Here is a 105,174-nt window from a genome sequence, read left to right as displayed (position 1 = left end):
TTACATAAGATATTGGAAAATATGGATTTTTCTTTGATGTTGAAGTTCAACAAGATTCTTTCTTTCATCCCTATCATTAGTTAATCCCAATATGTTATGAACTATAATATGGGAAAGATGAATGATACCCTATATGAGCTACTCAATATAGCTATAGTAGCTTAAATGAATATCTCAAAAGATAAAGGGTTAAGAGGATAGTTGCAAATTTTAGAAGGGTTCTTCTTTTTCCAAATCCAAACAAAAGGTAAGGATAAAGAAAATAAGAAGAAAGATTTTTCTAAAAACCCAAGGAAGAAAGAATACAAAAGAAAGACAAGTAACTGAAAGGTACTTGTTTTCACTATGACAAGGATGGACATTGGAAGAGGAATTGCAAGAGATGTCTTGCAAGCCTCAAGAGAAAAACCTTCAGAAGGTTACTCTCTTGTTCTAAAATTAGTAATTACAGTTAAAGCTTCTAAACTGAATAGTTGATTCAGGAGCTAGTCAACATATATGCAATTGTGTGCATGAACTAGTGGGAGTAGAAGACTTGGAAAATGAGAAATGGTGCTAACCGTGGGAAATAGCACTAATGTAGTTGCCAATGCAATAGGCACCTAACATCTCAGTCTACTCTCCGAAGAGGACCTGAATTTGAAATAATTGTTATTTCATTTCTGGATGTGTAAAGAACTTAATATCCGTCTCTATATTTTAAGAAATGGATTTGATGTTTTGTTTGACAAAATGCTTTGTTCTATTTCACATATCAATCAAATCGTTGCTTATGCAATTTTGATTGATGGTCTCTTTTCATTTTAGAAATGAATGGTAGCATTAACTGTATATGGATAAAGATGCAACTAGACCTGAGAGGCCTAGAGATGTGGATACCGCAACTAAATTGTGACACCTTAAACTTGGAGGCATTAGCCAAGATCGAATTCACCGGATGGCAAAAGATGGAACCTTTTGGATCATTTGATCATGTTCCTATGCCTACTTGTGAATCTTGTCTACATGGCAAAATGACCAAGTCTCCTTTCACTGGTAAAGGAGAAAGAGTTACAAAACTGTTGGAATTTATCTACTTAGATGTTTGTGGACCTTTGTCTACAAACACAGAGGGCGGTTATTCATACTTCATTACCTTTATCGATGATTATTCACGGTTCGGGTATTTATACTTAATGAAGCATAAATCTGAATTTTGAAAAAGTTTCAGGAATTCAGAAATGAAGTTGAAAACCAAACAGGCAAGAGTATTAAAATCCTTAGATTCGATCGAGGATGTGAATACTTAAGCACAGAGTTTCTTGATTACCTTAAGGAACGTGGCATCTTATCACGATGGACTCCACCAGGAATTCCACAACATAATGGAGTTTCTAAAATGAGTTCTATGAGCTGTACTAATTTACCTATATCCTTTTAGGGATATGCACTTGAAACTGCAATTCATTTGCTAAATAGAGTGCCTTCCAAATCCATTCCACAAACTCCATTTGAAATGTGATTTGGGAAGAAACCAAGTCTTGATTAGATCAAGATTTGGGGTTGTCCAGCATATGTTAAAAGGCAAGATGCGGATAAACTAAATGCAGTCCCAGATCCACAACCTGTTGTAACACAGACTCCACGTAGTTCAAGTAGGGTTAGGAGAATGCCTAAAAGGTATTATGGTTTCCTTCATGACAACAAAGGAAAGTTGAATCTCCTAAGTGATTGTAAGGATATCGAAGACCCTTCGAACTACAATGAGGCAATGTCAGACATTGACTCATAGAAATGGCTTGGAGCCATGAAATCCGAAATGGATTCTATGTATACCAACTAAGTCTGGACTCTAGTGATCCTCCTCCTGGCATTGTACCAATAGAGAATAAATGGATCTTTAAGAGGAAGATAGGCTATGGAATAGTAGAAACCTACAAAGCAAGGCTAGTAGCAAAGTGCTACAAGCAAAGAGAAGGGATGGACTATGAAGAAACCTTCTCTCATGTCACTATGACTAAGTCTATTCGGATTTGACTTGCAATAGCTGCATACCATGATTATGGGATTTGTCAAAATGGATGTGAAGGCGGCTTTTCTGAATGGCCACCTTCAGGAAGAACTATACATAGATCGACCTGAAGGCTTCATTTCTAAAGTTGATAAGCATAAGGTATGCAAGCTACATAGATCCATTTATGGGTTGATGCAAGGTTCTTGGAGTTGGGACATCCTATTTGATGAAGTTGTCAAATCGTTTGACTTCATACAAAACATGGATGACCAATGAGTGTACAAAAAGGTTAGTGGGAGTTTGGTAGTATTCCTAGTAATGTATGTATATGACATACTACTTATCGGAAACGATATAGGAATGATATCTTCAGTGAAGCTGTGACTCATTAAAATCATTCTTAACGAAAGATTTTAAAGAAGCATCTTACATACTTGAGATAAAGATTTATCTTGATAGATCTAAGAGAATGATTGGATTATCTCAATCCTTGTATGTTGATAAGATGCTAAGGAGATTTCATATGGAACAGTCTAAGAAAAGTTTACTTCCAGTATGACATGGACTTCACTTTTCTAAGAGCATGTGTCCAAAAACTCATTATGAGATACAGTAGATGAGTAAAAATCTCTTATGCATATGCAATTGGGATTCTCATATATGTCATAGCATGTACGAGACATGATATCGGTTATACGAGTATAACTAGAAGATATAAATCAAGCCCATGATTGGATCAATTGGGAGCAGTCAAGTATGTTCTTAAATACTTAAGAAGGACTAAGGACATGTTCCTCATCTGAGAGAAACATCAGAGTAGCAAGTGGAAGCATTTACTGATTTGGGTAATATATCTATTATCAATTATTGCAAATCCACCTAAGGGTACGTCTTCATTTTGAATGAACACGTAGTTGTTGGAGAACAACTAAAGTTGATTACATTGTCGCTTTAGAAGCTACAATAAAATCTGTTTGGATAAAAAGGTTCATTACCGAACTAAATGAGGTTCTAACCATAATGTCACAAGTACCATTACTGTGTGATGACAATGGGGCGATAGCTCAAGCCGAGGAACCTAGGTCTCATCAAAGATCCAAACACATAGAAAAATGTTACCATTAGATGGGGCATCTGCAAACAACGTAACAGATCCACGCACTAAGCCTATGTCACAGTCACAACTGGATAGACATACAGAGATAATGGGTATGAGATACATGGCTATGTGGCTCTAGTGCAAGTGGGAGATTGTTAGAAATGTGCCCTAAGAGCCAATACATTTGATGTAATCTCCTTAGAATACATTTCGTATATGATATATAAAGGGCAAACTTATTTGTTATCTTTTACATTGTGTAAAGAAACAAATGTCCCGGGTATGCTAAATAAGAGATAAAGTAATCTAAAGAAAATTAGATTCGGGAGACCTTTAATCTCTAACTGTAGCATCCCAAAATGTTCCTAATCATAGGTTATCAAATGGGCATTGATAAACCGTCAAGATTAGCACATATTATGTATGCTCAATTGGGAGGATGGTTAGTCTCAAACCATTTGTGTAGTTGACACTAATACAAGTATGTGGGTGCTCATTAGTGAATGAGTACACTGAACGCGATCAACCGTAGTTCTCATATGGAGTATTTATCTATATGTCAAATGAGAACTCATAGTTGCAATAATGCAAATTAGTCCTTAGACCTGGGGCATCATGGTTGTCCTGTGATGCGTTATTGATCTTTGATAGCTCTTAAAGGCAAGCCGTAAAAGATTTGTCTTAAGTGTTGTTGGGATCTCTTAATTCATCATAGGGGCATGTGAATGTACAATAAGGAATCTCTACTTTCGATAAAGAAGGAGAATGTTTCAAGATGTGATTCAGTAAATCTTTGGCCAAAGTATTTTGAGCTTGATTTAGAAAGTTGTTCTTAATCATGTTCTTTTGAATCACATGAGGTTATAAATCATATTAGGGGTTTGACATAAACAATCCGTACCCTAATAATATGATTTGAAACATTGTATAAGAGAAGGATCGTATTGCATTGCAATTCCAACTGAATAGGTTCTTCATCTATTCTGGTTAGCTTGGGTAGCCTTGATATATTGCTAGATGTCACTCTTGGCTTGTGGAAGTCCTAGGATTGATTGTGATCGATCCAAATAAAGGAAGAATTAAAAAGGGGTTTTAATTCCAGTTGGTTAGAAAGAGTTCTAATATTTTCCCACTGCCTTGCTAATTAGAACCTAATGGATCGCACACCTTAAATGGTTAACTTTGAGTAATACAAATGAGAATGAGGAAATCAATTTGATTGATTTGATGTGGATGATTTACTACGTGTAAAAACGTATTTGGGCCTCGATAATAGTTAGAGGGAAGTCCAAATGGTTGGGTATCAAGCCCAAGGGCTTAAGACACCTATAAATTATGGTTTAAGTGTCATAAGGCCCAATTTTGGAAGCCCAATGGGATTTGGCCGAAAATGGTTAAGTGAATGTGTATGGGAATTGTTTCCATAAGCTTATTAACACACAAACACAATCCAACATCAACCAAATGGGTTTGGGAGATCAAAGAGAGATAAAAGAGAGTTTTCAAGAGTGAAATACTTTCATCTTTCAAAGTGGTTTAGATTGAAACCAATCTTGAGAATCTTGCACTAGCATCCAAGTATTCTCAAGATACTTCTTCTCATTTCAAGGTTCCATTGGTGTGGAGACTTAGAGGCCATATACTTTTGTGGCTCACATGGAGGAGAAAGATCAAGGAGCAAAGATCAAAGATCAAGGAGGAGATCAACAAAGAGGAAATCATCAAGAGAAGACCAAACACAAATTGGTTCATATAATTGCTTCAAGGGTAATTAGATCTTATCCTTTCTTTTGAATTTTCATTTATGAAAAACATATCAATGTTCATGGCTTAAGATACTTGGAAGAAGTTTTGTTTTTGGATTTAAACAACCACCTTAGACTTCCGCTGCGATTAATTTGATTAAATGCATGTTTAATATTCAAATGAACTTTGGAAAAATGTTTTGAAATTCCTACATATGCATCATTCACCAATTACAAATTACATCCATCATTCCAAGGGCGGAATCATGAATTTTTCAATGGGTGGGCTAGCTAAAGTTATTAGCTTAAAATTTAATGATAATTTTTTTTGGTACTTACAATTTCTATAGTCTTTCTAGAAATAAAAGTAAACATTAAATCATAAAAACCATGCTAGTTCATAGCTCCATAGACTAATTTTCAATAAGTTTTTAACATAAACCAAATAGGGTTTAACACCATAGTGGATTGAACATCTAAGGCTTTTTACCTAAATTGACCTTAGGTTCCTTCATGCATTCATATCATACATGAAAAATTGTTTTATGTAAAAATATTGACTAAGTATGAAAAATGGGTTTACGGAATAATCATTTTCTCAAGATAATTTTTGGCGGCTTTTATTCCTCACACAACAAATAAGAAAACTTGATTTTATGGGATTTAGTATGAAGTATATATTGACTTAATGAGCCATCATTTTTAGCCTAAATCGTATTTTGCACTAAAATCGATTTTTCATAATTTGATTTGGTTGGAATTTGATTTTCTAGTATTTTTATTTGAATCCAAATGGGGGGTACTTCTTTATTTACATTGTAAACTTAAGTAAATGGAGTAATATAAAAATAAATAAAAGTAAAATGACAAAGACATTTACTTAAATGTTGAAAATGGAAATAAGGTTGTATTATAATTATTTAATTACATATAATTTAACATACCCGGTTCAATCCGGTTCATCGACGGTTTTTGAAATTGGAAATCGGGTGCCGAACCGTGAAGGCCGGTTCGGTCCGATTCATGCACCGTTGGCCCAAAAAAGGAGAAAAAAACCACACCAAACCAGACCAACCAATTCGGTTCGGCCGGTTTTCGATCCCATATGCCCAGCTCTAATTTGAACTCTGGCCTTGCCCATTAAAGCATCTCTTCCCTCTAGAATACTCGTCCAGATCCAAGATGGTCTGTGACCCAAAACAGCATCCTTAAACTCACAATCGGGATAGTACCTGGCTTTTAGAATTTGAACCCATAAGGCATTAGGATTAGAGATGATTCTCCAACTCTGTTTGGCAAGTAGAGCCAGATTAAATTCTGCAAGGTCTCTAAAGCCAAGACCCCCATCTCCTTTCGCCAAACACAAAGCCTTCCAAGATTTCCAGTGTATGCCATTGCCGCCTTCTGATTCGCCCCACTAGAATTTCGCAATATCGCTACTGATCTCATTGCACACCACCTTGGGGAATTTAAAACACATCATAGGATAAGCTGGGACAGCAGTGGCAATGGCCTTGATCAAAACTTCCTTTCTTGCCATTGATAATGTGCCTTGTTTTCACCCCATTATCTTCTTCGCCACACGCTCACGAATATAAGCTAAAGCAACTTTCTTGGACCGTCCCCAAGTCATTGGAATGCCCAAATAAGTACCAGAGTTATCAATCCCTTTAATACCCATAATCGAGCTTATATTTTCCTTGACATCCGCAAGAGTGTTAGCACTGAACATAAGACTAGATTTCTCATAATTAATTAACTGGCCAGATGCAAGACAGTAATCATCTAGCAGAGCCTTTAATCTAGAGCAGTTTTCGTTCTCAGCCTAAACAAAAAATAATGAATCATTTGCAAAGAAGAGATGAGACAAAATTGGAGCTCGCCTGGATACTCGAATACCTTGAATGACACCATTTTGCACTAGCTTGGTCAGATTACATGAAAGCGCTTCGCACACCAAAAGGAAGAGGTAGGGCGACAGGGGATGAAATGTTTGGAAATTTTACAGTAGACAGTTTTGCCCTCAATAAGTGGATGAAATGTTTGGAAATTTTACGGTAGAGGAGGGAAATTAGCGAAAAAAATTAGGTCGTATCCTTAATTGATTAACAAAAATTCATGAAAAATTGAAAATTAGGTGATAATTCGGGAGGCAATTCAGCATTTTACTCATTGCTTTAATGCCACAGTGTCCTCTAATTTACAAAGAGGAGATCAAACTCGTATGTAAATAGACAGACGGTTTTAACCCACCTCTGCAAAACTTGTAGCCCTTGTGCGGATGTAATTGTCCACAACGACTTGACTCCATTTTCCTTTTCATAGTGGCTTATCAAATTGGTACTAAATCCTTATGTGTGGCACCTTAAGGCAGAGAAATTAAAGAGCTCATGCAGCAGATGGCCTCCATTATAATTAACGTCAGTATCAGTACTGTATAGTAATAGTACAGATTCTGATAGAAGCTAGAGGATGGAACTCAATGCAGAGAACGAATGCTTGGCATGTGTGTGGAGGCAATTAAGAAGGCCATCTTACTAATGATGTGGCTGATCATGTCTTTGCTTGCATTGCACATGTTATGTTCTGCTGACTAATCAAAACATTGGCTTTTTCTATTTCTTTTACAATGAGTTAGACGACTAAACGATTTTCCTATTTACAGAAATTATCTTAGAAGATAAATAGTTTCAAATTATAACAACATAGATAATTGAGAATGAAATGATTGAAATTCTCATGTCTCACATTGAAAACATATCTACAGTTGTTGAGTTCAGTTTTCCTGTGACCAATCTCCTTGTGCCACCTTGTGACCTTCTTATACTTTTGATATGTGTCCCTTCATTTAACCAAAACTTAACTCTGTTAAGTCTTTAATTTTTATCAAAATAATAATTAAAATAATTATATTAAAGGTTTGTTTTTCAAGAACTGGCTGAGTTTTCATATTAGAGCACATGAAAGATGAAGGGGCAAGGAAAACAGTTTTCCGGTGTAAGGTGGTTAAAAGGTTGACGGGGTTTTGTACGTCGGAGCATGGCGGTTCTGTTGCTGGGCCTCAACAACTCGAGTAGAAGCTCGGCGGGTCGGCAAATTGCAGATTCGACAAAGATTTCTAAGGCGAGTTCGACAACTTTCAGGTGTTGGATGACGGTGTTTCATCTAGGTTCCATAAATCGGAGCCCGTGGGTGTCACCAATTGATGTGCAGTTGTCGAAAATTAACCATGCCAGCGGCCGTCACCTCGGTGGTATCAACAATCTGATTTGATCAATGAAAAAAACACAACAAAGAAAAGCTTGTGAATTTAAGATGGGTTCATTGATGTTGATGACCGGACAAAAATACACATGCAAATCTACCACTTATGGGCTATTGTTGTGGAAATTTTTTGCATGATAATTTGTCGCTGAGAGTGAATATCTGGGCACAGACCAAAGAGAAAGATGATGAAGAATTATTTTTTTGTTTTTAATTTTCAAATGAAGTTAACTGTGTTAATTTTATGTTCATGGTGGCACAGGGAGTTTGGTCACAGGAAAACTGAACTCTTGTTATTCTAGGACAAATCTAGGATAAATAAACATAAGCTTTATGTTTGTCCTCAACTAACGCCGGTCTGCAAGGGAATCCCAAGCTACCACACTTCTTAATCTTTCTTTCATAATTTAATTATTTGGGGTCATGCAATCATCCAACTTTTGTGTCACCCACCTACCTCCCCACCCAAATTATTGCTCACACCCTTTTTCATAAACATATCGTACCCGTCGGATACACAACAAGAATAAATAAAAACAATGGTTGACTTTCAAAACTAACAAAAGTTTATCTCCCTTAATATAAACATGTCATTTTTTAGGTTTATTTACTCTAGTGCTTCCTGAAATTTTGATCAAATCTCATTTTACCTTCCAAAGTTAAAGTGGCCCACTTAACCCCCTTGATCGTGGTTTTGTGTTCTACTTTACCTCTCATCGTTAACGTCATTCAAAAGACCATTAAAAATGCTGACGTGATAGGGTCATTACGTTAAAAGTACACATATTGGTGGCCAATTACTGAGCATAGTCAGTGATAGACTTTTTAGTACCTGTGCAAACAGGGTTAAAACTCCTATTAAAACTTGCAAGAATGACAAGGTTATTGTAGTATAAATAATTCTCGCAAGGTCGTTCTCCGCAGGGATTATTAAATAACTCGTAGCAAACCAAATTCTAATTAATTATTGTAAAAGAGAAAATTGAGATGTTTCATTTTAAGACCTTAACTTAAAACGAATTTAACTAATAAAAAATAAGGCAATATGCAAAATTAAAGCTAAGAGCAAAAGAAACAGTTGTGTTTTTAGAAATCAAATTAAGAAAGCACTAGGGATCCGCCGTCACCTTAACAATTCTATATAGTTCTCCCAATTACTTATGACCTATACATGCATATTTCAAAGGTTAGGTATTCCTAATATATGCCTACTTGGACCCCCAACATAGAGCGTATATCACACATGCAATCCGTCTGTGGTATTCAGATCAAATCTAAACATACATGACTCATTAAGTTATGTGAAACCTTTTGACAAACCATGCAACCCTTAAGACATGGTATTCATCCTAAGTGAACTTGCACATATTAATCACAAGAAGCCTTCGTCAATTTCAGGGACCGACCTCCGACCAAAATTGCATCAAATTACTTTTCTAAACATCCTAATGGTGATCAAGCATCAAGACACTTAGATAGTTTAACCCAGTGATGAATAATTCGAAAACCTGCATGCATATAATCATAAGCAAATTAGACAGAAACTACATATTCTTGCTAAGGCTTGTGGCCTCACCCTAGCAAAAGAAAGTTAGTCACGCATGTTCATAATTAAAACCAAAGAAAATATCATTCGAATGAATAAGAATAAAAACACCTTGAAGTAGAAGTTCTTCAAAAACCCTAGCAAAAGTTGCGTTCAAAAGCCAAAAGAGAGATCCCTCAAATTGTTGTGAAAAATAACTTAAAATACTTCCTAAAACCTAGCTGCCCAATCCCCACAAGGAAACTAGGTTACAATAAAATAATACTAGGATACAAAATCCAAATTGGATTAGAAGAATCTGCCCACAAACTGCCCAGCCACATTTTGGCCTCAAATCTCCTCCAAATCCCGCCCAAGATAGCTTGTTTTAAAGATAAAAACGTTCTGAACACTTCTCCAGAAGGTCACGAACCCATCTGAGTCATCTTGGGCTCCAAAAACGCAATAAAGGCCCAAAACGTCACTATTCCAGCACTGCTCTCTGCTCCTTTGTTTTATTGCCAGAAAATAACCGCTTGGTAGAAACATCTGAAATTTCAATATGATCAAGCTAAGTGACTCACGAACGTCCTCCAACTGGAATTACTCCAAAATTCGTCCATTTGATTATGTTTTGCTCCAGAGGAAGTCGAAATTCCTATATTGAGAATACAATTCAAAGTATCAAAATTCTTCCAAAATATAAACCAAAATGTACCAAGAATGGGGTTAAATATATAATATAAAATATACCCAACAGTCAGCATCCAAAGTGGCAAAGTGGACCCCACACGCTTTTAAAATCGAAATCTAAGCATCTCAAGGGGTCAAGTGGATCCTAATTAACAAACCGTTCTCTTCTTCTTCGATAAAAAGGTTTCTGAACCCAAAAAAAAAAAAAATTTACTTACCACCATTTCAAGGATTGAAGGTTCTATACTGAGAGAAAAATTTATACATTAAAGGGTGTGAAGATGAGCCACGAACCTCCACGAGTAGAAGAGCTGGTCATTGTTGCACCTCATTGCTACTGTGGGAGGCTTGCTCGGATACAAACTTCTTGGACAGGGTCCAACCCACTTTGGACGTTCTTTGTGTGTCCAAAGTCAGAGGTTGGTTTTTGGACTTGCTATTTTATCGAAATTTGGACAATCAATTGTGAGAATGTGATGAAACTTTTGTTTGAATGTAAAGGGGAAAAAATGGTTGTGGGTTTTTTTGCATGGGTTATTGAAATGTCTCCTCGTGAGAGAGCTTTGATGGCTTGGTTGCTGAGGACCAAGGTCTAAAATATCGGTGGTATCGAAAATATCGGAAGTCGAAAAACACAGAAATGTCGATGGAAATATCGGGATATTATCGGTATCGGTAAAAATTGAATAAAAACCACGGAAATTGTAAGAAAAACTTGGAAATTTTTATTGAAACTTTGTAGGATGTTTATTTAGTCAATTATCTATTAGTTTATCACAAAAAATTGGAAGGAAATGCATTGCATGATGGATTTAACTTATTTAAGTTGATTATATAGCGAGCTGGCAAACACTGTAAGTGTAGAAAATATGTAGTAATTAATGAAAGAAAATTAAACACACCATAATCATTTCTATATAATGAATTACTACAATATTTTACACTTTATACATTGCATGGTAAGATACATGAGTGACTTAGTACCACATAGAGTTTCTATGAGGTTCAAAATTTTCACTATCTTCATCATCTCTATGTGTAGAGTAAGTATATTTTGAAGAGTAGTCATCAAATGATAAATCCCCAAAATAGTTTTGCATGTAATTGTTAACATGCCACCCATATGGATCCGAGATTGGTTGACGTTGTCCATAGTCAATCAACCCACTCTGATACCATGAATAAAGTTGAGGTTTCACCCCAAAACCAATTGGCAATCGGGGGAGTAGTCCAACTCCTAATAAACCCAGGCTTGGTCCCTTAACTTTTCAATGTGGGATAAATACTCTCAACACGCCCTTACACGTGTGACAAACTTTCAAGCCTAACACGTGGACAACACATATTGGGTGACGTGGGAGCACGTGTGGTCGTTGGGCCCAACATGTGAAGCCTTACTCTGATACCATTTTAAATTTCAGAGAGAAGGGCCAACGATCCATTATTAGAAACACCGATATTGTCCCAAACTTAACTACCTACAATGCCCAGTAAGTGTGGGGTTTTATGACAAAAGGCCTCGGTGATATTAGTAGTGAAATCATTCATTATATGTGTATTTTATTTATTCAAGTTTCCGATGTCGGACTTTATATTCTTCAACATCACATGTATGTATACAAGTTAACATGTAGTCAGAATTATGAATAACGACAGAAATAGTCACCAACCAATTGATAGTCTACTTTGAAATCGCATGTATGTGAGAAATAAAAACTATATTGGGAACTCGAGTATACATTTCCAAATAGAACACGTTATCTCTCAAGCCTTACATGTTGGTTTTGTGGCCTCTGACGCTCAAATCGTCGATGTCTTTTCTAAAGGGTTGTCCTTTCCTCGTTTTTTTTTTTCTTGATATCCAAACTTCACCTTGTTCCTCTCTCATTTACTTTGCGAGCATAGTTAGGGTGCTGCTCAGAGTTCGATATACCAGCTCTTGTGCTTGAAAATACAGCAAAATGACTTCTCGAGGATGAGAGGGGATAATGAAGATCAATCCTTATCATTACCATGAAAAACTAGACGACAATTACCCTTCATTGCTAGGGCTGGGGAGGGTTACGGTCTTGATTATGTCATTGATTGTAAATTTATATACTTATTAAATGTATCCAGCGACTAGGGTTACTCCACCGTCCTTTGTAATTATATATATGCAATACAATTATGCTCGCTGTGTAAGTTTGAACAACAACTTTTCGACTCTCTGTGTGTATTTGCTAATGTGTGTGAGAAACCCACTTCCCCTTTGTAATTTAGACTATCGCTTGTGTTAAAAAATAGGAAAATGTTAGGTAAACCAACTTTAGAGACCAACTTGTGTACCATCTCTCTAATAGATGTGAGACCCATTGTATTGATGGGCTCTATCTCTATTGGAGAGATGGTACAGAAGTTGGTATATAAAGATGGTCTCCCTAGCATGACCCTAAAAAAAATAGTGACCAACAAAATAGGTAAACATAGTGGTTCAAGAAATCACTAAAATGACAACCATTAATTGAGTGATCAAATTGATAAGTTATATATATGCAATGTCGACCATAGTAAGATTATGATCATAATCCATCTTTGCAAAAAAAATCATTGAATTTAACATAATGTCGAGCTATATATAGCCAATTTATGTCGCCAAACGAATTTTAAAGTAAATTTTAGGAAACATACATCTTTTTCTTTTCTAAATTCGGGTTCATCTCCGACTAAGCACTTATTGCGCGCGTCACCATATGCCTACCACGGTACCACTACAAATTGTTGTTATTATTTTCCATTTTCAAATTTATATTTATCAAAACCAATATTCCAAACCCGTTGGATAAGGAAAAAACAAGAAAATAATAAAATGTTGAACTATATGATTAAATCCTGCATGCATTCACCGACTTATCAGTACCCTCCGATGGAATTGACAATAATTTGAATTAAAGGTGTTGATGATATTTTCTTCCCCTTTGGGTTGTTAGGTAAAACGTGAGAACAAGCACATTCCAAATCATGCAGATGTCTGTAGGCAACACATACCACACAAAAATGCACGTGCCAGCAAGGCCCTTTTGGCCTTAGGTTGTTGAGCATTTACCTTTCTAACAAAGGAATTGGTCAGGCACGTGATACGTAGCTAGCTACCTCTCTTTCACTTATTATATAAAATACAACCGCTTCTCTTAACATTTTCTCAGACTTACCATTGCAACTGTAAACACACAACCACAACCAGCACCTAGCCTCCTTGATCTTTCTTGACGACCGGAGAAAATGGTGACTGTCGAGGAAGTTCGTAAGGCTCAGCGGGCAGAGGGTCCGGCCACAGTCTTGGCCATTGGGACAGCAACTCCTCCCAATTGTGTTGACCAGGCTACTTACCCTGACTACTACTTTCGTATTACCAACAGTGAGCACAAGGCTGAGCTCAAGGAAAAATTCCAGCGCATGTGTAAGTAGCAATATCTTCTCCTTTTTTCTTCTTCTTATCTTTCTTTGAACATGATCCGTAGGCAATTCCTTGTTTAATTCCAGAAAAAAGGATATCATGTATATCAGCAAGGTGTTTGATAATTTGAATACAAACAAAACAAATGTGACAATTATTATTTTCCAGTTAATAGTTGTGATAGTGAGTTGTTTTAATTTCACATCATACTCTGCAGTAGTCATATATACCTTTTTAATGAAATTGAAGTATTTTCTGGCATGATGAACGTATATATATAGTAATTGGAAAAGGACACCACCAATTAAAACTGCCTTTGCAGCAGCACTGGGCCATTTTAAATTAATTATAAATCATAGTCATGCTCAATCCTCAAACACAAGCGTAACTTTTCTGTTTATGCTTTTTTCAGGTGACAAATCTATGATTAAGAAGCGTTACATGTATTTGACCGAAGAAATTCTAAAAGAGAACCCAAGTATGTGTGAGTACATGGCACCTTCCCTTGATGCCAGGCAGGACATGGTGGTCGTTGAAATTCCAAAACTCGGCAAAGAAGCTGCCACCAAGGCCATTAAGGAATGGGGCCAGCCCAAGTCCAAAATTACCCATTTGGTCTTTTGCACCACCAGTGGTGTGGACATGCCTGGAGCCGACTATCAGCTCACTAAGCTCTTGGGCCTCCGCCCCTCCGTCAAGCGCCTCATGATGTACCAGCAAGGGTGTTTCGCCGGCGGCACAGTGCTCCGGTTGGCCAAGGATTTGGCTGAGAACAACAGAGGTGCTCGTGTTCTCGTTGTGTGCTCGGAGATCACCGCCGTCACCTTCCGTGGGCCCAGTGACACTCACCTTGACAGTCTAGTGGGCCAGGCTTTATTTGGTGACGGTGCAGCAGCTATTATTGTGGGTGCAGACCCAATTCCCGAGATCGAGAAGCCCCTATTTGAAGTGGTGTCAGCATCCCAAACCATCCTTCCCGACAGCGATGGAGCCATCGACGGTCATCTCCGTGAAGTTGGGCTTACATTTCATCTGCTCAAGGATGTTCCCGGGCTTATTTCGAAGAACATTGAGAAGAGTCTGAACGAGGCCTTCCAACCTTTGGGCATCTCGGATTGGAACTCCCTATTCTGGATTGCACACCCAGGTGGCCCAGCAATTCTAGACCAAGTGGAGTCCAAATTGGCCCTGAAGCCTGAGAAATTAGAGGCTACAAGACACATACTATCAGAGTACGGAAACATGTCGAGTGCTTGTGTGCTGTTTATTTTGGATGAGGTTAGGAAGAGGGCCGCCGAGAAAGGACTAAAAACCACTGGAGATGGTCTGGATTGGGGTGTGCTATTCGGCTTTGGCCCTGGGCTCACTGTGGAAACCGTCGTGCTTCACAGTGTGGGTTTGAATGCTTGAAGCCTTGAACATCATCACTGTTGATTCATTTCAGATGCTTTCTTTCTTCTAGATGTATTGGTTCTACTTTTTCTTCGGTTTTTTGGACTTATTTTCTTCCAGATGCATCATGGGTAAACTTTGGTGCAATGGCTTTGTTTACTACGTTCATGAATAATTGATATTCCATGATTTTCCCTCGATATATTTTTATAATCTTCGAATGGCTTGCTACTCTTCAATGCTTGAGATCACAGTTTATGTTATTAAAAAACGAGCAGACAAACAAATACTATTTATTAATGTTCGAATCTGTTTTTTTTTTTTTGTTGTCTAAATCTTCCAGTCTGACGTTCTTTTTAGTTAGGCTGAACTCTCACCTAATTGTAGACAGTTTTGCCCTCAATAAGTGGTTGAAATATTTGGAAATTTTACCGGTAGAGGAGGGAAATTAGCGAAAAAAAATTAGATCGTATCCTTCATTGATTAAAAAAAATTCATGGAAAATTGAAAATTAGGTGATAATTCGGGAGGTAATTCGGCATTTTACTCATTGCTTTAATGCCATAGTGTCCTCTAATTTACAAAGAGGAGATCAAACTCGGATGACGGTTTTAACCCACCTCTGCAAAACTTGTAGCCTTTGTGCGGATGTAATTGTCCACAATGACTTGACTCCATTTTCTTTTTCATAGTGGCTTATCAAAATTATATATATACTAAACGGCAATCCAACTAAACACTGTTCTTAAGCACAGTGTAATTACTAGAATGCCCCTCATTTTACTGTTGTTACATGTTTTGTTTTCTCTTCAGCACAGTGAATTTCCGAAAATGCCCTCAACTAAACCTTTTCTCCTCTTCCCTTTTTGCCCCTTCCCATTCGCATCTCTTCCCTTGCGAATGTTTCGTTCGCTCAGAGATTTCCAGTCCATTTCGAACCAGCTGGTTGGGCTGGTTGAGGGCAGCCATGGAAGATCAGAGTTCACTGTTCTGCATGCGTGGGGGGCCGTCGATTTTCGTTTGGGGAGGCGCGCTGCGAATCCAGCCGCCCTTTTGGTCTTTATCTCATCGGTTTTCCTCTCAGATGTTGCGTTCGAGTGTGGCCGTTCCAGCTACGCTTCATCCTTTTTCTCATCGCACGGGTTTAGCTCAAAGGGATTTCTAGGTTTCGTAAAAAAAGGTTGGTTTTAACGTTCTTTTGGTTTTCTAGGTTGGTTTATTCATTTGTCATGTCGAAAATTGAGAAGTAAATCAGAAATTGAGTTTGGTTTGTTGTTACAGGGAGGAAGATCTAAGGAAAAAGAACTGGAGTAATCAATATGAGAACCCCCAGTCTGCTCACCAATCTGGTAATTGATGTCTGTGTGGCTGATTTCCTTTTTGCGTGTGTTTATAGACTCCTCCTTTTTTTTTTTTTTTTTTTTCTTTTTGCGTGTGGTTGTAGATTTTCTGTGTGGCTGATTTTTTTTTTCTGTTTGTACTTATCAGGTTTCAACTTTGATCTATTCATAGTTAAACATTTCTATATTTTTACTGTCACTTTTGATAAATACCTGCATACCTTTTTATACTAACAAAAAATATATTTTATTTTCAGCTTTATAATACAATGAGTTTCGTTCACATTCGTGGTTTGGAACCATTCCAATTTAACAAGAAGATCAAAGTTCGAGTCTGTAGAATATGGCGACCAAAACTTATCGGATCGGATGATCAATACAGTGGTTTACAGTGTGTACTGGTTGACCAAATGGTGAGCAAATCTCTTTATTGTATTATTTCAATTTAATTATGATAACTTCACTTACAAAGAATTAAATCCAACTAGATTCAATTTTACTAATGCATCTTTTGCTCTCATTTTGAAGTCAACTAATATATTTGAGAAATTAGTTCTTCTTTTGCCATGAATATGTGTGTTTCTTTTAGAGTTGTGCAGGAAAGCTACTGGTTGCTAATTTTGTTTAGTCTCTTTTCTCAAGTTATAATAAATATCTTAACCAGTTTTTGGGTGTTAACTGAAGTTCAAGATTGGTAATTGATATTAACTTCTCTTCATATCAGTTTGTGCTCTTTTTTTTTTTGTGTTGGGGAAAAGTTGGAAGCATGAAAGCTACATACAACATGTGATTTGCAAATTATACTTCTTCATTTTCTCAATTAGTCTCATGCAATAAAGGGTAAAGTCAAATTGTTGTTGAATCATTGTTTTGATTGATCATTGCAGAATTCAGTTTGTGGGTATGGAAGTACTCTCATACAGTTCTGCACCATGCTGTAATGCTGTTAATTAAAGGTGGAAATTGATTGTGAAAAGCTCAAGTTCACATCAATTCAGTCTCCCAGGTTTTAGAAAGAAAAAAAAACGGAATTTTTGGTGCTAAATTTGATGGGAGAAGGAAGTTTTGGAGCTGTTACAATTTAGATCAGCCTTTCTTGAAGCAACTAAATCACCAAGGAGGTTTTAGGTCATTAAACACCAGTGAAAACTTCAAACATGTTGATCCAATTTTATCAAGTGGAAGCTCTGATGGCTACATAATTGGAGAGGAAGAGGATGAAAGTATTTCAGAAACAGGGGAACAAGTAACTAAAGTTTTGATTCCTGGTCTACCAGATGAATCCAAAGGCTAATTGGGTGCGCCAGTAAGTAGTAGCTTTTGGGAATGGAAGCCCAAATTCAATGTGCATTATGAGAAAGCTGGATGTGAAACCTTAGCAGCTGAATGGATGGTATGTACTTGGATTCATTGAAACGATTAAGATTGACTGCCTATATCTTAGCAGCTGACTTTGAGCCTTAAAAGTTTTCAGATATTTATGATGACCCATGCTTGGGTCCGTTGCAGTAATTGAGATTTGAGTGCCTAGGTCTAAGCAGCTGAATTTGAGTCATTAATTTTTCAGATGCATATGATTTTGATTGTTCCTTCAGGTTTCTTTATTAGTTATTTTCCCCTAATGACAATTCTTTCACTTCCAGAAACTAATGGCATCATTCGTTCATTTTGCAAGATTGGTGTATACTATGGTACTCCACAAGTGACATCTGGAGGAATTGCATTAAAATTCTTTGCCACATTTCGGCTTGAAATACGTTCTACAGGGAAGATAAAGTCTCTAAGAACAATAGCCATTGTTTCTTATTGCATGACAGCTATTTGATGGATGAGTATATTTATCTCTGTACGTCATCTAATAGAGTTTGATCTATATTGTTTGCTCATAGAATGTACTCCCTTTTGTTGCACTGTTTCTTTTCTTATTCTTATATGCAGGGATGATTTGTTTTCTTTTCTTTTCATTTTCAAACAGATTTACAGTTCTTTTCTCTTACTTAAATTTGTGAAATATATGTAAATGGAGAGCCCAGATTAAGAAATAGCGGTTACGCATTATGTAGCCTTTTTATTGGGTTTAACGATGGAGTACAATGTGTTCATTTGATGTTTTTAGCTGAGATTGTGATGATTTTCATTTTGTGGATTTTCAGTTTTTGCAAGATGGTAGTAGTGTATGAGAGCGTCAAGAGGAGGCTGTGAGTAGAAGGTGGTTCTTTGCAGGCTAGACAAGGTTGAAAATGGTTTTTATTTTTTTTATTTTTCCTGTTTCTGTTAGACCCTTTTTGTTCACTCATTCTCCCTGAATATTATGCCCAAAGTAGTTAAATAAATTATCGCAGCTATTCAAAAGTATATATATGTTTGGTATCATCTCATGTTGTGTACGAATTGAGCAATGAAAATGTGAAAGATCAATTACAGAGAAACAGGTGGTGCAAATGTTACATTTGTATTTTTTTGGTTTCATTCTTTTGTTGTACTAATGCCTCATTGCCTTTTTTTTTTCCTTCTCTGATGTGTCTCTGGAACCAGCAAAAGTTCACTCTCTGGACTTGCTCCACTTGAAGCAGTGCTATTTGATATTGATAGAACTCTGTGTGATTTAGATCCCATTCATTTCAATGCCTTCCACAAAATGCTTCCATAGGTAAAGTGATTGTTTTATTTCCTACTATTCTGTCATAAGGAAAATATGCAGGATTTATCTGGTCATAATTTGACATTTTTCTTGGGTTTTATGCACTACAATGTGTTCAATTAGAAAGCATTAGTTCATTTGGTGTTTTTAGTTGAGGTTGTGGTGATTTTCATTTATTTTCTTTTTGTGCCTTTTCAGTTTTTGCAAGATGTTAACAGTGTACAAGAGAGTCAAGAAGAGGCTGTGAGTAGAAGGAGGTTCTTTGCAGGCTAGACAAGGTTGAAAAAGTTTTTTTTTAATTTTTCCTGTTTTCGTTCGAAACTTTTTGTTTACTTATTGTCCTTGAATATTATGCTCAAAGTAGTTAAATTTTTGTCCAAAATGTTTTATTTGTGTTTCTTGATTTGAATGAAAGTTTGGTATTTCATCCGTTTTTTTGGAATTTTCTTTTAAATTTGTTCATAGCCAACTGCTATTATACCATTTTTAATAATTTGTTACAAACTTGATTTTAACCTATGTATTTGCTTGAACATTAATTTCTCACTGTTAACACAAGTCTTATTGATCAGCTCTTATAGTTAATTCTGCAATCTACCATATAGGCTAATTACGTCATTTTATATTTCTTGAGTTGTAGCTATTGTGCCACAAATTTCAAGTGGAACCAAGTGTTATTCTACTAAGATTTGTAGGTGTTGGGACATAAATGGCAATACAGTTTATTTTCGTACTACATCAGCTTACTTCTTCATTAGATTAACTTAACCTATAAATGGCAATACATGTATTAGTTTTGACCATAGGTGTCTATAGATTATCTCTGCTTATGTACAACAAACTCGCGAAGGGTTTGATTCTGTTATGGGTATTTGATTTGATTCTATTAAAGTTTGGATCTTTTGGTTTCATTCTGTTATAGGTATTTAATAATTTGTGCAATGACTGAAATTATACTTTTGTCCACTAGATTCGTACAATGCTTGGCGTATTTAAATTGTGGTTTATGCAATTGATTTTTTTGCCTTCATTCTATAATAATAGTCAATTGTCTTAGCTAAAATGTTCCCATTTGTCCACACTAACACCTACCATTTTCCAAATTTGTAGCAACAGAATCAACACCCCTTGATTTGATTCTATCAGAGCTTGGGTGTTTTGTCTTAATTCCCTTATACCTATTTAATAAATTGTCACAGTTCTAAATTTGTTATCAATTGATTAAATAAACTGAGCTTATACCTTTGTCCATCAGATTAATAGAATGCTTGATGTATCTAAACTGTTGTTTGTCCTATTGATTTTTTAACTTAATTCTGTGATAATAGTTATTGCATTCACTCAAAATTTTCCATTTATCTACACTAACACCTGCCATTTACCGGATTTGTACCAACAGAGTTAAAACCCTTGCAAAAGATAAGAAAGAAAGAACATAAACCACTTCTGCAGTAGAGCCAACAAGAGATAGATCCCATTTCAACAGACATCAAGGCAGAAAAATCCCCTTCACCCACCAGTAGCATATATGTAAAGACATGTCCAAACTCTTTTGAACAAGGAGCAGTTCAACTGTTGATATTTTGATTGCTGCTTGGTTTAATAAAATATGATCAATATTTTAAGATGACAAGCAACATATAAAACATGTTATTAGTCTTTATTTTGTAATTTAAACTTGCTACATATTTTCAAAACTTTGTACACATTTCAAACGGTTTTAAAACCCGCAGTATCGCGCGGGCACCTTTGCTAGTTGGTACTAAATCCATATGTGTGGCCTCCATTATAATTAACGTCAGTTTCAGTACTGTATAGTAATAGTACATATTCTGATAGAAGCTAGAGGATGGAACTCAATGCAGAGAACGAATGCTTGGCTGATCGTGTCTTTGCTTGCATTGCACATGTTATGTTCTGCTGACTAATCAAAACATTGGCTTTGTCTATTTCTTTTTAGGGTAATGATTTCCCCACTCCCTTTTTATCCACTTACACTCCTTTTTTAGTTATAAAATTGAGTATAGGTGGATAAAATTGGAGTGGGGAAATCACCATTTTATCCACTTACACTCCCTTTTTAGTTATAAAATGGAGTGTAAGTGGATAAAATTAAAGTGGAGAAATCGTCACTCTTTTTTTATAATGAGTTAGACGACTAAACGATTTTCCTATTTACAGAAATTTTCTTAGAAGATATATAAACAGTTTCAAATTATAACAACATAGATAAATGAGAATGAAACTATTGAAATTCTCATGTCTCAAATTGAAAACATATCTACGGTTGTTGTTCTAGAACAAATCTAGGATAAATAAACATAAGCTTTATGTTTGTCCTCAACTAACGCCAGTATGCGAGGGAATCCCAAGCTATCACACTTCTTACTCTTTCTTTCATAATTTAATTATTTGGGGTCATGCAATCATCCAACTTTTGTGTCACCCACCTACCTCCCCACCCAAATTATTGCTCACACCCTTTTTCAAAAACATATCGCACCCGTTCGGATACACAACAAGAATAAATAAAATGGTTGTGGGTTTTTTTTATGGGTGCCCTCAATAAGTGGATGAAATGTTTGGAAATTTTACCGGTAGAGGAGGGAAATTAGCGGAAAAAAAAAAATCATTGAATTTAACATCATGTCGAGCTTTATATAGCTAATTTATAGATGTATTGGTTTTACTTTTTCTTTGGTTTTTTGGACTTATTTTCTTCCAGATGCATCATGGGGTAAACTTTGGTGCAATGGCTTTGTTTACTACGTTCACGAAGGCAAAGGGAATCATGTATTGATCAATAATTAATATATATATATTCCATGATTTTCCCTCGATATATTTTTATAATCTTCGAATGGCTTGCTACTTTTCAATGCTTTTTTTTTTTGTTCAACCATGAATTAGATTCCAAGCCAAAAGGCAACCGCAAGGAAATACATAGAAAGCAGTAATTGAGACAAACTACAGAAGCACCTTCATCTGAATCGCTACAATCCAGCAAAATAAGGAAAACTCCTACTCTAAAAACAAAAATTAAGGAGGACCAGGAAGTCCATCAGACACCAAAACATGTATGGGAGGCAGCGGTGGTTGAGTAACCCAGCTTTCCATCTCCACTACTCGGCAACCAATCGTTGCAGCCTCGTGAGCTGCTCGATTTGAACTCCTCTGAACCCAACGCCAAAAAACTCTTCTGAATTGATCAGCTCTGCGCCAGATAACCTCAATAGAAGGCCTGATAGTCCAGGCACAGTTCCTTATATCCCCTTGATCCCGTCCACAAGGGTCTTTGAGTCAGTTTCCATGTAGACATCACTATAGCCAAGATTGGCCGCAAACTCCAGCCCCATGACTGCTGCTTCAGCCTCCACCTCAAGAGCAGAGTGACCCACCCGTGATGCAGCCAAGCCGCCAAGAAACTCCCCAGCTGAATTTCGAACTACCACTCCAACACTAGCTTTTCTACCATTGCTTTGCCAACTCCCATCGATATTTACTTTAACAAAACCCATTGGCGGCGGCACCCATGAGCAGACCGCGCCATTTAATGGGGAATGGCTTGTCACACTATTTGCATTAACATCATCACTGTTGATTCATTTCATATGCTTTCTTTCTGCTAGATGTATTGGTTCTACTTTTTCTTTGGTTTTTGGATTTATTTTCTTCCAGATGCATCATGGGGTAAACTTTGGTGCAATGGCTTTGTTTACTACGTTCATGAATAATTAATATATATATTCCATGATTTTCCCTCGATATATTTTTATAATCTTCGAATGGCTTGCTACTCTTCAATGATAACAAAAGTGAGATTTGCAGAAAGAGATAAGAAGGAAGAAAGCTAGAGAGAGAACACAGAGATTTCTAAGAGATCTTTACTGTTTGTATTTTCTTAATGAACAATTACCGTACACACAAGAGCTTTATACAATTGTTTAACAACTCCTAACTGACCACGAGATATACATGTGATCTACAGCTAATATGCTGACTAGACATGTACAGTCATCATTCCCCCTCAAACCCAGCTGGGTTCCCCAATCTAAGATTAATACAGTGTTTGAGGAAAATAGGACTATGAAGACCTTTGGTAAATACATCAGCCACTTGTTCTTCAGTTGGTATGTATTGAACAATCAGGTCTCCTCTTTGAACTCTCTCTTTGACAAAATGAAAATCAGTATCTAAATGCTTGATACGTGAATGAAAAACAGGGTTAGAACTGGGTGCAATAGCTGACAAGTTGTCACAATGCAAAACAGGTTGATGAGGCAGACGAACTTTTAAATCTTGCAACACTTGCCTTATCCAAGCTATATTAGCTGAGGTATGTGCCAAGGATCGATACTCAGCTTCTGTTGAACTCTTAGCCACAGAGGTTTGTTTCTTGGATTGCCATGAAATAGGATTAGGACCTAAGAAAACCACAAATCCCATAGTAGATTGTTTGGTATTCACATCTCCTGCCCAATCTGCATCACTAAAAGCATGTAATTGCCAAGGACCACTAGAGAACTTCAATCCATGATCTAGAGTGCCCTGAATGTATCTGAGTATCCTTTTAACAAGTAACCAATGAAGTTCTGTAGGAGCAGTCATGTATTGACAAACAGAATTGACAGCATAGGATAAATCTGGTCTGGTAAATGTTAAATATTGTAAAGCTCCAACAACACTTCGATATAATGAGGGATCAGATAGAAGTGTACCCTCAGACTGCAATACTTGAGTATGTGGCTTACTAGGAGTTGAACATGGTTTGCAGGAACTCATGCCTGCTTTATGTAGAAGTTCTTTAGCATATTTCTTCTGACTTACAAATATATCACTCTCTGCATTATAATCAATCTGTAAACCCAAGAAATAGGTTAGCATTCCCATGTCTTTCATTTCAAAAACTGCACTGAGTTCATCAACCACTTCTTGAATACAAGATGCCTTGGAACCTGTAAGAATTATATCATCCACATATAAAAGAAGAATGACAATATCAGATCCAGTATGTTTGACAAACAGACTTGGGTCAGAATGAGAGGATTTGAAACCAATAGCTGGTAAATAACCAGTGAATTTAGCATTCCAAGCCCTTGGAGCTTGCTTAAGACCATAAAGAGATTTCTTTAATTGACACACAAACTCTGGATGTGCAGAATCTTCAAAACCAGGGGGTTGCCTCATGAAAACTTCTTCTTCAAGATCGCTGTGTAAAAAAGCATTTTTAACATCTAATTGTCTTAAAGACCATTTGTTCATAGCAGCAATACTCAGAATTAATCGAACTGTAGTATGCCTGATGTTCTTTTTAGTTGTGCTGAACTCTCACCTAATTGTAGATAATTTTGCCCTCAATAAGTGGATGAAATGTTTGGAAATTTTACCGGTAAAGGAGGGAAATTAGCAAAAAAAATTTAGGTCGCATCCTTCATTGATTAACAAAAATTCATGGAAAATCAAAAATTAGGTGATAATTCCGGAGGTAATTCGGCATTTTACTCATTGCTTTAATGCTGTAGTGTCCTCTAATTTACAAAGAGTATATCAAACTCGGATGTAAGTAGACGGACGGTTTTAACCCACCTCTGCAAAACTTGTAGCCTTTGTGCGGATGTAATTGTCCACAACGACTTGACTCCATTTTCCTTTTCATAGTGGCTTATCAAATTGGTACTAAATCCTTTTCATAGTGGCTTATCAAATTGGCACCTTAAGGCAGAGAAATTAAAGAGCTCATGCAACAGATGGCCTCCATTATAATTAACGTCAGTTTCAGTACTGTATAGTAATAGTACATATTCTGATAGAAGCTAGAGGATGGAACTCGATGCAGAGAACGAATGCTTGGCTGATCGTGTCTTTGCTTGCATTGCACATGTTATGTTCTGCTGACTAATCAAAACATTGGCTTTGTCTATTTCTTTTTAGGGTAATAATTTCCCCACTCCCTTTTTATCCACTTACACTCCTTTTTTAGTTATAAAATAGTGTAGGTGGATAAAATTGGAGTGGGGAAATCACTATTTTATCCACTTACACTCCCTTTTTAGTTATAAAATGGAGTGTAAGTGGATAAAATTAATAGATATTTATAAAAATACCCAATCCTAGACATGTATTTATAAAAATACCCAAGCACTATTTAAACATAGAAACATACCCAAAATGGGTTTTGGGTATGTGTGTAATGATGGGTTTTGGGTATGTTTATAAATGGGTTTTGAGTGTGTGTAATGATGAGTTTTGGGTATGTTTATAAAGTGTTTTGGGTGTTGGGTATTTTTATAATTTCAGCCCCCATTTTGGGTATTTTAGTGAAACTCCCTAAAATTAAAGTGGAGAAATCATCACTCTTCTTTTATAATGAGTTAGACGACTAAACGATTTTCCTATTTACAGAAATTTTCTTAGAAGATATATAAACAGTTTCAAATTATAACAACATAGATAAATGAGAATGAAACTATTGAAATTCTCATGTCTCAAATTGAAAACATATCTACGGTTGTTGTTCTAGAACAAATCTAGGATAAATAAACATAAGCTTTATGTTTGTCCTCAACTAACGCCAGTATGCGAGGGAATCCCAAGCTATCACACTTCTTACTCTTTCTTTCATAATTTAATTATTTGGGGTCATGCAATCATCCAACTTTTGTGTCACCCACCTACCTCCCCACCCAAATTATTGCTCACACACTTTTTCAAAAACATATCGCACCCGTCGGATACACAACAAGAATAAAAAAAATGGTTGTGATGTAGATACTTATAACCTAACATCCATTCATACAACACAGAGCCTCCATGAGACGACAAAGCAAAGTGAGCAAATTTGTCAGCCACTCCATTCGCTTCCCGATAATGGAAGGAAGAACTGTTGTGCACATGGTTTGCATTTTGAGTTACAAATATTAGTAGTGGATCCAAGATTCTAAACTTGGCTGGGCAAAACTCACAGTAAAAATGCGACAGTACGAGTGAATTTCATTAACAAACATAAAAAGATATACGTAGTCATGGAGGATGTAATGAGCCTTACCCTAAAATGCATCTCTGTAGGTAAATTAATGCTTAGCAAAAAAAAAAAAAAAACACCTTTTTTTTCTTAAAGAAAAAAAGACAACAACTTCTTTATTTTCTTGGGATTCGGATTGTGATCCGACATAAAAAAGGATAACATGTTCCAACAAAAAGTCAAATAAATTCTCATAATAGCATCAATGTCTTTAATCAAACATTTACATACCAACAACATATTAGATTATGGTTCTAAAATACATATATTGTTATATAACTAAGGCAATTTGTAGAGAGAAATGAAGAGTAGAAAAAGACAAAAGAAATTATTCAATCAACTTGTATATCTCATCTTGGTAAGACCTCTTATTTATAGGCTTACAATGATAAGAAGACATTAACAACTCATAAATTGCAAGCCTATAACTCTGGTATTTAGTGTATACGTTACATAGAATTAGAAAAGGTGAATGCTAAGAGGTATAGTGGTCATCCACCAATTCATGCATTTACAACATATATACATATATGGGTCGTTTTAAGAGAAACCCAATAGGAGAAGATAATAAAAGAGGAGAGAAAATTTGAGTTATGCATACATGTAGGTTGTTTTTTGAGCGGGCATAGGTTTGTATGTTTCACATGGACTTGGCTATTACATATGGATATTTTTATCTTTTTGAAAAATTTGGGGTAGGCAGCAGTCTACCTTGCCCTAGGCGTAGGACCGCCCCTAACAAATATCACACTTGTGGCATATTGATATCCCATTAAATAACAAATTCGTTCGAACTTCTTTAAAAGTGATGCATTTAGCCAAAATTTTGTTGGAAGTTTGAATAGAAAAACTAGAGTCACACAAATAGGTGTGTAATTTTTCTTAAAATAAAAAATTAAAAGACAAGGATGTCTATTTATAGAACATCCAAAATCTGCAATAGGGATGGAATTTTGATCACTCAGAATCACTCAACACATTGAGTGAGAAAGCATATATAGTTCGCCAGAATTCGATGGTTGTATCTTGGAGATAGATGCCTAAAGAACTACAAGGCACGTATGTAGGGAGTGAATTTCTGTGTGTGAACATTGGACATTGCATATGCAAACCTTTGTCATACTTGAAGTGAGTTATTTAAACTCATTCATTTACTTTGATTTTGTGAATTGAATGGTTAATTACTTTTGTTATTATAAAGTTCTGTATATGATTTATAATTTCTGTTATCATATATTCACATACTGATTGTTTCCAACAAATATGAGAAAGTTGTTCATTATTTTCCTATATCCTTTTATCAGCGTGACTTTATTACTGATTTTGAATCAGTTATTATCCTCAACGTAACTATTAAAAACGCCAAAATTTGAAACCCCTACTTCAGTCATCATGGGTTACGTTTTGTCTCAAAAAGTTTCAATGCTGTTACATGTTATAGATATAATGTATTTTTCATGTAATGTGGGCGAAGACCAATTCAATATCCTCACTTATGTTTTTGATGGCTTCCATGGTCCATGTAGTCGCATAACCTCAACCAGACATCTTTCATGCCTAGCCGGGTCCCTAAACTCTTAAAACTAAAAAGCTTAAGGTTGGTTGAGGAGGGTGCTTCCATTGAAGCATTGGTAAAGCACATGATCCTTAGCTACCCTATTCTCTCTTTAGGCCTCTTTTCCTACATCAGCCACTTGTTCTTCAGTTGGTATGTATTGAACAATCAGGTCTTCTCTTTGAACTCTCTCTTTGACAAAATGAAAATCAGTATCTAAATGCTTGATACGTGAATGAAAAACAGGGTTAGAACTGGGTGCAATAGCTGACAAGTTGTCACAATGCAAAACAGGTTGATGAGGCAGACGGACTTTTAAATCTTGCAACACTTGCCTTATCCAAGCTATATTAGCTGAGGTATGTGCCAAGGATCGATACTCAGCTTCTGTTGAACTCTTAGCCACAGAGGTTTGTTTCTTGGATTGCCATGAAATAGGATTAGGACCTAAGAAAACCACAAATCCCATAGTAGATTGTTTGGTATTCACATCTCCTGCCCAATCTGCATCACTAAAAGCATGTAATTGCCAAGGACCACTAGAGAACTTCAATCCATGATCTAGAGTGCCCTGAATGTATCTGAGTATCCTTTTAACAAGTAACCAATGAAGTTCTGTAGGAGCAGTCATGTATTGGCAAACAGAATTGACAGCATAGGATAAATCTGGTCTGGTAAATGTTAAATATTGTAAAGCTCCAACAACACTTCGATATAATGAGGGATCAGATAGAAGTGTACCCTCAGACTGCAATACTTGAGTATGTGGCTAACTAGGAGTTGAACATGGTCTGCAGGAACACATGCCTGCTTTATGTAGAAGTTCTTTAGCATATTTCTTATGACTTACAAATATATCACTCTCTGCATTATAATCAATCTGTAAACCCAAGAAATAGGTTAGCATTCCCATGTCTTTCATTTCAAAAACTGCACTGAGTTCATCAACCACTTCTTGAATACAAGATGCCTTGGAACCTGTAAGAATTATATCATCCACATATAAAAGAAGAATGACAATATCAAATCCAATATGTTTGACTTTAACATACTTGGGTCATAATGAGAGGATTTGAAACCAATAGCTGGTAAATAACCAGTGAATTTAGCATTCCAAGCCCTTGGAGCTTGCTTAAGACCATAAAGAGATTTCTTTAATTGACACACAAACTCTGGATATGCAGAATCTTCAAAACCAGGGGGTTGCCTCATGAAAACTTCTTCTTCAAGATCGCCGTGTAAAAAAGCATTTTTAACATCTAATTGTCTTAAAGACCATTTGTTCATAGCAGCAATACTCAGAATTAATCGAACTGTAGTATGCCTGACGTTCTTTTTAGTTGTGCTGAACTCTCACCTAATTGTAGATAATTTTGCCCTCAATAAGTGGATGAAATGTTTGGAAATTTTACCGGTAAAGGAGGGAAATTAGCGAAAAAAATTTAGGTCGCATCCTTCATTGATTAACAAAAATTCATGGAAAATCAAAAATGAGGTGATAATTCTGGAGGTAATTCGGCATTTTACTCATTGCTTTAATGCTGTAGTGTCCTCTAATTTACAAAGAGGAGATCAAACTCGGATGTAAGTAGACGGACGGTTTTAACCCACCTCTGCAAAACTTGTAGCCTTTGTGCGGATGTAATTGTCCACAACGACTTGACTCCATTTTCCTTTTCATAGTGGCTTATCAAATTGGTACTAGATCCTTTTCATAGTGGCTTATCAAATTGGCACCTTAAGGCAGAGAAATTAAAGAGCTCATGCACCAGATGGCCTCCATTATAATTAACGTCAGTTTCAGTACTGTATAGTAATAGTACATATTCTGATAGAAGCTAGAGGATGGAACTCAATGCAGAGAACGAATGCTTGGCTGATCGTGTCTTTGCTTGCATTGCACATGTTATGTTCTGCTGACTAATCAAAACATTGGCTTTGTCTATTTCTTTTAGGGTAATGATTTCCCCACTCTCTTTTTATTCACTTACACTCCTTTTTTAGTTATAAAATTGAGTGTAGTTGGATAAAATTGGAGTGGGGAAATCACCATTTTATCCACTTACACTCCCTTTTTAGTTATAAAATGAAGTGTAAGTGGATAAAATTAAAGTGGCGAAATCATCACTCTTCTTTTATAATGAGTTAGACGACTAAACGATTTTCCTATTTACAGAAATTTTCTTAGAAGATATATAAACAGTTTCAAATTATAACAACATAGATAAATGAGAATGAAACTATTGAAATTCTCATGTCTCACATTGAAAACATATCTACGGTTGTTGTTCTAGGACAAATCTAGGATAAATAAACATAAGCTTTATGTTTTTCCTCAACTAACGCCAGTATGCGAGGGAATCCCAAGCTATCACACTTCTTCTTTCATAATTTAATTATTTGGGGTCATGCAATCATCCAACTTTTGTGTCACCCACCTACCTCCCCACCCAAATTATTGCTGACACACTTTTTCAAAAACATATCGCACCCGTCGGATACACAACAAGAATAAAAAAAATGGTTGTGATGTAGATACTTATAACCTAACATTTCAAGTGCACTTTTTTTTTTTACAGCAAGCAATGGATTTCATTCATTGAAAAGAGAAAGGATTACAAAGCACCATCGTGTATAGAGTGACCTCATTAAAACCTTCACAGAGAAAATCACTTGGGACAAAACCCTGGAGTAGAAAATAGTACCACACACACCTATAGAAAATTAAAACTGAAATACAGTTAACAGAGAATCCTACACTAAAGTATCAATTGAAGCCACCCAGGAGGTGCCCCCATCCATTCATACAACACAGAGCCTCCATGAGACGACAAAGCAAAGTGAGCAAATTTGTCAGCCACTCCATTCGCTTCCCGATAATGGAAGGAAGAACTGTTGTGCACATGGTTTGCATTTTGAGTTACAAATATTAGTAGCGGATCCAAGATTCTAAACCTGGCTGGGCAAAACTCACTGTAAAAACGCGACAGTACGAGTGAATTTCATTAACAAACATAAAAAGATATACGTAGTCATGGAGGATGTAATGAGCCTTACCCTAAAATGCATCTCTGTAGGTAAATTAATGCTTAGCAAAAAAAAAAAAACACATATTTTTTTCTTAAAGAAAAAAAGACAACAACTTCTTTGTTTTCTTGGGATTCGGATTGTGATCCGACATAAAAAAGGATAACATGTTCCAACAAAAAGTCAAATAAATTCTCATAATAGCATCAATGTCTTTAATCAAACATTTACATACCAACAACATATTAGATTATGGTTCTAAAATACATATATTGTTATATAACTAAGGCAATTTGTAGAGAGAAATGAAGAGTAGAAAAAGACAAAAGAAATTATTCAATCAATTTGTATATCTCATCTTGGTAAGACCTCTTATTTATAGGCTTACAATGATAAGAAGACATTAACAACTCATAAAATATTGCAAGCCTATAACTCTGGTATTTAGTGTATACGTTACATATAATTAGAAAAGGTGAATGCTAAGAGGTATGGTGGTCATCCACCAATTCATGCATTTACAACATATATACATATATGCAAGGGCGGAACCAGGAATTTTTCGACCGGTGGGCTAGCTAATTTTTTTTAACTAAAATACAACTATGCATTAAATCATATAAACCATGCTAATAGTATACATTAAATCAAATAAAAGTATAAACCACGCAAAGTATGCATTAAAAAATATGTTCAACAACATAATTAAAAGTGTACTTATTGAAGTTATGCCCTGCAATCCTTGAGAGAATTGAAATCTTTTGTTATTACATCTGAATTGATATTGTCAGCAAGTTCTTTTTCAATGTAGACAACCATAGAATCTGCTAGAAACTCATTGAATGGGAAACTAGAATACCTTATTCATCCATACATAGACTACAGGCTCCTTGAATAAGGTATGGATGAATAAGAAACTAGAATACCTTATTGAAGCGACTTTATTCAGTGGGAAACTAGAATACCTTATTGAATAGGAAATAGACCACACAACACAAAAAATAGACATTAAAAATAATAATAATAAACTAATCATAAACACTGATAAACGTCTGTAAGGTCCAACTTTGGTAAGGTATTGAATAGGAATACCTTTAATCATAATCATATTCAAGATTCTCACTTTCATAAACGTCTGTAAAGTCCAAAAATAATAATAATAAAATAATAAAAAGACAACAGCCAGCCACAATGGTCAAATGCATTGGCCATGTAACCCACGCTGGCCCTCATAAACACAACCATACCTAATTTTTTTTTTTTTTTAAAAAAGGTCCCTGGGCTGGAGCCCATTCTAGCCCATATGCTAGTTCCGCCCATGCATATATGGGTCGTTTTAAGAGAAACCCAATAGGAGAAGATAATAAAAGAGGAGAGAAAATTTGAGTTATGCATACATGTAGGTTGTTTTTTGAGCGGGCATAGGTTTGTATGTTTCACATGGACTTGGCTATTACATATGGATATTTTTATCTTTTTGAAAAATTTGGGGTAGGCAGCAGTCTACCTTGCCCTAGGCGTAGGACCGCCCCTAACAAATATCACACTTGTGGCATATTGATATCCCATTAAATAACAAATTCGTTTGAACTTCTTTAAAAGTGATGCAATTAGCCAAAATTTTGTTGGAAGTTTGAATAGAAAAACTAGAGTCACACAAATAGGTGTGTAATTTTTCTTAAAATAAAAAATTAAAAGACAAGGATGTCTATTTATAGAACATCCAAAATCTGCAATAGGGATGGAATTTTGATCACTCAGAATCACTCAACACATTGAGTGAGAAAGCATATATAGTTCGCCAGAATTCGATGGTTGTATCTTGGAGATAAACGCCTAAAGAACTACAAGGCACGTATGTATGTAGGGTGTGAATTTCTGTGTGTGAACATTGGACATTGCATATGCAAACCTTTGTCATACTTGAAGTGAGTTATTTAAACTCATTCATTTACTTTGATTTTGTGAATTGAATGGTTAATTACTTTTGTTATTATAAAGTTCTGTATATGATTTATAATTTCTGTTATCATATATTCACATACTGATTGTTTCCAACAAATATGAGAAAGTTGTTCATTATTTTCCTATATCCTTTTATCAGCGTGACTTTATTACTGATTTTGAATCAGTTATTATCCTCAACGTAACTATTAAAAACGACAAAATTTGAAACCCCTACTTCATTCATCATGGGTTACGTTTTGTCTCAAAAAGTTTCAATGCTGTTACATGTTATAGATATAATGTATTTTTCATGTAATGTGGGCGAAGACCAATTCAATATCCTCACTTATGTTTTTGATGGCTTCCATGGTCCATGTAGTCGCATAACCTCAACCAGACATCTTTCATGCCTAGCCGGGTCCCTAAACTCTTAAAACTAAAAAGCTTAAGGTTGGTTGAGGAGGGTGCTTCCATTGAAGCATTGGTAAAGCACATGATCCTTAGCTACCCTATTCTCTCTTTAGGCCTCTTTTCCTACTTCTCCTCCTGATTCTATAAATACAACCATTTATCTCAGCATTTTGTCACACACTCCCTCTCTCTCCACTGCTTCTGCTACAACATCCTCTCTCTCCCTCTGATATATCTTTTGTTTGAGTTGATCAGTTGAAAATGGTGACCGTGGAGGAAGTTCGCAAGGCTCAAAGGGCTGAGGGTACTGCCACTGTGTTGGCCATTGGGACAGCAACTCCTCCCAATTGTGTTGATCAGGCCACCTACCCTGACTACTACTTTCGTATCACCAACAGTGAGCACAAAGCTGAGCTTAAAAAAAAATTCCAGCGCATGTGTATGTAGTAATTGTTTTCTCCACTTTTTTCTTTCTCTTCTGATCTACATTCATTATTCTTTTTCTTGTTTTTCTTTCATCAGAATTTTTTTTATAATTTGGATCATGTTTATTCTGTGTGTTGCACCCCAAAAAAACATTAAAACACACAAATTTGGGTAAATTTCAGCAAATTGGACACCATTTTATGTGTGCATGTGCTATACACACACTTCGTTTTTCATTATTTCAAAGGTGTTTGATAATTTTCCCCTTAATTTGTCATTTATGCATGAACATGACGTGGTTTCATATTTGTGGGGTTTGAATTCAATAAATTGGTTTTTTTTGTTCATTTGTTGGGTGAAATGCAAATAGAACATTGAATTTGCATTGGCGGAGAACATTAAATATTTACAAGGTCCACCAAATGGTCATCGAGTTCAGACTTGATTCAGAGTTGCAGATGAATGAATATGTTAAATTGGCTACAAACAGATTAAGTAAATGTCATATGCAATATGCAATATATTTAATTTAAGTAGGTGATGCTGCCTGGTGCTGCAGACTAAGATTCACTATTTACACCTGGTATTACGAAAATCCTACCTAATCATAATTATAATTAGCAAAACTCTGAGTCATTGGTGCTTGGGGTTGGAGAGGTTGAGTTGGATGCACACAAGTCAATTTCAATTTCAAAAACTCCATCGCTGTGCCAAAAAGAGTAAAAAGAAGAGGCTACAAATTTGTGTATTGCTTTGCCAATGGATTTGATTTTCAACATTTAATAATTTTTCAGCACTTGTGATTGTGAGGTAACTTTTCTTTTTATGCTTTTTTCAGGTGACAGATCTATGATCAAGAAGCGTTACATGTACCTGACTGAAGAAATTCTAAAAGAGAACCCAAGTATGTGCGAGTACATGGCACCTTCACTTGATGCCAGGCAGGACATGGTGGTTGTTGAAATTCCAAAACTCGGCAAAGAAGCTGCCACCAAGGCCATTAAGGAATGGGGCCAGCCCAAGTCCAAAATTACGCATTTGGTCTTTTGCACCACCAGTGGTGTGGACATGCCTGGGGCCGACTATCAGCTCACTAAGCTCTTGGGCCTCCGCCCGTCCGTCAAGCGCCTCATGATGTACCAACAAGGGTGTTTCGCAGGCGGCACGGTGCTCAGGTTGGCCAAGGACTTGGCTGAGAACAACAAGGGTGCTCGTGTTCTTGTTGTGTGCTCGGAGATCACCGCGGTCACCTTCCGTGGGCCTAGTGACACCCACCTTGACAGTTTAGTGGGCCAGGCCTTATTCGGTGATGGTGCAGCAGCTATTATTGTGGGTGCGGAACCAATTCCTGAGATCGAGAAGCCGCTATTTGAAGTGGTCTCAGCAGCCCAAACCATCCTTCCCGACAGTGATGGAGCCATCGACGGGCATCTCCGTGAAGTTGGGCTTACATTTCATCTACTCAAGGATCTTCCCGGGCTTATTTCGAAGAACATTGAGAAGAGTCTGAACGAGGCCTTCCAACCTTTGGGCATCTCGGATTGGAACTCACTTTTCTGGATTGCACACCCTGGTGGCCCAGCAATTCTAGACCAAGTAGAGTCCAAATTGGCCCTGAAGCCTGAAAAATTAGAGCCCACAAGACACATACTATCTGAGTACGGAAACATGTCCAGTGCCTGTGTGTTATTTATTTTGGATGAGGTTAGGAAGAGGGCTACTAAGAAAGGACTAAAAACCACAGGAGATGGACTGGATTGGGGTGTGCTGTTTGGGTTTGGGCCTGGGCTCACTGTTGAGACCGTGGTGCTTCACAGCGTGGGCTTGAACGCTTGAAGGAAGAGGAAGCTGCATCTGTCAGACTCTGCGTTGATTTGTCTGCTCTTGTTCCTAGATGTATTGGGTTTTGTTTATTTTAAAGCTTGCGTTGTTTATGTGTCATGGGGTGAACCTTGTTGCTGCATTGGCTATGGCCTGTGTTTACTTTCACGTTGTACCACTTATATGAATCACTCCTCTTCATGTTTAGACGTGATTCTACGTATAAAATATATTTCTTAAGTGTTCTTATGTTTACATATTCAAATGTATTTGTACCAAGAGATATGTCCAGAGCTTCAAAAGTTATGAAAATTATGCTCGTAAATGTCAAATTCGACCGTGCAATTTGCATGGAACCCAGAACTTGCAAATTAGGGTGAAATCACGATGGTGTCCTCTAGCCTAGCTCCTAGGCGGCCGCCCAAATCTTATAAATTTCCCTAATAATTGTAACAACAATAATTAAGGGGGTCGCACTCACTCGTTTTGGGTAAATATCTTATACACGTGCACATCAACGGGTCGTCACACCCCCAATCAAACGTTCAACACGGAACCTCTCACAACAATAAACTAGTCCCCAAAGAGCTGACCCAAGAAATCATACTTTTCTCTCCATACTGTTAAGCTAAATTAGACATTAGAAGCTCTTTGACTCACACCGCGTGTGCTCAAAGACTGAAGACTGTCTTTTATCTTTAGTTTCATGTTGCAAAGGAATTCCCCACAACTGTTATTTTTGAATTGTATTTGACCCTTAAACTTTTTTAAATTGGAATCCAGCCTTGTTAAAAATAATATAAAAAAAAGTTGAAAAACTCCTCTCGTTTCTAGACCACGTCTTGAAATTGTCCGTTTGATATCCCATCCCATGTGAGGTAGAGAAGACCCTGTAGGCTGTAGCTGCTGCAACAAGAATTGACACCCAATTGAAGAATCAGCATCCAATCCAATTACAATTGGATTTGCCATATTATCATCCAATCCAATCCAATCCGATTCATTTATAATAAATAAACTCTCTATAAATTTACATATATAATTCTTGCAACATAGCTAACAACGAAAACCACAATTTGAGGCAGAAATATCCAAATTGACTACAAAGCTGCTGGAGAAACGAGTGAGGGGAAAGTTGGATGGTTGTGGGAAGGGCATGTGTAATCTATTGTAACTTAGCTATAGAACCAATAGAAACATGCCAAGTGGGAAAAAAAAAATAATTGAATTGATTCTTTTTTCAAATACAAGAAATAGTTTAAACTACAAAAGAAATGGACGCTTGCTTCTCACACATATTAGTACTACTTAGAAGTTCGAACCTAAGAGCACTGGTCTACAATCCTTTTCCATCGAGCTAGACTCCAAATTCGATTTTAATTGGTTTTCAATATCCAGAATCAACATTCAATCCAATTAAATGGGATTTCTGCGATAGGTAGGCATCCAATCAATGCAATCCAAAATTCATTTGGATGGGTTTGAATTGGATTTTGTATTGAATTCTTCTTGTAACAGAAAAATAAACCTCAGATTTGGAACATTATTAAATAATGATAAATGAACATTTAATGAAATTTTATTTTATTACTAAAAGTGGACGAAAATAATAGGACGAAATGGGAGAGCAGGTTCCCTCCTTGTTCGTGGTCACATGCTGCCTTCCTGTTTTGGACCCTCATCTCATCAGCCTCTCTCTTCTTCCGACCTTTATAATTTCCGGGAATTGGCAATCTTTCTTTCTTTCTTATCTATGTTTGTTTATCTTTTACATAATAAGAGGTCAAATTGAAAAAACAATTTAAAATGAAAATGATGCCTCTCCTCCAGCTCTCCTCTTGTTTTTGTTCCTCCCATAACAAAACATCTTGGTCTCAGACCTCCCTCCCAATTCCTACTTTTCCCATTTCCTGTTTACTTTTGTGAGGTAAACTCTTTTCACTCCCTTTCTCCAAAATGGGGTTTTCTTTCTGTACATCACTTTGATTCCTCCTTCGTTATTCCTTTTCCATACAAACAGTTTCTTTGCTTTGCTTGGGTGGTGGGGTTTTGTTGCTTTCTTGTATTCCTTTTCTGATTTTTTTTCCCTTTTACTTTTCTTGTTCTCCCCAGATTCTTACTCTCTCTCTCTCTTTTATTCTTCTTAATAACTTGTAGAAATATAATAGCATTTTGTTTCACTCACCCACATGCATGTTCTTGGGTTTGTCTGATCTGGATTGGATCACAAGGATAGCTTAGCTTCTTCTTTTTTCTTTTAACTTGCAGAGAAGATAGTGTGAGAGACAGAGAGAGAGAGTTTTGTGGTGGGGTTTAGTGCCTGGGTCTCTTTTGGTGCAATCTTGGTCTCTTTGGGGGGTCACAGAAGAACCAAAAAGAAGCAGAAGAAGGTGAGAATTCTTGGACTCTTTGATCTTCGCCTTGGGCCCACCCCATATTCTTTTCTTGGGTCTCTGGTATAAGTGTAAACGGCCTCTTTCTGTTTTCCTGTGCCATCTCTGTGTAATTTGATTTGGGTCTGATTCGTTTCTTCGAAAGATTATTACGAATTTGTCAATTTCTTGGCCAATTATGAACTGGGTCTGTTTCATTTGTTGAATTTACTACTCAGAATAATCAATTCGTTTCTGGGTTCTGATTATACTATATGGCCTTTTTTAGTTCTAATTTCGGCCTGTGTTTAAAGGGATAGTGATCATCCACCTTATCTTGTTGTGTTCCAGTATTGGATCATTGATTGGGTTTTTGGTTGTGTATATTAGTTTGGGTTGGTGTTATATTCTCCTGAGGCATGGCTGGAATTGATGTTTTGAAGTATGCTCATAGCCCTGTGCACAAGGCCATAGTCATGAGGGATTATGCCAGTCTCAGGAGGATTCTTGCTGGTCTCCCCCGGCTTTGTAACCCTGCTGAGATTCGAACTGAATCAGCTTCATTAGCTGAGGAGGAGAAGGCTGATGCCATTGCTTCCGTGATTGATAGGCGAGATGTCCCGAATCGTGAGACCCCTCTTCACTTGGCTGTAAAACTTGGTGACCAGACAGCTACTGAAATGCTTATGGTTGCTGGAGCGGATTGGAGCTTGCAGAATGAACATGGATGGAGTGCACTCCAAGAAGCAATTTGCAATAGAGAAGAAGCAATTTCCATGATTATAGTTAGGCACTACCAGCCACTGGCTTGGGCAAAATGGTGCAGAAGATTGCCTCGTTTAATTGGAACTATGCGGAGGATGAGGGACTTCTACATGGAAATTACATTCCACTTTGAGAGTTCTGTTATTCCTTTCATTTCGAGAATTGCCCCATCAGATACTTACAAGATCTGGAAAAGGGGTGCAAATTTGAGGGCAGATATGACATTGGCTGGTTTTGATGGTTTTAGAATTCAGCGTTCTGATCAGAGTGTTCTTTTCCTTGGTGATGGGTCTGAAGATGGTAAGGTGCCTCCCGGGTCACTTTGCATGATCTCACACAAGGATAAGGAGGTGATGAATGCTTTGGATGGTGCTGGTTCTCAAGCAACTGAAGAAGAAGTTCGGCAAGAGGTGGTTGCAATGTCTCAGACTAATATATTCAGGCCTGGGATTGATGTGACTCAGGCAGTTCTCTTACCTCAGTTGACTTGGAGGCGGCAGGAGAAAACAGAATTGGTTGGTTCATGGAAGGCTAAGGTATATGATATGCATAATGTGGTTGTCAGTATCAAATCTAGGAGGGTCCCAGGGGCTATGACAGATGACGAGTTTTTTTCAACTTGCAACGAAAATGAAACAGAAAGTGAGGAACTCAATGATATATTGACAGAGGATGAGAGGAGGCAACTTGAAATTGCACTTAAACTGGATTCGTCCGAATTGTCAAACGAGAATGGTGATGGTATGATTGAGCATCGTCACAGTTGTTATGAGCATAGAGAGATTCCTATTGAAGATGTAAGTAATGGTAGAAATGGAGAGAATAATAAGCAGGAAAAAAAAGGATGGTTTGGTGGATGGAGGAAAAGAGATACTAAAAATGAAGAGCAGAAAAAGCTTATACCCCCAAGAAGTTCTCTCTGTGTAGACGAGAAGGTGAGCGATCTGCTAGGGGATTCTCCTTCAAGAAATCAAAGCAGACCTGGAAGAAGTAATGTGGACGTCGTTATGAGGGGGGATGATCACCGGAAAGGAAGGGATATGAAGGCATCTTCCTCTACGAGTTCTGATATCAGAAATCGTCACAAGGATGCAAGCAAGGAGAACGAGTATAAGAAAGGGTTAAGGCCTATTCTCTGGCTTTCCCCAAACTTTCCTCTACAAACAGAGGAACTGTTGCCATTGCTTGATATTTTGGCAAACAAGGTTAAGGCAATCCGTCGTTTGAGGGAGCTGCTTACAACCAAACTTCCAATGGGAACATTTCCAGTCAAGGTATGCCTCCCTCTGTTTATCACTTTGTTACCCTGTTCTGGTTTGTGGGTTATGCTATTTCCATGTATGTTATTTTTTTTGCTTTTCATATTTATTCTAACTTGTTTAAAGCACTTTTTTTTCCCTCTGCCTGCCTGATTCTGTTGTGTCATAAGAGTAGGATGATGTACCCTCTATTAAAAGACTGCTTAGTTTTTGTAGGGGTTTCGGTTTCGAGTCTTAGGCACTGTGAAAATGTTGGCATATGGGGACTCATACTAGGTCATATAAAAAAAATTAGTCATCTGTATGTTGTCCAAGAAATTGGAATCTTACCGTCTGATTGCCATCCAACCTTTGCCACACGAAAATCCTAGGTAATTTTTGTGCTCGTGTTTACTTGAGTCTTCAATTGTTGCTTTCATGAATGATTTGCTGCTTTCATTAATTATTGATATTTTGCTTTTGAATTTGATGTACACTTGAGGACTTGAGCGGTAGAAGGATCTACAATGTTTAGTTATTAAAAAAATGATATCACAAGTGTCTTCCCTAGAGTTTCGTATTTGAGCAAATAGCCCATGTAAAAAGTAGGTGATTTCTTTTCCTTGTGCCTCCCTCATAGTAATAATTAGAGATTAGACTTTGTAGAACTTATAATTGAGTGATATGCCAGTTGCATAACGAGGTAAGCCCCTTGCGAACAGTTTGAACAGTACAGGAATCCTGTTCCAAGTTTTGCAGCTAATGACCAAAGTGTTCTGGATTACTCAGCTAGCATAGTAGACTATTGAGCACCGACATTTACTAATATGTGTGGCTTCACATGAAGTCTGTCTGGTTTCTGCCGTTTGATATTTTATTATTCTGTCTTCAATTTGAGGTTATAGGGTTCATTGAACAACTGGGATTGATGGGACTAAGCCCTTATAAATAGTTAGAACTTTAGATCAAGCCTGTTCCAAGTTTTCCAGGTACTGAGCAAAGCTTGAACTGGACTCTACTCATTTATCATAGTTGTTTATGGAGCACTGGGATTTAAAATACTTTGTGTGGATCCACGTGAAGTCTTTCTGGTTTCTGCCATTGAGCTCTGATTTTTCTACTTCCTTCCATTTTAGGATTTAGAGTTCTTTACTTAGTTGTAGGATAAATTATCCGTTGGCTTTGACTTTTGACTTCTCTTGAAATAGAGGCTCTTTCATGTAAAGTATTCTTTGGTTGGTTCTTTTTATTCAATTTCCTCCTAAACATAGTTTTATGGTTGGGAATGATACCTCCTTTTTTGATAAGTGGATATTGCTTTCTTGTTTTCTTCCCTCTTTTCAATGTCCCCCGCACAGTCACAGACATATAAGCTTGAACCTGAATCTGTTTATGTGTGTATTGTTGCTGAGCTGACAGCACATGTAAGGATATACAAGAGTCTGTCGCTAACAGAATAAGTCAACTTGTATGCTCTCAAATAATTAATCGCACCAATAACAGACTAAATCAACTTATAGGTGCCCAAAAAGTTGTCTTTGCCAGACTTGTCTGCCACAAAAGGAAGTTACAAGGTCATCTCTAATAGTTCTAATATCGCGCAATGCTAATATTGTTTATTAAACGCTGATGTTGTTTTGTTTAGACATGAATATTTTACTCTGAATGTAATTATTGACAGATAATTTACAGAGTTCTTGAACCCTATATTTTTTGTATAATGGCTTCTTTTGCTATTTGTCCATTCAGCTTTACGACTTATAGAGTAATATTTGCACCTGAGAAAAGGTTGCTTTTGTAGTTGATTCCTAATCTTGAAGAGGTGAAATTGTACGACCTTGTCTTAATTTGGTGGAACTAGCTCAAGGACCTAATGAAAATGCAAGATAGTTAATAGGTAACTATATTTGATTAACTAAAAATAAGTAAAATGCAATTGTATGTTTTTTTTAATTCCAAATTTGTCAATGTTGTATGCTATTACATGTAATGAGAGAAGAAATAAATTAACAACCAAATGCCTATCAAATTTTGATACTTATTATTTACCAAAATTTTGTTTCATTTCTTTTAGGATACTCTCAACATGTATTTATACTTAAAATGTTAATCACTATAGGGTTTAGGATACTCTCAACATGTATTTTGTTTCATCCTTTTATCATAATATTTTCTACTCTTACTTTTGAGGTTTGCTTATTTGAAATTTTAAGGCAAGCATTATTGGCACTGTATTGTGGCTTCTTACCTATTCACATATTGTTTTTCTTTTTCCTTTCTGTTAACTCTTGGATTTTCATCCAACAACTTTGAGCATGCTATGTATCTTATTAGAATACTTAACCTTAAGTACTTGAACACTCGCATATTTGTATGTATTATGTAGACTAGCAAGCTTCAGTGTCTATTATTGCTATTGATAAGCCATTGCACATCACTTTATCTTATTTTAGTCTTGTATGTGATGGAAATTTGTGATTTGTTGTGATGGAAGAAAGATATTTATTGCAGTTTTTTTCAGCATATGGTAAAAGGATGGGAAGGCCATGTCAGCCAGTTCCATATTAAACTTTTTGTGCTTGTATTTACTTTTGGATGGGAATCTAGAAATTTTGTTGCACAACTTGTTAAGACATGGTGATTGTTTGGTAGGACTTCCTTTTGCTTTGCGGTTATTGCTGTTGATATTTAGTGATTTCATCTAACCATTTATTTTTGTCTTGAACTCTCTTGAATCTATCTTCTGAGTACTCCGTGTGTGTTCAAATCTAGGTTGCTATCCCCGTGGTTCCTACTATCAGAGTAATTGTCACTTTCACAAAGCTTGAAGAATTACCACCAACAGATGAATTCACAACACCCCCATCGAGCCCACCTGTTGCAGGCAGAGAGAGCCCAGCTGCAATGCAATCCTCAAGTTCATCTTGGTTTCAGTGGATAAGAGCTCCTTACAACCGCCCTAGCTCGTCTGCTACTGGTTCTAGTAGTAGGATTGAAACCAACCAAGACCCATTTGCAATTCCCCCAGAATATACATGGGTTACAGTTGAGGCAAAGAAAAAGAAAATGCAGGAGAAGAACAAATCAAAGAAAGGGAAAAGTCACCACAAATGAGGTGAGGCTTGGGGAGAGACTTAAGACCCAAATGTAAAGAGGATTTAGCTCAACAAAGGAACTCAGCAAGATACCAGATAGAGAATAGTATTTCATTAATCGGTGATTTCGTGATACTACTGTAAGGAGAAAAAAGACTGATATTAGAGAAGGCTTTGGTATAGAGAAGTGAATCGTCCATTTTATCAAGGGAAAATCTACTGAATCATTGTGGGGGTTGGGAACAAATTTAGGAAAATATTGTGATTCTTGCGACATTTGGTGGATGTTTACACACCAGTTTGATTACTTAATTCATTTCATTTGCATATATATTGGGGTTCAACTTCACTCACAACATACTCAACAGTTAAGTGGCTGCTGTTGGAATGGGCAGGCAGCCTCGTATTCAGCTCACGAGTGCTTTGAAATATTTTATTTTTCCTCGTTTAATTTATCTGCAGCTTTTGCTTTTTGGTTTCTCAACTTTTGACTTTTTGTTAATTAATCTCACACTAATTTAAGCCTAAAGAAGACAAGAATTTCTTCTACAAATATGTTGAGGCTGCCTTTGTTTCTCTTACCCAAATGATATATTTTTATTTATTTGGAGGTGCGAAGTGGTCATGGAAAAGAGTAAAAGTAAGAAACGTGTAAATTCATTCTAATGTAACAATCCAAATCCAAAAGAGGTCTTTTTTGGATGTAACAATCCAAAAGCATTAAAGTAACATCGAATGTAACAATCAAAGAAATAGGCGGGATCAAGATGTTCAGCTTTAGGCGCGCACTTGACCGTACATGCAGTGCAGCATCAACTATTGCCCTTCTGATGGAAATGTTGTCATATCATCATCATCATCATCATCATCATCATCACCTTCATCAACATCAAGAGTGGGAGGAGAAGGAAGAGACACGGTTATTATTAGAGGGTGAGAGCTGAGGAGGGAGAGAGAGAAAAGAAGCTTTAACATTTGCTTTCACTACATGGTAATCATTTTGTTACTATGAAATTTCATATTTCATTTTATAAGGCCCGAGTTTTTTTTTTCTTTTTAATGAGAAAAACGGATAAGATTTATCTCACAATGGAAGAAAAAGTATTCTTTGCTAGAGAATATCCTTTTATTATTTTTATTTCGAGATTAAGAATATTCTCAATATTTTATACAATTATATGCATAATAAGGCAGCTTTTCGAAACAATGAATGCGCATCAATTATGACCTAAAAAAGAATGGGCAGCATTATATTCACTAGTTTCCTCATAGTTAAAAAAATATATCTTCTCTTTTTTTCCTTTTTATATGTATATAATTTTCTTATTTTTAAAGACCGAGCACATATATTGAGAAAAAAACTGTATTATTTTTCACTATAGAAAAGAGTCTTGACTTGCATACCAGTGGTCTATACTCGCCTCCAAAACATGATAACATATCTTTGACAAAAAAGAAAAACATGACAACACATCTCATGTTTTCTTGTGGGAGCTTATAACTCCCGTAGTAAAAGAGTCAAGGCAAGAATTCATCACAACAAGACATCTCACGTTTTCTCGATCGAGCTTAAAACTCCGTAGTAAAATAGTCAAGGCAAGAATTCATCTCTACCCCTCCTCCTTCCCAACATAACCAGAAGAAACTTCTTAGGTTTTTATAAGGAGCAATTTCTGCCTTTCTTTCTCCTTTACATTCATGGTCACTCACCTAGCTAGATAAGTCATTGTCACTTTCAATACGTATGTTGAATTCCAACAAAACAGCTTAGGCGAAAAATCCAAATGAAAAAAAAAAAAAGAGGGCTTTTATATCATTGGAGACTTCTATATCAAATGTCATGACCTTCATATATCGCTGGCTTCCATCTGCATCTCTCCCACAAATTTCAAGCACTTCTTTTCAAAATAATTTTCATCTTTTCCTTGCGGTATTTGTTTGCTATCGATCTGTTGCCCATATTTTTAGTGTTGAAGAGAATTCACCACCCAATTGGAGTTGTATTCCCAAACAAATCGACTCACTGACAGCGCCTCATGTTGTCGTTGGGGCTCTAAGCAAATCAATGACTATAATTTAGAATCTAATGATTGAATGTTTAAAAAGAAATGTAATGCAAGTAATCCACCTGCAAGTCCAGTTAAAGCAATTGAGTGAGACCTAACTGCGAAATCATAAAACATAAAGGAAAAGTGTAACCATGAAAACAAATTAGAGAAAGAAGGCACATGCATGGTCTAAGTCAAATGGCCATATATATATATATTATATGAGCAAAACTAAGGGAAGAAGGATGATGTACAGGTTGACTAATTACTAGTTAAATATCACCTTAAAATGGAAGATTAAGAATGAGAAGCGAGGCATCATACCTTAATTAAGTTGGATATCCTCATTGAATTGCACAAACACAAGAGTTTCTTACTCCCTCAAGGTCCCCATCTTCCCACACGCTAATTAGCATACATTATGAAAGAGTGTTAGAATTGTATTGAAATTGGTGAGTGTCTAATTAACAGGCATAATCCAAACTGTTTGAGATGAAAATGGGGTTATATGAATTAATAAATTCCTAGTCTAGTAGTGACATAGGGTTTTCTTTGGTAAATTACCTAGAGGAAAGACATGATAGTAGGAAAGTAAGTAGGTGGGGGCTTAAATTTAAGTATTTACCTTGGCTCAAACTCCTGAACATGGGCAATATCTTTGCCGTGAGCAATATCAGGCCAACTAACTTTCCTCCTTTCTGCCCTGAGTTGATGATTTTCCTCTACAGTTGCTGTTTTCTTGAGATTACTCTTGAGATTAAGGGCTTCAATTTTGTGAGGTCCACTAGACCCACAGCTCTTACTGTTGTTCTTATCATCATCATCATCACTTGTAGTAGCAGTAGCTTGTGTTTGATTATGATTAAGATCATGATTATGATTATGATCTTTCTTTAATGGTGGACGCTGCTTCTTGGTATAAATATTGTTGCGGTTGTGGCTGCTTCTGTTGCTCTCTTCACATTTGTAGTTAGAGCTTCTTGATGGTACATAGCAAGAGCACACTAAAGCAGTGCACCTGCCCTGCGCCGACGCCGCCAGGAGTACAATTAACCAACAAGGTTAACTCTTCTACTTATGTTGTTGTATGTTGTCGCTATGACTGTTTCATACATCAAGCAACGAGACCAATCTTGGAGCTATCTATGTATGTGGGATGTGAATGAATTGATCAGGCAGATCAAACAAATGAGTTTTTGAAGAAACAGGAGAGAAAGAGAGTGAGAGAATGCAGGGGAGGGGCTTTTCCTTAATGATTATTGCTTGCTTTAATTTGCACATAAAGAGAGTGAGAGTGAAAGTGGGAAGGAGGGCCTCTCTTAGAGGTGGGGTTTCTAGGTTTTGAAAAGATGGTTGGGAGCCATAATCATATGCTCATGCCTCACTCCACTCCACTCCACTCCACTAAGGCCTAATGCTCATGCTTCCTTTTTTGCTTTTGCCTCGGCGCTTATAACTTGTGAGGTGAAATGGGTGAAACCATAAGGATATATAGAGGATAGAGTGCTCTTTATCTTTTCACTGTATATATATAGGAATAGGAGGTCCATTGCATTCATTGCTTTTAAAAGTAACAGACAGTCTCTAAGAGGAGCATCTAATCTTCTCTTTCCCATGTTTTCCCTTTCTTTTTGTACTTTTCGCGGCACGGGGCTTGAATGAATTGGGTGGAGGGTGACAATTCTTTTCTGGAGGTAATGGAATGGCAAGGGAATAATATATATATATATGATGCTCTTTCTGTTGTGTTTGTATTTAAAATTTTAAAACATTAGGTGTCTGAGAAGGTAAAGTCATTTAGATGATCTCTTAAAAGGACAATATCATAATTGAAACGGCTTTTTCCCCCTCCTTTTTATCAGTGTATTGGTATATATTCTAATGCAAGAAATCTCTACTGAAGGAATTTGGAAGCTTATAACATGGCATCTTTCAATTTGATCCTGATATGTGTACATTATGGCATAAAGGACCTTTATCACCAATATAAACAGTGCATTGTTTACCGGAAGAAGACATTTCGTTTAACATCACAATTTTGCCTTCCATTGAAAAGGCCTAGTCTACTAACTCCCCATCACTGAAATAAGAAATTTATTTTGTTCGTGTGACGGGGATCGGGGATAGTACTATTTTGCCATCTCCTACCAATAACACAATGACACGCTGAAAAAATTCCCTCTGACACAGGGATTGAAACTTTCCACACCCTTTCCAATTCACTTGTACGCTTTTACCGTAGCCCATCTCGGAGATTGATGTGATCAATATCTTGAAGGGCATGTAGCTAGTGTTTTATGCAATCATAAACCACACATGCTGGCATCTAGCTGCCTTCCAAGTTCAAACAGAGTGAATAGCCAGCAGTGTCTATGAAGTAGGAGCCCATATCAGGTAGCTAATATTTCAGATCTAATGACAATTGAACTCCCCAATTAAAAAACTTGCTTGAAAAAAAATCTTGAATTGATTTCATTCAACTTTTACCTTTTTCTTTCCAACTATCAAATAAAAAACATAGCCTTTGGCTTCTGGAAAGGAACCAGACTTTCAGTTTGCGTTCGTTTCTTTAAAAAAATATTATATACAACAATGGGGATGCTTGGCAACTGTTGAGCATAAGAAATGCACCTAAGAGGCTAAGACAAGGTTAGATTAGACATTTGACTAGTGTATGATACTTCTCAATATATGCACGATTGAGGGGTTCAAGAAGGTAGGTACAAAAAGTTTGTTACCAAATTGTATCTCGAATCACACGTGCTAATACCCGTGAAGATAATCGACTGAGCACTTCAGGGAGCACTTTGGAAGAGATGCTGGGCAAAACTGGAAGAAGCTCTTGGATAACCCGAGACACATTTAAACCCTGTAGATGTCCCCCACAACCGCATAAACACAGCAGATAACAAAAATTAGTATCTTGAAGGAACATCATACGCCACAAGCTTTCAAGAATTTTAAAATCAAAGTCTCAGCATAAAGCCTGTAAGTACCTGATTTGATGTTCGCGATAGGGAACTTCCTGCAGTCAAGAACTCGAGTATTGTTTGGACATTGTTCAATATAACTCTATCCTCCTCTGTGATTGTTGGTAGAAGTCCTGCTGGCTTGAATAGCCCAAAAGTAGGAACCATGCTGAAAACTGGGGTAGCATTACCAAAACCAAGAATTGCCATAACACGAACCAATTGTTCCCTTGTAACTGCATCAATGCCCTTAACAATCTGCTTCGCATGTAAAAGACACTAGTTAAAACATTTAGCATGCTTTAAAACATTCTATGCCAACTGAATTCTGATTCCAAACCATGCACAAGGCTCACTAGATATGTACACTAAGAAAGCTGTCAACTTCAAAAGGAAAATAAGGGCAGTTAGACAGAATAGGAAAACCCCATATCTTTTAGGGCAGGAAGACAAACAAATCGAGGCAAAAGAAAAGAGAAACAACTCTGCAATCAATTTCCAACTAGGGACAACAGCCTTTGCACTTGAAGGATAGGAAGCTAATTAAATGATATTTCATTAATTCTATAACTTCTAGAAGTACCTCATCCAGAAGAAATTCTCTGAAAAAGTTCCCTTTGTCAGACAGTAAAAATGCTAAAGCCGCCCTTGTTTGTACTGGTGGCCCATTTGAAAGAAACCCGGGCAAGGCATTCTCTGTTTGACCTTGCAGAATGCCAAGTTCAGCCATATCACCACTCAATTCCTCTCCACCTCCACTTTTAGCAGCTGTTATGAAAGTTTCAAAGGCTTGCATGACATCAATAAATCTCTCCGCATCAAAAACTCCAGATTTCCCATATATTGTGTAACGTAAAGCACTCCTTAGCCTTGGGGATTCATCAGTCAGGAGCCTCTGACAGTGAAATTAAAAGTAAGAACACAGGGAATTTCTATTCAGACAAAGACGGAGCATTTCATGAGCAAAACACAAAAGAGATAAGAAACATATGTTGCAGCTAAAGCATGTAACCATTTAGGATTTCTTTCTACAAATTTGACTAAAGAATAACTTGTTCATTACTGTTAAAGAAACACATCCTTGACATACCTACTAACCTGTTATGGGAATCATTCCCATTCCAGGAACCATCAGGAACCAACTTCACCCAAATTACCCTAACATCTCTTGATAATACTAAAAACACCCTTAAAGAACCTACGTGCCTAGACACTTAAATGGGAATGACTGTTTTGAATTCATTCTCATTCTGATTCCATGTGTGTGAAAATGCCATCAGCAAATATCACAAAGTAGCAGAAGACATTGTAGTGTCTTTCTTTTTCTTTTTTTCAATCCACAGGACAATGTGGTTGGTAGCATGAGAAATTTTTTAATCATTAAAATCATCTCATAAATTTTTGAAAATACTGAAACCTTGAGGATAAAAGAAGGGCACACCAACTAGTAAGTTCAGGTATCCCATAATTTTTGCTTATGTACGTATTCATTTACTTTTCCAGTTACAAGTCAATCACCAAATTTCGTAGACAATATTCCACTAACCTTCTTAGGTTGACCATGTCAGCAATTTTGATCACATGGTCCAGCTAACATTCACTTATTGCATAGGCTTGTATTCGAATATGGAAGGGATAATTAAATGAATTACGAACCAAGAAAATATGCACCAGCATTAGCAGATTTAATATCCATGTGATACTAAAGTTAAATGTATAAAAAGCATCAGATACATGAAAGAATATGGATACCTGGGCAATATACGGATAGGCCTCGTCCACAATGGCAAAATCGGGATTTCCTACTAAAGCTATGCCTTCCAGGACCCCAATTGCCCTAATTATAAGAGCAAAATAAGGGGGTATCCTAAATGGATAGTCAAATGTGATTTGAGCCAAATCTGATGCCAACTCCTGGAAGTTGATATTTTTTGCTCCTCCACCTTCAAGAGCCTGATCAAAAACCTTGGCCAGAACAGGCAAAATAGGTTCTAGATTAACCCCCTCTGAAATAAATTCAAGTTTAACAAAGTCTTTGACTATGGCTCCATAATCACGATGAATAAGGTGAGCAATTGCCTCAATCATTCCATACTTCTGATCATCACTTAATTTAGTAACAAGACCTATTACAAAAAAAGTGAAATTTAGAAAAGGTGATTTGTGCTTGACAACAAGAAGAAATTATAAACACTCAATTTAACATTTTTTTGCAGTCCTCAAGCTAGGACAATGTCAAGGAGGCAAAACGGGTTAACCTTAGAGTTATGCTCAAAAGGCACAAAAATGCATGAGACTGCCAGTACATTTGGAGTGCTATGTCTAATATCAAGATACGTAACCAACCACTCATGATGAACTGAAGAAAAAGCATACCTAATAGCGATCACTGTCACAAATTGCAAGGCTTTGCTAAAGAAACATATGCTCATGTTAGGTCTGGAAGCTACATTTTCGGGAGAAATACAGGCACGGAGGATATTTCTGAATCTATCTTTTCAGATTTAGTTATGATTGTCCCATGTCTATTTTCCTGCTAGTTCATGACGTCAATTTGAAGACTTAATGAACCTGACTTGAGAATTTCACTCAACATGCTTTAACTTTTCTTATGTCATTGTCTTTAAATGAATAGGTCCAAGTTTCAAAATTCATCTTAATAGGATACCCACATTAAGGTTAACAGTAGTAGTGTTTGGTGTACTTTGACTTAAGAGTGTATCTGACTATTATTTAAGTTAGATGAAATCATGATAACCTGGAGGTGAGGAAACTCCACTGAATGGAAAAAACGTGGTGTATTATCTTTTATTGTATTTAATGTTTTTTCTATTTAGTGATAGGTGACATAAGTATATTCTTTAATCTTTTTTGTTGTTTTTTTGTTTTTTTGCACTTTTAAAAGTTAAACATAGTGCACAGAAGCATATGAAACCAATTTTCACTATATGATGTTTCTAAACAAGTGGAAACATGACCTTTCAGCAAGTACTGTAATGAGTAGAATATTACCAAAATCAAGTATGGCAAGCTTCCCATCTGGAGTACGAATCATATTCCCAGGATGAGGATCAGCATGAAAGAATCCAGTATCAAGCAACTGCAGAAAGATGACAAGTTAAAAACCGTGGTTTGGAGTCATTAAAGGCACTAAGTATCCTTGAAATTCAATTGGCCCAAACAAGAAAGAGTAGACTTTGCATTTACATAAGCAAAAACTAATCACAAAAGTGGAAAAGGGAACACAAGGCCACATAGCCTGTAATATCATTTGTTATGTTCTAGTCTATCAGTACTGTTTCTAAACAAATGACTTGACAAAATAATCACTGTTCGAAGCAGCAAGATAAAATGAAGTTGGAACTTTTCTGAACTATTTCACGATCACGTTTAATGATGAAGAAAAAGAGATCACCAGAAAAGCAACATCTATCTCTAAAATTTAATATGCCTTCAGGAATTACAACAGCACCAAGTCTACTAATAGTACTTTACCTGCTTCAGGTAGCATATGACTCCAACATTAACTAGTTCTCCAACATCACTTTCAGTACTCTGTGATAACTTCTCTCCATCTACCCATCCTGTAGTAAGAACCTTTCTTGAAGTATATTTCTGGTAGGTTTTAGGTACAACTACCTGGAAAGCATGAATCATAATCAGTATTACATATGCTCTCATGTTAATTTCTGTTTGGAAACTTGCTAAGATCACAGTTAATGTCTAATCACATCCGGAAAAGTATCTCAAACATTTGTCACAATTTAAAGGGTTCTACAGCCAGCTATTACCAGTTTTAGTCAAGATCAAGTGCACAAATATACAGAGACTACAATTCCACCCTTCAAGGGAGAAAGTCATACTACTTATCTAGACCAGATAGTATTAAAAATTAAGTGTTAAGTTTGATTTTAAGATTAGAATAAAGATTGTGTGTTAATTGTGTGAGTGCGTGTGTTGGGAGGGAGGAGGTGGGGTTGGGGTTTGAATCAAACAAGAACTTCTACAGATATACCAAAAGTGATGTTAGAACTTGTCGGACTCACCTGTGGAAGGTCTTTCCTCATCATTTCAGCGAAGAGTGTTCCATTTTCACCCTCATTAACATAATCCAGCTCTTCAAAAAATCGAGCTGCCCATTCATCAACTAATCCAACTACATCTATAGAGATCTGGAAAGATAAGGGAAGGGTTAGAGGAAAAGGGAGAGAGGGAAGGGGAAGAAATCACTTATCCATGATATTCATCCCTTAGACAGCAAGTTAGGAAGTCTAAAAAAGAAGCAACTCCTCCACGTGTCTAGAGATGTACCTGAGGAAACTTCCGGAGAACCAAACCCAAGTTTCGTATGACAAACAAATCAACAGTTACTGTTTCAAGAACAAAAGGCCTCTGCACTTTAACAGCCACAATATCTCCATTTTCTCTCAGCCGTCCCTTATATACTTGCCCGAGAGATGCTGCCACAGATTTTCCACAAGAAGATAAATTCTATAAGAGCACGGAACTTCAGAAGCTACACGTTGTTGATAAAAATCCCAGAGAAAAAGCCTCTTGTACATTTAAATATTTATCATGATTCTTACCAGCAGCAATTGGAGAAGAAGTAAGCTCAGAGTAGATGTTAGGCCATGGCTGACCAAGCTCCTCCTCAATCAGAGCCATAGCTATATCATCTGGAAATGAAGGAACCTTCACATATCATCAAATGGACATATCAGCTATGACAAAGATAACATGAACTGTATATATAATGAAATTGCCATCCTAGTCTACCTTTATGTATAATGTGCATAATTACTTAAAATCCTCACGCACAAATATCTAGGAGCTGTTTTCAAACATAAAAAAGTTCACACAGCCATATCAAAGAGTTTCTGCCGCATCAAGCTGATATATTAAAGTTTGGGAGTGCTGTTAAAGTAATAAATAACAAAAGTTTTAGAAAGTTTTTTCAGAATTCAGTAAGATGAACCTAATCAGAGTGTCTGTAGTGCATAAGTGGTGTGGCTCTTTTAACCTGCCTTAGATCATAGAATGATATATTGATGATATCCTTGTAAACACAGAAATTTTCAACTACATTTGAAGGCAGCAGAGGTTATACGTAGGTCACGTAAAAAAGATTTTTTATTCATACAAGAAGAAGAAGAAGAAGAAGAAGAGCCAGAGCATGCAGTGTTGTCACCTTCAAACAGAGTCTTGCAATATGCCAAATTCATGGAAATACATCGTGCAATGGAAAAGCATTAAGAGATTGAATCAAATCATAACTATACTATGTTTACTTCTTAACAAATGATAAATCTAAGAAAAATTATCCAACCCTAAATTCCGTGATATTTATGACAGGTGCTGCCTTCACATACAAAAAAGTTAGATAAGGCTCCATTTGGATTGAGGTATTTGAAAGAAAGGATTTGAATTTGACAATAAAGCTAAATTTGCTATTAAAAAAAAACTAGAAAAATTTAGATTAAATGTATTTGAAATGACTAGCTATAATACATTTGGAATGGGTTTGAAATGACTATATGCAAGGAGTCATTTGAAATCCATTTGTTTTCTTCATTTCATTCTTATTCAAATATTGGCATACATGGATTGTAGTCGTCTAATCTTACAATTTAACCTTATACTGTCATTTAAATTCTTAAATTCGGAATCCTTCCATCCAAATGGACCCTAAAGGATGTAGAAGGGGCATGGCGAAATCATAAGGACTGAATTTAACAGCTTCATATGAATGAGACTAATTCCTAGGTTTTTCAACCTCAAATCAAATCTTTGCTGCTTTCAACAATACACACCATATTTTCACATGCTATGAAAGCATACTTAAGTATTACTATTAGATGAATGTTTCTTTCAAATTTAGGTCAAGAAGTTTCGTTTCAAAGAAAATCACAATGATTCTATGATCCAGAAAGCTTCAAATGCAAGGAGTCTTAATCTCCTGCTCTGACCTCATAGCACAGGAGAATAAAGCAGGGCCTATTATAATTGGAAAAGTTTCAATGTATGTTTTATTTCTAACAACTAAAAAACCAAGTTATCACCCTCTTGTTTTAGAGTTTTAGCGTCTATTCTATCGTTTGTATGCCCTAAATATTATATTTCATCTAATAAATATCCTCACTGACACAGATCTCACATGATATTCCCTTAAACATTACACCGAATGTATCACATGCCACATAAGCATACAAAGGCTGACTCTACTAAGTTAACATTGTACTTGTCACAAGGGTATTCATGATATAAATGAATATGTTTTGTGGATCAAATGATGTTGTGGTTGTATCATATCCACCACACCTAGCCACCTCGCCCTTCTCTCTCTTTCTCCCCCTTCCACTCCTTCCCTCCCTCCCCATTTTCAAAAGGGCTTATACAGGTATTGCACAGAAACTTTGTAAATGTAATAATGACAACTCCTATTATTCAAAAGGTATAAGAACCAATGACTTTACCTTATCACAAAGCTTTTGTAGCTCAGTCATTGCAGCTGGTGATAGTATATCTGGTCGAATGCTCAATGCTTGCCCAAGTTTGATATATGCAGGACCCAAAGAGGTTACAATTTCTCTTAATTCAATGGCTCTAGCAACCTCATTCTGATTAAGAGAAAGTGATAAATCATTAGGAAAAAAAAAATGATGAGTGCATTTGAAGATCGAACATGCACCACAACAGTCCAAATTTCAACCTCAATATGCATGTTCCAAAGGAACAAGACCAACTACAATTTTACACAAGGAACCAAAAAGGCGAGGAAACAACACATTTCATTTGTGGAAACATTTTGTTGATAGGAAGAACATAGAGGCATTATGCCTCTTATACAATGTTTCATCTATTTTGAAGGATAATGGAAAACCATTTGAGCAGGAAAGTGAGCAAGAAAGTCCAACAAATTAGAAATTAAGAAAGAAAATGTACCACTTTTACAGACTAATAACTTCCCAATCAGTGTATGTTCTTCAATTGTTTTAACTCTCTCAAATGATCATAGGCAAGTACCAATATCTCAAAAGTAGGGCTAAAAAGACTCACCTCCTTGACCTTCTTGTTTATAATATCCCACACGAGACGCGAGAGAAAACCCCCAGCCACAGAGAGTAATTGGGTTATACGTGTCAAAACAGCACGTGGCCGTTTTCCCCAATAAGCAGAGATGCTATCAGGATCATACACCAAGGGCAAAAATTCACTGCTTTCGTCTACCTATGGATGCAAAAAAATTACATGGCATAAAAAACCAACATGTACCAGTACATCAGCTATACCAAGTTCGAAAATAGAAAGCTTTGGTTTTTTATGGCTTCAGTTGGAGAGAGCATTAAGGAACACAAAAGTGATACACATCCATTCATAGTAAGCTGTTGTCGCTTAATTTTTACTGGAAGGATGCTACTCCAAATGAATTGCATCTTATTATCTCATTTATTTACGTAATGGCATCTACAATAAAAGTTTACTAACTCCTTTGAAGACTTTAAAATGTTAAAACACATTAAGAACCGGTTTTTATATTCCATTTTACCAGTGCTTGACACTCATGTAAGTTCCAAACTCATCCACCCAAGAGAGAAAGTAAGACTTGGCTGCAGAACTTCTCAGATTATTAGTTATCAAATAGAAATTAACAATTTTTTTATTACTATTTAACCAATTAACTAGAAAGTAATGTCTCATATCCAATTGTTGCATTCTTCTTACAACTTTTTCAGCACCATTTCTAGAATATGATATTTTTTAGTAAAAAGAAGGACACCACGGCTTACTATTTATAATATACCTCAACAAGGCGAAGCTCAACATCATCTTCAGCGAACTGTGAATCCTTTAAATTTTGTCCCCGGAGACCTCTCATGAGTATTGCCAAGTCTTCGTTTTCTTCCATCTGGGCCCTCACTCTTTTTATTTCCTTCGAAACATCTCCAATTCTCTGCCATTTTCCAAAACCAATCATCTATGAGTAAAAGAACAAAATGGCATCAAGCAATCTATCAAAAATGAAATCAGCAACCTCCCAATTCGTCAGTTAAGCCTCTAAACCTTAGCTCAGGTAGTAGACAAAGGTTGTAGCTTCTAGATTCAAACATAACCATCACCAATCTAAAATGACTTCCAAGCAGTAACAGTAACACCAATGATTGACTTTCACAAACAGCTATTTGAATGCAACAAAAGACCAATTCAAGCAAGGAAAGAAATTAGAGTGACAAAAGACCAAAGACAAAGATTTTATTAAATATCCAGTTCACCGTGGAAACTCCATTGATAGGTTTTGATGTCGGAGACCTCGAGGAGCCATTGACGGTGTTAGGCAGAGGAGATTTCGGTTTTGATCCGTTAGAAACAACTCCATTGACTGGCGGAGTCCGCGAGGAGGCATTGGTGGTGCTTGGCGGCCCGGAGGGAGCGGGTTTGGGCTCAGTGGCAACCGCCAAAACGCGGTTAATTCGTTTGGGAAACCGAATTCTAGCGTTGGAGAAGGAATGTTTGGAAATGGAGATGCGACGAAGGGGTTCGCCGATTCCGCTGCAGACGAGCTGTGGCGCTGCGTCCATCTGGCGGAGCCGTAAGACCCCTGCCTTTACCTCTTTTCTTTAGAGAGAGAAACTGGGAGTTGAGAGAGAGAGAGAGAGAGAGAGAGAGAGAGAGAGAGTGAGTGACCGTGGAGCTGAGCAGAAATCAACACATGGTTATGGTTGGGAGGGAGGGACTAATTTCTACTGGCCGTTGGAGGAAGACGTGGCACGATGCCAAGCAAGGGAAGCTGTAATAGTCAGTGTGATCAACTTTGAGTTTCTTTTGTCGTGGACTTTTTCTTGTCACTTGAAATTATTACTTATGCTTTGTTAATCGTTTCATTTTCCCCTTTAAACTTTCAACCCACTCAATTTCCCTCATATATATTTCATGTCTCATCCTACCTAATTTTTTTCAATAAAATCATTAAGTTGATGATATTGTATACACATTTTAGTAATTTTATCTAAAAATTGATAAAGCAACACCTCTTTCGGTATATCTTCCACCAGATATTTTTATAATTAAAATATACCAACGATCCCATATTTAAAATATACTAAATAATACAAATATTTATAATTAAGGGCTTACATCATGCTATAACATTCTCTATCTTTGGGATTGGGTTTTTATATTTTTCCTTTCTTTTTTTTTCATAACATTTTATTAATTGAATTGAAGTCTGTTGGGACATAAGTTATTTAAGTAGCTAAGAAACCTTTTCAAATTGCCACATAGGTCAACAAACTTGCAAAGCAATGACTAAAGCAGAAAATGAAATAGAAAATCTACAAATATAATGCCCCAATAATATAAATGCCCACTTTATTAATATTATGCCTTATATATGGTCCTATTATATAACTAAGGGAACATTGTAGAGAGAATTTGAAAGTAGAGAAAGACAATAGAATTTGTGTCAATCAACTTGTATGTCTCATCTTGGTAAGACCTCTTATTTATAGGCTTACAATGATATGAAGACATTGGTTACTCATAAATTACAAGCTCATAACTATGGTATTTAATGTATATGTTACATAGAATTAGAAAGGGTGAATGTTAAGAGGTATGATGGTCATCCACCAACTCATGCATTTACAACACTCCCACTTGGATGTCCACCATACAACGACATAGTTGACTCATTAAAAACATTGCTCGGAAAACCCAATGGAACAAAACCTAAGCGAAGGAAAAAAGAGTGCACCATTCTTCTGGATTATTGATATGATGTTGGACGTACTTATGTTGCCTTATTAAAACCTTGTTATGAAAAACCCGATGGGACAAAAACCTAGTCGAAGGGAAAAGAGTACAACGCGCATATTTCCTATATGTAGAAAATTGTTAAATGCTCCCCTTGTTGAATTACTCCTCCTGATGACGACAACCTTGAATTATTTGAAGATGCAACACAAATGATATTGATATCTCATTTTCCTCCTGGAGAGCGAGCTTTGGTAATGCTTTATAAAAAAAATTTCTTCAACATCATCATTGGAGGATGTATGTGTGTCATTCATTTGAATCCTTGTTGAGGTTATAGTAATATCAAAAATATCTATACTATTTTCAAAAATCCTTTCACATTAACAATTCTTAAAATAACATCATATTCTATAATATCATCACAATAATAATATAAGCAAACTGATACGTTATCGTTACGAGGACAATAGTATAAAATTGCATGATGTAATAAGCTATTCATATAAATTTTTGTATACTATGCTAGTATGTCATAGGCTCTTTAAGAGACCTAAATATTATGATAATTTCTTTAAAATTTTGAATATGTTGAAAAGATATTGAACTTGAACTCGAACTCATAATTCAATCAAGGTACTCATTGAGGCAATTAGATCACTTTCATTTCATGATATTTGAATACATACATTGAGCTTCGGGCTCCTTAACTCCTTAGAAATTTTCTTTCAATAATTTATATAATGTATGACATTTTACATCTCTGAGAATTTATTCCTATGTATTCTTCAAAATATCGCTTCTGGCGATATCATTAACTTTACATTTTGTCATATCAAGTGATTTTATTTCACTTCATCACAAGCGCCTATTTGTAACATATACAATTTCATATCTTTTGGTGTACTAACTCTAGGTCCATTTCTTCCACGTCTTTCAAAAATATTCAATTTTACTGGATTGCCTCTTCCAGTTTGGCAAATCTTTCTTTACATTGTCGACAATCATAATAAAACGCAGATCAATATCATCATAGCCCTTTATAACTTTAGTACGTACTATATATAAACAGTATCATTGATAATCATCAATTTATAAACCCGCATTTCTCTTTATGCATGCATAAGATATAGACATTTTCATAGTCACTGGGTACCTGTGCCTCTTCAAGAGCTTTCATTGTTTTCTAATGGACTTATGTCTTCTTATAAGACTATCTCTTGCAAGATTAAATATATAGGAAATGTGGATATTTCATATAGTATTATATTATTTGGGATGCATGGACCTTTTAATATAGTCTCAACTTCAGCAGAGCCAATTGTTGACTACTTAGGCACACAACTAGACAAATCATTTGCCACCACTTTAGATTGCCTAATTAGGACATCAACATTTTGATGTGATTTATCACTTCAGCTGTGATTTTAAATGCTTCTATAGCATTTGACTTGCAATCTTCTAGTTGCGATTTCTTTCATACCTTACTTTTACATTAGGTGGCACAAAATTTTGATGAAACAATAATGAATGCATTTCATAGCAATTCACTTCAAGAACAATCTTTTTTGGTCACATCAAAATAATGTTATTTGATTGGAGTGGTAAGTGTTGTCCTTCAGGGACTAAATATAAATAATATAAAGATGATAACATGAAGCAAAATCTTCAGGTTCGCTCAATATATAGTGTAACGTAAATATCATGATCTTCAAAAATGATATAGAGCTTACATTCGCTTTAGGAAATTATGTATGCTTATATTTCTTCAGGAAATAATAGATCCAATCATATGAAATTCGTGGAAGCATAATAAAGACTTTTTTATTTACCAACAATTGAAACACATCATATTTTCTAGATTGCTACTGCTGGAGCACCTGAAAACATGAAAGGATAAATTTATTCCTTTATGCTCTTCCGCATTACAATCCTACTTGGATCTCTATTTTCTTTCTTATTTGTATATATAAGAATATCCACTTTTAGGATATCCATGAAAAATAGAACCCCAAAAAAAAAAAATTCATTGAACTTCTGGTTCATATAATATACTTAAAACATTCTTTGTGGACTTAAAGTTCAAAATCCATAACTTCTGGTTTGGAGATAACTTCTAGTTCAGAATACAAATTAAATATCCAAAACTTCAGGTTTTGATTAAAATGTATAATCAAAACTTGAGGTTTTGAATTAAGTATGTCATTGCAAATAGTTCAGATTTTTATAATCTCAAATTAAATTTTGTATTTCAAATATGTATAATGAAACTTCTAATTTCAACTAATTGCTTAACATGGAACTTTTGGTCCAAATAAGATATAAATAAATAATTTAGAAAGACAATAAAGTAGTACTAATTTTTTTTTTATTTTAAACTTACAATAATAATTACATCGAGTTCTAAAAATAAAATAAAATATGATAAAATATGAACATGAAATAGAAGGTTATAAGATAAATTGAATATATCAAACGATTCTAAGATAAATTTAATTTATAGAATTACATAAAATAAAATATGATAAAATATGAACATGAAATAGAAGGTTATAAGATAAATTGAATATATCAAACGATTCTAAGATAAATTTAATTTATAGAATTACATGGTCTAATATGAAGATATTCATAAATTTCTATTATAAAATAAAATTTAACAAGTTTCGAACTTCAAGTTTTAAAGCATAGAACTTCAAGTTTTAAAGTATAGAACTTCGGATTCTAGTGAGTCATATAAATAAAACTTCTGGCTATAGATTGAATTTGATCTTGAACATTAGGTTCAAAAAGATCACATAAAAGTATTGATTTTAAGAAAAATATGTTCAAAACTAAATGATGAATCAAAGGTTTTTCAAGCTCAATTTGATAGCAATACCATAGATATGATAATTGAAGAACTTCAGGTTCAATTAGATTGTGTGATATAGAACTACATGTTCTAATCAAATATAAGAATAATAAAAACTAAGAACCAATGAATTTAAAAGTTCCAATCTTTTGATTCCATTGTGGAAAACATGATAAAGATAAAAGAAAAAACAATGTTTGATTTTAAACTTCAAGTTCAATTAACATTTTATATATGTTATGCTAGAACTTCTTGACATGATATGAACTATGGGTTCATATTTATATTAATCTCAATAGACAATTATTAACTTTGGATATATATTAACATATATATGAAACTTCAGGTTCGGGTGCCTATATCAAATTAAAAAGAATACCTGGTTTTGAACTATAAGTCCAAATTTGTAGTAATATGATATTGTTCGAGGTAATAAAATAAAACGATAATAATAAATAAAAATTAGAAAACATGAAATCCAAATAATGTCGAAACTTCAGGTTCTTAACATGATGTATATTTTTTAGCCCAAAATCATAATACATATGCACCTGTTGACATATCAATTTGGAGGTTGACACAATTAGAACTTCAGGTTCTAGAATTTATTTATTTTAATGCACATGTGGTTGAAACTTATAGTTTGGATTAGACATTGAACTTCGGGTCATATTAAGAACTTCAGGTCCTTAAATATAAATTATTGAAATGAAAACAAATAACTGAATATAACAATAAAAATAAAATAAATTGTTGGAACTTCTGGTTCCAGTTAAAGAAAAATCAAAGAACTCCCCAAGTCTTGATTTGCTTTCTGAGAAGTGCAGAACTTCAAGTCCTTGTATATATATTAAATGGATTGAGAACTAAGAGACTTCGGGTCTTTATTTAATTATATAATTTAGGGACTTTGGGTCCTTGCATAAAATAAAAATGAAACTAAAGAAAAGAACTAAGTAAAATAAAATACAACAAAAATTAAAATATTACAATAAAATAAATTGTTGAAACTTCTTGTTCCAATGAAAAATAAGTCAAAGAGCTTCATGTCTTCATTTTCCTTTTAAGAATTGGGGAACTTCAAGTCCACAAATATTTAGGGGGGTGTATTCAATTAGGATTGTGTACGATTTTGAAAGATTTTTTTTAAGTGACAGATTTCTTGGAATAACTCTTATAGGTTTTACCCGGATTTTTAATAAACTTGTATAGACTTTTATTATAGACTTCCATACCTTTGTATGAACTTTTGTTATAGATTCAAATCTATTTGCATAGCCACTAGTCGACCATCCCTTTATTTTTTTATCATTTTTTTTTCCCAAATTCTTCCTCTACTTGCGTGCACAACAATGAAGTTCCCTTTGAAATTTCCACGAGTTGGAAACTTTCATACGCAAATAATAAGAACAGCAAACTCTTCATCCGAAAATTCAATACAAAAAAAATAAAACAACCCTTTGTCCAAAAAGCAAGGGCCCTATCATCTGGATCGCCATTAATAAATACCTAATGATTTCATAAAGTTCTTCTTCCCTCTCAATTTCTTGCCTTTCAATTTGTTCTTCCTCCATTATATAAATTGATATTCAACCACCTGAAGAAAAAAAAAATTATATGAAATCCGATCTTATAATTCTGAATTTCTTTTGGGTTCATGCCCAACTCAAGACAAAGACTCAAAAGACCAAGAGCAATGACCGACAATAGGAAAAGCTATGATGCAACAGTCGTGCTCTTCCAAATAACAATAGGAAACCTATCATCAACACCCAATAACAAGTAGATAAAGAAAGAAATTAAAAAGAATCAACCAGCTCCTAAATAGGGTGGTTCATCTTCTGCAGAGAGAAAAAAAAAAACACATCGTCTGAGATCTTTGGGGTGGAGGTTGGACTTATGCTGGCCATTATTATTTATACCTAAACCCTACAAATTCTCCAAACTCCAACACTTAATTAAATCCTTCCAAATCTATCTCCTTTTGAATACACCCACATTTAGATAGACATTTTAAAAGTTCAAACAAGTCTAGATTGAATACACCCAAACTGTTATAGACTTTTTAAAAGTTTATATAAATCCAAATTGAATACACCCGGATTTTTAAAAACTTTTTTAAACGTTCTAGAATCCTAATTGAATACACCCCCCTAAATATATTATAAGGATTGAAATCTAAAGATTTTCTGGCCCTTACATGATTGAATAAGAACTGAGGAACTTCTTGTCCTCCATTAGTTATATAAGAATTGAAATTCTTGAGTATCTCACTTTACCTCATAAAGATTGGTGACATGAAATATCATGTTGATATTGATCTTTACTCTTAATGAAAATCTTGAATTTTTGACAAATAACAAAATACAGTTGAAATCTTGTAAGTAGATAGACAAAATAGATATCTATAATAAAAATGCTAATTTCTTTGTAAAATATCAAATTTCATATACACTAGATATGTAAATAAAAATAAAAATAAAATAACTTATCTGTTTGGAATCTTGTTGTTCAGCTTCCTTTTGTTGATGCACTTCTTTCCATTTGTCAAAGCCTATGTAACAAGAGTTCTATACTTGTGATATATAAGAGGAAACTATTCTATTTCTAAGATAGAAAAATAAAACCTCAAGTGGTTAGAGGCTCGTGTTGATAACGTATTATATATATAACTAAGGGGAAATTGTAAAGAGAATTCAAAAGTAGAGAAAGACAATAGAATTTGTGTTAATCAACTTGTATGTCTCATCCTGGTAAGACCTCTTATTTATAAGCTTACGATGATATGAAGACATTAACGACTCATAAATTACAAGCCCATAACTATGGTATTTAGTGTATAGGTTACATAGAATTAGAAAAGGTGAATGCTAAGAGGTATGGTGGTCATCCACCAACTCATGCATTTACAAAAAGTCCTGCATATTTCAAGATTTTTGCAGTAGAACGCGTAGACGATATTGTCCAAGAGCCCATTTTGGGAAGATATTTCGATATGATGAGTAGTTTAGCGTACAATTCCTCATAAATACTCCAGTAATTTCCTGTAATGGTACACAAATGAATTAAGTTTAAAAGTTAAATCATTATGAAAAAAATATAAAATAAGTGTAATATTATTCACAAAGTAGGATCCCTTTATTTACCTGTTGAGGGAAGTCACCATCGGGCATTTGTGAATTGATCAATAGCCTTATTCCACGATGGATGGGTGTTGAATCTATGTCAACCTGAATTTTCATAAACACGTATTTAAATATATATATATATTTTTTATTAAGAGGGGCGTGTATTTAAATAATTTAATATTGAGTTACACTCCAAATTCAACTTCTTTATTTTAGTGCCTTGACATTGCAATTTGCATGTGGCATGGATTAGAATTTTCTTTTTGTCAAGAAAGCAGCTTCATCCTGGGCTGGGGCTGGGAGGAAGTTTTCAATATTTTCCTTTGCTCACAGTAGGATATTTGTAGTTAATATATAATTTCCCACTTCAAATGTCGTTTGTGGGTAGAGCTCATGATCTATTTGCGTACGTACGTGATAATACCAATACTGACCTGCCCTGCGTTGATAAGGGATAACAATGCCCACGAAGTGTGTACCAAATTAGCGCGGTTGCCTTCCAGATTTCCATAAATACATTTGCAGCATTGACCAAAATCATGTAGGATACGATAAATTAAGGATTTGGATCGAGCCTTATCGGGTTTAGGTATATAATACGATATTGAGACGTACGTTATTTTTATGATATCTGGTTTTACTTTTCTATATGTATGTTTTTGGGAATATATTTGGGGGATTTTGTTATATTATGTGTTTAGGGTATCCTTCTTCAAATTGACCGCCATTAAAACAGTTTGATGTTATGGGTCTTAAAATTTCACTCTCATTATCTGATGCACAGTTTAATTACATCAATTTCTTTCCCTTTACGTACCTTATTTTGACTTGAAAGGTAACTCTCTCCCCATCCACCATTAGGTAGCTGCTTTGATAGTAAAAATTCACAAGCTTTCCGCAATGCGGGACTGTTCTGGTACTTCTTTCATCAGGCTGCTAGCCCCTCAACAGCAAACCATGTTCCATATGTGTAGCAAATACCCCAACATCCATACCTGTTCAATTTTATCTCTTGTAATATATGGACTCATAATTCTCTGCCCTTACTCTAATCATGTTGCCAGAAAAAAGCAACTATACATTAATTTGCTTCCAATTATTAGACTTATACATGAACAAGCAAATTGGACACATGCATTTAGTTTAGAAAGAAATGTGCATCTGGATATCAATCTTTTGTTTTTTTCCAAACGGATGTCTAAAACAAATTAATTACCATGATCCATCAGGATTTTGTGTGTCTTCAATGTAACGAATTCCACTTGATATGCAACTTTCTATTTCCATCCTTCGGTGCTCCGGATACAATTTCCTAAAGAGTGCTAGACCTTGAACTGCTGATGATGTGCACTCTACGTACCTAATTAAGATTACACACATGTATAAGTGTTAGAAATTAGAAAATGAAGCTCGAGAAACCATTGAATTTCTTTATCGAAAAAGTTTTCAAAGAAATCATACTCTCGTTCAATAAGAGTATCCTCAAAGAACTCTGTGGGATTGAACTTCTGCAAGAGAATAAAAGTTCATACGATGCTTTGCCTAATTATATGAGATTTATATATAAACTTCCAAGCTTAGAGCATTATTACGTACCTCCAACCAACGAAATGCTCTTTGAGGCTCCCAAGCAGGGAAACCACCACTGCTGCTCTGGTATTGAAAATTAAAGAACAAAAGCATGTTATGTTACTAAAACTTAGTTATAAGAAACTATATATATATATATATACCGGTTGTTTAGTTTAGTTCTTACTTGCAAAGAAAGAATGACATTCACAGCATCATAGAAACATTCTGTTTGCATTTTTTCTCCAACTAGTTCCGTTGACATTTGTGACAACAAGAGTGCAGCCTAGGTACGTTAGACAAAAGATTAATGCCACCACCCTTAACTCCTTCCTTTAAAAATATTAATAAGAATATGAGGGATATATATATATATATATATATATATATATATATATATATATATATATATATATATATAAGTAGCAGAGTTGCAATACAACCTTTAGTCCTTCTCCGGTGCAATCGGAGACTTGCCAACCATGGTCCTGCGTTGAGAATGTCCATGCACCTTTAGAAATGTGTCGATACATTGCAACGAAGTTACCAGAAGGGTTTGCTCGAACCTTCAAAAAATAAAATAATTCTCTCAAGTATATGTTGTGGTAGACAAAACTATCGAGGGAGATGTATCATGTATACAAATGATCAGTGAAATATAACCTGTGAAGCCTTCAAGAAGTCATGTGCTTTCCGAAGTGTTGGCCCATACTCGTCGTTTAGGTTACAGGAGAGTATTGCTTGGATTGCAAACACAGCATCCCACGTTTGAGAGCCAAAACTCTGCCGTAAAAAATAATGTGGCATCATTTAGAACACTAAGCACAATGATATTGACGAAAATGTAAAAGATAACATATTCGTATATATGTTTTGTTGACACAATTAATTTTGACGTATCGACAATCCGATCTTTATAAACAATCACACATCTTCTACAGAACCAAACTATACTACACAAGTTGAATAAATGTAAATTTTAAATATAAATGTTTATAGAGATATATACAATCATGAATGGAACTATTTTATATGCATAAGGTGGCATCGTTCAGCACACTCGATCTCACGGTGTGCTTATATAGTTTGTCTTAATTATGCCTTTGCCTCTTGAAACAAGGGTGAAATTCCATATTGTCCCTCTTCTAAGTCATTTTGACTCACTTTATTCCTTTGACCAGCTTTTTACATCTCAGTTGTCCCTCCCCCACGACTTTATAACACGATTTGAACACACGCATGAAAATTTTAGTTTTTGGGTTGATCGTTATCAGGTTGTGTTGATAACGAATGGACTCGTTAACGGATTCTATTTGTGTCACATCAGCAACTTTGACGGACTTGAGGGTCAGGCAAATGAGAGGCAAAATGTCGGTGAAAAAGAGCAAAGTAGGTCAACGTGACTTTCAAGGAGCAATATGGATTGGACCTATCTTTTAGCGGCAATGGGTTCTTGTTTTCGTGCAAGGACTTGTATATGGAAGACCTGACAGATGAGTCACCTGAAATTTCAAGCCATCTTCAGCAACCCAAAAGTAATCTGGAATTCTGGCCAGATGAAGCTCATATGCTTCTGAATTTGGATCCTCAACCCAACAAGCAAGCAAACATAACACCTGCAAATGCAGCTAGCATTTCAAATTGGTGAAAAAAGCTGTGAAAGTTCGGTTTAAATATTTCTTGCTTCAACACATGTTAATTACCTTTTCTACACATCCAATGCAAAGATATCTGCTATTCTGATCCTCATAATGTACATGGTCAATTGCAACTTTTAGAGCCTTCTCTCTCAGAAGAGAAAAGGGCCAACGAGCCAGAATAGGTTCGGCGACATGGTGAAGAAATCCCCATAGCATATCTTGCACTAGAGGTGTGTGGATAGTAGAGATCTTCCTGAAATAGCAAGCATTTTGGCTCAGCTTTAAGTGTGTTACCAAGGTATAAATTTTTTTTTTTACGGAACACTTCATAGGTTCCAATGTAATCTTGTAAAATACTTGTCTTCTTCCCTAAAAGTAGGGACTCCTACTTTCCTATCAATCACAGTTTAACATGCGTGCAAAGATTTTTCCTTATGTGTTTTTGATAATTTATTTTTATAGGTGTCAAACGGTGATTTGTAGGAAGTAGAGGAATCCCTCCAAGGGAAGCAGTGTCCTAACTAATTAACTCATGGTATTGCCATCTAATAAAACATTTTAAACAACTAACCTTTGCAACTGTGTTTTTAGCTTTAGGCCAGTTAATTTCATAGTAAGGCTCAGTGTAGAGCTCTTGTCTGAGCGACCGTACCATTCCAGTGATTGGACCAACAAATCTCTTCCCATATAAGTATGACATAGGCATATAGACCAGGCGACAATAGCACAGCATTTTTCCTGTTGTTCAGATATTGTAATGAAGTACATATTTGTGTTTGTGTGTGCATCTGATTTAACAAGAAGTATGCTTAAAAGAAAATATGTGCTTGCTTGGAATTTGAACCTGGATGAATGGGAAAGATATTTGGTAGAAGCCAGAACTCAGGAGGCAGAGGATTGCACCCTGACCACTCATATACTCCTAGCACCTAGTTGAACCGAGAGAGAGAGAGAGAGAGAGAGAGAGAGAGGTAATTAACTCTTGAATTTTAATTTGACATGAAAAATTATAAGTGACGACGACAGCTATATACGTACGCTAAGCCAAAACTTTCCCCAAGATGGGATCCCCAGTGCACCACCATGGTCAAGAATCCATCTTCTGGCTCTTGCCAGTGCCACAGCCTTGTCTTCTTCACCATCATCATCATCAGGATCCTCTCCAAGCAGCCTCAGGGCAATGTAGCTTAGTGCTGACCCAAACATTGTGCTCTGCCCTTCTATGTGTAGTCCCCATCCTCCATCTTCATTCTGCCCACCTCAATCATCTTAGTTTTTTAATCAACTAAATCTCTATAATAATATTTTTAAAAACAATTAATATTATTTTGGATCTTGGCAGAGATCTAGCAAATTGGGTAGCTGAATTAGGTACCTGATGATTGTATATGTAGCGAATTATTTCCTTCTGGTGTTCTGGTCCTAGAACCGCATTGAGGGCTCCAGTAATATGCAATGCTATTAACTGCATATATATCATATAAATTTTGATGGCCTTGATTTTATTTTGATAAATCATTAACCATAAACATATAGATGGGAAAATAAATGTATACGTGCAGGCATGCACACATCAATTGATTTTTAATTTTTTTGACAAGGGCGATATTCTAAATTATTCTAATGTACGAGTGAGGGATTCGAAGTAAGAAATAGTATATTAGTAGTACCAAAGGTTGAATGAAAAACAAGGGACCAGCAGATTCAGCAGGCCAATGACCATCATGGGCTTGAATGGAAGAAAAGAAGTTGAGAGCCCTTCTCAGTGTACTTGTGACTGCTTCCTCTTTTATCTCCTCTGTTTCCTTCACCTTCACAGCCCTTGGAGCTGGAATTCGTCCTCCACATGGATTTTCCTTGGTAAGCTGTGAGAGAGAGCAATTTAATTTCACATCAAAGAAAACATTAAAAAGATTACATAAATTACAAATGAAAAATATGTTAAATTCAGAGAGACGGGCCCCGGTATTATTAGTAGTAGAACCATTCATTATTATATTTTGTATTTTATTTAGTCAAGTTTCCGATGTGGGACTTATATTCTTCAACATGCCCTCTCACGTGGGACCACTTCATAGTGTGCCACACATGAAACCAAGTCCACATTGGAGTTAATCATTCAAGCCCCACACGTGAGCACCACGTATTGGGTAAGAGTAGAGGCCCAATTTAGGCCCAGTCAATCGACCCGCTCTGATACCATGTTAAATTCAGAGAGACGGACCAGCAGCCCACTACTAACAACACCGATATTGTCCCCAACTTAACCACCTACAAAACCCAGTAGGTGTGGGGTTTTATCACAAAAAGCCTCGATATTATTAGTATTAGATCCATTCATTATATTTTGTATTTTATTTAGTCAAGTTTTCGATGTGGGACTTATATTCTTCAATAAAACATACATGCATTCTCATCAAAAGATCAGCACTTTGTTTGACTCGAAACCGATTTTTCTTAAACTGGTCACGAAGTCTTTCGACTTGTGCTCGCTCTTCTGGTGTTCCGGCATCAGGATCAAACTCCCAATGTTGTCGACCAATGTGATTATTTACGGTGGACAGCCAGGGTCCTCCCTTGGCTATCTTCAGCTTCCACATATTATTATCTAGTCCTTAATTATATGCACCAAATGAAATGATGATCAGAATCTATTCCTAAGTAGATACATGAATAGTAATATTTAGCACATAAAAATGGAACCGCTATTTTCGAAATGAATCAATGAAGGACAAGCACTAGCTAGTACAATTTCAAGACAAGCCAATTGGAAGAAGGCCATGCATATGCTTATTGACTGCCGTCTGCATGCAGAGCAAACGCTACTGCAGGCTAGCTAAGCTAGAAAATAAGAATAATTAAACTCATTTTCATTCATAATAATATAGATTCATTCTGTTAGTGATTATGCATGTTATTTAAATAGAAAATGCGAAACAGCAGAGCAGGAGCTATAGGGAAAGAGAATCAGCTGTGCATATAATCAAATACCTGAATGATCCGGAGAGGAATGGAATTTTTAGTGTTAGTTCTCAATTCTGAGGAACACTCCAAGTCTGAAATATATATATATATATATATGATATGTAGGGTTAGGGTAGGCAGGTGGTGACTAGTGATGATCAATCGTTACTGGTTAGTTTCAACCTCAATTGTCATTTCCTTGTTAGGTTCATAATTTCAAATTTTCAAAACTGCTTTTATGAGCTCAACTTGTGCCACCGCGGAGTTAGAATTTTTAGAGCATTTTCAAGGAAGATGTGGCACTTTTGACACATCGGTAATCTAAAGTGGTTGGCCAAAATGACACTAACGTATTATTATCATTTTGGAACGTACTCTATATATTGGACTGAAAATGACAATAACGTATTACAATCGCCAACACTCAAGTTAATGCAAACCTCACTTGTTGTTGCTAGTTAGTTAGGTTGAGAATTTCAAATTTTCAAAGCTGCTTTTATGATGTGAACTTACGTGTGGATTTTTAGATTGATCAACCAAAATTTAAAACTCTACTGTAAATAGCTTCATCATCTTAAAAGAGTGAAGGACCGATATTTAATACCTTTCCGAAACAACCAATTTTTTTTGTCGTTAAACAACCGATAAATATCACATTCCAAGTTCCAACCAAAGAAAAACATAATCCAATCCAAACAAGGCCATGAAGAAATAGAATTTTGCTTTCTTGACTTCTCGTAAGCATTTGGGTTATGGGCGTTCTTCAAACCACCTCCCCCTTTAGATAATAAAAACTTTAAGATGGGAAGAACATTGTCAGAAGATGAAAATTTTGTTGACATCCTGGCGAAGAAATTATCAGAAGTAAAATATTCAGACAAAGGAAAAGGTCCTCAAGTGTCGGTTCTCACTGAAGGAGAAATAGAAGACCTTGAAACGATGTTTAAGGAAGAACGACCTGAAATTAATAGGTTAACAAATGAAAAGAAATTCACTCAAACTGCTAAAACAAGAAATTACTACCCCAGACCCACTCCAGTAGATTTACAGTTTGAGGAAGATGGAATGTGGAATTCCGCTCAGTATGATGGAAGCTCCATAGTAGAATGGAATATTGATGGTCTAATGGAATATCAGATCATTAATGCAATAAAACATATGATGATGTACGCTACAGCCTCTAAGATAAAAGGAAATGGAGATAAGAGGGTGGCTGAAGCTATCATCGCAGGCTTTGTAGGTCAATTAAAAGGATGGTGGGATTTCCACCTAAGCGACTCAGCAAGAGCCCAAATCCTGAACGCCCAGGTGGCTATTGGTCAGCAGAATGTACAAGATCCAGTAACTGGGTTAATCAAAAGTGAAAACATTTACCAGGAAGATGCGGTAAATTCACTAATTTACACAAGTACTCTACATTTTGTAAGAACTACAGAATTACAGCACGACAGGTCTAGAGAACTCTTAATGAACCTTAAGTGTCCAACCTTGTCCCATTTTAGGTGGTATAAGGACGTGTTTTACTCCAAGGTATTCACTAGGCAAGACTGTAATGCTGACTTTTGGAAAGAGAAATTTCTTTCAGGATTGCCACTTCTATTTGCTGAAAAGGTTAGGAATAGAATTAAAGAGAAAAATGGTGGTGTCATTCCTTATGTGTCTTACACCTATGGGGAATTGTCCTCTGAAATCTGCGCAGAATGATTAGCTCTTTGCACAGATATGAAATTAAGAAAACAGTTTGATAAGCAAAAGGCCCTAGGCAAAAAGGAATTAGGTGACTTTTGTGAACAATTTGGTTTTGAACCAATAAAATCATATTCACATAAAACATACAAGAAGGGAAAGAAATTTGGGGGGCGTAAGACTAAAAACTACGAGAAATATAAGTCTGAACCTAAGAAGCCATATAAAACTTTCAGAAAAAGGAAATACACAGGAGATACTAGCAAAAAGGCTAGTAAAGGAAAGAAAGGAGCTGTCCCAACATGCTATAAGTGTGGAAAAGTGGGACATTATAAATCTGAGTGCAAAATGAAGGATAAAATCAGTAACCTAAGTATTAGTGAAGACCTTAAGCAACAGCTTTGCCAAATAATGCTTAATTCATCTGGTTCTGAATAAGATAGTGATGACGAACTAGCCCAACTAGAGAATGAAGAATTGTTTGAATCAGATACTGAGACTAGCTCAGGTAGCGAGGAAGAGTGCGCCTGTCAATTTAAAGATCTGAGAATATGTGTCTTAACAAAAGAAAAAAGTCTAATAGTAGACTTAATTGATAAAATAGAAGATCCAGAAAAGAAGAGAGAAGCTTTGGAAAGTTATATCTCGCTAGCTAGAACCGGACCAAATAATCCCCAACCGGCCATAGCTAATGTAAGACAACCAGTTGAAAACTATAGTTTTAAGACTATAGTAAACAGGATGAATGATAAAATTCATAAAAAGGAACCTACGCTCAACGACCTTCAGTGCGAAGTCCATGATGTTAAAGAAGAACTTAGAGAGTTAAAAAATAGGGTTAGAGTTTTAGAACTCTATTGTCCTTTTTCAGAAAAAGATACAGAAGAAAAATCTGAGCAATTAGAATTCGAAAACCTAATGGAAGAATTTCAAGAGAAAATAGAACCTGTAACAAGAGAAACCCTACAGGAAGAACAAGTTAATACTATGAGATTCATCAATAGCATAGATAAGGTGATATCACAGAAATGGTATGCAATGATAACTATTGTTATTAATAAAACCTACAAGTTTACTGTTTAAGGGCTGATAAACATTGGAGCCGATCTTAATTGTATAAATGAAGGTGTTGTACCAACAAGGTATTTTCAGAAAACTACCCAAGTCCTACACACAGCAGTCAATAGTCAAAGGATGGGGATTCAGTTTAAATTATCTAACGTTGCTGTACTTAATCAGGGAATTTGCTTTGAAACCCCTTTTGTCTTGGTGAAAGGATTAAACCAGTCCCTGATATTAGGAACCCCTTTCATTAATATGCTTTATCCTTTCTCTGTTTCTGAAGAGGGAATAAGAACTGAGGTAGAGGGTCAACCTATAGTTTTTAGGTTTTCTCAACCACCCAAGCATAAGTATATTAATGAAATTCAAGAAAAGATAAAGAAGAAAGAAAGTTATCTATATCACCTGAAAGAAGAATTGCAGTACAAAAGAATAGAGGAGCAACTGCAAGACAATAGGGTAAAAGAAAAGGTAGAAGAAGTCCAAAAGATGTTTGAAAATCAAGTTTGTGCCGAAATACCCAATGCTTTTTGGAATAGGAAAAAACACATAGTGGAATTGCCGTATGAGCCTGATTTTGATGAAAAGAAAATCTCAACCAAAGCTAGGCCAATTCAAATGAATGCTAGGCTAATGGAAATTTGTAAATCTGAAATTCAAGATTTATTAGGGAAAAAGTTAATTAGGAAAAGCTCATCTCCCTGGAGCTATTCTGCCTTCTATGTAGAAAACGCAGCAGAATTAGAAAGAGGGGTACCTAAATTGGTGATAAACTACAAACCTCTTAATAAAGCCTTAAAATGGGTTAGATATCCAATTCCTAATAAAAAGGACCTTTTGGATAGATTGAATAAGGCAGTAATTTTTTCTAAATTTGATATGAAATCGGGATATTGGCAAATTCAAGTTGCGGAAAAAGACAGGTACAAAACAGCCTTTAATGTCCCCTTCGGACATTACGAATGGAATGTTTTACCGTTTGGTCTGAAAAATGCTCCCTCTGAGTTTCAAAATATTATGAATGATATATTTAATCCTTATACAGCTTTCACCATTGTTTATATTGATGATGTTTTGGTTTATTCTAATTCCTTAGAACAGCACTTTAAACATCTGAATATCTTTTTGAGGGTTGTGAAGCATGCAGGATTAGTGGTTTCGGCAAAGAAAATGAAATTATTTTCTTCAAAGATTCGTTTTTTGGGACACAATATTAATAAGGGACTGATAGTTCCTATTGATCGAGCAATATCCTTTGCTGAAAAGTTCCCTGATGAGATAAGGGACAAGCAACAGTTACAAAGGTTCTTAGGAAGTCTTAATTATATAAAAGATTTTTATAAAGATTTGGCTCAAGATTCAAAATTGTTATACCAAAGGTTGAAAAAGAACCCAACTCCCTGGTCAGAAGAACACACTAAAGCGGTAAGAAGGTTGAAAATTAAAGTCAAAGAACTTCCTTGCTTAGCCTTAGCCAACCCCGAAGCCTTTAAAATAGTAGAAACAGATGCTTCAGAAATCGGGTATGGAGGAATCCTAAAACAGAAGGTCAATAATTCAGAACAACTGGTTAGATTCACTTCTGGAGTTTGGAAACCGGCTCAAAAGAATTATTCTACTGTTAAGAAAGAAATGCTAGCCATAGTCCATGCTGTTTCTAAATTCGAGAGTGATCTTTTAAATAAAAAATTCCTGATAAGAGTGGATTGCAAGGCTGCAAAAGACATTCTGTTTAAAGATGTAAAAAATTTAGCATCAAAACAAATTTTCGCAAGATGGCAAGGAATACTATCTGCTTTCGATTTTGATATTGAATTTATTAAAGGTGAAACTAATGCGCTCCCTGATTTCTTAACTCGAGAATTTTTGCAGGGTGCGAACCAGGAGTTCCGGACAAATGACTCCAAGTAGGAGCTCTTCAGGAGCTCTTGCTAGGTCTTCCCCGACTGATCCAAAGCCCTTGATGACTTCTTCTCCATATAATAAGGGTAAGGAGAAGCAGATTGCTGAAAATCCATTCCGTGAGTATATGAATATGTCTGTAGCAATTATTGAAATGAATGATCTGGACAAACATCCGAATTTTCTAGCTGAAAAATATTTAAGGGATAACCTTCCTCCCTTGAATTAGCCCCGTCTATTCTATGAAACTCTCCTAATTGAAACTAAATCTGTTAATATAGTTCATCGTCATAGAGGTGAAAATACCAACACAATAGCCTTTTCCAAAATCCAAATTCTAAATGTTATTTCCTTGAAAGAATGGGGTCCTAGCCCTGAAAGGGCTAAAAGATTTATCCATCCTGAAATTAGGCCATATTCATATAATTTCTGGGATTATAAAAAAGCATGGGAATATGTCTTATGTTTTCAAAATCAAAACTATTCTCATACTTGGTTCATCCAATTTAAGCTTCGGGCTCTGAAAGAACTCCCAAATTGGTTCAAGAGCTTTTTCCTTATCTGGGGTCCTACTATGGAATACCTTCCTCCTGAAATTAAGGAGTCTTTTCAAATGAAATTTTGTAAATGGAATAAGAATCATCCTGATCAGAGGACTTTGTTCATGTGGTTCATGATAATGTATGAGCTACCTTGGATATTAAAATGGGAATATGTTATCTCGGAAGACATTGATGAGGAATGGACCTATATTCCTAACTTAGTCTGAAGCATCTTAATTCGTTGGTGGGACAAATTCACAAGAGACCATTTAGTTCCTGTCAAGATTACCCCAGCAATTATTCCCTCCTTTGATCCTGTTGCTGTTCAGCCTTTGGTCACTTCTTCTGCCAGTCTAAGTGTTTCGCAAAGGCTACAGATGCTGATAGATCAGCCAGGCTCTTCTTCATCAAAAGAAGATTTGAAAAAGAAAGTCCTCGAGATCCTGGATTTAGATGACGAGTCGATGGCATCAGCTTCCGCCACTCAACCTGAAGATGAGGTGGACCCTTTTGCTAATGAAGACATGCTTGACCACTTTCATCCGGATCTCCATTCGGATCTTTATGGTGGGCCCAAGTAATATTATGTCTGATAAGAAGACAATTTGTGTTTACTGTAATTTTTGATAAAGCTTTTTACTTTTACGTTTTTTCTGGTAAAAGCAAGACGTTCCTGCTTTTACTCTGTTTTTATTTGCCTTTTGTAAGAGTCTGCCTTTTTCCTTTTTTGGCCGTTTGCGTGAACGTTCGGACAGAATCATTAAAGTGAAGATGTCGCTCTAACTGTAGGCTGCTTTTGTGATCTTCTGCCTCTAATTGACACGTCAACAGCCAGGAGGCTTTAAATGAAGGGCTTCTCCTCCTCTGCGGAGCACCGAAAAAGATCGCCTCTCAAGCAGAAAATAAACTTTGTGTTTTGAGTGTTTTTGAGTGTTTTTGAGTGTTTTCAAGTGCTGCTTCTGCGAAGCTTCTGTTAAGCACTACTGCTTTCCCTGCTTCTATGTAAGTTTGTTGAATATTAATGATACTACGTTTGATATCGTATTTAATTTCTCTATATTATTATCCTTGGTTTTGGCTTTGTATGTTTGAATTCCTCATAATAATTATGTTTATTCTCTACGTCTCTACACTACCTTCCGCTCGAAAGCTTAAAATTGATTGAGAAAAATTTTGCTCTTAAGAGTCTGGGCCAGTACCTAGTATGTCAAACAAAGTAGGGCAAAATACTCAATTATGCTCGTATAAACTCATATTCTTATTCTTCTCTAATATGGAGGTATTTATACAAGTACAAAGATATGTTAAACCTAAATAAAATAGGAAATATATCTAAATTACAATAGGAAATAAATATTAATTATAATTGGACTAGACAAATAGGTAAGTAACTAAAATCCTAACATAGTAAGGAACCAAAATCCTAACTAAGTAAGGACTCGCCAACACTCCCCCTCAAGTTGGGCAAAGATATTTCGCACGCCCAACTTGACAAGCGAGTCACAGAACACCATACTTGAGAAGCACCAATTGTAGAGAAGGTCTTTTCGTCAACCACGAGTGAAACAAGTGACAAACTAAAGCAAAGTTCGCAGTGGAAACACAAGAGCAAACCTGAAAAAATAGGGCACATAGCATAACACAGAAACCCTGTGAGCACGACAGCAGATAAGGCAGAACACAGAAGCCCTGTGAGCACGGCAATAGATAAGGCAGAACACAGAAGCCCTGTGAGCACGGCAGTAGATAAGGTAGAAACAAAGGTAGAGGGGCAAGGCATGGCAAAGAAAGCAACCCTAAAAATAGGGTAAGGCATGACAAAGGTAAAGCCTTACCCTAAAAATAGGGTAAGGTAAGGCATGGCAAGGTAAAGCTAAACCCTAACAAATAGGGTAAGGCAAGGCAAAGAAAGGCAAAGCCAAAGGCAAGGTCAACGGGCATGACCACAACGGACACACACCAGCAAAGGCATGAGCAACAATACTGGCACCATAACAGGCATGAGCAATAAGGCAGAGACATAACAGGCATTATCAACAGCAATACAAGGCATTGGCACAAGCAACGGCAGAGACAACTTCTCTTCACTCCCCCTATCCCCCTGAAGAGAAGGGGTCGATGGAGCCATATGATCAATGGTACTTGAGAAACATGCACTGACTAACACTGAGATGTAGCAGAATTAGCCATGGCAGATAGGTGGTTAAATTGCAGCGGAATAAATGAGCATCGGTGACAATAGCAAGGTAGGCAGCGATGACGGTAGAAAGGTAGCCGGCGGCGGTGGCAGACTAGGATTATAAGCTAGATGTATAGTGCAATAGAAATAGGTAGTGTCTAGGGTTAGGGTAGAGACATATCAAAACACAGCAACATCATCGGCAACAGCAATAGTTCTTCCATATATATATAGTTATTCTTTTATCCGGATGTCCGCACGTTATTATCGTGCAGATCCTATTGTAAACAGGCAGGAAAACAGAGAGGGGTAGTACAAAATACACGGCGTCCGCACGATAATAACGTTCGGATGTCCGCATAAGAGAATTTATGTATATATATATATATATATATAGTGTGTGACAATCACAAGGGTTTCTTTCATTTTTGTTTGGTTAGTGCTTCCACAGATTGGCATTTGCTTTTTCAAAGTAAGCCTGCCTACCTCCCTCTCATAATCTGTCAACTAATAAGACCAAAAAAAAAAATCTCTGTCAACTAATATATAAAAATGTGCAAAGGAGAACAAGTCAACATTTGCATGATGGGAAACCATTGTTTATGCATTAATTTGAATAGCCTACCATATGGTTATGGCCTCAAATTTCTTTTAAAATATCATAATCAGTATCGTTTAAACTAATTTTGGTTTTTCGTTTAATTAATTAAGAAGAGTGATATATTGATTGAGTTAAAACTTGATTAACAATGAAACATATGGGGCTCACTTCTCACTCACAGAGTCATTCAGGCATAAGGTGTTGTTGACTATCATATATGATTCATAAATGGAATCCTCCGCCGGTCATTCTCGACCAATATCATCTGACTTCCTCTCTATATAGATAGTCAATTAACTAACAATTATAAATCATAGCGATAGTCTAAATTACTCTAAATTAAACTAATTCATATAAATGGAGACTTGAACTTAAATGCAAAAAAACAGACTCACTGTCCTAACCAATTGACCTAACCCACATCAACAGTACTTGAATTTTTATTAGTGTTTTCTGTGACATTATTTTGTTTATTTTAAAACTACATCATTTTGGGTTTGTATTTATCATTCCAATTCAAATTCTAACCCCAAAACACTTAACGATAGACTCAAAAGAATCAAAGTAATGGTCGTTAAGGATCCAAAATGATATTGAAATAAGTTCTTGTAATTGTCATGTTAAAAATAAATAAAAACTCCCACTTTGAAGGAGGAGAAGAAGAAGATGGGATCGATTGATGGTAGAGGATTTGGGAATTACGGCTTCAAATCGATGATTGAGAAAGGAGAAGAAAAGAGAAGAAAAGATAGAGGGAAGGAAAGGATGGAGGAAACAAAGCTCAAGTCGAATGTTCGTTGGAGAGGTGGAACTGAAATTGGGATGTATTATTTACCTGGTATTGTTCGGTACGGTATGGCACCAAACGGGATCACAAATCTAGAACTAGTGTCGTGCCAAACAGTAATGGGATGACACGGTATCATCCCGTTTACACTTCAACACCAAATGGGACGGCAAGAGATTGGCACAGTTTGGCACGGTTTCGGTACTCCGGTTTTGATGCCCACCCCAAAAAAATTCACTAGAAATCCAAATATCCCGAGTCCCCACCACCACATGGTCCCAAAGGAAAGGACCTCTTTTTTTTTTTTTTTTTTTTAGTTTTTGTCGATAAACAACCAATATGTAATACCTTACTCCCAAGTATAGTCTAAAATATCGATATAATATCGACGAAATATCGAGGATATTATCGTTTTTTCGAGTCAAGAATATTTTGGAATGTATTCATACACATATCGTATAAATATCGATAATATCGACAATAATATCGGAAAACATTGATGTCAATAATTTCTCTCACACTTCAGCAATATTTGGCCAAAATATCGCTATAATATCGATAGTATCGAAATGATGAAGACAATGAAAAATTTGATGAGTTATTTACACTAACACCCTCTGAGGTTTCTTGTGTTTTCACAAAACCACCTCAGGTCTCAAAAATTACATGAACACCCCCTGAGGTTTCAGTTTGTTTTCACAAAACCTCTTTTCGTTGATTGTTTGTCCAAAAATTGATGATTTTATTGAAAAAAAATTTATGCAAATGACAAAATTAATCTCAATGAAGTATATGCAATCTAATCTCAAAGGCCAACTTTGTCATTTGGAGAATTTTTTTTGTATGAAATCATCAATCTTTGGATGAAAAATCAATGAAAATGAGTTTTGTGAAAACAATTTAAAACCCCAATGGGTATTCTTGTAATTTCAAAAACCTCAAGGAGTTTTGTAAAAAGCCAAAAACCTTAAGAGTTGTTACTGTAAATAACTCAAAATTGAACCTTATAGGAACTCTATATGGTACTAAGTCACTCATGTATCTTACCATGCAATGTATAAAGTGTAAAATATTGTAGTAAATCATTATAAATAAATGATTATGGTGTGTTTAATCTTCTTTCATTAATTACTACATATTTTCTACACTAGCAATGTTTGTCAGTTCTCTATATAATCAACTTAAATCAGTTAAACTCATCATGCAATGCATTTTCTTCCAATTTTTTATGATAAAATAATAGATAATTGACTAAATAAACATCCTCCAATGTTTTAAGAAAAATTTCCAAGTTTTTCTTACAATTTTCGTGGTTTTTATTCAATTTTTATCAATATCGATAATATCCCGATATTTTCATCCAAATTTCCATATTTTTAGACTACCGATATTTTCGAAACCATCAATATTTTAGACATTGCTCCCAAGTTCCCAACCACCACATGAGAAATAACATATTCACTATAATTTTGCTTTTCTGACTTCTCGTAAGCATTTGGGGTTCTGGGCTTTTTTTCATTTATTATTATTTAATTTTGGGCCGGCCTGGCTCAGCACTTGAATGCTGATTTTAATTTGGACCCAAGAAAGATGAGAATGAGTTACCTGTTAGTACCATACAAACTTATACTAAATCTAACATTTCTATTAGAATGATAGCAGTTCAAACTTGATATTGAAACCACATGCACAGAACCCTGATACGAATGGAAATTGCTTACTCATCATACTCAGACTCGAATTGTTTAACTACGTTATTACATAGATGCTGCTATCATCCATTTTGTGGGCAGATTTCATCTTTTTTGTTGTGTTGCTAAACTGATATTTGTGTTACTGAATTTGGAAACTATATTGTTCTTGACAATGTAATTAAAGATGTAAAAATAAATAATAGAAACACTTAATATACTACGTACTGATTGTCAATTACATGTGAAGCCCTCAACTTCCTCTTCTTTTATGCAAACATGCAACCCAATACAAATGAGGTTTATAGATTAGTCACGTGTGTCATCATAGCCTCATAGGAGTGGGGATTTGAATTAGTGAACCGATAAATCAAGCTGAATTGAGTCGAAAAAAATCGTATTGACAAAAAAAGTCAACATAGGCTCAAAAACCAAACCGGATCACTTTGGATTGGTTCTCGTCTCAGTTCTTGTCTTGAAAAAACCGATCTAAACTGAATCGGACTAGTTATGTTAAGTTCACTTATTGCTTTATATCCAAAATTATTCGTAAGTCTAATTAATACTCAAATAACATTAGTAACTCAAATGTATTAGTTCTTATTTATACCCAACTAAATAACTACTCTAGCTCAATTTCTTTTTATTTTTGGTAAATCTTACATGTTCTTATTGCGCTTCCGTCTTTCTCTATTTTCCACCTATTTCTTTCTATTTTTATTCATCTTTTATCTCTTTACCTCTTTCTCTCTTCTACATCTTTCTTTCTTATTTTATCCCTTCTTCCTATTTCTCTCTTCTTCACACCTTTATATTTTTATCTTTCCAAACCGGAAACCAGGCCGAATTGAACTTTTGGCTCCATGTATTGATGAATAATTAAGATCATTCAAGTATGCATAAATGGGCTAGACTAGTTGGTCAAGGTAGTGTACCTTCCTCTCTCCTTTTTGGGTTACAAGAAAAGTAATTAAACCTAATTAAATAGAAATAGGTCAACTATACAACATAGGGGACAAATCTGCTAATTAATATTAACAATTCATGGCAACAAATTGCAATTTGTTTAAAAGGTCGAGTGCTGGCATTAGTTGAACCTCTTTAACCTATGGAATGATTATGAAACAGAAAACGTAGTGGACAACTAATTAGTTGAAGCAAGCTAAGGCTCAGTAGAGCCAACCATTACATAAAATAACATTTCTTTATATTGTTTTCTTTATAATACAACAGTAATTGGCCCCAAAAAGAAAAGAAATATAATTACAGCAGGGATCAAATATCCCATATGGGTGTGGCTCCACCACACAAAAGATTTATAAATAAAAAAATCCCATATGGGTCTCGTGTACGCCTGGTGATGCAAGCTAAAGCAACCTCTCTCAGTCGCCGACAATGACATGAAAATGAAACCCTTAGCTCTATGTTTGTACAAACTTGCAAGTCGTTTAGCTTTACCTACCTCTGCTTTTTAAGTGTTAGTTTCACACTATGACTGGTGATACGAATAAACTCTGGTCAAATTATATATGCTTGCTTCACCTCACTCACCTAAGAAGAAGGACAAGAAAAAGTTTAGTCAATTATGTACTGTTTGACGTCGGACGTTTCAATTAGCAAAGCTATATCTATTATTATTCCCTAACTTGAGCATTTGACTAACGTCGTGGTGTTAGTTTTATACAAGGAACATTATCATCACCTGGAATACTTTGGCCAACTGCGTACTGTGGTTTTGCAATGTAAATTTTATATGAAAACAACCAAAATTCTGTACGGTAAAGTTAATTAGCGTACATGATGATCTTCGGAAACTATTTGGGTTTGGAACAAACAATTGCATGTCGAACTTTTGCTCTAAACTAAGACGATCCATATGTGGTCGGCTCTGGAATCAAACAATTTTGTGTCTTGCTTTTTAGCTTTTGGCTCTGTTTGTATTTTGTTTAGGATTTAAGGGGGAGTAGTTGATCGAATTCCAATTCTTTGATTCCTCCATCTTAGTTTCATGATTTATGGCTTTCTTCGTTCCTAGTAAGTAAACATGTCAGTTGAATTATTGGGGTATTTTAATTTAGTGCAAGTGTTAGAAAAAAATTGGAACCCAAAATATAACCTCTGGCTTCCCCATTAGCCTTCATCCCACCTATCCAAAATGTAGCTTTTAATTTCGTTTAATCATATACCCTTCCTCCCTATAAATTCCCACACGCCTTCTTCATTTGAGTCATTTTCACAAGGTGCAACTCTCGGAGGCCTATCTCTATTAGCTCTTTTTTCTTTTTTCACATTTTTTCATATAAGATTATATAGAAGAAATTTTTCAATGTTACGGTCACACCACCATATAATGATACTAATTTATGTATTAAAATATGGGTGGATGATTCATATGTCGTGGACCTTGGGGAAATGTTGATATGCAATTTTTCATGTTTGACATGAATTTGGCCATTGTGTCATTTTAAGTTTGTGTCTATGCATATATACGTACCTATTCGGTTTCTACTCATATATGTCAAGAATTGTCACATTTTTATCAAAACTTCATCTTTCAAAATGTAAAGAAAATGCAAGATAGAAACATTGGATGAGAAAATGGGTTGTCTGGTTCTATTTGGTTTTGTATTTCCTCTGTTTTGCTAATGAAGTTTCAAAAGAAAGAATCTGCAGAATATATTTTGTATGGAGTTCTCCAACTCCAATCCGTGTGCGCTTTCGCATCAATCCCACATCAAATATCTTAGCACACGTTTTCCTTCAAGACATATGTTTTAAATCAAATAAAAAAGCATATTTATTTTGTATTTAAAACCATACATCAACAAGGCTAGTATAGTTGTTTGATTCCTTAACTCCTCCACTACTCAATACTTAGGCCCCGTTTGGGATTGCTTTTTTTAGCCAAAAATCTGCTTCACTTTAAAGTTAAGCAGTTTATGGTGTTTGGTAAAAATAAAATATCATGATTATTTTATAAGTAGTGGCCTTTTGACAGCAACTTTTAAAAGCAGACTCTGGGTTGCTTTTCAAAGCTGCTTTCAAAAGAAGCTGAGATGAGCCTTTAATGAATTTTTTAAATTCCCAAAATACCATTATTCATTTTTAAAAATGACACCACCCCCACTTCCGCATTCAACTCCACCACCACATTCACCACCTCCACAACCAACGCCATCACCACCACCACCACCACAACCACCGCCTCCTCCACCACCTCCACCTCCCCCACCATCTCCACATCCACCCCCACCTCCACAACCATCTCCACACCCACCACCACCTCCACAACCAACACCACCACCACTACCACCACGCTGTCACTGCCACCACCACCTCCACCTCCACCTCCACAATCACCATCCCCATCAGCACCACTACCACAACCACCAACTCCACCTTCATCATCACCACCACCACCTTCACCTCCATCTCTTTCACCACCACCTCCACTCCACCATATGATTAGCACATAACACTACAACATCATGTCTATTTTAATCATTATTCACAGTTACAACAGTTTCATATTAAAATTTACCAAACTATTTTGACATTGCTTTTTATACTAACAGCACTTTAAAAATATTTTTTACCAAACATAGAACTGCTTTATTTTACAGCTAATTATTTTCAAAGCACAACAGAAGCAACTTTTTTTTAAAAGTGAAAGCAATCACAAACTAGGCCTTAATTAATTATATAAATATAAATATGAGTGTGACAATCACAAGGGTTTCTTTCATTTTTGTTTGGTTAGTGCTTCCACAGATTGGCATTTGCTTTTTCAAGGTAAGCCTGCCTGCCAGCCTCTCACAATCTGTCAAGTCTACTAATATATAAAAATGTGAAAAGGAGAACAAGTCAACATTTGCATGATTGGAAACCATTGCCTACCATATGGTATGGTTATGGCCTCAAATTTCTTTTAAAATATCAGTATCTTTTAAACTAATTTCTGTTTTTCGTTTAATTAATTAAGAAGTGATATATTGATTGAGTTAAAACTTGATTAACAATGAAACATATGGGGCTCACTTCTCGCTCACAGAGTCAGTCAGGCATAGGGTGCTGCTGACTATCATATATGATTAATAAATGGAATCCTCCGCCGGTCATTCTCGACCAATATCATCTGACTTACTCTCTATATAGATAGTCAATTATCTAACAAATTATAAACTGTAGCGATAGTCTAAATTACTCTAAATTAAACTAATTCACAGAGATGAAGACTCGAACTTGAATGCAAAAAGACGGACTCACTGCCCTAACCAAGTGACCTAACCCACATCTACAGTACTTGAATTTTTATTAGTGTTTTCAGTTACATTATTTTGTTTATGTTAAAACTACATCGTTTTGGGTTTGTATTTATCATTCTAATTCAAATTCCAACCCCAAAACACTAAACCATAGACTCAAAAGAATCGAAGTAGTGGTCGTTAAGGATCCAAAATGATATTGAAATAAGTTGTTGTAATTGTCACTTTGAAGTGCCGAAGTCGAACATCTACTGGGGAACATTTAACCATGAGGATCCGCTTTCTTGTATTGAAAAAATTCTTTCATATCTTTTTTCAATCAACAACGGTTGAACTCAAAATCACCTTCAATGAATATTAAGAATTCCTTTAATAAACATATCAGACAAGCCAAATAAGTCGGTTGGGTGGGTAAGGTAAGAGGTATGCAGGGGACAGACAGAGTTCTGTAAAGAAGATTAAAGAGAGAATAAAGAGTTCATTTTGGCTTTTTATGGGAGAATGAAGATTAAAGAGAGAATAAAGATATCTGCTGTTTATAAATAATGTATGCATACTCCATTTTGGCGTACATATGTACAGTAATCTTCCTAAGAAGGAAGGTAATGATTCATGTTATACCGAGCATGAATCATTATCAGCGGAAATAAAAAAAGTTCAAAAGTCAATGTTAGTACTATTATTCTTTGTGGCTCCTTTAGCATTGTAGTTCAATGATCCAACTCGTCTTTCTCTTAAGAAACTTCTACAAATCTCTTAAAAAGGCGACCTAAATAATTTTAAGGGGCACTTCAAATAAAAAAACATATGTGCTTGGCCATTGCATAACGAGCTACTCGATGTGCTACATTAGTTGCATCTCAACATACTTAAATTTAAAAATAAAAGTAAAAAAATGTGAAACCTATGAAAAAACAAACATTTTATATAATCGTATAGATCACCCAAAACCGTCAGGACAGATCTCGAGTGTAATTAAGCAATGCATGCACAACCCCTTCGGCATCATTTTTTATTTTATTTTAAAGTCATTCAGGCAAAAATTAACATGACACCTAATAATTCCGCAAAAATGATATATAATTAATTAGAGATGAAGGGCATTATTGGAAACAACGAAAAAAAAGAACATGAGGGCAAAGCATAGGTTTCTTAAATGGTGATTTTAATGTATTATATATTATATGATATTTTAGTATGCATGTAGCCCACCATATTAGAATAATGGAAACTGGACTCAGCCACCATGGTAGACCATTAAAAATGAATCACTTTGTGTCAAATTTACTATAATGTCCTAGCTTGTGATGACCTTGTCATCAATTATATTAAATTGAACAATTATATATATATATATATAGTCTAAAATCTCCAAGGTTTGACTGGTGGTATGTTGATTCGCATTCAGATTCATTCGTATACCACTCACTGCGATTTCGTCCTCATCGTCGTCTCTGTTATCAAAATGAGACTCTGCAAGATTGATATGTATTAGCAACATTTGTGACACACTGCAAGTTATATATATATATATATTACATTTATCCAAAACATCTATTCCTTCATCGAAACAAAAATGACAACCTGAAACGGATGCATGTAGTGGGTTGTACGGGCATACGGAAATTTGTAATTCATGTGGTTGATATAATTTATTTTTGCACCGAAATCTTTGGTTGAATTCCTCCCTTCCATTATATATATATATATATATATAATGAGCGTGTATATTTAGTCAGTTAAAAAAGTAAAGAAACTATTGGCTCAAAAGAATAGAATATAAACGCACTACAAAACATAATAAATATGTAGAACACCACAACGAGTAGACTTTGTCGCATTTGAAGAAGAGAAAATCCCCGCATACTCCCTTTTGACTTGTTCACTGAGATTGAAATAAATAAAAATTCGAAGATGAGGTAAGAGAATTTGGTGAAGATGAAAATTTAGATGATGCTATTGCGTTGCGACCACAGTTACATTAATATAAACCCTTAATCTGGGAGAAATGATCTCTTAATAATATTAATCCTATTCTTTTTCTTTTTTATCGCTATGCATATTTTAAAGGGTTTTTCAAAGATACCCTTGTCCTATGTAATTTACAGATACAGCAATAGGTGTTGGGAAGGAAGAAGTCAGTACAGTACAGGAGGCAACCAATGTCTCGTTCAATTATTTTCTTAATGTTTCATATTCTGCTGCTTTGTTTGACTTGGTAACACGACTTACATGAGTGTTAAATATCAAAGCATTTTCATCCTTTTTCCGAGTACCTTCCCTCAAATGCAGTCATTAATTAATCCTATAACACGAAACTCTGATTGAAAGAAAAATGATTTTTATTTTGGTCAGAGAAAGAAAGATAGTTTACAAGTACTTATTTAATAGTCGACCCAGAAAAATGACTAATTATTAGTCTACATATGCATGTATACAGATCCACACACCCAAAATCAAAGAGCGTGGCTGCACTTTCATCATAAATTTAAAAAGAAAAAATACGTAACGGGTCTAATTTAATGGAAAAATGTCTTGACTCGTAGTAGATTCAAGGTCTTAAATTCAAAACTCTATGACATTTCAGTTATGTGCATCTATAAAAAAAAACACCCCTCTTATATAGTTTAAACTATGAATTGTACTATAAAAAAATAAAAATAAAAAAATAAAGTAAAAGGTTGTGCAGTTGAACCCGATGGTCCCAAACAATGAAACAACAAAGCCTGTAATATTTACATTGATTCTCCTACTTGTTTTGTGTAAAAAATGAAACAACAAGTTGACATATTAAATTTGTAAATTTTGATTGGACACGCCTTGGGATGTGCAATTGGGATTTGGGAATGGACTTGTTGGCACATGAAAAATAAAAACAAATAATAATAATGGCCAGTGTGACTTCACATTCATGCTGCCTAGCTCACCAAAACAAAATTCAACAAAAGTGAGAGCGAGCTTAATTTGACTTTGATATTGCCACCCTCCACTCACACATGACAAACAAAGCGCCTATAAAAACGACTCATATCAGATCCACTTCCTTCAAACCATTCAAACAGACTCAAAGGCACGTTCCTCACTCGTCCCACACAAAACACAAAGCTCCTCTCTCATTCTTCATCAAACACTGATCACAACAGTTTGATTAATCATGGAGCATTTCTATCTCACCCTCCTCTTGGGTTTTGTCTCCTTCATCTCTTTTTCTCTCTTTGTGCTCTTCTACCGCCACAGAGCTCAGTTCACCGGAAACAACCTCCCGCCTGGCAAAGTTGGCTACCCTGTGATTGGTGAGAGCTATGAGTTCTTGGCCTCAGGATGGAAAGGCCACCCTGAGAAGTTCATCTTTGACCGCATGACCAAGTACTCATCTGACGTCTTCAAGACCTCCATCTTCGGCGAGAAGGCTGCCATCTTCTGCGGCGCTGCCTGCAACAAGTTCTTGTTCTCCAATGAAAACAAGCTTGTCACCGCATGGTGGCCTAGCTCTGTCAACAAGGTCTTCCCTTCTTCCCAAGAGACTTCCGCCAAAGAGGAGGCCAAGAAGATGAGAAAGATGCTCCCCAACTTCATGAAGCCTGAGGCTCTCCAACGATACATCGGGATCATGGACACTGTTGCCCAGAGGCACTTTGCTGATGGTTGGGAAAACAGGAAGGAAGTTGAAGTCTTCCCCCTTGCCAAGAAGTAAGTATTTTATTTAACGTCATATTACTTTTTTTTTTCTTCTTTCTAAATTGGCAATTTAGATCACTGATAGATATTAACCGATAATATAGATTAATAATATGATTAAAATCACTAGTTTGATAACATAACATGTCAGGAATGAATGATTATGGTAAGTAATAGAGCGGAGTCTACATTGATTTTAATTACTGTATGTGTAATTGATGATGTGCGTTTCAACAGCTACACCTTTTGGCTTGCTGCACGGTTGTTTGTTAGCCTTGAGGACGCAACGGAAATAGCAAGGCTAGGCGATCCATTCGCCCTGTTGGCCTCCGGGATCATATCGATGCCTCTGGACTTTCCCGGAACTCCGTTCTACAAAGCCATCAAGGCGTCCAACTTCATCAGAGAGGAGCTGACAAAGATCATCAAGCAGAGGAAGGTTGATCTGGCTGAGGGCAAGGCGTCCCCAACACAAGACATATTGTCACATATGTTGTTGTTGTGCGATGAGCATGGAAGTCACATGAAGGAACACGATATTGCCGATAAGATTTTGGGGTTGTTGATTGGTGGGCATGACACGGCCAGCGCTACCTGCACTTTCATTGTCAAGTATCTTGCTGAGCTTCCTCACATTTACGATGAGGTCTACAAGGGTACGTATCATATATGTCAATCAATTTCTTTCATTAATTTGCAATGACTTCTTTCCACATAAAGCTGAAATAATTTATGATGCTTTCTTTACCAAAATTTAAGGCCTATTAACCTTTGCATATCTAACCTTTCATTTTGCCTATGGTTAATTAATAAAGTGGGAATTGTTCTCTCTCTCTCTCTCTCTCTCTCTCTCTCTCTCTCTCTCTCTCTCTCTCGTCGACCATTAGATATTTCGATGTGAATCAATTAATTAATTGACTTTGGCCGCCTTGGATAAACATAAACATAAACATAAACCAAACCCCATCACTATATATATATATATATATATATATATATATATATATATATATTCTATTTCTTGTAAGTTGTAGCTTTCCTTGGGTCGGCAAAAGAGGCCTTTTATATAAATAGTCAAATAAGATGATGAGCTGCCTACCTGCTTCTCTTGCAATTACATATTTAACCTTTTTCAATTTGGGGGTTTATTTTAATTAATTATTAACTAACAATGTTATGTAATTAATTTGAAATGATTAACAGAGCAAATGGAGATCCTGAGTTGCAAAGCCCCAGGGGAGTTGTTGAACTGGGATGACCTACAGAAGATGAAATACTCATGGAACGTAGCCCAAGAAGTGCTGAGATTGGCACCACCTCTTCAAGGAGCTTTCAGGGAAGCCTTGGCTGACTTTGTCTTCAATGGTTTCACCATTCCAAAGGGCTGGAAGGTACGCATTCTATCATATCATATTAACTTAATTGTTTGTATTAATAATGTTTAATTGACTTAATTAATGACATGAACATGATGGTTGGTGCAGTTATATTGGAGCGCAAACTCAACACACAAGAACGCAGATTACTTCCCGGAGCCATTTAAATTCGACCCAACAAGATTCGAAGGAAATGGGCCAGCACCCTACACCTTTGTGCCCTTTGGAGGAGGCCCCAGGATGTGCCCAGGCAAAGAGTATGCCCGCCTGGAAATTCTAGTGTTCATGCACAACTTGGTCAAGAGGTTCAAGTGGGAGAAGATTCTTCCCGATGAGAAGATCGTCGTTGACCCTCTCCCCATGCCCGCCAAGGGCCTCCCCGTCCGCCTTTTTCCTCACAAAAAGTCTGCTTAACTTCACTTGAAAGGGCTGGCTGGCTACGTGCATTTCCTTCCTTCATTGTCTATTTAATTATCTAGCTAAGTTGCAGATGTATACATAAAACAATCGAACAAGGCTTTGTTTCTTCTTTTTTTGGGATCCTTTTTCTTTTTCTTGGTTATTGTTGTATTTGTTCTTCATGTCCACTGTACGTGTTTAATCAGGGCTTAAGCTCGTACGTGCCACTTGATGTTTCGATACATGAAAAAAATGTATAATGGAGAAATTAAGAATTAATAATAAACATATTGTTAACAACGCAGCTTCCTAGTGCCTCCTCCATCATGTTCATGTCATGTGTTCATTTTCAATTAACAAAACGTTCTCATCAGCACATATTTCGCATATATATATAGTCAACATATTATATATACTAATACTGCGTATAAATAGGGTTAATACATGTCTTCACGATCGATCGACAAGATATTATATACAATAATTAATGTACACAACTGTTTACAACAAAATTCAACAAATGAATAATTTGTACCAAATATATAATTAACCATTTTGGAGGTAATTAAAAGATGTGTCACAATCATACTACAAGCTAATGGTGGTTGGTACAGTCGCATAATTAGCACGAGCGCAGCCAGGTCAGGTCAAAATGGGCATGCTAGCTGCTGCAGCAATACAACATTCAATACTTGCATAGCATTTTCCATCTCAATAGTAAGATTGACTAATGATCCTCAATTGCTGGCATCACTTCTTTTTCATTGGAAATCAATCTGATGAATTTAAGATCAACTTCCAAGTCCACTTCTTTTGAAGTCCTTTTACCTTGCAATATCCTTCAATCAAAAAACATTTTTGCATAAGACTTCCTCAACCCTGACTCATCTCGAGACACTTCCTTTTTACTAACGCATACGTAACAATAAATAAATAAAAATAGAATATGTAATCCAATACTACTTTAGACATTAAATTTCTTAGGGGTAGGTACATTCTCTTCTCTATTCTTGACTTACCACATTCATGACTTTCCCCATTTTAGGTAAGTAAACATGACATTATTGCCATGTAGAAGAATGCGTGCACTAGAAAGCAAACATCTTAACCGGATTCATGACTTTCACTTATCCACAATCATGTTCCTTGTTTTTTAATTAAAATTTACCTAAAAACACTAGAAAGCTATTTTAGGAGCTCCATATTAAATTTCAACTCCAACCAAACTCCTAGGTTTAGGTAATCATATATGATTTATTTGTTTTTTTTAGTTTAGCATAAATGCTCCCCTTTCATATAAAATAATAATAATAAATAGTTAACATTAAATAAATACTTAAAATAACATTAAAGTACATCATCATTTAATTATAGAGAGCCACTAGGAGTCCTTTCTCTCTCTCCTTAGATTTAGGAGCTCCTAGAGATCTTCCTATTTTAAGAGTTGGATAAGAAGCATGGTTGGAGGTGGGTTTTCTCACTTCCTTCCTAAATTTTATCTAAGGAAGTGGTTTAGGGAGTCCATTGCGAATGCTAACTAGTTAGGTTTTAACTTTTTCCTAAATATGATTTTGGTCCTCGTAGTTTTTGGGTGAGCCTCTACTTTAGTCCATATAATTTCAATTGTCATAATTGAAAGACAATGTGGTTTAATTCCGTCAATTTATCTTTATGAAATTAGTATGTGAGTGGCACATGTGAGGTACTTTACACTTCCAAAAAGTTGGATTTATCATCACATATGCTACCCACGTGTCAAGTCCGATGGAACTGAAAAGTTGACGAAATTAAGCCATTATCCTTCAATTGCAACAAAATATTGAGTCACAATAATTGAAACTACTCAACCAAGGACAAAAATTACAATTTGATATTTTAGGCTTTAATTCTCAAGTTCTAGGCTAATGCACACCAAAAAACGGAAAGATATGAATTTTTACACCTAATAAGAATTGCTCATACAACCGTACTATATGGATTCATATAAAGGGTGAAGTGCGCACACACACACCTGAAAAATGAAATTGTTTGAGAAAACATGATGCATGCAAGTGAAATTCTAATCTTATATATATGCTTTCTAAAGTAAGAGATGTCCTTATTTTTCTTAAAATACAAACATCTTATTTATGTGTTGTAAACCTTCCCGTTTTCAAGTTCTCTTTCAAGAATTATTCATGAAAAAAATAATCAAATCGGTAATTATTTAACCATTTTATTAGCCACATTTTCTTTTCAGTTTTTCAAACAGTTTTTAGTTGTTATAGATTTTAGGTGACCATAACACTTGGGATGTGGATGATTGCAAGTATACCTTAAATGCACCTCCTTCCTTGGTACGTAGTTGGAAGAGGCTTAGCTGTAGAGAGAGAGCACCAGAGACACATGTCATTGCTCCCTTTGGGCAGGAAACTCGAGCTTCCCGTTTGCTTTCCCTTTCTGATGATGATGATGATGACGACAAGCAACAGTGAGCAAGTGATCGATCATCGATGGATGCGACGGATCATTCTGGGCTTTACCTAAATTGGCAGCAGCACTTAAGATGCCGTTTAAATCGATCACAAATAGTCATCTTGATTCTTGCCACGTGGCTAGTAGTGACAACTTGTTGGTTGGTTGGGGTATGCTTGAATTGATTACCTGAAAATATGTAAAGCTTTTTAATCAGCCAATCCAACGACGCATGGAGATGGAGCGGTGCAAATTATAACTTCAGATTAGCCAAACAAAAATAGAAAGAACAGATTGCAATTCCGGTATTAATTCCTGGAACACAACTTCTTCTTTTTTTTTCTTTTTTGGCAGCCTAACTATTTATACATAATCTAAATTTAATCATATAAACAGAGACGAGAGAGATTAAAAAGAGAAGAGAAAATCTTGTGTAATATTGCATTTTTCTTGATTTCCTTATTGATCAACCTCCCAAATGGGTAAGGTAACATCACAAATTCTTCTATTACCCAGCCGCCAATAGAAAACCAGTAAACAACTCTAAAATTACAACCGCTAAGGCATCAGACATAGTATACAGACACCCCACCACAACCTGCATTCATCCAACTACTTCCACATCGCCAAAAACCATCTACTCTGAAACAAAACAATGAAAAAGAAAAAACAGAGGAAAAAAAATACTTCAATACAAAATGGGTGTCACCAAACAGCCTTCCTGCCCAGCATGCCTGGAGGTACCAACACCTAATGACTCTGAACGATTTACCATGAAAAAAAAAAATACAAAAGATACAGGAAAATTACGGAGTCAGCTTGGAGCCTGACTGCTCGAGATGACCAAATTACCACCTCAAACTTCGTCAGTTAGTGAGCAATTCATAAAATCACAAAGGTACAGTAGAGTGCTGTCACCACATGCATCTAAAATGCCTAAGCACTTCCAGTTGATACAACTGTTGCCGCCTTCTTGTCAACAGACTCGCTGTGGTGTCCACCACTTCTTTCAGATTGTCCTACTATTTCTTTATCACCCTTTTCCAACTGCAATACTTGAGATAAGCTATCAGATATTTGGTCTACAGAATCATGTTCAAATATAGCTGAAGCATCTGTTTTTGAGCTAATGTTAAGCTCAGTTCCTGAGACTTCTTCACTACTATTTCCTTTCAACTTCAGGGCTTCATCAAAACTATTAGAGATTTCCCGAACAGAATCAACAGCAAGTGAATCAGAAGCATCTGTAGTCGAACAAGCTTGTTGTCTAACTTTCCTTTCCTTCAAGGATTTTTCCCGCTCATCATAAAATTCGAAATCATCTATAATAGATGTCCGTGCATCATAATCGCTGAAAATTTTCAACAGCTCAATACCCTGTTTCAGATTCACCTAACAATATTTCACCATCAAGAAAGAAAATGTCAGGCAGATGTAAACTCTAAATCAGCAGACGAGCCAAACGTAGCCAAGGAGGTAAAAGGAAACAGATTGAATGCATTATGTAAGAAATGTGTACTATAAAAAAAAAATTGTGACTTATATGTCAGGACTGAGATTATCGTTTCAATCACTTCATACTAGATAAACCTTAGACTAGGCAAAAACCCAGAACTTCCAGCCTACCTACAAAAAGAAACAGTTTGGAAAGCCATTTTTAAAATGAAAGATGCATAAGTTAAGAGTGCTCAATTACCACTAGATAAGCCTTTCCAACTCCACTTCAAACTTGGCGTGTTTATTCTTTAGACGAGATACATGCATTGATATGTGTAAAATGATTTTTTTTAACCACTCTAGTTAATTCTGAATTTGTGAAAGATACTGCTTTTTCATTTCTAGGTTTTGGGGTTTGAACCTAAATTATAACTCTGTTTTTATCTAGTCAGATGGTTTAGGTTGACAATCCTCAACCCGAATCACGCATTGCATACCCAACATGATCCACCCCACTTGAAGGGGGTTTGAGAGGACAGGGTAGCTCCTAAAATAAATCATACTTTCAGAATGACCTGCATATATGAGACCGTAAACAAATTTTGATTTGGTCAAACATCACGCAGCAAGGGTTGTGTTGCATAAGAGAAATCTTTTTATTATTATTTTTTTTTTCTTTTTCTGGAAACAAGATCAAACTTTTTGTGACGACAAACCATGACGCTGAAACACTGGTAAATTGACTATCATAAATGACTCATAATCCTGACATTATTCAAACATGTGACTTTGAATTCTACAAAAAATGCATGCGAAATTTTTTACAAAAATGAAAATAATCCTGCTAGCTTACCAAATCACCCACCCACAACTGAAATCTTCATTAGTTAGTATGCATGACATAATCCTACTAGCCTACTACATCTTCAATATATTGTGCTTTCACACTAAAAGTGAAATTTTAAAAACCCATATATTCACAACTGTGAAACTTTGAAAGCCCAAGGCAATCAATCAGACCTATCAAATATTAATATATGATCATCTGAAATTTCATTGAGTAAACAAATTCCAATATAATGAAAAACATCAACCAAGAAATGGCTTTCTCTAGGGTCGAAGTGGAAACAGAAACCATATAATAAATGTCAAGGTTTAAAACCAAATTTAAGTTCTAAACAAAAATGGCGTTTTTGTTTCTAAATGAAAGTGAAAGAGATGGAGAGAGATATACTACCTCCTGACAATCTCGGCTGTGAGTGACAGGCTTATTATCATTATTTTCAAGTAGAATGTGACGAAAACGAATGTTAGGAACATCCTTAATAATATGCCAATGAACTGGAAATTGCCCACTCCACCTATCTTGCTGCCAGTAATCAGCATCCTTCTCAAAATCTACAGATCCAACCATTTCGGCTACCCCGCAAAACTGTCCACTAGCATTAACCTGTTGTAACCAACAAACTCTAAGAGGACTGACATAACTAAAGAGCAAATATAAAATAGTTTAAGCACAGGCAACAAGTTACTTGTAAGTACCTAAAGTTTCAAAAGAAAAGAACATAAGGCCTCGTTTGTTAGGGAGGACTAGACTAACTTGGAGGATGAAGGAGGACTATTCATAAGAGGTTGATGACTAAAACTTATCCCTCATAATCCCACCATTTTCAAGGGGATTAGGGGGAACAAGTTTTAGTCATCAACCTCTTATAGATAGTCCCCATTCTTCCTCCAAGTTAGGCAACATATCAATATTATGCCTTGAATGCACATGAAATATAAGCATTTTGCTAGTCTAGTCTAGTCCTCCCTATCAAACAAGCCCTAAAAGTCAGCTTATTTCTTGGGCTGGCATGAAAACTCCTACTGTTTCAACGGGAAGAGACAAAAATTTACAGAACGAATTCGAAAAGTACTAGTGCAACACAGAGACCATGAATCCATACAGTTATTAGGTCCAAAGAATGAAATATAAAAGAAACTGCAGTCATCTCCATGAATCTCAAAGAGAGAAGCACTAATATGCTTGCCATATCAAACATTTTTGTTATCACCAGGCTCTAAATGGGGATCAATACCCAATTAGTATCTTTCTACCTTATACTTTGTGGTGCTGATATCAATTATGTACCAAACACATCTCCCCACCCCCAACAACGAGGACACCCTCGGGCCAGTTGCTCAAACAATTAGGAAATTAACAAAAGGAGCATACCGAAAAGAATAAGAAGACCGGGCAGCTGCCTTTTATCCTCTGTGCCTCATGATAAGCAGCATCAAGTTTCTTGTTTCCATGGGGCGTGCTGGCCCAAACACTGTATTTAATACTTTTATGAACATTGTCCTCACTGAAAGACTTAATGATAAAGAACTTTGCATCCTCATAATCCGTGACAAAATCCAGCCGGTTAAATGAATCAAGGTTAATTCCGGAAGCAGAAAGTCCCATTTTCTTAGCACTAAATGAACTCTGGTCGGAAGCATTCTTTCCCTTCAGCTTTGAAGCCCTTGGTCCTCGATTACGGTCATTGAAGCCATCATGTGAACTATTGAAAACACAAATTGAGTCCCAGTCCCTCTCTCTTCTTCTGCTCTTGTCAACAGTTAGTCGGTTCCGATCATTACCAAAAGAATAAGAAAGGGAAGCATCACCAAAGTTAGAGCTTTGATAAGAACTACCATGAGGATAGCGTCCAGTATATGAACTTGATATCAATCCAAATCCATGCACCGGCCTCTGTTGATGAGAAATCTGAAATTAAATCATAGTCATCTATTAGTCATCCCCATAAATAAAACACGACCAGCTGGCATAGCCATGATGCGGTTTAGAAAGAAAAATCCGTACTTGATAGAAGGAATGCATAAATATTAGCATAAATATAAATGATCAACAGAGTCCACACATTTGATTTTAATTGTAAAACCCAAATTGAGATCATTTAGAGCAAAAGGTTATGAGCCTTAGGAATGAATCTTCAAGTATGGTTAGAATTTCAACTATTCAAGAAAAGTTTACCCATGGATGGGCAGCATATGGTCTTATCTGACAAGCAGCATGAGTGTAGTAAGTTTATATTTACCAAGGAAACATCGGTCACCTAAATCTTGTATGGCAAGGCCCTTTTAAGAACAAGAAACATGATATGTTTTATTTGCCTATCAATTTAAAGGCCCATTAAAAGAAACTAGCAAGAACTGATTTGATTTGTTTGGTGTCTTATGTAACTAATTTAAAGCTACCAAACTCCTAAAAGTTTGAATCACAGCCCTTGTGATATTTCAAATGAAGAAAATAATATTAGGTAAAAAAAACAAAAGAACTATTCACATTGAAACCTAGCAATCTCTGTTTGTATCAGCAATAACAGATACTATTTCTATCAGCAGGAATTGATATTAAACCTTTATTATAAAAAGTTTCACAAGAACAAATAAAATATTGGCCAGGGTTTCTACTCAAAAACCAGGAAAACAACCGCACATCATTACAATGAACCTGTGACTCGTTATCTATTTTTATTACCACAACACCCATTTCTTTTTCAACCTCTCTCCCACATTTCTATCTATGAAGCGCCCGCAGGATACCTGGGGATAAAAATACCTACAAACACCCACACCCCAAAAGAAAAGAAAAAAAAGTGCATATAGCATTAATGCCATTATCTCTGAAATCTTGAATGATGCTGAGAACACATGGGTTGTGTGGCAATCGCATGGGGAATGATAACTATAATACATATCATAAAAAATAAAAAATAAAAACATGCCTCCTATACTGGAACTACATACTTATGCCCAAACATGTGTTCATTAGTTAAGTTTGAACAAAAATATACTACTAATGGTGTATCAATTCTTCAAGTCTAGAAACATCTCTTTACCATGGAATGAAAAAAGTGAATATTAAATAAAAACAAACCTGCCCAACACTGTGTTCATATGACCCAAGAATGCCCATTGGTGGAGGATAAATTGCTGGAGATGCTAAAGCACTTGAACCAAGATGTCCAGACGGATCTCCTCCACTAAATGATCTAAAATTTACCAAGTAACCTGATCCTGGCCCAAAGGCCATGTTGTCAGTGCTATTACTTTCTGATGTCATCAGCTCAGTTGGTGAAACTGGAATAGCTGAAGAAATATGAGACATACTTGGAGGAGATGGCTGAGGGTAATAAGATGGAGAGAAAGGGACCTGTTGTGTGGAGTAAAGTTGGCCATCTACCATTACAGAAGGCAAAGGTGTAGCGACTGGTGAATATTGTCCATATGCAATTTCAGGATTGAAGCCATAACCAGAGTGAAACAGAAGAGATGGATTATCGTTGTAAATGACCTACAAATTCAAGAGAAAGAAAACAAAAATAAGTTTGACTCAAAAGGAAATCTGAAGAATTTCACAAGTGAAGATTATACTCACTGGTGATACAACATGCATTCCATCAGCATTAAGATACTGTGAATATCCATCCCAAGTACCAGTGTTACTGCCATAACCTGAAACCAGTCCAAACTTTAAAATAAGATCCCCTATGATTTTAATTATATACTATGTGAATAGTAGCTGAACATTGTTATCATCATCAATATCTTGTCACATTGAATTTTATGGGTCAACATCAAACATAGTTCACGAAATTCCACGAAAAAAAAAATGTTATGAATGGAAAACGGTCAATTTGCAATGGGTTAAATTGCAAGGGAAATGCTAGAACAATGAGATTTTACAGGAATCAGACTGACTTCTAACATCAACCACCACTATTTAGACCTTCATAATCCTCCTAAACCAATGACAGCAGAAAAGGGGTCAACAAACTAACCGCCATATGAAATGCTCTGTTCTTGAGATGCATACAAATTAAGCGCATGGGGGGTGCTACGTTCTCCACCAACATCTGAAGACTTGGGTTGTTCTGTAGCATCACTTGAAGGTCCTGTGATGACTGCAGCAGGAGAAGGATTCACTGAAACTATTCTTTCATCTTCGGAAGAAACTGGCTGAAAATAAATTACAAAATTAATGAAACACAGTTACCAAAGCCTTCAAAAGTAAAAAGAGACAACATTCTTAACGAATACATGACCAAGTACCTGGTCTTTCACCATATCTGACTTAACAGGTCTCTCTCCTACATCCAGAATTGATATTTAGTATCTCAGACGAACAACATATGCAGAGATGTTGGAGAAAGTTGGAGAAAATTGGAAACAGCAGGTATATACCACAGAAACAAAAATTATAATTTAACAAAAAGGTCTACCCCTGCGCACATCCAATGTTCCACCCTCACAGAGGATGGGAGCGCAATCACACAGATTGCAGATTGTTCAAACCCATGGGCAACTTACCCCTACAGAACCAGCTTGTCAGGAAAGGGTACTAGAGATTTCAGATACTAGTTATTCAAGGTGTTCTACTTTCTCAATGTGGGATATTTGGATTTTAGTATACCAACATGCTTCCAGAGATTGACATCCTCTTTTAGGGAACTTCACTCCCCAATGGGCCATTGGTTGCCCCTAACCTCTCTTAGGCAACTCCACTCACCAATGGTAGCGCTCCTTTCTTTTATATAGCTTCACTCCTCCAATTGTAACACTAACCTCTCTCAAGTACCTCTACTCACCAAGGCTAACTCTCTCCTTACTCAGGTAGCTGTACTCGCTCATCAATCCAAAAGTATACAAGGGCAAGCAATATTGATCGAGTGCAAAAAAACTCATGCCAGGAGGAAGGAGCTGGAGATCTGAACATGTGTCATGTTTTCAAATCAATCACATAATACACCACTGTTGACAATGAAGAGGGCTTCTATCTATTTCAGTCAGTTGCTTGCAGCGTACTTTAAAACCATAACTCATACAGAAGAAGTTGCATTATTAAATTGAACAAAAAAATTTCTTTAGGGGGGCAAAGCATATTTCTTCATAAATGAATTTCAGGCACCCGAATAATGGAGAACAATGGTGGGTCACCAATTTCATTACAGAAGGAGATTTCAGTGACTTGTGTTCCTAATAATCCGCTCTTGGCCATTTTGGCGCAATAACAGTACCCAGAAACACAAAACCCTATTTTAGGGTTTGGGGAATCAAGATTCAACTAAAACCACAGGGAAACCCCAAGAGCGTGACCAGAAACATAATGCATTCGGCACTAAGTGCTTAAAGCCACATGTGGCAATGACCCAATAAAGAATTCTCATCAAATTAAAGAAAAACACAATCTGGGAATTACCAAAAATTCACATAAATGCTAGGAATAAAACAGTAACCCACAAATTCTTATTGCAAAACAACAAAAACGAAGAGAAAAACAAAGATGGATTTTGCACAGGCACACACATAAAAATTTAAATTTAAAAAAAAACAGCACAATAATATCACATATTTCTCCCCAAAAACAAACAGATACCAGTGGAGACGATGCGATCTTGGTCGTCCTGATGCTTGTCCATATATGAAAGATCTATGCGAAGCAACAACGAGGAAAAGTTTCGAAAAATTTAAAATCAAAGGAAGAATTTAAAACGAAAGTAAGAATGAGAAGATGTTTAGGGGGAGAGGGGGGTTTTGGTGTTTTGAAAGAGGGAAAAAAATAGAGGGTTTTAGGTTTGTAAGGACGATTCCATTCGGAAGTACATATGTATATATGTAATTAATTAATTTGGATTTCGATTAAGGCGGTTTCCTTTTAAATTTTGGGAAATGATATGATAGGTTTAGGGGCTACGTTTGGTTTATAAAATTACGGACTAATTGCGATATACATCCTCAAGTTTTCATATAATTTCAATTAGGTACATTGTGTTTAAAAAGTTACAGTATCGAACACAAATTAGGTTTCAGTTTCAAAAGTGGGGATCCATGTACCTCGTCATAAAAAAATTATCAAAATTAATGGTCAAGTTAACTTTGCTGCATTGCCCCAAATATAAATTATCTAAATACTATACGATTTTTCAAAGTAATTTGCTTTTATATTTATCACAAAGACAAAATTTGGCGTTGTCACTATGTAACAGCTAAACAATCATGCACGAAAGTATCTATATTTGAACTTGCAAATTGAAAAAATACAGTAAATTTTACTTTATTACTCAAAAGTTTTTTGAAATTCAGACTTTGCTATACAAAGATTTTTTAGTCCCAATCTCGTGTCTAAACTTTGATTTTACTACCACTTTCATATCTCTGTTAGTTTCCCTTTTCCGTTAAACGATGATGTAACATTCATAGCTCTATGTTGACCACTGAATTTGCGCCAATTAGACCAATAAACAATTAAAAAATTGTATTATTTGTTATGAACAAATAAAATTAATAAAGTTAAAATTTTCAAATCAAATGTATAAAAAATAAAATTTTAAAAAGTAACAAAAACTAAAACTAAAACTAAAAACAAAAACCCTACCCCTATCCATCTTCCCCAACCAAATTTGGATTAAGCGGATGAAATAAGGGAAATGCAAAATCTATGGCACAACAATGGCCGCTTGGCCATAATAGCATAATTTGGACCAGGATACTAAAGGTGGCACCGATCCATCAAAGTTGGAATTTCCCTATGAATTCAAATCGGAATCCCAATCTCCATCACCGTCAACTCGTCGTCGTCATCGTCACTGCCCATTGGAGATCCTCACGTTCGCATGGGCACTACTCATTGGAAGTCTTCACGCTCGCATCTTCATGTACGTGGCCATGGTTCACACATGCCCCGCCTTCTCTCTAGCCCTCGGTTACGGTGAAAAACTAAGAAATTCTCGGCGTAGTCGGGTCGAGAAAGTCGGCAAAGCTACGGTTCGGATCTTGGAGGGGAATGATAGAGGAAAGAGAAATGAGTGTTTTGGTGGTAAAATGGTTGCTAGTGGTGGTCAGAGTTGGCCAGTCTGGGCTCTGAAATTTTTTGCAACTGCTGCAGTTTTGGGGCTTGATTTTTGCCAATCGAGGGGTGCAGTTTGTAGAGGAGGAAGATAGGAACGATTTGGGGGTTGTGACGTCGGTGGCTGTGACAGGACGACGAAGATTGTTGGCCTGGAAAACTCGAAGGCGTTAGGCATGTAACAGTTTCTTCTCCTTGTTTTCACGTGACACGTGACACATGACATGACACTGAGAGAAGTGTTCTTGTTTTTAGTTTTTAGTTTTTTTTTGTGTTACTTTTTCTAATTTTATTTTTTATACATTTGATTTTAAATTTTAACTTTATTAATTTTAATTATTTATAAAATAATACAAATTTTTAATTGTTTTTTGATCCACGTGGCACAAATTCAGTGGGTCAACGTGGACTTATGAATGCCACATCATCATTTAATAGAAAACTTGACAGCCAAACATGTAGAGGTATAAAAATGGTAGTAAAATGTTTAGGCATTAGACAAACGAAAAAAACTTCATGTAGCAAAGTTTGAATTTCGGGAAACTTCCAGGTAGTAAAATGAAATTTACCCAAAACAATAACTTTTTATCATAAACGGTCCCTTATGTTCACGAAATTATAACCTTTCGTGTTTGTCCTTTTTTTTTTTTGTGACATGGTTGTCCTTAAGGTTACTCTATGTCTATGTTGCACGAGCACGCCGATACGATACGATTCACCGATAGAGTGAAATTCCAAAAATTAGGATATGGGTACGGCACTGATACGGCGATTAAAATAATATATATTTAAAAATTAATATTGCATCCATCATAAGTTCAAAACATAAAACTAAACACAAAATACAAGTCTCCATAAACAAAACACAAGTCTTCATGAGATTGTTCAAATCATAAATAATAATGAAGAAAGCAACACAAAACAAATTAAAACATTGAGAAGCCACTTTCCAAATCTCTAACTTCATTCATCATTGTCATCATGGGTAAATATGATAGCTTCTTATTCCTTCTTCCTATTTCTTCTTCTTTTCTGGTTATTATCTCCCAAATGAAATGAAGACCTAACTTTTATCAAGAATAAGAGGTTTGGCCTTTAAAATTAACATTATCGGAAAATAGTAGAAGTATTGGCATATCCAATACGAGTATCGACATCCGATACAAGTATCGGAGTATCGATAAGTGTATCAGATACAAGCATACCCCCCCAATTAGGAGTATCGGTGCAACAGAGCTATATGTACATCAATTTAGTCATGACGTTAGTATGCGTTAAGTTTTCTGTTGAATTGCTAACGTGGCACATATGTAGACCACACATCCAATGATATAAAGCCATGTGACTTTAAATAAAAATGTTAATTTATTTAAAACTTAAGTAAGAATGTTTAAATAAAAATTGTTAATTTATTTATGTTAATTTTAAACATAAAAATGTTTAAAATTTTGAAAAATCATTTTTTTTAAAGTAAGAAACCAGAAGGAGAGGGAAGAGAAAGAAAGGCAGATAGTGGGTCGGTGTGATGACCTAGGTTTTACGAGCTATGTGACATGACTACTACTATATTTCTTATGCATTCTATTTGCTTAGTTGTCGTTTGAGTGTGTTATATGCTAAGTTTCATGGAGTTTTTATTTTAGTTTTACAATTCTATGATTAAGGTGTTTGCTTATAAGTATATTTTAATATGGTCAAAAGCCAACTCCAATTACCTATGTGTTTTAGTTCTGAAATGCTCAAAATTTACATGAAAACTCCATTATTGTCACCTACTTGGTTAGGTATCATGTTTATTAATCAAGCAGCTCATGGTAGGACATATTGCATATAAGGAAATCTCTCAGAGGACCTAATATAGGTTACTTGGTGGAGTGCGGGTTCGTACTTATTATACTAAGATGTATTGTTAGTCCCCTTATGCCTGAATTTATGTTTGTATGGTTACATATCAGTGGCCTTTTGGGATGTGGTGACTAATATGCACATACTCCTTTATTGGTCCTGTCTATTTACCATATTTGACAAGAAACTTGTTTTAAGAACTTGTAGTTTAATTATCTTTCTTGATGCACAATTAATGTATTTATTGTTAGCTAATGTTGTTCGCGTGAGTGGGAGAATGTAAGAGTTTTCGGGCTTCATTATTAGTATATGGGCCTGTTGTGTGCTATCTAATGGTCCATAATATATTAATGGGAAACATAATGTGATTGATAACTATATAATATGTGAACCCAATATCTACTATATGGTGGGTTCTTAGTTTTGGGCTTGAATTGTTCCTACTTGTGTTGGTATTAAGTTTTTCCTTAATGGTGGGAAACCTAATTGACACAATATATAAGTAGGGCCCCCTCAATAGCAGTCGCACTATTTAAGTTATCCCTCCCATTGCAGCCGTGCATACTAAATAGTGAGAAAAACTATACTTCTACTTATCGTTTATTCAGGATGTCTGCCGCTTCATATATTAGTATTTTATGTTGTTTATATACATATATCTGTTTATTGGGACTTACACCGTTACCATCCCCATTAAGTTTTTTTTTCCCCTATTTCCATCTTCATATTCGTAATATTGAAATTTGGAATTCCCCATTCCCGCATTCATTGAAAAAGGGGTTCCCCGCTTCGCCCGTCACAACAATACCAATAAAAAAAATGTATGAGCAAGAAAAAAAAATTAGAACTATTGGATTAGAGCAACAAACAAAACAAAAGTTTTGTCTTTTACTTATATTATTTTATATGTATTATTTGATGTAACATATTATAAATTTTGTGGAATATAAAATTTCGTAGGAGCTATGAGACACAACTAAAAGACACTTAACAATATTTTCATATGTGGAATATCAATAATATATATGTATGTATATCAAACTGGACGGGTTTGAGTCGATGATTAGAATACCATACCAGCCCTGCTCCGAACATTATATGTGAAAATTTCTTTGAATCCGTCCCCAAACTCAATTTTTATCTTTCATACTCGATCCATTAGCAACGAAGTTCCACAAAAACCCTATCTCGTAGAGAAAATTGCCATGGATATTTTCATTAATTCATTGGGTGGGAAGAAAAAATAATTGGGTACGCATAAAATGTGTCTTTTGAAATTTAGAGGACCGACCAATGATGTTTAGTTTAGTTAAAAATGCCTTGACTTGCAGACTAGTGGTTTTAGGTTCGAACTCCCAAGTCACCTTAGACAAGTTTCCTCGCAAGTAAGGGTCTTTGCTGGGCTTTGACCCTAATGGTCAATATGAAGGATTAAAAAAACGGGTATGGGGACAGATTCTAGGAATTTTGCGGGTATGATGTTTGGGGAGGGGCGGGAATGTTATTCTAATCCCTAACTGACCCAAACCCACCCCATTTAGAATATATATAATTTATTTTTTATATAAATATATTATTAAGATGTGTGATGGTGATGCTACCTGTATAATGATGATCTTTTTTTTTTTTAAATAGTCGATTTTTA

General features: G+C 35.9%; 6 protein-coding genes, 2 long non-coding RNA genes and 1 pseudogene across 14 annotated transcripts; 5 read left to right on the top strand and 4 right to left on the bottom strand.

Moving 5' to 3' along the window:
• Positions 1-13,493: 13,493 nt before the first annotated feature.
• LOC110747066 (polyketide synthase 5) lies at positions 13,494-15,349 on the top strand. Its single transcript, XM_088247180.1, has 2 exons — positions 13,494-13,758; positions 14,168-15,349. The coding sequence occupies exons 1-2, from the start codon at positions 13,581-13,583 to the stop codon at positions 15,163-15,165; spliced, it is 1,176 nt and encodes a 391-aa protein (XP_088103306.1). The 5' UTR covers positions 13,494-13,580; the 3' UTR covers positions 15,166-15,349.
• A 692-nt stretch (positions 15,350-16,041) lies between these two features.
• Positions 16,042-20,895, top strand: LOC110769056 (uncharacterized). 2 transcript variants are annotated; one of them, XR_015832967.1, is made up of 9 exons: positions 16,042-16,327; positions 16,429-16,496; positions 16,745-16,900; positions 17,375-17,880; positions 18,163-18,333; positions 18,641-18,720; positions 19,023-19,137; positions 19,327-19,406; positions 20,528-20,895. It is a non-coding gene; the product is annotated as an uncharacterized LOC110769056 (long non-coding RNA). The 2 variants fall into 2 exon arrangements; XR_015832966.1 differs by having other exon boundaries at positions 18,163-18,720.
• Positions 20,896-33,248: 12,353 nt separating this feature from the next.
• Positions 33,249-35,576, top strand: LOC110758924 (chalcone synthase 2). The gene is made up of 2 exons (XM_021960902.2): positions 33,249-33,528; positions 34,354-35,576. The coding sequence occupies exons 1-2, from the start codon at positions 33,351-33,353 to the stop codon at positions 35,349-35,351; spliced, it is 1,176 nt and encodes a 391-aa protein (XP_021816594.1). The 5' UTR covers positions 33,249-33,350; the 3' UTR covers positions 35,352-35,576.
• A 1,410-nt stretch (positions 35,577-36,986) lies between these two features.
• On the top strand, positions 36,987-43,135 carry LOC110758894 (uncharacterized). 3 transcript variants are annotated; one of them, XM_088245268.1, is made up of 4 exons: positions 36,987-37,263; positions 37,605-37,726; positions 38,099-39,747; positions 42,484-43,135. In XM_088245268.1, exons 3-4 carry the CDS (start codon positions 38,128-38,130, stop codon positions 42,823-42,825), a joined length of 1,962 nt encoding a protein of 653 aa, XP_088101394.1. In that variant the 5' UTR covers positions 36,987-37,263; positions 37,605-37,726; positions 38,099-38,127; the 3' UTR covers positions 42,826-43,135. The 3 variants fall into 3 exon arrangements, with proteins under 3 accessions (XP_088101394.1, XP_021816558.1, XP_021816550.1); XM_021960866.2 differs by having other exon boundaries at positions 36,987-37,726; XM_021960858.2 differs by having other exon boundaries at positions 36,988-39,747.
• A 1,088-nt stretch (positions 43,136-44,223) lies between these two features.
• LOC110759140 (uncharacterized) lies at positions 44,224-46,329 on the bottom strand. Its single transcript, XR_002527060.2, has 3 exons — positions 45,480-46,329; positions 45,179-45,259; positions 44,224-44,934 (listed from the first exon to the last, which is right to left on the bottom strand). It is a non-coding gene; the product is annotated as an uncharacterized LOC110759140 (long non-coding RNA).
• A 973-nt stretch (positions 46,330-47,302) lies between these two features.
• On the bottom strand, positions 47,303-56,530 carry LOC110759130 (Protein kinase superfamily protein). Its single transcript, XM_021961167.2, has 13 exons — positions 56,094-56,530; positions 55,625-55,774; positions 54,880-55,050; positions 54,297-54,440; positions 52,410-52,515; positions 52,135-52,283; positions 51,870-51,995; positions 51,319-51,462; positions 50,836-50,923; positions 49,576-49,949; positions 48,407-48,718; positions 47,851-48,081; positions 47,303-47,723 (listed from the first exon to the last, which is right to left on the bottom strand). The coding sequence occupies exons 1-13, from the start codon at positions 56,397-56,399 to the stop codon at positions 47,589-47,591; spliced, it is 2,436 nt and encodes an 811-aa protein (XP_021816859.1). The 5' UTR covers positions 56,400-56,530; the 3' UTR covers positions 47,303-47,588.
• A 6,629-nt stretch (positions 56,531-63,159) lies between these two features.
• On the bottom strand, positions 63,160-69,792 carry LOC110759146 (lupeol synthase-like; annotated as a pseudogene). Its single transcript, XR_015833162.1, has 17 exons — positions 69,756-69,792; positions 68,435-68,629; positions 68,140-68,229; positions 67,803-68,015; positions 67,609-67,693; positions 67,336-67,502; positions 66,828-67,017; positions 66,627-66,740; positions 65,788-65,907; positions 65,568-65,690; positions 65,312-65,410; positions 65,152-65,208; positions 65,017-65,063; positions 64,772-64,915; positions 64,373-64,550; positions 63,574-63,657; positions 63,160-63,471 (listed from the first exon to the last, which is right to left on the bottom strand). The product of XR_015833162.1 is annotated as a lupeol synthase-like (transcript).
• A 17,682-nt stretch (positions 69,793-87,474) lies between these two features.
• Positions 87,475-90,200, top strand: CYP716A1 (cytochrome P450, family 716, subfamily A, polypeptide 1). Its single transcript, XM_021961069.2, has 4 exons — positions 87,475-88,133; positions 88,359-88,777; positions 89,325-89,512; positions 89,606-90,200. The coding sequence occupies exons 1-4, from the start codon at positions 87,598-87,600 to the stop codon at positions 89,909-89,911; spliced, it is 1,449 nt and encodes a 482-aa protein (XP_021816761.1). The 5' UTR covers positions 87,475-87,597; the 3' UTR covers positions 89,912-90,200.
• A 2,558-nt stretch (positions 90,201-92,758) lies between these two features.
• On the bottom strand, positions 92,759-100,508 carry LOC110759056 (YTH domain-containing protein ECT4-like). 3 transcript variants are annotated; one of them, XM_021961087.2, is made up of 9 exons: positions 100,215-100,508; positions 98,891-98,928; positions 98,620-98,797; positions 98,217-98,293; positions 97,949-98,132; positions 97,716-97,855; positions 96,006-96,542; positions 95,025-95,237; positions 92,759-93,742 (listed from the first exon to the last, which is right to left on the bottom strand). In XM_021961087.2, the coding sequence occupies exons 1-9, from the start codon at positions 100,255-100,257 to the stop codon at positions 93,287-93,289; spliced, it is 1,866 nt and encodes a 621-aa protein (XP_021816779.1). In that variant the 5' UTR covers positions 100,258-100,508; the 3' UTR covers positions 92,759-93,286. The 3 variants fall into 3 exon arrangements, with proteins under 3 accessions (XP_021816779.1, XP_021816787.1, XP_021816772.1); XM_021961095.2 differs by having other exon boundaries at positions 97,716-97,849; XM_021961080.2 differs by having other exon boundaries at positions 97,716-98,132.
• Positions 100,509-105,174: the final 4,666 nt, after the last annotated feature.

This window comes from Prunus avium, chromosome 1 (genome assembly GCF_965620075.1).
Source record: "Prunus avium chromosome 1, drPruAviu1.hap1.1, whole genome shotgun sequence".
Taxonomy (NCBI): Eukaryota; Viridiplantae; Streptophyta; class Magnoliopsida; order Rosales; family Rosaceae; genus Prunus; species Prunus avium.
This window is presented reverse-complemented; position numbering and strand designations above follow the sequence as displayed.

Excerpts from the sequence above, each read along its gene's own strand:
- LOC110758894 (XM_088245268.1), top strand. The coding sequence starts at position 38,128 with ATGGCTGGAATTGATGTTTTGAAGTATGCTCATAGCCCTGTGCACAAG. Across the intron at positions 39,748-42,483 it reads TGGGAACATTTCCAGTCAAG|GTTGCTATCCCCGTGGTTCC; the intron begins GTATGCCTCCCT and ends GTTCAAATCTAG.
- LOC110759056 (XM_021961080.2), bottom strand. The coding sequence starts at position 100,257 with ATGGACAAGCATCAGGACGACCAAGATCGCATCGTCTCCACTG. Across the intron at positions 98,133-98,216 it reads GAATGCATGTTGTATCACCA|GTCATTTACAACGATAATCC; the intron begins GTGAGTATAATC and ends TTGAATTTGTAG. Across the intron at positions 95,238-96,005 it reads CGGTCTTCTTATTCTTTTCG|GTTAATGCTAGTGGACAGTT; the intron begins GTATGCTCCTTT and ends TGGTTACAACAG.
- LOC110758924 (XM_021960902.2), top strand. The coding sequence starts at position 33,351 with ATGGTGACCGTGGAGGAAGTTCGCAAGGCTCAAAGGGCTGAGGGTACT. Across the intron at positions 33,529-34,353 it reads AAAAAAATTCCAGCGCATGT|GTGACAGATCTATGATCAAG; the intron begins GTATGTAGTAAT and ends TGCTTTTTTCAG.
- CYP716A1 (XM_021961069.2), top strand. The coding sequence starts at position 87,598 with ATGGAGCATTTCTATCTCACCCTCCTCTTGGGTTTTGTCTCCTTCATC. Across the intron at positions 88,134-88,358 it reads GTCTTCCCCCTTGCCAAGAA|CTACACCTTTTGGCTTGCTG; the intron begins GTAAGTATTTTA and ends GCGTTTCAACAG. Across the intron at positions 88,778-89,324 it reads TTACGATGAGGTCTACAAGG|AGCAAATGGAGATCCTGAGT; the intron begins GTACGTATCATA and ends AATGATTAACAG.
- LOC110759130 (XM_021961167.2), bottom strand. The coding sequence starts at position 56,399 with ATGGACGCAGCGCCACAGCTCGTCTGCAGCGGAATCGGCGAACCCCTT. Across the intron at positions 51,996-52,134 it reads TTCTCCGGAAGTTTCCTCAG|ATCTCTATAGATGTAGTTGG; the intron begins GTACATCTCTAG and ends TTATCTTTCCAG. Across the intron at positions 48,719-49,575 it reads CCTATCCGTATATTGCCCAG|AGGCTCCTGACTGATGAATC; the intron begins GTATCCATATTC and ends TTTCACTGTCAG.
- LOC110747066 (XM_088247180.1), top strand. The coding sequence starts at position 13,581 with ATGGTGACTGTCGAGGAAGTTCGTAAGGCTCAGCGGGCAGAGGGTCCG. Across the intron at positions 13,759-14,167 it reads GGAAAAATTCCAGCGCATGT|GTGACAAATCTATGATTAAG; the intron begins GTAAGTAGCAAT and ends TGCTTTTTTCAG.